This window comes from Aedes albopictus, chromosome 3, assembly GCF_035046485.1.
Source record: "Aedes albopictus strain Foshan chromosome 3, AalbF5, whole genome shotgun sequence".
In the NCBI taxonomy this organism is placed as follows: domain Eukaryota; kingdom Metazoa; phylum Arthropoda; class Insecta; order Diptera; family Culicidae; genus Aedes; species Aedes albopictus.
In genome coordinates, this window is record NC_085138.1 from 367,219,846 (window position 1) to 367,347,201 (window position 127,356).

The window sequence follows — 127,356 nt, forward strand, 5'->3', positions numbered from 1 at the left end:
CTCCTGAAAGCCCTCAAACTCCTGAGACTCCTCCAGAAAACCTCGAAAAATCCCTTGAAATGCCTCGAAACGTCCCTCAAATCCCCGTATCTTAACCCTCCTTTGCATTAGAGTCATTTTTTCCCAAACCGTACACTACGTTAGCGAGCTGCTTCTAACGCTTCCAAAACGGAAGCTTAAAAGGCTCCAGAAACTCTTTGAAATGCACCTGAAAACCCCTTGAAGCGCCCCTGCAATACTATCAAACGCCCTTAAGGACATATGGGAAGGAATCCCTGTCATGGCAGTGCAAATGGCTGCCTCACACATACTTCCTACACTTACCGTCAATAAATCATCGCTGCATAGTTATCAACAACTCCTAATGCTATGAATTTAACATATCAATAAATTTTCTGTCCGAAAAAAGGTCAGAATCTCCCGAACTGTGCATTTTTTTTTCCACACTCCACGAAACCATCAGTGACTGTTTACATTTTGCTCCCCGGGAGCGGCCGACACATTTCACTAAAAAAAATCCTATTTACGCTTCACTAAGCATCACTAGGACAATTTACTTCCAAATTTTGAAGAATTGTCTTTTCGCACTGTAGGTATTTCACGGAAAACACTTGAAACTTGTGAGAACGGTGCTATAAAAAAACTCCCGAGCGCAACATACTGCGTTTTTTATTTTTCTAATTTCATATCGGCTGCGGTGTGAACGGCACGTCTGCGTTGTTTTGTTTATGTTGTGCAGTGATGTCAGCGTCAGCATCGTCAGTTAAAGCACATCATCTCAGCAACAATTTATTAGTTAATTAGTTAATCGTCTAGTGGGAACTTTCGAGAATCCGTGGACTAGTGGGTTTTGTTTAAAGAAGTCTACAGAGTTGAATGAATCTGAATACGGCATATGTTCTGAAGAAAAAGCGGCATAATTTTCAGGGCAATATGATCGTTACGAGTGATGTAGCTCCAGGATTAAATTCAAATTCTTTGGGTTTTTGCGGATAGGTAAGTTTGAAATTGAAATGATAGAATTGTAATATGAATTTTACCGTAAATGCATGCCTTGTAATTGTAAACAAAAATGCTGGCAACCATGTCCAATGATATGTGCTTCACCAATACCTGTACAAAAGTGTGCTAACCAATACATTTGAACATGAATCTGTGGATTCCAAGGAGTTTCACCTTAACCATAGTAGGATGTTTGGGATGTTGGGGTCGATATGACCCAGACAGTCTCGCTGAATGAACACGACGCTATCGTGATGCGCCTAGCCTAACATTTTAGAGGGTTAAAATGTTCTTGAAACCCCTTGAGACTCTCTGAAATGCCTCTCAATCAAGGCTCTTGAACTCCTTGTAGCATCCTTTGAAGGTTCAAGAGAAAGTCCCGGAAATAACCCCCTGAAACGCCACATTTATAATTTATGCATCTCCACCCCAAGGGACACAAAGAGCTTCTAGTGTATTCTTTGCCGGATTCCTTCCGGGAACAGCCATATCTGCAGTAAGCGGTAACGTAAATTCTTTTTCTATTCTTTAGATTTTTTCCCTTAATGGATTCATTACTTAAAGGGATTTAGTTCATTAGGGTCTTGTACCATTTGGGCAGGTGTACCTATTTTGGGCACTTGCTGCTATAACTAAGTCAATTTCAAACCGATTGATTTGAATTTTTGTATAGAGTTAGGCACGTACACTATCTAACTCTATACAAAAATTCAAATCAATCGGTTTGAAATTGACTAAGTAATAGCGGCAAGTGCCCAAAATAGGTGCATCTGCCCAAATGGTACAAGACCCTACCTAAATGGATTTGAAGATTGCAAAGAAGTTGAAGAAAGGCGAGTGACCAGGAGATTTAAAGGGGGTTTCAGAGGGATTTCATGGGAGTTTCAGGAGAAGGGGGGGGAGGGTGTCAGAGGCGTTGCACCGGGAGGGGGGCTTCAGGGGTGTATTTTCGGTGAGTTTCGAAGGGTATCAGTAGCGTTACATGGAGTCCGAGGGGGTTGATGTGGTGATTTTGCGTGAAACTGGCAACACTGCCTTGATAGAATAAATAAATTAGAAGTGAATAGAGCATTGTTAGTTGAGGACGTAGTTCTGTGGGAAGTGCGAAGTCAAATACCAAAACGTATGTACATATAGTTGTAAGAATGTAAAGTTTATATAAAATAATAAATTGATTTCAGCATTGAAGCTGCTAAGATGAAAGCTGCTTTCAATTATTGGTTTATCGCACCATAGATGGCTACTCTCCACAACAGGGGTTTTAAGGGGATTTCGAGGTCATTTCAGATAGCTTCAGACGATTGTATTTATTTCTTACACTAGTTTATAGCTGTTTTGAATCTAACAGATTAGAGTGGAACGATAGTAAAAAAAATGCCGAAGAAGAACTCAAGAACATTATCAGATGTAAAAGACCTAAATTGAAAACCTTTTGGAACTGCACCACAGACATTCTTTTTCTTTTAAAAATTATAATTATTTTATTGGAATTTGATTGTTGGTAACAGATTTATTGGAAAGTTTCAGTTGTGATCTATTTTTGACTTAAGAATATTTGAATACTGAAAAAATTCAATTCTACCTTCGTTAACGGTCGGTACAACACGAAAGTTTCCAGCAAACAAAGTGATTTCCCATTTTCCTCCGATGAGCCCCGTACAGTGAAGAGACGCTCTTAATGGAAGAAGTTTACAACGCTATCGGTGAACCTCTTCGCACCAAGATTTCTAGCTATGAGAAAACTTCCGTTGCCTTGAAAGTTTTCATAATTGATTACACAAATGGAGAACATCGCAAGAATCAAGATTATTGTAGGTTTAGTGTACATTTGTTTTACCGGAATTACATCCGTATCGTTACGAATAATAGTCTTCTATGCAGGAATACTTGGAATAGTTAGTAATCCTCCATTACCAATCCTGATTCCAAATCGCCATTTCATTCTTCCATCTGAGCAATTTTTCATTCGATTTCCCAACAATTGAATTATTTCCGTCCAAGCAGCAGATTTCATCCGCTCGGAGAACAATAATTCCATTATCACCGAAAACTGAATTTACATCAGTTTGACCGGACAAATGTCAACGAGCACACAACCACCGTCGTGCATGTTCGAACTGAATCCACCCGGGCAACAACGGTGTTCTCCCCATTTCGACATGGAATTCACTTTACATGCCTTTTTTTTAATCCGAACAATCTCTCGGAAAATCCACTGCCATATTCGACCCCAACAACGGCGATAAATCGACAAAAACGACAACGATAATTGGAGAAAAACAATCTGTTCCTATCTGCTTTTTTTCTGTTGGCTTTTCTCCGGTTCGACGGTGGCATCCCTTCGGGGCTCAGCCACTTCGAGAGGGAAAAAAATCCGTCGAGCTCATGCGGAAAATCGCTGTTTTTCTACTCAAGCATAACTCGACGACGGTTGCTGTTCTGCGCGCACACAGAGAGGTTACACAAGCCGGGGAAAAGCCATCGAACCGGTCGCAGGCGCGAAAAGTCAAATGGATATCTGTGTTTTTGTGAACCACCCCCATAAAGGTTACATGAGTTGATGCTACCATGTTGGCGTTGGGCCATTGATTCCCAACGTTGTGATTCAAGCTTTAAAATATATCATTGTTCATCAAACATTTCCAGTTTGAAATGCTTTGAATGACGGGCGATCAAATGGAAATCCAATCGTCATTTACCTCATTGTGGAGCGGACCTGGTGTGATGGTTAGAACACTTGACCATCACGCCGAGGACCTGGGATCGAATCCCACTCCCGACAAACTCACAAAATGTGGGTTCTTCCTTCGAAAGGGAAGTAAAGCGTGGGTCCCGAGATGAACTAGCCTAGGGCTAAAAATCTCGTTAATACAGATAAAAAAAAATACCTCATGCCATATTTATTTCTATCTATCTCCCTTCTCTTGAGTTATTATGATTAAAATTTTCAAAATCAATGAAAATTTAAAAAAAATATTTTATTTTATTATGTTTTTATCAGTAGATGCGCTATTGAAACAAGAAGTAAGCATTTGAGTTTACCTAAAGTGGATACAACCATGTTTTCAAAACTATTGCATCACACTCATCCAATTCCGTTTGTCTCGAGTTCGTCGAAAATCGATGGAGCCCTAGAGCAACCATGTAAAGTATCTACTGGTCACAAGGCCTCCAGAAGAAATTGCGGTTCAAAAAAATTCAATTCCGCACCAAATGTACCATGTACAGTAGGCTACGGCTTATTTTTCAAAAGTTGTTGAAATCTGGAATTCGTAAGCTCTTCTGGATTCAAATGACATATAAAGAGAAACCTCTGAGTTTGAGCCAAAAATATTGAGTTTTCACTTCAGGTGCCAAAACTTTCTCAATTTTCAATCTTTTCTATGAATTTCTCACAAAATAAATTACGAATACTCGTAGAACATTATTTTTTCCAAAGTCACGTAAAATATGAGTTTTTAAAGATTTAATTAATTTTTTCCTCTTTTTACAAAAAAATTTACTTCAGAGTCCTATAACTTTTTAACTGTTTGACCAATTTCAATTTTTTTAGCGTGCTTTTGTAGACTTTGGAAAAATTTAGTGTTCTACGAGTTTATTCAAAATATAATTTGTGAGAAATTCATAAAAAAAAAATATAAAATCGGTTGAAAATTGACAAAGTTATGGCACTTAAAGTGAAAACACCTTTTTATTACTCGAAAATTCAACTTTGAGGTGATTTCGCCACCTCTAAATCTCTATATTTTTGACTCAAACTCAGAGGTTTCTCTTTATGTGAAATTTGAATCCAGAAGAGCTTACGAATTCTTTCAACAACTTTTGAAAAATAAGCCGCAGCCTAATGTACAGGATGCTTATGGGGATTTTTTTTATTATCGTACAAATTGGGCCGAAGGGTTTCAGATTTTAATGAAACTTTTCCCACGGGCAGAGCTCATGGATATATGAATAAAAACGATTGAGAAAATTCAGGGTCGCCTATTTTCCCGATAAACTCAGGTGGATTTTTTTTTGTTTTCCCCTGACACTACTTTGAAAAATCATAGTTCAAAAACGAAACTCTACGATTTTTTTTGTGATAATGAAAGCAAATTTTCTCAAAAATCCTAAAAAAATATGAAATGGAAAAAGTATTACAAAAAAAATTTCCACAGTTGAGAAAATTCGTAAAAAAAGCCGAAAAAAAACTCGTGGAATTTAAAAATATATATTTTTGAAAAGGTATTTTATAAGCGCAATCGCTGAATTTCTTGGAATGCTCTTTTTTTCGTTTTTGGTGAAAAATATCCAAATGTGTCAAATAAGCCTTTTCTTTAAAAAAAATCATAACTCAAGGACGAAGCATCGTAGAAACAAAAGCAAATTTTCTCAGAAATCCCAAAAAATATGAGGTGGTGAAAGATTTCCACAAATTTTTCACCGTTGAGAAAATGTATAAAGAAAAGCCGGAAAAACTATGTCTGAACTCGTGGAAAATAAGCCTTAATCGTTGAAACTTTTGAAATGCAATTTTTTTTTGTTCCCGAGTTATGTCCGATTTTGTGAAAAATGGGCATTTAAGCCTCTATATTATATGGTAATTTTTCACAAAATTGGCCACAACTACAGTACAGGCTTATATGGCACATTTGGACATTTTATACAAAATTAGCCATAACACAAAAACGAAAAAAGGCATTCCAAAAATTTCAGCGATTAAGGCTTATGAAATTACCTTCACAAAAATATGTTTTTGAAAATTTTCCATGAGTTCAGGCAAATTACCGTCTTACCCCGCTGGTCCGACACGTTTTACTACGACACTTTTTAGTTCGTAACCCGTTTCTTCGACATGTCGAATTAAAAAGTGTTCAAATGTCACAGCGATGTACACTGTAAATGCAAAACAGTTTGTTATTGCGCTTATACTCGCACCCGCAGCAGCTCCTTTTGCAGCCGTTAATTCTGGAAGTTCTGAGTTGGAGCTATTCGACACCCAAACCACCTAGAGACCAACCGGAATGAACTGAGGATGGCAACAATCGTAGAAAAAAAACGAGCTTTTTATTGGCACCACCGCAATATCTGTTAAAACTATGTTTCATAACAAATCCAGATATCAAAACCAAAACAAAAATGGAGTTGCCAAACTTCAATGAGCATGGTGGTGTAGGGTGACCAGCTTGTCGAATTAAAAGTTTACCCTCCCAAGTAACACAGAAAACATCTTTAAAAATTAAAATTTCAAAATATGTTTCATAAGTGTTATATATGCGTTTCATTGAACATCTTTAGTTATTATCAAGCTCTAGTTATGTTGACCGATAACAAGCAACAAAAATACAGTTGTTTCTTTTCACTGGTATTAATGTGCATGAAATGCATTGATTATACAATTATATAACATTTATACATCATCATAACACAAGGTTTTGTGAAAGCAGCCAGTGTTTATATTCTTTAGAGACGCACTACTTACATTTTATTTTTGATTTGTGTTTTTAGGTTTTTTGGAAATGGGATTATTAATCAGTCATCTCACAAATAATCCAGTCGGATATGCTATTTAAAGATGCACATAGCCGACATAGTTGCACAATATTTCGCAATAAATATCAATTCAAGATAGCTTCCACATTCATTATATCGGGTGTGCTAAGCATCACGCTCCACTCGCAAGGCCAAAACGGTAGACCGAACCTATTCGGCGAGGCACCAGTATAAACTTTCGAAATTCCATAATCTACAAACTAAGCGGACCTTCTAGTTACATCTACATCACACAGATTTTTCAGCTTCCTGGTGGGACTCTTTTGTCCACTTTACAACTGCAAGCACTGAGAAAAGCTGTTGGCTGTGCAAAATATTCCGCCAGCGGATGTGAACTGCACTGTGACACTGTCTTCACCACTATCTTCTTCAGCATGGATTTAAGTAAGCACTCGCGGAATCCGTCTAAAATGGATTGTTTTGGACGCGTAGAGCGGGTAAATTGTCGATAATCACGCAATGTATTCTTGAATTTCCGAGGGCCGTAAACAAAACAAAAACAAATGACAACAACATTTTGACATTTGGCAGAGTTGGCCTTACTGGAGAATAAGTTATAATACAGTTATTTTAGTGCTTTATTGATTGCAATAAAACAAACAAAGACACGTTTCAAGTGCGTATGTTGAATAAATGCTACCATGACGTGTTATAAACGTAATTTGAAACCTCTCAACAATTGATTGTTGTATTTGCTGTTGCGAATATGAATTACCATGCAGACTACAGTGCCGGTGATGATTATACATACTTATTATTGTGTGAACAAAAATTTGAAAAAAAATCATATTCTTATTTCCCGCGATTCGCTCTTAAAACAAAATTACATATTTCAGTTTAGTTAATATCATAATATTTACATCACTTAAATGGCATAAAAACCATGATAATCCAAGTCAGAGGTTCAATTAAAATTAAGATTGAAATTGTTCCAAAAAAATTGAACGGCACTGTGAGCCTTAGCTCGCTGCCATATTGTTTTTTCGCGTGGTTTTAAAATGTCTTCGTTAAGCGTTATTATTTGGTAGATTCATGTTGCATTTTAAATTCGACTGAGTGGCGCTTGATTTATGGAGAAGTAAAAATAAATGTTTCACCATAAATCTTAAAGCGCACGCAAAAAATCACTACCTCGACTGAGTAAAGTCTAATTTCAGAATTTGTTATCTGAATAGTTTATGAAATGTAATTTAATCCATCACAAGACATCATTTTTCGAGCATAGAAAGTCATCTGTGTGTTTTTTTTACACAATTTGAAAAAAAAATAAATTTGTTCTATTTTGTTTTCTGTCAGTTTATCTGCTTCGCATTAATTCGCTTATTTGTTTGTTATATAAATGTTTTCTGCAAGTTATATCAGTATCAAATATCAGGATAACAGCTTATGTATATGGTATGAAATATAAGTGTCGTCTGAAAGTTATATTACTTGAAAGCAGCCTAATTTCAACCAACAATTGGGGTTGTATATTTTAAGATTATTGCAAGTTTCATTTGCTGGCAAACAACTAAATTATAACTTATAATGAATAGCAGACGACATTTTTAGTACAATAAATGTATTAAAGTACATCTTATACAACTTGTAAGATGTTTTATAAGCCGCCATTTTTTGCGCTGTTTTGATTATATAGGTGCTCGGTTTAAAGTCGATATAACACGAAAAATACTACTGAATAAGTATTATAAGAGAATTTATAACTATTATGTAACAAGTTGTGTTACTTGGGCTGGTTATTCGACAACAGTCGGTGTCGGCGTAAACCCGCACGGTAATAAAAAAAACCTTTTGTGACCGGTATTTCTCTACAGACATGACTCAAAGTTCCTTCATCTTTTATTTTTCACGGAATCCATCAGAAATATCCCCAAATATTCCTCCAAAAATTTCTTCACGGATATGCACCTTCAAAAAATCTAGCAATGAACGATTCGGACAATTACTTCAGGGTTTGCTTTGGAAATTATTCCAGGGATTCTTTCGGAAATTTCACAAGAAAATCCTCCAGAATTTGATTGATTGATTTTTCTTTATTAACCCTAAAAGGGATACCTTCATGGCCTCAGTTTCGTCACCTCGCTGAGTGTGTTCCATCAAAGACGAGCTCTGAAAGGCGCCTGGGGTCCAATGGACCCCAGGTAACCCTTTTAGGGTTAAAGAGACTTTCAGCCCTTGGCTGGTTCGCCTCTTATCCTCCAGAAAATTTATAAAGAATTGTTTTAGGAAATCTTCCCGGGATTATTTCAGAAATTTGTTCATCATTGTATCAAATTCGACCAGAGATTATTTCCAAAAATTTTCGAGATATTTAATCAAACATTCCTACAAAGTTATTTTCAAATCAACTCTTTCGGAAACTCTTCATGAGGTTTTTCGCAGACCGTAACAATAATTCCTTCCTTCAGTAATTTTATCTGAAATATATTCAGAAATTCCAACACGAATTTTACAACCAACGTTTCAAAAATCTCTCCTGGGATCAATTTTGAAATTTCCTCAAGAAATTTTCACAGGGATTGTTCATAAGTTCCATTATGAATTCCTTTAGACATTTACCACGGAATTCTTTAAGAAAATCGTTCAAATTGCTTCCAAAATTCCTCCGTGATTGGATTAAGGGATTCATCCAGTGATTCTTTGAAAATTCTACCAGAAATTCCTTCAAAAAATTTTCAAAGGATTCTATTTGCAAACTTTCCAAGGATATCTTTCGATATTCCTCCATGATTTTCTTCTGAAATTAGTCTGAAGATTTCTGTAGACGTGAGCTGTAAGTATTCTATTAGAAAGTGATCCAAGGTATCCTTAAAAGCTTCTTTCCAGGGGTTCTCTCAAAAAATCTTCCAGGAATTCCTATGAAAAATTCTCAAGGGATTCTTCAAAAAAGTATTACAAGTGTGGAGCGGACCTGGTGTGGTGGTTAGAACACAAGACTATCACGCCGAGGACCTGGGATCGAATCCCACTCCCGACATACTCACAAAATGTGGGGTCTTCCTTCGGAAGGGAAGTAAAGCGTGGGTCCGAGATGAACTAGCCTAGGGTTAAAAATCTCGTTAATACAGACAAAAAAAAATATTACAAGGATTTATTTGGAGGTTTTTTTTCCAGGGATTCTTTCAGAACTTCCTACTCGGATTTCACTACAAATTCCTTAAGGGGTTTCTTCAGAAATTTGACAATGGGTTTAATTTAAAAAAAATACCCATGCGTTACTAAGAAATCCAGAAATTGCTTTAAACATTTCTTCAAGAATTTCATTACAAACTTCTCCAAGAATTTTTGCATATTGCCCCCAGGGATACCTTCAGAAATTCTTTTGAAGATACCTCCAAAAAAACCCCTGGAACTATTCCGGAATTACTTCCAAAATTGCTTCATGGATATTTTTAGAAAACAATTTAGCGATTGTTTCCAGAAAATCTTCATGAATTCCTTCACAAATTTCTCCAGAGGCTTTTTATAAAAATCTTGCACAAACTGCGTCAGTATTTCTCCGTGAATTTCATGAGAAGTTTAAACGCAGTTTCCTTCCGAAAGTTATCTTAAGATTCATTCAGAAGTTTCTTCAAATATTCCTCTGAAAAAAATCCATGGACTGCTTTAGATTTTCTTCCATCGATTCTTCTAGGATTTTTACTAAAAATCTTCTGAAGGAATAAGACATTATTTCAGCGATTGCTTCAGAAAATCATCAAAGATGCTGCCTCTTCGGGGAATATATTTAAAAAAACCAAGGATAGTTTATGTTGTTTCGTTAGAAATTCTCCACTATTTTCTTGAGAAACCTTCCAAACTTGCTTCAGGGATTCCCTCAAAAAATCTTCAGGGATTCAGAAAATTTTCAATGAATTCCTCCATAAATTTTTCCATGGATTCCTTCAATAATCCTCAAGGGATTTTTTTGAAAAATCTAACAAGGACTCATATGAAAGTTTTATCTAGGAATTCCTTCACTAATTCCTTCTTCAGAAATTTAACAAAGGGTTCTTTTAGTAAATTACCCATCTATGAGCTATGCAATTCCTCCAAGAATTTTCGTAAAAAAAATCTGTAGAAATTTATATAAAAATATTGAAGGGTTCCTTGAGAAAACATATTTTCTCAGTAGTTCCTCCATAGATTCCTTTGAAAAATTATCCACGGATTTTTGTTCATAAAATCTTTATCTTTATGGGGGATATTTTTTTAGAAAACCCACTTGGATTTTTTTAACAGAAAAACTTCCATGAATTCCTACAAAAATTTCTACTACGTACTCCAGGGATCAATCTAGAAAATCTTCTAGGATAACTTCTGGTATTCCACTAAAAATTTCTCTTTTATTTGAGAAAGCTTCATATGAACATTTTTTTAGAAACTCTTCCTGTGACTTCTTTAGAAACGTCTCCAGAAGCGTTTAATTCCGCGGTCACCAAAGTGCGCGGGCCGCACTGTGATGCCGAGTTCTCTATGTTGCCGTGGAATTTCTTGCAATGTTTCTTATGGAGGTTGTTCTACTCCAAAAGCAATCTAGAAAAACGTGTTGAATGGTTCACAAATGAATTCAGGAGGTACAATACAAGCAATTGAGAAAATATGCCTGAGGATCACTGGTTTAACTTCTCGATAACCGAATAGCGCTGAAGGGCTACGGCTTTGGCTCCTCGTGTTTTCGCATCGCTCAATCCTGGCCTGGTGGTTTCTTCGCTCCTTTATCTTATTCCACTGCCGAATACGATTTTTTTTTATCGCCAAATGATGTGTTTTCACGTATTCCTTCAGAAACCAGTCTCGGTTAGTGTACTCGGAAACTCCATGACAACAACATCAAGTCAATTTATCCCATGTTCGATTTTTCAGCATAAACTGTCCCAAGATATGCTTTTCAAAAGTTATCCTATGTTCAGTTGATACGCACAAAAAGCTGTACCACAAATGATAAATCGTGAGGATTGCGCAATGCTGAATGTTCAATGAGAAGTTTGAATAAATTGTGAGAAGGGACCTGTACATAGTGCAGAGTTTGGGGCAGTGAGAAGTGATAATTGAGCAGTGGGGAGTTTAGCATAGCAGTCAATAATGAAGAGTGTGAAGTAAGGACTGTGAGGCAGTAAAGACTGAGGATTGAGCGGTGTGTAATAGGAGTGAGTAGTGGTAACTTATTATAAGGGACAGACTTCTTAGAATCCTAAAATGGGCGCCACAATGGCCGACTTTGGCACCTACTCACGATTTCGAGCGCACAAATCTCTTCGTAAACCAGACCAGCGCACCTGATCTTCTTATTTTAAGCTTATTACAAGTGAGCAAGAACAGAATAATATAATGTACTTTCGTTTGAAGCTTCCTTCTTGAGATTTGTGCGTTTGAAGTTCTGATGCACTGTTGAAGCGGGATTTCATGACGTTTGTCCTTAAGCAATAAAGAATAAGGAGTGGGATGTGCTGTCGTGTGCAGCATAGTTGCATGAGACAAATATGCTGCACATGGTAGTGTGAGTATTTCGGGATGAGGAATGAGCAATTAAAAGTGAGTAGAGAGGAATGAGCAATGGAAAGTGAGGAGTGAAATGTAAGCAGTGTCAAGTGAGGAATAAGAAACAAGCAAAGAGGAATGAACAGTAATACAGTTACAGTATGGAGCGTTAAGCAGTGAGAAATTATCAGGGAAGAGTAAGTAGTGAGCAGTAAACAGTGTGAAGAGAACTGTAAGAAATAGGAAGTGTAGGATCGAGGAGTCAGAGGTAAGGAATGAAAAGTGAGTAATGATGAATGAGCAGTGAAGAGTAAAGGGTGAAGAGTGAGTGAAGGTTAGAAGTGAGAAAAGAGGAGTGGGAAGTTAGTAGTGTGAAGTAAAGACTGAGCAGTGAAGAGTTAGAATTGAGCAGTAAGGACTGAGCAACGAGAAGTGTGGAGCAGTGACGAGTGATCATGAACGGTAAGGATTGGGCAGTGAAAATTGTTGTGTAAGGAGAGTGATGATTCAGTTGGCTGTAAAAGTGTTTGTCTTGCATTTCGGCAGCATCATTGGATTATTGTAAGGTTTCGAGCCAGTCCCATGTAACAGAACTAGTTGAATAACAGTTTCTTAAACTAAAGTTTGCTTATGAGTAGTTTGTTCCACTCTTGTACAACAAAAATGTTCGTTGGGGTGTTCTGAATACGAAAACTCTTGTGACAAGTACCGTTTTCTAATAGGGTACTGGTTCCCTTATTAAGCATGTGGCTCCCTTTTTCATCCTACGAAAAACAAAGGATTGAAGCGATGTTTGTTTTGTTTCTTATTTTTGTATTTTTTGTTAGAAGTGAGCACCCATGAAAACAAAAAGAACGGAATCAATCGGTGCCGTAATCGCTTGTTTTCGAATAGGATGAATATGGGAGCGTGAGATTACTGATGGCACACATACTCTATCTGGCGTGAAAGTCAATGATTTTTCCCGTACCGTCAAAGCAGAAAGTTTGGGAACCCACTCTTACCTGTCATGTCCTAGCCATCGATCGCTAGCAGAAAGAAAAAAAAAAGACGTGAAAATGGTTTCTCTTCAAATTTAATTTAGGGTAATAAAAGCGTATAAAATAATTTCTCTTCCCATTTTTTTACGCTTTCCTCCAATCCAGGCGCCATTGCGCCCCGATTGAGACAATGCGATTACGTAGAAATGTGGCGTGAATTTGCGTTGATTCGATTTGTCGGCTGGAATATGTAATGCGCGACAACGTGCGTCATATTTCCGCGGTTCGCTCGAATTACGGAAGAGGCCCTGCGGACCTGATTTGGTTATTTCCATCACGAAAAAGCATAATTTTAGTTGCAATTCTCTTTCGCGCCATAACGACCAACCGACGACAGTCAACATGAGAGGGCGCAGGTTCTGTTGCAGCAGCAGCAGTGGGACCCGCCACTTGTAAAATCCAATCATGAAAGGCTAAATTAATTTTTCATTATTTTCATTATGTGCTTCGCATAAAACACCCGATTGGGGGCTCCGGGTGCGCCATTACGGTGGCAGTTGTTGTGTAGAATGCCGCCCGTGACAAAACAGGTGTGCTCATTCTGCGAATGGAGTGACGTGAGAAAAGTCGGAGTCGTATATCGAGGTGAGAAATCTCGACTCGAATGAGGTGACTCTCCGTTTGATTTACACGGCGAGTCACTTCATTCGAGAGTGGATTCCTCATCTCGATATACGACTCCGACTTTTCTCACGTCACTCCATTCGCAGAATGAGCACAAGGGCGTTGTTGTTGGTGGTGGTTGTGTTGCCAACGACTCGCTGCCGGAAGGATGCTGCAGAGCCTAAAATGAATAGTGGGGACGTCGATAAAACACGAAACATTATTTCTTGTAAATCCCAAGAAGAATTTTCTGAGGACTCTGCATGGGCATTTTAGCAGAGTTTTTGGAGAAAGTATTCGCAAAACTATTTAAGAAATTGGAACGATATCAAGTGCAGCTCCCAAAAGAAGTTCCAGCAGAATTCTTACAGATTTTTTTCTTCAGAAGACTCTGAAGCAAGTCAAAGAAATTGTGAAATTTATCTACCTGGTGTTCAAGCTCCGACGAAAAATCTTTCGACCATCTCAATCATGATAATATGTGGGTATCCCTGATGCGAAAGGGTGCCTCTGAGATGAGTCATCCAGCATTACACTTATTATTAGCCCAATAAGTGTCACCGGAAAACCATGTTCACCCATTATCTGTCGCAGCGTATTTCTCCTCAACAAATTGTGCACTGTCATAAATCACATAAATGTATAACAAAACTGCAAGTTGTAAGTACTTCTGACATTGACATTACAGCGCCATGTGAAACAAACTTTATTTGTGAACTGTGACATCATTTACGACCGCACCCATCTCCTCTGCGCCTTAGGTAATTTAAAACATTGCCGTCACCGTCTGGTTCTACACTGCACACAATGTATTACACAGTGCAGCTAAATGGGTCTTTTAAGCGCACTATCAACAGACCATTTTGTCATCCAGGAGCAGAGCACGCCAATAGGTCCCGGTTGCACAACCGAGCCTCGGCAACAGTTTAGCACCATAATCAGCAGCGAGGTATAGTACCTGCCAACAGAGGCGCTACAATGATAATTCGATTTCCTATATTGAAAATTACTATAATAGTCATTCTACTGTTTAAAAAGGTGTGATAAAGGTAATTGAGCGTGGAATCGAGATAAATGGAAAAATCGTTCCGTACCTTGCTAGGATCCTTCCATCCTGGTCCTGAGCGACCGGTTCGGTTCATAAACAGGGTAGATGGTTTCGGCAACATCGTCGGAATAGAACCGCTATCCAGTTGATAATAAATCTTCATCTACGGTGTGGCAACGACGAAAATGATTGACGCCGGTTATAATGAGGTTTTATGGAAATCGAACAGATTTTTACCGGAGCCAATAAAAAATCCCATTACAATCAATTCGCTTATCGCTCCACATCAGCTCGTTCCGATCAGGACACGATTCGACGGATAGATAAACGAGCATCTTGGGAAAAATAATAATCACGTTTTGGCTAATGGTAAAATGAGTTTCGATCATTTGGTTTGGATTGGTGTAAACTCAAATCATGGGAAAATTCCCATCAAACTGTAATCAAATGAAGAATGAAATTGAAACTCCGATAATCCTATGAAGAATCGATAGCATTTAAACCGCAATAATATACATAATAACCCTCCAATCTGTGATAAGCCAAATCTAAAAATATTGCTGTAAGTCGAAAATTGAAAGAAAGGATTTCACAAGAGAGAGAAAAGCCTTACCACAAAATCCACTCAAATGTATCCCTTTTCTTGCGAAATTGCATGACTGCAGATTTACAGATATAGATATTCGCACAGGGATTTTTGCCAGGTTTGAATTATTTCGATGACGGTTTGACACGGAGGAAAAACACCCCACTTAGAAATATAGAGAATCATGGTCTAACATTGAATTTGGGACAGTGGCAGTATCTGGAAAAGAACACAGATGAAATCAGAAAATGCATTTTCTTCTGTGTCACCTAGCTAAAAGCAATACAATTGGAATTGTTGTCGGTAAATCCTTTCGTTTTCACACCATTGGGATTTTTTTTTTTTTCATTTCTTTCTATTTAGTCAATTCAATACAACAGCGACCGACTCAAAGCCGTCGTCGTGATACTTTTCACCAATCTTTTCACACTCTCTTGAACGCGATTGGCAAGGATTTCACATTTTCTTTTCATACGGAGACGGGAGGTGCTTCCGACACAATAATACCTACCACATCGGTGATGGTACGACACAATACATCGTTCGAACTCTTATTTTTATACCATGCAAAATGTTTACATCACGGTGAGAGGGAAGGTGATATCGTTTTTCCGATATTGTCGTGGCATGGTCTCTTTTATTTGAAAAGTTTATTTCTTTTCTTATGCTGTCCTTTGGTATGATGAGACACTATTTGTTAAAACATTTTGAATGAGATGTATTTGGTTATCTCGTCGAGGGAGAGGATTAAAGATATAACATAGCAAATAATGGGCGTTACTGACTGGATAGAGACCTTCCATGCGGTCTAATGACAGATGACCGGAGAAAATTTAGCCGAATGAGGAATAGCCAAAAGGCACAGATGACCGGAAGCGATTTGGTAGGGGTGCTAAAATAACTCATATTTAAAAGATAGAATAATACTAAAATATAAATATGGCCAGTTGTCATTAGACCAACTGTCATTAGGTCAAACATCACTCGTTTAGGATTTTGTACCAATTCTACCTTGCAAACACTGCCAAGGCCAACAGTCCTCCTTAGTGTCAATACTTCTAACCACAATCTCCTGTCTCGAAGATCATCCTCACTCCAAGTCTTGCATAAATGGCTTAACTCCGATTGCACAAGCTTTGCTACGATAATAAAGCTCCAACCAGGTGGCACGGTAAAGGTTATATCGCGTAATATAAACCCCATATGGGTCATGAGCATCTACCCAGCAACTCCTATCCGTATCTTTCCGTGGTACCAGCTGGAAGCTGCGAGCAACCTTAGGAAAGATCGGGTAACTAACTCCGGTGGGAGCTTTTCCCGTAGCCTGACAGGGAAGGGAGTGGTTGCTTTTTAAAACCTGAGCGTCTGTACTCCAGGTGGAGTGGCTCACAACAGAACAACAGTCATCAATTTCGCCGCTTCTAAGATCATAACTATTTACAGCACCTTACTCCAGCACAGCCTCCGTCATTGTTATACCTTGAGTAGATTCGGGATTCGAGATTTTTATTTTTCAAATCCGGGATCCGGGATCCCGGGAAATATCCAAATTTTTCATAAACCGATAAAAAAGTAACAAAAAATCAGTGTAATTCATGAAGAGACCTCCTAACAAATATCTAGAACTACAACCTTCAACAATCTCTTCAAATGTTTCTTTGCTGTTATAGCCAGAGTTTATTTTTTTTTAACTATTCTTTACATGTAAATGGTATTGCAGTACCACCGGGCCACGTGGTTCTGGTATATAAGATAAAATTTATGCTTTTATTATAATTATTTAAAAGCATTTTATAATTATTAAAAAAAATCGTATCCCAAAAAGATTTGGTCACACTGTTGGGCTCTTATTTTTACTCTCCTATTTGATACATATCGGTCTTATTTTTTTTACCATGAATCGCTACAATGATTTGTACAGAAAACCAAAAACCGGAGCGTTTTTTTGCTGGAAGTAAGTTAAATCATTCTCTTAGATATTTCGTCGAAAGTCCTAGTGGACTTTTTTTTTAATAAAATTATTTTATTGCGTTCAGTTAATACTTAAATAAAATCTAAAGCTATCAACATCTACCATTTTTTTCTGGGGTTTGTAGTTTTTTTTTCTGGGGTAACAGTAGAATTTGTCTAAATGTGTCTAAAGTTAGGGTAAACAAAATCCTCTGGTTCACTTACTTCTAGACTAGGTTCTTGAACTACAATTTACAGCATTTGGAAAAGCCAAACTTGTCTGACCTACTGACAATGGAAAAGTTTGTGCACTATTAGGGTATTGGTTCCCTTATAAAGCATGTGGCTCCCATTTTCATCCCACGAAAAACAGAGGATTGAAGCACTGTTAGTTTTGTTTCTTATTTTTGTATTTTTTGTTGGAAGTGAGCACCCATGAAAACAAAAAGAACGGAATCAATCGGTGCCGTAATCGCTTGTTTTCGAATAGGATGAATATGGGAGCGTGAGATTACTGATGGCACACATACCCTGTATCGGGTTCATTTAAGACTTGGACTTAAGGCAAAACTGGAAGCATTTCCTCACTTTTTGGTTTTTGATTTTTTATTAAATAACGAAGCAATATTTCCAAAATCGGTTTTCGTGCACATGTAGAGTATGGATCAAGGCATTTTCTGAAATTTATTTGTAGTGGAAAACATTTTTCGTTTTTGCAGAAACCATTTCTGAACAAAATTTCACAAAAAAAAATGGTTTCTGCAAAAATGGAAAACATTTTCCACCTCAAAAAAATTCAGAAGATACCTTGATCCATACTCTACATGTGCAAGAAAACCGATTTTGAAAATATTGCTTCGTTATTTATTAAAAAATCAAAAACCGAAAAAATGAGAAAATGCTTCCAGTTTCGCCTTAAGAAGAAAATGTGTCAAGGAATTATATTTGAAGTAACTTCATGATGTCTTTAAATATTTTCCAAATATTACATAATAAAGCCATGCAGAAGTTCTAATTTTTTACTAACTTTACCTTAAGTATAAGCCTTTACAATTTCCGAGATTTGATTTCACCATTATCAATGTTAGCGATTTTTTGCATAATTCTTTTGGAAAACCGTATAAAATAGCTTGGATCATGAAAAAACAACAACATATTTTGAATGGATTTCTTCAGAAAAATCTGAAAAGATATGTTTTCTAAAAAAAAATCTGCCAGAAATGGCTATAAACATTATAGGTATCTCCAGAAATATCTACAGTATTTTCACAAACAAAAAATAAATGTTTCGTTACAATATACTCAACGAATTCTGTACTAACGTTTACTAACGTTTCAAGTAAGATGTCCATTGACCATACCATAAAAAACTAGTTTACCTTCCTAATGCATCTCGTTGGGAACAGCTCGCTGACGTAGTGAACGGTTTGGGTCAAAAACAAACATAATGCACTTGGAGTGTTAACGCTTAAATTATGTCCTCAAGTCAGTAGCATATCTGCTATGATTTTCATCAAAAACTTGATATCCATAGAAAAATATGGCCACTGGACCTACCCGATAGTGTAGTATTGAATGAAAAAAATGGAAACATTGGCGAAGATTATTGAAAATGAATAGTTATGTTTTAGTGGAACATGTTATTTTCTTTTCTTTTCAAATTTTCGGAAGATCTCGGGAATTTCGGAAAAATATCCCGGGATTCAGGATTTTTCAGATCCCGGGATTTTTGTCTCAGGAAATCCCGGGCAAGACTCTCTCACCTTGAGATCACCACAGTAGACGGAATCGCAAATCGTCCATGTCCTGATTAACGGACGGCATTTCTCCGTCATTATCGACGTTAGCAGGCTTGTCCGCACTGAGCACATGAATATTCTGCTCTTTGGATCTACACCATCAAAATTTTCATTCTTCTTTTTACTGCCCAACTAGCACCGTTCGGCGCCAGTTGTGTTTTTACATCGGCTGGGTCTAGGAGCTAACCCTTAAATTCCGACGCCCAGGGAAACAGCCACCACATACCTGGACCCTAAATATCGAACCCATCAGCACATGGGCCGGGACGTACGGCTTTACTTCCTATCCGAGGTAAGGCGTGATCAGATATTTTTGTCTCAGAAATACCAACGGCGTTGTAAGTATTGGGTAGGTCAGTCGGGAGTACCACAGAGACTCCTCGACTCAATGGCCTCAGGGTCGGCACGTTCACTTTACAGTTACTCGTGGGCAGGTAATTGTCGCTTGAAAATGGAGGAAAACCACAGCTCTATTGAACTTTGCACCAGTATATTGTTTAACTACACTTTATTCTAGGCTTTTCCTGACACTCTCCTCTCCCACTTTCTTACTAGCTATCTGACCTGTTCTTTACGTTGCGGGGCCCCTTTCTCCACCTGCTCCACCACTACTCCTTCGTAGTCTCCAACGGTGACTCGTGCGCGGGCGTGGATCCTCGGCTCGCTTTCCACGGGGTTCGGGGTGGCTTATTGGGATTCTGTGCTTTCACTACTCGTCCGGGTCCTACCGATATTGGAACGGATCGGTCTTCGGCTTTTCCCGGAATTGCTCACGGACTCACGGGCGTCGTAGGGCGTTGCACGGGGTTTTAAACCAAAAAAAAAAATCGGCGGGGTTCTGGGATGGGAGAAATGTATTACTTCCCAGGCCTATACCGAAGAATCTCACGATTACCTGATGTCCTCTTCGCCTCTTTTTTACCTCTTCAAAATCTCTCTATAATTTCTCACTGGTTCTATTGTATCCACTTCTTAAACTTTCTGTAGTTGTCGACTGTCTTAATTGACGAACTATATGCAAGTGAGTCTGTAATATGGAGTTCGCTTGAAGGTCCATGACCTCGTACCTCGGTCATTGCTCCCACATCCCATGTTGTGATCTATTAATGGCCCCATTACGCCACCCCTCATGGCCGCCCAAGAATGGTAACCATCCATCTGGCGGTGGGTTTTGGAACTGAGGTGGGTGGATGATGATGTTTTTCTCGTAGGGTGGTGGAGCTTGAACCTGACTAAGCCTATCGCTGTCGGGAGTTAAGCTGGGAAAAACCTACATTCATATCGAATACTACCTGCTTTATTTAAACATTCACGGTTTTCACAAAATTATCGGTAGAACATACGACACGAATTATACAACACTTACAGCGTCGACGACTAGGATTGAACCTAGGCCGACGTGGTTATCTCTCGTGGTTACACCTGGAGATCACCACAGCAGACAGAATCTCAAATCGACCACGTTCTGATTGACAGACGGCACTTCTCCGACATTATCGACGTCAGGACCTATCGTGGCGCCAACATCGACTCCGACCACTATCTGGTGATGGTCAAACTGCGCCCAAAACTCTCCGTCATCAACAATGTACGGTACCGGCGACCGCCACGGTACAACCTAGAGCGACTGAAACAACCGGATGTCGCCTCAGCATACGCGCAGAATCTCGAGGCCGCGTTGCCAGACGAGGGCGAGCTCGATGAGGCCCCTCTAGAGGACTGCTGGAGTACAGTGAAAGCAGCCATCGACGACGCAGCCGAGAGCACCATCGGGTTAGTGGAACGGAATCGACGGAACGAATGGTTCGACGAATAGTGCAAAACGGTTTTGGAGGAGAAGAACGCAGCGAGGGCGGTAATTCTGCAGCAAGGGACTCGACAGAACGTGGAACGTTACAAACAGAAGCGGAAACAGCAGACCCGTCTCTTTCGGGAGAAAAAGCGCCGCCTGGAAGAAGCGGAGTGTGAAGAAATGGAACTGCTGTGCCGTTCCCAAGAAACATGGAAGTTCTATCAGAAGCTCAACGCAACCCGCAACGGCTTCGTGCCGCGAGCCGAAATATGCAGGGATAAAGACGGAGGCCTCTTGACGGACGTGAGGTGATCGAAAGGTGGAAGCAGTACTTCGATCAGCACCTGAACGGCGTGGAGAACGTAGGCACGGGAGCCTACGGAAATGAACCAACTCCCACGCTGAGAGAAGTTGAGGATGCCATCCCCCCGCTCAAAACCAACAAAGCAGCTGGTAAGGATGGCATCTCAGCTGAACTCATCAAGATGGGCCCAGAAAAGTTTGCCACCTGTTTGCATCGGCTGATAGTCAGGATCTGGGAAACCGAATAGCTACCGGAGGAGTGGAAGGAAGGGGTAATCTGCCCCATTCACAAGAAAGGCGACCATTTGGAATGTGAGAACTTCAGGGCGATCACTATTTTGAATGCTGCCTACAAAGTGCTATCCCAGATCATCTTCCATCGTCTTTCACCTAAAATAAATGAGTTCGTGGGATGTTATCAAGCCGGCTTCATCGACGGCCGGTCGACAACGAACCAGATCTTTACCGTACGGCAAATCCTCCAGAAATGCCGTGAATACCAGGTCCCAACGCATCACCTGTCCATCGACTTCAAAGCGGCATACGACAGTATCGACCGCGCAGAGCTATGGAGAATCATGGACGAAACCGGCTTTCCTGGGAAGCTAACTAGACTGATTAAAGCAACGATGGACGGTGTGCAAAACTGCGTAAGGGTTTCGGGTGAACTATCCAGTTCATTCGAATCTCGCCGGGGACTGCGACAAGGTGACGGACTCTCATGCCTACTCTTCAATATCGCTCTGGAAGGTGTGATGCGACGTGCCGTGCTCAACAGCTGGGGAACGATTTTCACAAACCCGGTCAATTTGTGTGCTTTGCGGACGACATGGACATTATTGCCAGAACATTTGGAACGGTGGCAGAGCTGTACACCCGCCTGAAACGCGAAGCAGCAAAGATCGGACTGGTGGTGAATGCATCCAAAACAAAGTGCATGTTGGTAGGCGGAATCGAACATGACCGGTTCCGTCTAGGTAGTAATGTGACGATAGACAGAGATACCTTTGAGGAAGTAGAGAAATTCGTCTACCTCGGATCCTTAGTGACGGCTGGCAACGATGCTAGTCGTGAAATACGAAGGCGCATCATCAGTGAAAACCGCGCCTACTATGGGCTCCAGAAGAAGTTGCGGTCTAAAAAGATTCAACCACGCACCAAATGCACCATGTACAAGACGCTGATAAGACCGAGACCATGCTCGAGAAGGACCTGCAAGCATTCGGAGTTTTTGTGCGATGCGTGTTAAGGACAATCTTCGTTGGTGTACAGGAGAATGGTGTGTGGCGGAGATGGATAAACCACGAACTCGCTGCACTTTACGGCAAACCCAGCATCCAGAAGTTGGCCAAAGCCGGGAGGATGCGGTGGGCAGGGCATGTTGCAGTAATGCCGGACAACAACCCTGCAAAGATGGTGTTAGCTACTGGACCGGTTGGTACAAGAAGGCGTAGAGCACAGCGAACACGATGGGCGGACCAGGTGGAGCGTGACTTGGCGAGCATTGTGTTTGACCGAGGATGGCGAGCGGCAGCCACGAACGTTTCGTGGAGAAATATTGTTGATTCAATACCATGAGAACGAAGATTAAGTTCTACCTACCAACAATTTACCGTGAGGATAAATTGACTGGCCTTGGCTAACTACTCATTGACATTCCATATGATCAATAATTCGAATGGGAAAGCTGTCATCACAAAATGATAAGACTAGTTATTCTTAAAAATAGTTCCATGTCTTTTAAAAAACCACCGTTTTTTACCTTTTTTTTTTCCAAAACTTCACCCCCAAAAACTAAACCAGCTAAAACCGTTAAAACACCTTAAAAACAACAAAGGATCGTTTGGATTCAGTCCAGACCTGCTGAGCGAACCTTCGCACTCACTAACCTGTTCACCATTTAAGCCAAGGTGGCCCGTTTCGCAACGAAATCCCTCGAAGGAGGTTCTTTGTTCGTAAACCGAGCATATCTGTCGAATGGGTAAGCGTTATCAACTGGGTGGTACTTAACATGCAAAAGAAGAAAAAAAAACACTCGTGAGACTACTTACGTGTCCTTGTACTTCTGCACATCCTGCGGGCTTAGCGAGGGGCGGGTGCTGGCAAACGCTTCCAGTAGGTGTCGCTGGTTAATCGTTATCTTCTCCGGAACATGCTGCACCGCGAGTCGAGTTAGAAAGAAAAAACGATAGGAAGACAAGCGTTATTAGACGAATATCGTTCCCGTAATCGACATCATCAACAGCAGCTTTGTGATGCGAATAGAGGAGTGTGGAAAGGGATTAAACGGGAGACTAAATATTTTGCATAGAGAGACATTTCACCGCTTATGAACATCTATTATGTTGCTATATTTGTTCTATTCTTCGAAATTAAACACGGACTTTCCAATTCAATACATTTATTTCACACGGCTGTCCTTAGCCAACTAACTCACTCTGAACACTGAAGGCGCCAAAAGAACATATATGTATCTGTGTTGGTAGTGTTATACAAAGGTATGACAAATAGTGTTATATAACGAGGGGCGCTCTGATGTAATATATAACATCTTCCCTTTTCTTTAATAAGATCAAAAATCCAATTGATAATCGTTCAGTTTTGCTGGAACACGAATGTTTCTTTTCGGTCGGCCAGTATGCGCCGGTGTAACGGGACGAGACCGATTCGAATTTTCAGTAGACGGTGTAACTGGTGTAACCGCTGCTTGCGTAAACAAAGTTGGCGTCGACTCGTTCGTGTTGTTGTTGTTGTTTGTGTTGCGCTCCTGACAGTCAACAGGGACCCAAGTTGACGAGATTCCGTTTGGAACAACCGCCGCGGGACTGGAGTCGATAATCTCGTTTCGGATCGGAGCAGCAGGTGCTGAGCGGACAGGCTGCGTTTCGGGTACCTTACGTGGCTTCAGGTGAACCAACGAACGACGGTAGTCCACCCCATCTACATTCACTACGAATGACCGGTCGTTGAGGCAGCTAGACACGGTTCCTGGTGCCCACAGCTTAGAGGTGTCGGGTCTCAACTGGACATGGACGGGCGATCCTACTTGTAATTCAGGTAACTGTTTTGCTTTCTTGTCGTAGTAGAATTTGGCTCTCTTACGATTCGCCTCTATTGCAGTTGGGACATTTTCCACCACCACAGGACGAAGACGATCAACTGCTGCTGGCACACCGCATCGAGTGGAACGAGAGAAAAGTCGAGCGACTGGGCTGGAGCCAATCTTGTTCGGAATATTGCGCCAATGTAACAACGCATACCAATAATCCGATCCACTTTCGTTTGCCTTCTTCAACAAGTGTTTGGCCACTTTGACGGCGGCCTCGGCTTTACCGTTTGCTTGTTGATGATACGGCGCGGACGTCACCAGCTCGAAGTCCCACTCGGAAGCAAACTTCATCATCTTCTGGTTGGCGAAATTGGTACCGTTATCGCAAACAACGCGTTGTGGGATACCATGGCGTGCAAAATTTTCTTTGCAGGCGATGATGACGGATTCAGGAGTGAGATCCTTCAGGATGTCGAGTTCGAAAAAATCGGAGTAGTGATCCACAGTTATCAAAAAACTCCGTTTGGTTCCTCGGTACTCCGCGAAGAAAACATCCATTGATGCTAGCTGGAACGGATATATCGGAATTTCGTGGCTTCGCATTGGTGGGTTTGCCTGAGACGGAGCGAACTTTGCACAAGTGCCACATTGTTTGACGACATCTTTAATTTGAGTGTTCATCCCGGGCCAAAAAAGATTGGCTCGAGCAAGCTTCAATGTAGCCTCCACCCCGTTGTGGCTTGCATGACAGCTTTCCACCAAGCTTCTTCGAAGTACATGTGGGACGAGTATGCGATCGTTGCGAAAAATCAAACCATCTTGACACGAAAGTTCATGACGATAGTTGAAATAAATTTTAGCACTGTCGGGGATACGATCAGCAGACTCTGGCCAACCATGCTGAATGTAGTTCATCAGCAATTGCATTGAGGAGTCCTTTTCAGTCTGTTCAATAATTTCACTTGTTTTACTGTCCGAAATTCGCAAAAATGCACCCAACTTCACTTCTTCTACCTCTTCTAGCACTTTATAAATGTTCTGTTTTCTGTATTCTTCAGATTCGACTGCAGGAAGGCACGCCCGCGATAGGGCATCGGCCACTACATTGTCCTTACCGGTTACGAACTCCACCGAAAGATTATACCGCTGAAGATTCAGCAGCATGTGCTGCAAACGACGAGGAGCTGACAGAAGCGGCTTTTTGAAGATGGCAATTAACGGCTTGTGATCCGTCCTGATCGTTGCTTTAGGATTCCCGACAATCAGCTGGTCGAAGCGTACACAGGCGAAGAGAATGGCCAAAAGCTCTTTCTCAATCTGTGCGTAATTCCTCTCCGTGGGTGTAAGCGTCCTTGAAGCATAGCCGATGACTCCTTCTCGTTGAAAAATCGCCACTCCGAGACCGGTACTACTGGCATCGCATTCAATGACCACCGGATGTGTAACGTCGTAATACCGCAGAGTGTTAATATCAGCCACCAACGATTTTACTTTATCGAATTCAGCTTGCTCTACCGATGTCCACTGCCAAGTGACGAACTCCGAAATAAGCCTACGTAGGTTGTCCATATTCGTGCTCAGATTTCGGATAAATCGGCTCAGATAATTCACCATGCCAATAAATCGATGGACCTCTTTGCGATTGACCGGAGTTGGATAATCTCGAATTGCAACCACTTTATCTTCATCCGGTTTTAGTCCTTCGTCTGTAAGCACATGCCCATAGAACTTGACGGAGCGTTCGCATAACTTCAGTTTCGACCTGTTAAGCTTTACATTGTGCTGCTCCAGCCGGATGAGAAGACGTTCCAAGCATTCGTTGTGGTTGGCCAGCGCTTCCTCAAGGGTATCTCCCACACCGAAAATCAGCAGATCATCGGCGATGCACTCGACTCCTTTGAGCCCTTGGATAACTTCCTGGAGCTTTATCTGAAATATTTCAGGGGCCGGGGCAATGCCGAATGGAAGGCGAGTCCACCGATACCGTCCAAAAGGGGTCCAAAAAGTAGTCAGCTTACTGCTGGGCTCGTCGAGGACCACATGCCAGAATCCCTTTCTAGCATCGACAGAGGAGAACACCTTCGCTTTGCCCAACTCAGGAAGGATCTCGTCAAGGGTGACAAACTGCAGGTTGGGCCGCTTTAAAGCTTTGTTCAACGGCACTGGGTCAAGGCAAATGCGAACCCCGGATTCTGGCCCACCTCGTTGTACAATAACTAGGTTACTTACCCAGTCTGTATGGCGGGTCTCCTTGACGATGATACCGTCGCGCTCAAGGGATTCCAGTTCTCGTTTCAACTTCTCTCGTACCGCAATGGGAACCCGACGCGGAGGCTGGATTGACGGATGAATCGATGTATCCACTTCCAGAGATACTACACCAGGAAGCATTCCGTATCCTGTGAAGAGCTCCTGATGTTCATCGATTATTTCCTGGGCCTTGATCCTGTAGATGTTGAACAGCTTATCTGGAGACTTCGCTGATGGTTCTACGAACGACACAGCCCGGCAAAACTTGACAAATCCGAGCTCGCGGGAGGCCTTTGCAGATAGCAGCGGACGATGATCTCCTTCAACCACCTGTAGTACCAGGCGATACTTTCGATCGAGACGGCGACAAGGAACCTTCACTTGACCAAGCACGTTGATAGGCTTGCCACCAAAGCTTTGAAGGCGAAGTTTCGACGATTGTAATGACGGATGGTTATCACCGGAAAGTTTAACTAGATAGTCGTGACCGATGAGGCTTGTGTTGGCTCCGGTATCTAGTTCACATAGCACTGATTCCCACTGTTCAGCAAACTTCAAGTCCAGTTCTGCCAATACACTGCCTCCACTACCAGAATTGTCATAGACCTTTCCGATTTCATATTCCACATCACTTTGCGACGACGGTTCACTGTCGGAATCGGATTCCGGTACCTCCGAGTCACTTTCTTCTCTTATTTCTTTCACTTGTTTGGACTTTCGACTCTTGAATTTAGCACTGGCCTTGCACACCTTTTCGAAATGGTTCTTTCCGTGACACCGGTGGCATCGCTTTCCGAAAGCAGGGCATACGCCTTTCACAAATTCATGACGATCGCCACAAAACTTGCACCTTGACGAACTGGCTTTGGAATCTCCCTTTGCTTTCCGAATTTTGTTCACTTCCATTTGCTTCACTGCCACGCCGAGTTCAGCTGCCCTTGCCGAAGCGATCTCTTCGGCCCTGCACAGGTCGACGGCCTTATCCAACGTGACGTCCGGCATAGTCAACAGCTTCGTACGCATGTGTGGCCACTTGTTGGATGTGACCAGCTTGAAAGTCGTTAGTTCCGTAGCCAAAGTACCTAGTTTAGCGAGTCTGGCTAGCATCTTCAACCGAGAGCAAAAGTCGTCCGTTGATTCCGCTGGCATTTGCGCGGCGCCGAAAAAATCCAGGCGGTCCACATTCACGTTTCTTTTAGGAACAACGATTGCCTTGATTGCTTGCAAGGCCGCTCCTGGATCCACTTTTTGTTGCGGAGTGAGCTCAAAGTTAAAAAACTTTTTGCGAGCCGGCTCACCGATAACGGACAATAAGAAACTGACCTTTTTAGAATTGTCGGAAGCTGGCCATTGATCCATGCCAATAGCGCTTGCGTACTCCAGCCAGCTCTTCTCGAAGAAGTCGAAATTCTCGGCCATGTCTCCCTCTAGTCCTAAAGGAGAAGGTAACGGAACAGGAACTCCGGAAGCGCATGGCTGCTGCGCTGATGATGCTGCACTGTTTCCTCTTGGGGTGTTCAAGGTTTGCACTAGAGCATTGAACATTTGAGCTTGATGCTCCATGAACATTTTAAACTGATTCGGGTCCATTTTGGATGAAGACCTCCGACCAGCAAATTCACTTTTCAAAATGGCCGCCGCCGCGACTCACGATCGAACACGAACCGGCTTTCTCAACTTCGACGAATGGCTACCGCTACTACGCGCAACCGAATACAAACCGACTTTTTCGATCGACTATTCCGCGATTTCAACAATGACGCCGGAAATTATTCAGAAGCACACGTCAGCTTCTGACACCATGTTCTATTCTTCGAAATTAAACACGGACTTTCCAATTCAATACATTTATTTCACACGGCTGTCCTTAGCCAACTAACTCACTCTGAACACTGAAGGCGCCAAAAGAACATATATGTATCTGTGTTGGTAGTGTTATACAAAGGTATGACAAATAGTGTTATATAACGAGGGGCGCTCTGATGTAATATATAACAATATTAACCCAAGCACTTCTGTGGTTGTAAGAAAGTTAAAAGATTTTTTAACGATGTTTTTTAAATCGTCGCTGTGATCATATGAAGTCTTCGGGAAAGTTGTTCGTCAATACTTCTCGCAGATAATGGACAGTTTACTTTAAGCAGCCCAATAGGTGACTGTAATCGTACCAAGAACCTTCAAAGGAAATCATCATTCGTTAGATATATTGTTTTCCCACCCCTCTTTCTCAGCGAATCTCTCTAATAAACATATCCTGCCCTTCCTTACAAATCGCTTATGACTATCAAAGCACCCTCCTCAAGAAAACATTCACGCTTTCTCAAGCACAAACAAAGTGTTGCAACCGCTCGAGCAACCGCAACGTTGTCCCCTCCTCACACGCCAAAGCCAAAAGATATACTTTACACCACGCTTTCCGCTCAGTGGTGGGTGATGCAATAAACGCGAAACGGAAGCCGCGGAAATCTCTTATCTTTGTCTTGCGAACGACTTTCGTCTTCAACCGTGAAACTCCCACTTAACCAAACCAGCCTGACTGACACAGAGCAGTAGTAGGTAATTAACTATCCTGGTTGTTGGCGGAGTAGCGAGCAGACAATAATTGAAATCTGCGGATTTGGAATCATCTCTGTGAAAGGTGCCGCGACACCCGCCGGGCGAGGAAAAGAAGCACCAACAGTCAGCCAGTTGCATAATTGGATTAGTTTTCCAAGCGAGCGCGGGCGGGGATTGTCATAGAACTTACCTCATCGTCCTCGGCACTGGTGAGACACTCCTGCACGGCAAGCATGTTGGCCGTCGTCAGGATGGACTGGATGTCCGCCCCGGTGTAGGTGTTGGATTTCTTGGCGAAGTACGGTAGTTGGACATCCGCGGCCAGGTCCAACGTGCTGCTTTGGTTCTTGAAGATCTCCAGACGGGATTTCTGAGGGATGAATGATGGAAATGAATTAATGAGATATCGGTATTTTGGAATGAGCTTTAAACTCTTTTCGAAGGTAATGAAAAATGCTAGAGTTTGAAGTTTTCGCAGCTCAGGTAGAGTTGAAATAGAATTATTAGAAATTATTAGGAAATATCTGGTAGATGTGTCATTCAAAATTTGCGATGTATTTTTTGGCGATGAACGACGATATATTACTAAAGAAATATTATTTGAAGATTGTTCGGTGAAACTTCGTAAGTTTTAGATAGAATTCCTGGACGCAAACATCTCAATCTAGTACAAAATTTCTGGCGGTCTTTTCGTTCATGATAAAAAAAATAATAAAAAAGAACCTTAAGAAACTATTTGAATTTCTGTAGAATTGTATACACACTTGTTCTTGTAAATGCTCCAATTAAGCCTTCTGATATTCTTCCAGGATTTTATCTTTCTAAAGTTTCCCAATCCATTTGGTCGGACTGTAAACTAAGCTGCGGTCCTCCGGAAACGTTACGGCTTTCTATAGGAATGATTATTGCGTGGTTCGCATGATACTCCCTGAAACCCTGACAACACCGCTTTCGATAAATGTACTTACACTCAGTGATAGCAATTTGCTAAATTCGATGGCGGATAGCGAATTTCAGGATTCCTGAATGCAGACTGATTTTGCCTGAAGGTTCTCGCAGAGATATTGCACGATTTCTTTCTAGGATTTTTTTTATAACAAGGTATAGTTCTCGCGCAATTTCTCCCAGCGTGATCTCCAAGAAAGTTGCAAGGGATTTTTCCTAGGATTTCTACAGGAGTTTCTCCCATGGTATTTCTGAGGTGTTGTCACGGGGTTTCTCTTAAAATTTCTTCCGGGATTCTTCTTGAATTATTTTCCACAAATCTTTTCTCAAAAGTTCTTCCCTGAATTTCTCCCAAAATTTCCACAGAATTTATTCCTGGCATCTCCACTAAAGTTCCTCCCAGGATTTTTCAGAAATTTTTCATGGGTTTTCTGCAGCAACTCATTCCAGATTTTCTTCCAGAGGTTTTTTTTTTGCGAAATCGTTCCTAGAACAGGATTACTCCAGGAGTTTCTTCTGCAAATTCTTTAAAAACATTCTCGTGAGCTTTTGTCTAGAGTTGCTCGTGGAATATTTCTTAAAGGTTCTCGTGGGATTTCTCTTCAAGATTCCGAGAATCTTCCGAAATTTATCTTAGAAAATTTCCCTGAGTATTTGAGATTCCACCAAGTGGGTTTATTGAGTTTTCAGGGAACCTGAAAAAAGGAGGTTTCAGGGGTATTTCAGAGGGATTCAGGACTTCCAACATCGTACCTAAAACCTTCTTAAACACTAAAATACGCCTGAAACTTTCGAAGTCATCCTAAACCCTCCTGCAATTCCCTGAAATCCTTGAGACTCCCTGAAACCCCGACATTCCATGGAACCCCCTGAAACCCTCTTAGAAAACCTGGAGCGCCTGAGATCCACTTAATTCCCTCTGATCTTCTGAGACCCCGTCAGATACCCATAGGCCTTCCTGAAATCCCCTAAAATCTACCTGAAACACCTCAGAAACCACCTAAAAGCCCACTGATTCATTCTGAATCATTCTAAGATAACCTAAACTTCTAAGACCACGTAAAACGCCCTGAAATACCCCATCAAACCATCTGAGATCCTGAAACTCCTTGACATTAGCTTTGATACCTTCGATACCCTGGAGCCCCTCGATATGCCCCTAAACACTTCTGGATGCTTCTGAGATCCCCTAAAACGTCCCTGAAACCCTCTCAACACCGCTGAAATTCCCTTAAAGGCCCTCAAACTGAAACTTTGAAATTTCCTAAAAACATCTGCTACCCCTAAAGCCGATAACCTCCTTAAAACTGCCCTAGAAACTTCTTTAAAAACCCTCTGGAACCCCCTGAGCGCCCTAGAAGTTTATGGACATGTTCCAAGAAGCTTATGTATTAAAATTCTCTGAAACCCCCTGAAATCCCACCGAAAGCCATTAAAAACCTCTCTGCGACAAGCTAATGCTCTTTCTTAAGACTACTTAAGAATCTGCAAAAATTTAAGAGAAATTCCCATATGAACTACTTGTGAAATCTGGCGAGAAATTCTAAGATAAACTCGGAGAAGAAGTGCTTCAGAAATATCTCAGAAATCCCTGAAACTGTTCGAATGTGTTGCCGAAAATTTCAACTAATTTTTGGATGGCGATTTCGATTATTAAATAATCTGGTTACCCCTAAAGAACTCTATTTTAGAATAATGTTGATAATGTTTGCGGAAGAAATCTCCCGAGAAACTCTGAAAAATATTCTGGGAAGTGCTCTTGCAGAAATCCCGCCTAAAACTTCTGCAGAAGTTCTAGAGGGATATCTGGTACAAATCCCATGAACAACTCTTAGGAATCCCGGGAAGAACGCCGAAAAATCCCGAAAAGAACTCCGGGAGCAATCGAGTCTTGGGAGAAGCTCCTGAGCAAATCTCAATGAATCTCCAAAAATTCAAGGAAAAACTGCGGAAGAAATCGCAGAAAGAAGTCAGTAAGAAACTGCAAGAGAATTTAAAGAAATAATTGCAGTAGAAATCCAAGGAGGAATCCCGTAAAAAAAATACAAAGAAAAATCTTATATAGAAGTTCGGGAGAAATCCTCAGAGAAATTTTTTTTTTGCTAGGTTTCTAGCTGCACTCTGAATAGAGTTGAAACCTCTACACTAGACCCGAAGATAGAAAAGAGTACGTAATCTTTCAGAAGCAGTTTGCCAGCCGTACACGAAAAATGATATCCATTAAGACACTGTTGCAACTGACTCAGAAAGTTACGGTAGAAGATTGGAAAGTTTTCAATTGGTCAGTCAGTCAGGATTTGCCTATGGTAGTGTTATGATTTCACGGTTTGTGTTTGTCTTCTTGTTTGATTTTGTGGTATGGTTCAATATGTTTTACTTCTCGTTAAATCAGTTGTCGTATGTTCGTTTTTTTTCATCGAATCAATCGAACCCTGTATGTTAAAATATTGTTGATCCTGTGTCAAATTGTTTTCTTGATTTCGCTAATCGTTTTCTACTTCTCTGTGTTTATCTCTTGTGTCCTTAAATTGTCATCGATCCAAAACCCACAGAAACATGTAACTGAACTTCTGATATTTTTCTGTTGTCGTCATAATACCATCTAAGAGATAAACAAAAATACGCCAAGTTGGTCAGTTGATTGCAATAAAATTTTAAAATAATAAAGATTTCAAGTCAACTTCCATTCCGCTACAAATACTATGAAAAATATTCAAAATCGTTCAATTGTCCTATCATCGGTACTACCTAGATAAACCATGTCATTTTCTCAAGCGTAGCCTAGAAATGTCAACCTAGTCATACACAAGTAACGTTGTTCAGTTAATAAAAAGCAGTCAGTTTTTGTCCAAAATGTCACGTCGAACGCATTGACGTCAACAATGCATTTAAGTGTTCGCACGTTAGCTTCGAATCCATCAGCACAATTAAGTGCTGCAAATCTCCTTCCCACTATTGATTCTTCGGTCTATTTTTATTGCTTTATTTAAAGAAAATATGACCAACTAACATTGCAAAAAATCGAAAAAGCGACTATGACGTTAATAATTTACTAATCAAAATCAACCGAGAAACGTGGGAAATAGAGCCCAAACAACATTTTGAAGTCAGCTGGCTGTAAAAGGTTCCAACACCTGTCACAAATCCTATAATACTTTTATTAGGATTTGTAACGATCATCAAAACCTTCTCAAATCCAACCGACTTGGAACTATTGTTTGGGAATAGACTCTACTGAGCCCCGGCGGTTCCTCCGTGTTTATCGAGCATGTCTGATGCATATGATCAGCTATACTCCATCTGCAGCAGCCGGTTCGTGATGAACCGTTGGAGGCGCATTAAAGTGTTAAAAAGGTGATATGTTTCACTAAAGAACACTACATTACATTAATCAAAATGAAACTCCTTCACTTTAATACCGTCAACCCCTGCGAACTTGGCCAGGGGGGAGAAATCCTCAGAGGAATTAGGAACAAATAATTAATCGATCCATATCCCTATAAAATCTCCGAAAAAATAGTAATCACTAAAAGAGTACTTGAGTACAAATGTTCAATAGCCCTCTGATGCGTTGATTCCATTTCACATGGCAGTCCATACCACCACAGCTCGGACGACACTACATTACAAGGAGCTGCTTCGCGTGTTAGTAGATCAGTGGGTTTCAGTTGGTCAGTTTTTTTTTCTAATATGCTGATTGGTTGCTCGAATTGATGGTCGCCACCCGGATAGCCACGAAGGCCATCGATCAGGCTCACCGGCGATCCACGCCAGTGTCGTTGTCAAATCGCTGTAGCCAACGATCCGACTGATGCGAACACGAAGAGTATCGCTTTCATAGATTTTACCAGCTTTGCTAGTAATGCCGCCGCGCACAACTCCAGTCGTAGCAACGATGATCGATTGATGGGCACTATGCGTGATTTTGATCTAGAAGGTGTGAACTAGCGTTGCTGTTTTCGTCCACTGTCCTCAGCATACCACCGCTCCATAAGCTTCTAACGAAGCATCTCAGAACCCATGGTGGCAATAATGGACTGGATTCGGTATGCTAATGCACCATCGTAAGACCTTACTTTTCCAAAAGTTCCTTAGATGAACGAAATTGACCAACCATCGGCCATTGAACTGATTCGGAGGCGGCTTCGACCAGTTCAAATTGATCTTCAACAATTCCAGCATCATCATTTTTGCGACGACCACCACTGGTCAAAAATTTTGACAATTCACGACAACATTTTTCATTTGGTGAAACACCTTCTTCACAGAATTGCAGTCTGACTTCAAGGTGCAAAGATTCTCTCGACACCGCCATTGAACGCCGAGGGAATTGGCAACTTCGTTTTTGTTGAAAGTCTGGGCCGGACTTATGGCTCAATCTTTCGGCGGAACATCGGCTTACACCTCCTTATGACTGGATGCTCACTTTCGGATCGTGAATCCACCTCGTTTGAGCATGTCGTGGTTTTCCACTGCTTGTTGATCGCTTCTTCTCGAGTAGTCACGCCGACAAGAAGGTCGTCCACGTAGAAGTCTTCTTTTACCTCCTCGGTCAGTGGATAATCGCTATCTGTGACTCGAATTTGTAGGCACATGTTTTCTATGTCCCCGGTGATTACGAAGGCATGTAGGTAAACGAAAGTTGAGTTGATCAGCAAGATGTACAGTGACTCCTGCACGACTGGTCCAGTTGCCAACACGTCGTTAGTGTCAACCGTTGGTTGACTTCTGAGCTGCGTTGAACACCACGCGAAGCTTCTTGTGTAATTTTTGGATGATTGGGATCCGGATGCATTCTTGAAAAAGATAGCTAGACATGCTTCCATATACTTGTGATACGTAATGTTCCTCACAGAACTTTTCCTCTCTTGTCAGGCTTGCCAAGAAATCATCATTCTGGCAATCAGCAGGCTCAAAGAAGTCTCCTCCTTCAGTTGCACCTGTGACACGAAACTCAATGGAGATCTTAGACCGCTGAGTTTGGTTTCGTGGAACCCGTGGTTTCCGGGTTCCAGCCGAGAGCGTTTCCTGTAGAACGGACTTGGTAGGTCCCAATGAAATCCACTCTGAGCGGTGCAGATTGTAAAATAGGCGCTGATGAGCATGTCGACATCGCCGGGAATGTTGGGAATGTTGAATCTTTCGTCTGTCAACGGTCGTTCAGGATGTAGTTCCCAGTCAAAAATGTGGGAATTTAATCCGCGATCTTCGGCGAGACCGCATAATCAATTCGGATGTTGTAGTTGGAGATCCGTGACTTCATGTTGACTGTAACGGTTTCGGTGACCTTTGTTGTAGCCCAACAAAGGTGCGGCTTCAGACCCAGCATCTTCGATAGATTTGATGTTATAAAATTGGCCTGTGCGCTGAATTCGAGAGAACACGGGCGGAGAATTGCTGACCTTCGGAATCTGCGACAATGACGACAGCCGTTGCGAATATGTAATACCGATGTGAATCAGTCATTGTAGGAGAATTGACTGGCGATTCCGAAAGACAGCTGGCTGACCTTCGCCGGAACTGATTCTAGAGACGGTTCTTCGTGAAGCAGAGTATGATGGCGTTTCTTGCATTTGCGACAGTCTCCAACGGGACAAGAGGTTTCACCGTGTGACGCGCAAAGGCAGTCAAAGACACTGCTGGATTCTTTCTGTAACGGAGATTTCTTGGAAACGCTTGCAATAATACAATCGATGTGGCAAATCGTTGCAGACGGAGCACTTTAGCGAGGGCTGAGAGTCTTATTTGGCGCTGACATAACTAGAGCTTCGCGTTGATACCCTTGCGACGTTCTTCATGAACGGTTTTGATGTCGGAGCGTGTGTAGTTTCCAGCAAATAGGTGCGTTGCTCGAGATACTCGAGGAAATCTTCCATTGTTGGAGATACCTGTTTCATAGCGATTTCGTCCTACCACTGTTGATGAGTTTGTGGATCTACGTTGGCCAGGAGGAGGTAAATCAGCCAATAGTCACGATCTTGGCATTGAAAGGTCTTAAGGGCCCACTTGGCATCGTCAGCTGTTTCATGGAGATTGCGATCTGGTCCTTCCGATCAAAAAGCTTCTTTAGAACGTCCAGAGCTCCAGCGTACGCATTGTTTTTTTTTATCTTGGTGTACCTTAGAAGCGCAGTACCACGTCCTGTGGTATAAGATGCATTGGACATTCGTCAGCCGCGGGTTGGTTTGCACGGAACTGATGAACAGATCATAAAACAAGTTCCATTCCCCGAAGTCTCCCAAAAAGGTAGGTAGTATTCTATTGGGAAGGTGTAGCTCTGAAGGAACTAGCGCAGCAGGAGGGTCCACTTTAGAAACTGAGCTAGAAGGGCCGTTACGGCGGGTGGTTTGTCCCGATTGATTGATACCTGATTGCTTCTACCAGGCTGCTTGGGCATCCAGCTAGAATTCGATGGCTGCGGCGTCCGAACTGTGATGCAGAATAGCTTGATAAACTTCTCGAAAGTCTTGCCAAAGAATATGTAGATTTTGGAGTTCGAGAAGATCATGGACAGAAACCGTGGCCATTTTGGGCTTGCTCATCCGAAAATTATCGCATTGGAGCTTTGACCATTTGAACTTTGACAACCTGTTTTTGAATACAGCTTGAAGATAGCCAACTTCTAGCATTTGAACATATTGAATACTATCGTGGAATAAAATTTAGTCTACTTACCTCATCCGGCAAACTGCACTCAACCAACCGATCAATTCGACCGGACCGCAGCAATGCTGGATCGAGAAGCTCAGGTCTCGAAGTAGCTCCGATTACAGTCACCCCCTGAAGACCTTCCACGCCGTCAAGCTCGGTGAGCAGTTGGTTCACCACACGATCCGTAACTCCCGTCGAGTCGTGTCCTCTTCGAGGTGCCAAGCTGTCAAACTCATCGAAGAACAGAACACAAGGTTTGGCACTTCGCGCTCGATCGAACAGATTACGCACGTTTTCCTCACTCTGTCCGATGTATTTCGCTAGCAATTCTGGACCCTTAACCGATATCATCCGGAGGTTCCACGTTTTCGCAAGTTTAGAAACTGCAGGATTTGTAAAGTTATTAATAAGTACATATTAACTATAACTGTAAGGCACACAAACCTAAATAAGTCTTGCCGGTTCCCGGCGGTCCAAACAGCAAAATACCCGCCTGATTGCGCAGCGGCGAACACTCGAAGATTTTTGGGAACTTTGTCGGCCACATCAGCACCTCCTGGAAGACATCGATGGCATTTTCCAAGCCTGGAACCTTATCGCCCGGAACGTCGTCTTCATCATCCACGTCATCCGAACGCTTGTGACTTTCGATTCCTTGCAGACAATACTCGTTGGTAACATCCAAGGCACTACGAATCATTTCATCGGTCACCAACGGGGATTTGGAATCTACGATAGCCGTGGTTAATGTTAAACTCCCAAATCTTAAAAAAACACTTACTTTTCTTAAACGCATAAAACACCGCTCGATCGACCATCTGCACCAGGCTACCCACCGAATAACCCTCAGTCGAGTTGGCCAGCTTCTTCCAGTCGATCCGCTTCTCCAGCTTGCAGCGTTTGTTGACGAACAAACTTTTGATCACAATTTCTCTATCAGTCTTGTCGAGATTTGGCACCTTCTGGAGGTCATGGAACAGGTGAGATCCCCGCGAGGAGTACAACCTCCGGTTCAGGTTGGAAACACTGCCGATGGAGGCGATTACCGAGATCGGGTTGGTGCTGGTGAATTCCTCGATCTGCTTGCGTATCACATCGGAAACTCTGCAGTTATTGGTAAATATAGTGATTGAAACTAAGTCGTTTAAATGATTTGAAACCTACTTGTTATGATACTCCGCATCCTGAGTGTTCTGTTCACCGGGATTATGCGTTAGGACGTCCAGCCCTTCCAGGTACAGTACTGCGGGGCTGTGAAACATACACATGTAGAAGGCGTGCCGAAGATCTTTCTGTATCGAGTCCGGTTTGCGTCCTTTGTGCTTCGAACACTGGAAGGTGGTGGTGAAGCAATGGTAAGGAGGTTCGGCTAACCGACGCAGCACTGTTTGCACAATGGTTCTTTTGCCACTCTGATTGGATCCTGGAAAAGATAGATACGACTCTCAAACAAATGTCTTACAAGTGGGACGACTTATTCAATCTATGAAAAAAAAATAATTCTGAGACAACAATATCAGAAAAAAAAAACAGTTAATACTCAATTTTTTAGGAAAAAAAAAAATATTTTTAATACAACTCACCTGCAATAATCACATTGTAACTTTTCCTTACATTACTTCTTTTATCTAGGCACAATTTCAGCTTCAACTGATCAACACATTCATCAACTATCTTCTGAAACTTTCCGATCTTCACTTGCCTCTGTTCTTCCTCGCCCACCTCACATCGCCTTTTCTTCTCATCCTCTTCACTAGGAATCACTCCATTCAAGTTTTTCACATCCTCCGAACACACAATCTTGCTTTGCCTCAATATCACCGCGTTCACCAAACAGTACTTTAAATTAGCCGGCTGCAGCTTCACCGTCAGATAGTACTCCGGCAGCCGGAAAACCTGTCCCTGATTCAACAGCACCGGATGCACTTTCGAATTGAACAAAATAAACTCCTTGAACTTTTCCATGATGTCACTCTCGATCTTGCAGGCCACTTTCGTAGCCGGAACCAACTCGATCATGCCCACGATGTTCAGAGCGTTCTGCTTCGCTCGCAGGGTAATCTTCTCCCCGTGGTGAATCTCCAACTGTTCCATCAGCTTGTCATTGATTTCCACGGTCGGGTAGGCATTTGCGGGGAAACGTTCCCCGTCCGATGTGAGCCGGACGTTCACGAAGTACTCCCGGTCGTCGTTGGTGGACAACAGGAACGGCAGATGGATGTCCATTCCCGGCGGGATGTTCTCCTTGGTGATATAGATGTCGCAGATCTGGGAATTGTTCCGCCGACAGTTCCACACACCCCGGATCACGCGGAACTCGTAGCTTTTGGGCACTTCCTTGGTAAGGGTGGCGAGCAGATCGTCCAGGTATTGCGATTTGCTTTTGAATTGAGAGGAAGCCAAAGGTTTCGATGGTTCGCTGGCGATGGGTGGTTGTTCGGTTATGATGCTGGCTATTGTTTTACTGGTTTGAAGTTTACTTAGGTGCCGATCAAGATCATTTTCGAACAACGAGTTCCGCACGGCCGTTTGCGCGTTCGTCAGAACTCCGTTCCCATGAGTGGAACTTCGCTTCAGAACGCCGTTTTCCTTGGGTTTATCCTGTCCCGTCTTTAGATGATTCTCTTTGCCATTCTCTAGAGAATTGTTTTTGTGCCATGTAAGTGGGCGCTTTTTGATGGAGTCTATTGTAGAGGCAGGCGTTGATGAGCTTACCAAACCGACGGAACTGATAAGCGTGTCTCCATTTTCGGTGCCATTGGTTTTGTTGCGCTGTTGGTTTCGCATTCGAACCAATTCGGCTATGTTCAAATTGGTGTTGCTACGTGTTAAAGCTCCTGGCACGGCTGCTGGTAAATCCTTTTTGAGCATGGCTTTTTTGTAAGGCTCTACAACTAATTCGGTGTCGTTTTCCAGGCGGCCGTACGGAAGAGGTGGAATAGTGAATTCTGAAATAAATATTGATGTTAGCAAATTTTATAGTTACTTCTATCAAAGAAGACTTACTGATTTTGATCTTGATGCTAATAGAATCGTTTATCCACACAATCAAGTTTTGTCCTTTGGTCACTATCCTCGTCTGGTCCAGCAGGATCGATTGTATCCGTGTGCTGCTCACTTGCTATAAATTATACCCCATTTCAATTAGTATGTCCTCAAAATCATCATCCTGGGAACCCACCATCATATCCCAATCCTTTTCACTGGCCGCCGTCACCTCCACCGTCTTCAGCGAGCGGGCCTCTATGATCATGGCCACCATGACCATATCACCCTCCTTCAGTCCCATGGCGGTGGCCACTTGTGCATTGATGCCGATGCGATTATCCTGATAGCCGCCACCCCCAAACGGGGACCACGACATGAAGAAGCTGTCGATGCCGTGCGTGATGCTCAAACAGCCGTTTTTCTAAAAATAGACCAATAGCAAAGCAAACCAAACAAACGACATACGTGAATCACTTATTAAGACATGAACAGCATATTTGCCTCCTCGAGCGCGAGTACGGGTGGTCTGCCTCTTCACCCGGTTGATCTGTTCCACCAGCTAACCGTTACACAGGGATGCCAGATGTAAGAAATATGTCTTAGACAAGAAAATTTGAACATCATTTAAAAAAGACTTATACATATTTAACAAGTCTTTAAACAAATATAATATTATATTATACAAGGTAAGGAATATTAAGGTAAAAACTTAGTATTTACCTAATTGTTATGATGAGAATCTATGGCGTCCGCTAAAATAATTAGATATCTTAGATTTTTTTTTTTTTTCAAACCACCATGCCCATAGAGGACTACCGGTCTAATCAGCATTAGATAGTTAACTTCGTGTGACTGCGTTGTATTCTCGGCATTCTGCAAAACCTGGCGGATGGCGAACATCTGGTTCGTTGTAGCGAACCCATGAATCCATAAAATTTGAGAGAGTATCTCGTAGGCTGCGCTCAGTAGTCGCCTATAAACTAAGTTCTAGACTAAGTTAAGGTAGAAAATGCTATATAAAATCCATACTAAATCGGCTAAGTTCGTTGTATAAAGTGCTAAACAGGATGATTCGTAAATTCTACCCTATATAACTGTAAGTGTCATAACCACAAATATACCATTACACCAAAATCTATAGCAACGAATCTAGAGACAGGACTTGCATAAACTCGTTCCGTCTGTTCGTCCAAGAATCGTACCTTTGCTTAGTATAACGTCAGCTGCTGCGGTTTTGAGTGCCTCGTATGACTTGGAAAGCGTTAAAAGTAGCTGGAACAACACATCCTCTTACTGCATATTGACTTTCACCGCTTGAAGCTCCCAGAGAATCTTGGTGAAGAGATGCAAGAAAGTCTTCGCGTCGTCACTCTTGGACAAATTATAAGAGACTGCATTCGTTCGCGTTCGCGTAGGTATTTGTCGCTTACTCGACTTCCCCTCCACTCCTCCTCGACATGAAGACTCCTGCCAATCCACAAAACATTGAAAGCTTGGTGTTCAACAGAGGTTCAATCGTCATATCCACAATCATATGATCGGTGTTCAAGTACTGTGGCATAATAACGCCATCTTGTTTGAGTTGCCGGATGAAATGGTACTTGGTTTAAATATGTTTTGATTATCTGTTGATGCTGCAGAAACTTAGGTAACATCGTTTTGATTCCGAGGTCGTCAACTATACGAAGTATCCAATTCAGTTCCTTACAGCATTCAGCCGTGGCTGCATATTCCGCATCAGTGCTGCTTGGGGCAACAATCACCTATTTCTTGGCGTTCTATCCAATCACTCCTCCTGCGTAGCGAAAAAGAAATCCAGATGTTGACTTCCGATCATGGGTATCGCCAGCCCAATCAGCATCTAAAATCTTCGAGCTCAGACGAATCCTGTTATAAAATCAGCTCATGATTGATGGTTCCTTTCAAATATCGAAGTACCCTTTTCGCTTCAACCCAATCAGCTTGAGAGGGATTACTGGTCTTGCGTCCTAGGATGAATATAACAACCGATATGTATGGTCTTGTGTCAACAGATACATATAACAATCCTCCAATCAGACTTGCGAACTGGTGATTATTCGGCAACGCTTCAGTACATAATGGGTATTTTCGAAGATTTTGCATCTCGCAATTTAAAACGTGGCAGCAGCTTTTGTAAGTACACTTTGTAGCTCAGTGACACACCTTCGTTGGTCCGGATTTGAATTCCAAGAAAATGCCTGATGTCTCCCAAAGACGTTATCTTAAAATGGTTGTTCAGGTTCCAAACGATGGTTTCATACTCCTCCTCCCAAATGCAGACAACTACCAAGTCATCAACGTGCAAGGCAATGTACGACATCACCCCGTCACTGTTGCGTTAAGTGCATCTCTCAGATTATCTCACATTCCCAGGTGTGTCTGGATCTTCATCGGTTTCACTTCTCGAAACCTCAGTTTGTATTCCTTGACAGCAATCCAGAAAAGTATCCTCTGCTTCCGACTACAGCGGCATCTCTTCTACATCTTATACTTCGACGTTCGGTTCATCTGCTGATTCACGGTGTATCTCCAGCTTCCAATCGTACTCCACTAATTCAGTTGGTCTTGAATTTATCATGACCGGTTTGCTTTTTTTTTTTTTAAGAAAACGAACATGCCTGCTGTGGTAGATCTTGTTGGCCGATACGCCTTCTGGGGATCCGAATATCCGACTAATGCGAACTTCATTCCCTTTGGCTCTAGCTTGGTCCGCTAACACGTGTTGGTAGCATATTCTGAACGTAGTTGGCTATGTCCACTGCTTCTGCCCTGTATTTATAGCTCATAGATGCATCGATAAGTATACAGCGCGCCATTTCCACCAGGTTTCGGCCAAGGGGTTCGTCATTCAGCACACTTCATTTGTGCCGTGATTTTTGAGCGTGTGCCAATATGTGCCTAAACTGTGCCGGTTGTTTTTCAGTGTGTGCCGAAGTGTGCCGAACGTGCCGGAGGTGTGCCGAATGTGCCCAGTGGAATATTTTCTTAAAATGTTTTTGCGCTAATTAAAATCCAGCCAATTTTTGGCGAATGTTATTGGTCTAGTCGGTGTTTACCGACAAAATTCCACCCAGAACACTTGTCTAGAATCTGTATGAAGGGATTTTTTGCAATCGTAAGTATAATGACAGTTTGATTCCATACCGCAAAGTTGGATTTCTACGTTGTGCCCATGTGTGCCGGATTGTGCCGGCATGTGTGCCGAGATGTGCCGGCATGTGTGCCGGGCACAATGTGCCGAGTGACCAACCCCTTGGTTTCGGCCCTTCTTACGTTCCAGAATCCTGTTCTACTGTGGAAAGTATGCGGCTGTGAACTGCGCTGTGATTCTTTTTTGACAGTAAAACCATAAATAAAAAGAAAATCGCGTTAAGTACTGTTCCTTTGAATTCCACTAAGAATTTGCATCCTTTGACAGATACGTATTTCGACCTCAACTGTAAGGTCGTCTTCAGTGTCTTGTACTTGACTCGACTAAGTAAAACCATCCCAATCGTCTGTTAAATACGGGATTTTATGTCTTTAAATATAAGACGTTCTTCAGGGACGGGAATAATAAGACCGCTCGAGTCCATAGTCTATAACATACTCATTTATTAGGTCACATATGTACAATCTCTTACATGTTCATTTGCAGTTCTCTCTGAGAACCCAATCCATAGGCATCGTTCTATCAACCTAAAGAAAGGGGTTGCTAACGGTTATAACATCGTCTAGATCTGTATTCGCTTCCGTTGTCTGCACGAATGACAGCAGGTCGCTTTCCAAATCGAGTCTCCGCCATCTGGACGAATTCTTCAATCTTATTCGGAACCTCCATCTTTTTCTCCAGAAAATATACGACACAGATCGATACATTTGAACAATAGCAAACTACAAAGGAAACTAACGAAACAATAAGGTTATCACCCATGATGACATAGAGACGTGTGCGTGCACAACAGTAAATAGCTTATACAACACATATTCGTTCAGCTGTACATAGTACATTTAACTTCTTTTTTGTACCTTAGAAAAAAAATAAACAATTAGTTTCCTGTTAAACAGGTAGCTAGCCATGGTCGATCAATAATATGTGAGATATGCAAAATCAAAGGTCGGACTCGCACTCGATTATTCGGGACTTCGAACCTTTTTTTAAATTTCATTAGCTTATTGTGTTAGGATACCTTCATTGGTGTTTCTTCCAGGAATTCGTCTTACATGTCCTTCAGGAACTTTTTGCTGGAGTTTCTTACAGATTTTTAATCCGGGATTACATCTTTTGATTACTACAAAAATGCAATCTTGGAATCCTTCAGTAGCTGGAATCCACTTTGTATGTCTTCCAATTTGTATGTCTTCCTGCAGATGCCCTAAGCGATTTCTTCAGATTTTTTTTAGAAAAATTAAGAAGTTTAGTTTGTTAAGAATTAGTTCGATTAGGGAAATAGCGGTTTAGTATGGGTTCCAGGAATTCGATCTAGGGATTTCTCCAGGAACTCCTGGAGGATTCATAGAATAAACTTCTTTTTAAAGGTTCCCATCAATCCTGAAGATTTCTCACAAGCAGCTATTGCAGGGTTTCTGGACAGAACTCCTGCAGGAGTTTAAGGAATTTCAAGAGGAACTTCTGGAGGATTCTCAGAAGATTTCTGCAAGGAATAACAGGAGGGCTACCAAAAGGAGCTTCCGGTTAATTTGCAAATTCCTGGAAGATTCCCGAAAGCAACTTCTGAAGGACCTTTAGAAGCAACTACTGGAAGATTCCTAGAATAAAATCCTGAAGGAAGGAACTCTTGGAGTAAATCCGATATAAAACCCTAAAGAAAATTCAAAAACGAGTAGATAGAACTTAGCAAAAGTTCATTGTATTTAAAATCAAAGTTCCAAAAAACCCCCTGCTGCGTACAAATACCAAATATAATTCCTGCGGGAATCCTACAAAGAACTCGTAGTGACATTTTTGTATGAGTCCCAGAAAGATTTCCTGGAAAAATGCCAGAAAAAAACCCAGAAAGAACTCCTGATAGAATACTGGAATTTTTTTTTAAAGAAATCCCAGAAGGGAATATTTTTTTAAGAGATTTTAGAAAAAAAAATCTTGGAAGAAATTTCGTACGAAATTCTGAAGAATCGGAGAACTCCTGAGTAGGAATTGTGGAAGAGACCTTGACGAGTCTCAAAAGCAACTCTTGGACGATCAATCACCGCTACTGTTCCTCATCATAATTGACGAGATCCTATTATTGTCTTTATTAGAGAGATTTTAAGCCCGAGGCTGGTTCGTCTCTAGCTGCAGCATGTTTTCGTCAATAGATGCATACGGTATATAATTCGTGCATGGTGGCCTCACAATTCGATCTCCAACGAGGAGCCCCATCGTCGATGCCATCAAAGGCCGATAGCAACAGAAATTCGTGAGCGAAAGTGGAGGTGGGTCGGCCACACTCTACGCAGGGGCGGAAACGAAATCTGCAAGCAAGCGTTAGATTGGAACCCAACAGGATATCGCAGCAGAGGCAGACCTAGACGCTCATGGCGGCGAAACCTCAACATAGAAATAAAGTAAGTCGACAGAAACAAGTTATAATAGAAATAAAGTAAGTCGACAGTAACAACATAGAAATAAAGTAAGTCGACAGAAATAAGTTGACAGCACAGGTCAAAGCGATGGCTGGAAATCGCCCAGGATGGAGATCTTTCAATTCGGCCGTCTGTACCAGTATCGTAATACACTGTATTCCGATGTTAGAAAAATGCATCGTAGATGAAACCTCCAGGGTGTTGAAACATGCAAAAAGTTATTTAATAGTAGTTTACTTATTTAAGGCGAATATTAAGACATTAAGGGCCAATAGGCTCCTAAAGTCCTATCGCGATTCTTGTTTTAAACCACAATATATGGTTCAAGAGTACATATTTACTCATTTTTTGACGTTTTTATTAACCGTAGTTGAAAATATATAATTTTTATTTTTTTAGCATTTTGTCTCGTCCCTAGCTTATAACACATACTTTAAGTGATTTTTTTTCACCGTGTGAGTCAGATAGGAACATTTTTGAAATCCCAGTGCGAAAAATGTCGAGCTCAGTCACACAAGGTTGACCTCAAATGTCAAAGTAGAACTATTTACCATTTTTCTTATTTCGAATTTTCTCATTATTCCTTTGTTTTTCAAGTTCGAGTAAAGTACAATTCCGATTAGAATACCATGCTTGATCGTATTATTCAATATAAGCGAGATTTCGTCTTTAATTTTAGGACCCTATTTCTTCACCTCGGCTTAACCGGTAAGCCAGGCTTACCCATACAGTTAAACCTGGCTTAACGCTTAAGCTAGGGTGAAGAAATCGCCCCTAACAATATCATCTGGCATCCCTGAGAGCGTGACAACTTTTTTTTCGCCGTCGATGGTGGCTAGATTATTTTTATCTCTCCTCATCCCGAACGCCGATCCACTTAGGAAAAGTGGCGGAATGCTGCGTTTTCTGCGCATTCGTCAGTGACTGACTGAAGGGGAGAGTGGGGATCCATTAACCCATCCTACAGTCGAATGGGCATGCTAATCCATTGAACTCCACTCTCCGCTGCTGCGGCGCTCGGGAAGTGAATGAGATTCCGTCGCCATCTGCGACATAATCGAGATTTTAACAAGATGAATCGACGTTTATTTTTGAAACGGTCATCAATTATGATTCTCTCAGACGTCTTCCGGAATGTCCATTATTGGCTGAAAAACATCACTAATCATAATCGATTTCAAATTCAGACAAACTTACGTAGCTCGACAGCATCCGATGGTAGTTGTCAGGAAGCGTTACATAGTTATTCCGGAACGGCGAATACGACACAGTAAAAGTCCGACGAAACATTGTGCTCTGCTGCTGCTGCCCTTTGACCCGTCGTCAAACTTGCCCTCTTCTTCGATTATCGCTCTGCTGCTCCACCAGGGAAAAAAAATCAGGCACTATGACCAAGCACTATGCAGCGGCTCTGCACAACCAACGGGAATCCGCGCGCGCTCCGTCTTGCGGTAGGTTCAAACTTGCACTGTCCGCGGATTGTTACGTCTAGCGTTGTAAAAAGGAATATTTTCAGAAAATCCTCCCTCTGGCACCGTATGTGCGCGGTGATGATAAAAACACTCTCGTTCTCGATTCTGGCTGACTGACGGACGACCGACGAGACGGTTTCTTCTCTGCGCTGTTTGACATTCGTCCAAGGCTGCGGTGTTGATTGCGCGTCGGTGGCTGTGTGGGTATGTTTACGATTGTTTGCCTTTTCTTGAATGATTTTTTACGCTGTTTACTGTTCTTCGTTGGCGAGACGGTTGTCGGGAAGTAACGGGATCCATGGGATGCAGCGGCGGACAGTGAGACCAAAACAAACGTTCGATAAAAATCAAAACATCAACCAAACGAGGGGTGATGCAAGAGCTATGGAACGCGTTCATGAATTCCTACAGTTTGGTTACACTGTGAATTTGAATAGAAAACCACAAGTTAGAGGTAACCTCTTTTGAAAATCAACCTAGAGAAGGTTCGTTTGATGATTATGTACAATTCGTGGTGGAAAAACTTCCATTAGCAACTAATTATATAAATAACAACAATAACAACTATTCAAAAATTAAAAACATAATTTTTGTTCTTGCGTTCTATTTTTAGATTTTAAATAATTTACTTTCAGAGTACATTGCGTGGGTCGTCCGTAATATTTGTGAACATACTCCATTCTCTGGATACAAAGCAGAGAAGAAAAGTTAGTTTTGTTTGTAATTGTAATTGTAATTGTAATTTATTATCATAAACGTAAGCCTGGCGGTATAACCATTAATCAGGTCAAGGAAATTTGTTTGTGCGAAGAAAATTTTATATTTTTGCGAAAATCGCTGTTAATTTGTGAAAGTTATTTTAAAACAATGCATTGATCTTTAGTGCGTATCGGTGGTGCAATCAGTTGTCAGTGAAACAGTGTAAAAGTCCTAGACAATGGCAAACACGAATCGCTTCACCTCGCCCACGCCTTCGTCCGCTTCGTCGTTGGCTGGAGGTGGGCCGAGCAGTAGCACTTCCTTATCTTCGGCTCCGACGCCGGGACCCTCCCCGAGTGTGGCCAACAAATGGAAACGGATGCTCGAATGCGACGAGTTCGTCGGGGCGAGGAGATCTAAGCACACGGTGGTGGCCTACAAGGATGCAATTTACGTCTTCGGGGGCGACAATGGCAAGAACATGCTGAACGACTTGATCCGGTTCGGGGTGAAAGATAAGTCGTGGGGCAGGGCGTTCTCAACGGGGACGCCACCGGCTTCACGGTACCACCACTCGGCGGTTGTCCACGGGACGTCGATGTTCGTTTTCGGAGGCTACACCGGGGACATTCATTCCAACTCGAATCTGACGAACAAGAACGACTTGTTCGAGTACAACTTCCAGAATGGCCAGTGGACCGAGTGGAAGTTTGTCGGAAAAACACCGGTGCCACGAAGTGCCCACGGGGCTGCTGTTTACGATAACAAGCTGTGGATCTATGCCGGATACGATGGGAATGCCCGGTTGAACGACATGTGGACAATCCGGCTGACTGGCGATACCCATCACTGGGAAGAGGTCCAGCAGAAGGGAGACCGTCCGCCGACGTGCTGCAACTTTCCGGTGGCGGTGGCGAGGGGTTGCATGTACGTGTTCTCCGGGCAGAGCGGGCTGCAGATAACGAATACACTGTTCCAGTTCAACTTTAAGGATAAAACGTAAGTAAATTTGTATGATCTACTACGCTATTATTTTTTAGTTTTTTTTTAAAGCATGTTAATGTTAGGACATAGGAAACAAACATATAAAGTGATAGTATAGATTCAGTAATTTGCTACACTTCTCATTGAATTTCCCTGAAGTTCCATTTTCTAATAGAAATTCAGGGAGATATGAAACACATATCTCGGAGGTAGGATTACTAGCAAGAATCCCTGAAGAATTATTTTCAGCAGGAATCCTCAAAAGAATTCCAGTAGGAAATACTGAGGATATATACCTGATTATAGTCGAAATATCTAAAAGAGCTCGCGGAAGGAACTCCTGTTGTAGGAGTTGCTGAATGAACTTCTGGAGAAATCTCTTATGTAACTCTTGGAGGCATCCCTGAATCCTCCTGGAAAAAATCTCAGAAAGAACTCAAGGAGCTATCGCTGGAAGAATCCCTAAAGTAACTTCGGAAAGAATTACTGAAGGAATTCCAGGAGGAATCTTTGAAGGAATTTTTGGGGTAATCCCTGAATGAACTTTTGTAGCAATCCCTGTAGAAACTTCCGGAGAATCCCTGTATTTTCCTGGAGGTATCCTTGGGTCCTCCTGTAAGAATTTCTGAACTGGAGGAACGCCTGAAGGAATTCAAAGAAAATCTGAAGAAATATCTCCACGAATCCCTGAAACTCCAGGAGGTATCGCTGTAAGAAGTCCTACATGATTTCCTGAAAGTACTTTAGAAGGAATCCTGAAAAACTCCTAGACTTATCTCTAAATGACCTCCTGTAGAATTTTTTGAAGGAACTTTCGGAGGAATTCCTGATGGATCTGGAGGAATCTGGAGAATCTGAAGGAATTTCTGGATGAATTTTAGAAGGAACACCTGGGTTAATCTCCGAATGAGCTTCGGTAGGAATCCCTAAAGAATCTTCTGGAGAATCCCTAAATTCTCCTGGAGGCATTCTTGGGAATTCCTGTACGAATCTCTAAAGAAAATCCTGGAGAGATCCCTGATGGAACTTCTAGAGGAATTCCTGAAGAAATTCCAAGGGAAATCTCTGAAGCAACATCTCTACGAATCCTTGAAACTCTTGGACTAATACTTGTGGCAACATCTACAGGAATTCCTGAAAGAACTTCAGAAGGAATCCCTGAAAAAATGCCTAGACTAATCTCTAAAAGATCTCCAGAAGGAACATCTGGAGGAATTCCTGATGGATCTGGATCCTTTAATCCTTCTGAAAGAATATCTGAAGGAACTTCTGGAGGTATGCCTGGGAGAACTCCTAATGGAATAGCTGTGGGAACTTCTGAAGGAATCCCTGAAAAAAAAACTGCGGGAGGTGTCCCTGTATCCTCCTGGAACTACTAGGGAGATCCTTCAAGGAACTTCTGGACAGAACTACTATACTGCAGGAAGCCGCGATGCAAGTCCTGGAATAATCCCTGGATGAACTTCTACAGCAATACCGGAGAGAACTCTTATAGAAATGCTTTGTGGGATTCTCGGAACGATTTCCGAGTAAAGTGGACCGAATATACTGAACTCGAGAATGTTTTATTTATGCGATTTTATAGCGCGATTGAAAACATCAGACTGACTGTCCCGTGCAGCGTCGCTGTCAAAGCGATAGAAGTGAGAGGTGTGCGCAAGAAAATGCGAAGAGTGTGTTTGGCACCACCACAGCCTGAAAGAACTCCTGAAAGAATCTCTAAAAATCTCCACGAGGCATCCCGAAGAAATTTCAGGAAGGATACTTGATGTCTTCAGGGCCCATATAGCCGAGGCGGTAAACGCACGGGTATTCAGCATGACCATGCTGAGGGTGACGGGTTCGATTCCCGGTCGGTCCAGGATCTTTTCGTAAAGGAAATTTCCTTGACTTCCTTGGGCATAGAGTATCTTCGTGCCTGCCACACGATATACACATGCAAAATGGTCATTGGCAGAGGAAGCTCTCAGTTAATAACTGTGGAAGTGCTCATAGAACACTAAGCTGAGAAGCAGGCTTTGTCCCAGTGAGGACGTTACGCCAAGAAGAGGAGGACTTGATGTCTTCCCGAGCAAAGTCTGACAGCAAATCGAAAACTTTTTTTGATGTTGTGATATTGCAAATTATGATTACTCAGATTGATGTCGTTTTGGTCGTTTCAACGGTTAAAACATCAAAAATAAGAGCAGAAAAATGTTCCTGTGACAGCAAGTTGAAAAAAATTCCTGCTATCAGTGATGGCAAATTGATTACTGTTTTTGCTATCAGTGCGAAAAAATGGAAAAATCGTTAAATTTAGAGTTTTTTCGAATAATATGGAAATCTAAATGCAATACGCTAATTGCACTGATGGTATATCATTAGATGCTTTATACAAGGTCGCCTAGAAGTTTTGAAATGACTTAAAAACTTAAACATTTGTAATTATTTTAAATGACAGCAAAACGATATCAAAATTTGAAATCGAAATTAATCAAGTCAATCTGATATCAAAATATGATATCAATTTGCTGCTGATTACAAATCGTGTTTTCGATTTGCTATCATTTTGTTGTTAGACTTTGCTCGGGTTGTTAGTCGTAAAACCAAGATGTATTTGCTTTAGCTTTATAATGGTGTTTAAAACCTCTTAGAATCTACTCGAGTTAAAATGTTGCTTGGGTGAAGAAATTCCAGGAGCGATTCCAGAAGGAATTCCAGGGGATGAATTTCTGAAAGAATCCCTGGAGGAATCTTTGAAGGAACTTCTGCTAAAATTACTAAAAAAACTCCTGGGGTAAGTCCAGAAGGAATCCCTGGAGGGAACCCAGAAAGAACTTCTGCAAAAAACCTTGATGGAACTCCAGGAGAGATCTCTGAAAGAACTCATAGAACGACCCCTGAAGGAACTTCTAAAGAGATGCCTGGAGGTATGATAGAAGAAATCCCTGATTGGAATTCTTGTGGAACGCCTGAAGGAATCTCTGAAGAATGTACTAGGCTAATTCCTGAAGAAATCCCTGAAGGAACTCCTAGAGTAACCTCTGAATGACCTCGTATGGGCATTCTTGATGAACTTCACGATGAATCACTGACGGATCTCTTGGAGGCATCCCTGAATCCTTCAGAAAGAACATCTGAAGGAACTCCTGTCGGAATATGTACCTGAGGAATCTTACGAAAAAACAAATCAAGATGAAACTCCTAATGGCATCCCTGAATCCTCCAGGATAAATTTCTGAAGGAACTTCTGGAGTCATCTCTAAAGGGACTCCTGAAGAGATCTCTGTAAAAGGACTTCTGGATATCCAAAGAAACCCCTGCACTATAATCCATGAAAAAACTCATGTAGGAATGCCTGAAGAATTTTCTGGAGGAATCACTGATGGATCTCCTAGCAGAGGCATCACTTAAGCCTTCTAGAAGAATCTCTACAGAAACTTCTGGAGAGATGTAAATGATGAATGAAATTTTATAAAAAATGAAAAAAAAACAATTGAAAGATATATATTTTTTCAATTGAATTTGTTCTGAGTGTTACGTCTGCTTGTCTGTGATTGAGGACCGAAGTAGACAACTCTTTGTTTTTGTGAGAGATGTATCGATGTATTGTCACTCATATTATGTGCATTTGCATTTTATCCGTTTGTCTTGTTAATGGTATAATAGATATAATATAACGAGAGTTATTCCACAGACAAACAGACGTAACACTTGCGAAAATTCCATCGACCACGCTTTTAACGATCATTTTAAATTTTCATAGTTGTGGCTTTCACAACCAGAGGCGCGCGCATCGTTTTTCTATGTGTTTGACGTTTCACACTAGTGCCTTCTGTTGACGATATTGCACAACACAGTGATTCGTGCAACTTTTCCACCAGGTGATGGTAGTGTGAACTGGGCGATGGATTTCCATGATTTATGAATATTAATAAGGGTTAATCAAAAGCATCACACATATTTATCGTTTGTGGGCTTCGTGGCCGAGCGGTTAGCGGCGTCAGTCGTTTAGGTGTCTCGTAAGCCTCGGAGTGTGGGTTCGATTCCCGCTCCAGTCGAGGAAAACTTTTCGTCAAATGAAAAATTCTCCACTGGGCCACTGGCGAGGCCACTGGGTGTTATATGTGTTGTCCGTTGTCAAATGTTAGTATTGTTCAGTCTGTAGAGGCCGCAAGGTCGAAGACGGTGTAATTGTATTTTAATCATTAAGGACAAACGTCTTGAAATCCCGCTTAAACAGTGCATCAGAACTTCAAACGCACAAATCTCAAGAAGCAAACTTCAAACAACAGTGCATTTTATTATTCTGTTCTTGCTCACTTGAAATAAGCTTATAATAAGAAGATCAGGCGCGCTGGTTTTGTTTACGAAGATATTTGTGCTCTTAAAATCGTGAGTAGGTGCCAAAGTCGGCCATTGTGGCGGCCATTTTGGGATCCTTACAAGTCTGTCCTTAATCAATAATCTTAATCATACTGCTTTCGCAATTTTAATCATTCAGTCAGTCAGTAATCATGAAATTCATGATTTCTTTTTTTTTTCAAAAATCTTCAATACAGAGTTATTTTTTTAAGTTTAATTATTCTTTTTGTGTATCTGGCAACCTTTCGCTTGTTTTGTTTTGATCCTGATTCTTGCATCTTTATTGAAATTTATTGTAATCAAAAACCGATTGAAAAGCAATCTTCTGATCTCCTGATTTCACTATTTCAGTATAGAATCAGGAAGACTTGATCTTGATGTTGCAGCTAGAAATCCAGCACTTTGGGTCCTTGTTATTGTTACGCCTCTCGTTAGACACAGCTAGAAAGTAATTGCAGCTTTTGAGCTTCAAAAACATTCGATACCAGTTGCATTTTTTGCAAAGTATATAGAAATAGTTTGTTTTCTTTGCTTTTTTCTTCATTTTCTTTTTCCTCCAGCAAAAAGAGCGTTGCCAGTTTGATGACAGCCAGTTTCATAAATGTGCCGGCGAATGTGCCGGCTAGTGTGCCGGGCACTTCATGTCGAGTTTCCAACCCCCTGAACATTTCCATTTTTTGTGGTTAATCAATCATGAATAATTATGATGATAAATCAATGAACCATTTTTAATCAATAATCATAACCACTAATCACAGTTAAAAGTTTAAAGCTAGTTTAATCATTACTCATCCTAAAAATCAAATCAATCATTAAACTTAATCATTATTCACACAAATTGGAATTTTAATCATCAATGATTAACCCTAAAAGGGGTACCTTCATGGCCTCAGTTTCGTCACCTCGCTAAGTGTGTTCCATCAAAGACGAGCTCTGAAAGGCGCCTGGGGTCCAATGGACCCCAGGTATCCCTTTTAGGGTTAATCATGACTATTTTTTTTGTTAATCATGAACGGTGTGCCATTTTTTCCTCTTTACCATTTTTTTTCTGCCATTATTGTTTCGTGTTGTTCCTGATTGTTACGTCCTGGAGTTTGGGGCGAGGTTTGGGGTGGCCGTGACACATCCTCGTGTATTTAAACTCCCGAGAGTAAACAAGAACAAATCAAAACGTACTTTATTTACACTAAAATATTACATTACAAAGACGCGACACGTTTATAGCACGGCGGTTACAAAACTTCTGATTCTAATTGACTGCTTTGAGCATCAACCGAAAGGCAGACTCGTTGCCTTCAGTGAGCAGTATAGGGCACTGCACTGTTTTGATTTTGTATGGGATTTTGACGTTTCTTGGCCTTTTTGTTTACAAAATATCTGTAAGAGTGAAAGAGAAGGAGAGAATTTCATGCAGTGCCCTATAGGGAGAGACTGCTGATCAGCTCAGTGGTTCCCAATACAGACAATCCGGCAGATGAAAAATTACTGAACCGATTAAAATCAAAGCTTTTGGAAAGCTCAACAATTTGGTATGTATGTTTCAATTGACTTTAGAGTAAATTATAATCAGTCTTCGGATTTCGATCGTTAAACGAGTTATATACAATACTATACAAGAATTTCTATACTGGTGATACCTATTGTTACACTATATGTTTTTGTAGTTGATCCCTATAAAACCCTTGAACGAAACATACAAATCAGTTGTGATCTAACCGTCAGCGAAACAGGTGTTATCATAACGAAAGAAGACATCTCACCTCTGTAGGAGTATATGGAGGAACCATCATCAACCTCATTCGATCAGACCTATAATCTGTTATTATTATTATTAATATTTATTAAAGACAACCTGTAATCTGTGATAAGAAATTTTTCGGAGGGTAACACTGCCACTACATATTTCAGCTGGCGCCGGATCTCTAACGAGCACATCCTGAGGGGTGCCCCTCCACCGCCGGCCCGCCGATATGGTCACACCATGGTCCACCATGATCGGTTCCTGTACGTGTTTGGCGGGGCCGCTGATTCCACTTTGCCGAACGATTTGCACTGCTACGATCTGGACTCGCAGGTTTGGTCTACGGTGATTCCGGCATCGGAATCTCAGGTCCCCAGTGGGCGTCTGTTCCACGCTGCGGCCGTTATCGGCGATGCCATGTACATCTTTGGCGGCACCATTGACAACAACGTGCGCAGTGGAGACATGTATCGGTTCCAGTTTTCCAGTTATCCGAAGTGTACCCTGCAGGACGACTTTGGCAAGTTTTTACAGAATCGACAGTTTTGCGATGTTGACTTCCTGGTCGGAACGGACGAAGTGAAAATTTCAGCGCACATTGCCATGATCGTTGCTCGGTCGCAGTTTTTAAGATCGAAGATATTGTAAGTTGAGCTTGTATCTTGTATCTGAGATCGTTGTATGTAGGAATCTTATATTTGCAGAACGGCTCGTGATGCCAGAAACGTGCACTATGAAAAATTGTTCGGAACGGCGGAGGTTCCATTTGCTGAACGTCCGGTATTGGAAGTGCAGCTGCCAAACGCACAACCTGATGCATTTGAAATGGTTCTCAACTATATCTACACGGATCGCATTGATTGTAAGTGAACGATGCCGTTTTGATACGAGACAGAGTTTTAATTTCCGGCCTTTTTCAGTTAAGGATCCCTTCTGTAACAAAATTGTGCTGCTCATGATGGACGTTTATCAGCTGGCCGTCCAATTTTACATTCCCAGGTTGGAGCAACTATGCGTGCAGTATCTGGAGTTCAAAATTTCCAAGACTAACGTCCTGGATGCTCTCTACAATGCCGATCGGATGGGTCTCACTTTGATTAAGGAGCACTGTCTGGGTTTCATCACCAAAGAGGATCATTTCTACGATATCGTCATGTCGCCGGAATTTGCTGCGCTAGAGAAACCACTTATCGTGGAAATAATCCGCAAACGCTTGAATCCGAGCAAACATTCCACCGATATGAAGTACGATAAAACGATTGGAACGTCGCTGGAAAACGACATGGCTGTGTTCCTCAAATCCGGCGGAAAGGAATTTTGCGACATCAATTTGGTTCTGGAAGGAAATGTTATTCCAGCGCACAAATCGATCCTGGCGGCCAGGTGTACCTACTTCCAAGCGATGTTCCGCTCGTTCATGCCGGCTGACAACATCGTCAATGTAAGTTTCACGGTTGATGTCTAGCTGAGGTAATAAATTTATTGTGGCCTCAACTTACATAAGCTCCAACAAAAATGTTTCATAAACGGTTTCTAAAGTTGTTTTTGTTCTTGCAGATCCAAATCGGTGATATCTCGCCGTCCCAGGAGTCGTTCAGCTCTCTTCTGCGCTTCATTTACTACGGCGACACCAAAATGCCCCCGGAGGACTCGCTGTATCTTTTTCAAGCCCCCTGTTTCTACGGGTTCACCAACAACCGACTGCAGGCCTTCTGCAAGCACAACCTAGAGAACAACATCACGTACGACAACGTGCTGCAAATCCTGGAAGCATCGGACAAAATGAACGTGCCGGACATCAAGAACTACGCCCTTCGGATGGTGGTTCATAATTTCTCGCAGGTCGCACGACTACCCAAGATGCAGGAGTTGACGCGGGAGCTCTTGCTGGACGTGATCATGGCCGTCGCAGAAACCAAGGGGGACAACAAACGGATCAGTCACGATTCGACCTTCATCAGCTTGTACAGCGACATTTGAAGGATAGCCTTTCTTCAGCCGGTTCTGAGCATCCTTTTGGCGTGGTTGCGAAACAATAACGAGCTGCCCTAGACCAGTATTGTCCGTAGGAATCTCTCGTTGGCCAAAATTCTCTTCTACAATTGATATGCACCGACGTTTTAGGAACAAATTAATAATTAAGATGAAAATTCTCATTATCGATGTTCTTGATGTGATTGGCTTTAGTCTAGTGAATGTTTAGGGGAACGTACTCATCTGCAGTTCAAGTCATGCATTGGTATGTCTAATTCTTATCAAAGCTAGAAATTAACAAATATAAAAACAAAATCAATCCAGTTGAAAATCAGAATACCTATATTAGTGTTGAATATATTCAACTTTTATTGTAATCAGTACATAAAATGACTACATTTTAATAAAGAAATATTCCACTTATCTAATGTTTGCTATTACTCATTTTGCTTCCTAACATTACGTTCGGGCATTTTTTTATTACCGTACGGGATTGGGCCGAAGGGTCCCAGATTTTCATGAATTTTTTTCCACAGGCAGGGCTCATGGATATATGAACAAAAAAAATTGAGAAAAATTCAGGGTCGCCTGCTTTCCCGGAAAACTCAGGTGGAAATTCTTTATTTTTCCCTGACACTACTTACCACTTTGAAAAATCATATTGTGGATTTACCGGCTAATTGTATTCTACCGGTCGCTTCAGTATGGCCTCTAAAGTAGCCGTTTTATAAAAAGAGTAACTTAAAAATGTTTTTAAACATTTTTATTGTATGCGCTATTCCTCGTAGCCACTAGCTATTCAGCGACATTCATTTTTTGACAATAAAGTTGATTTTTATATGAAAACGGCTACTTTGTAACGGCTACTCAAGTAACCGGTAGAATACAAGTAGCCGGTAAATCCACAATAACTTAAAAAATAAGCATCGCAGAAACAAAGTTTTTTAGAAAATGAAAGCAAATTTTCTCAGGGATCAAAAAAAATATGAAAACGAAAATGTTTTCCACAACATTTTTCACTGTTGAGGAAATTCATAAAGAAAAGCAGGAAAAACTATGCCCGAACTTACTGGAAATTTAAAAAAAAATATTTTTGAGAAGGTAGTTTCACAAGTTTTAATGGCTGAAAGTTTTGGAATGCACTTGTTTTTCGTTCTTGAGTTATGACCAATTATGTGAAAAATGACCATATAATATATGCGTACATGGTTATTTTTCACGAAATAGACCATAACTCAAGAAAAAAAAATCCATTCCAAAAATTTCAGCGATCAAAGCTTATGATATTACTTTCTTAAAATTTTTTTTTTTAGAAATTTTCCGTGAGTTCGAAAAAAGTTTTTTCGGCTTTTCTTGAATTTTATCAACGGTGAAAAATTTTGTGGAAAACATATTTCACTTCATATTTTTTTTATTCCTGAGAAAATTTGCTTTCATTTTCATTAAAAAACTTTGTTTCTACGATACTTCGTTCTTGAGTTATAATTCTTCAAAGAAAAGGCTTATATGATACATTTGGACATTTTTCAACAAAATTGACCTTAACTCAAAAACGAGAAAAAGTTTTTTAGATAAAGTAGAAACAAATTTGTTTCTACGATGCTTCGTTCTTGAGTTATGATTTTTCAAAGTAAGTAGTGTCAGGGGAAAACAAAGAATTTCCACCTGAGTTTTCCGAAAAAATAGGCGATCCTGATTTTTTCTTAATATTTTTTGTTCATATATTCATGAGCCCAGCCTGTGGAAAAATTTTCATGAAAATCTGATACCCTTAGGTCCAATTTGAATGATAGTAAAAAAAAATGCCCATTCCTCACTGGCATAGAGTTTGTATCTTAACTTTGTAATTGCAATACAATATCGACGTTGTCTTGTACCAACTCGGTGTAGCTGACAGCTACTATGGTATGCAAGAACACTATTTTTCCACCCATATGCGAGGTATGCACTTCAAACGGAATCGCTCAAGTAATTTTAGTTCAGTGCATTATTTTTCCGTGACCGGAATGGTCAAGAAATTTAACACAGCAATCCCCATTTGATTTGACGTTTCCTTTCAGCTCCGTACTGCGATCCGGAATAAAGCGACGCTTTATTATTTCTTGAGCAATTCCTTGCCTGAATTTTCCACGCATCGAGATAGGCCAAGAAATTTGTTGCGATCTGCATACAGTAGACGTTCGATAACTGCAACATGTTTACGTTTCACCTACCGAATGAAATTCGTTAACTGCAACGACTGACAGACGTCAAAGACTTGTCAGTTTGTCTGAAAGTGATCTAAAATGCATTCAAAAGTGCATCGCTATGCAGCTGTCGTCTGCTTTGACAGAAATTTGACGGATAGCGGTGCGATAACTGCAAAACTGTTGCACTTATCGGACTTGCAGTTAAAAAGCATTGCAGTTAAAGCGTTTGCACCGAGCGAACGTCTACTGTACTACCCAATACAAAGAACATAGTTGTGAAAACCCATGTAAACGCCTTGTATCATCTGCATCTTTTACGAACACGATCTTTCTTTTGTACTTTATTTTGGTATCTAAAATCAATTTCAAAGATATTTTTTGAAATCACCTTTCGACAGCTGGGCAACTGGTTGACAGCTCCGCCCAGTACAAAACGAGACGAGGAGTGATTCAACAAATCGCTCCCATACAAATTTCAAATTTATTTTTAAATAGGTTCCTTAGCACCAAAATTGGCTTCTTTAGCGGTGTTGAGATAATTCGATATTCTAAATCTGCATGTCAAACTGAGCCGAAATCCAAATTTTCATGAATTTTAGGGCCCGGGAACCTATTTAAAAATCATTTTGAAGTTTGTATGGGAGCGATTTGTCGAATCACCCCTCGTCGCAGTTTGTACTGGGCGGAACTGTCAAACAGCTGCCCGGCTGTCAAAAGGTGATTTTAAAAAATCTCTTTGGAATAGATTTTAGGTTCCAAAATAAAGTTTTAAAAATCTGAAAAAAAAATCATAGTGACTCAGAAAAAGGTGCTCTTTCATATAAAATCAAAAAAATCAATATGTACATTTTTTAAAATTTGAAAACCCAATTCATGAAAACTAATTTTCAAATTGAATTCTCTAGGGATTTCTTCATGTGTCACTCTAAAGATCCTTTTCAGGTTTTCTTCAGCTAACTCTTCTAGGAATTCATTTGATAATTTTCCTAAAATGTCTCCAAAAATCCTTCAGGAATGTCTTCAGAAATACTTCCTGGAAATTTTGTTGGGAATAATCCAACCACTTGGAATTTAATGTGTTATCGCCAATACCATCACTTCCCACCTTGTATTTGTATAACCTTGATCATCTGATAATAAAACATCAATCTGTAGTCAAACGTCAATCGAGTTGCACGCGCTTTATTTACTCGCTCTCACAAATTTAACTCGGAATCTAACCAAAGTGCTTTCAGGAATTTTCTACGGGGTTTGTCAGAAATATTATTGAGAATTTGCTTCTCAATTTCTTACAAAGATTCCTATGAGAAAACCTATCAGTTTCAGGAGTTTTTTCTTACAGAAATTCTTCTGATGCATGACGAGGAACTACATGCTCTAATGTTTCATCCAGGAATAGTTTCACAAATTTCTCCAGAAATGTTTCTTTTTCTTACAAAGAATTCTCCTAGTATTCCTCAGATTTCTGCAGGCTGTCTGCCAGTGACTTCTGAATTATTCTAAGTATTCGTTGACTTCTTCCGAGCTACACAGCAAAAAATAATGTAATATGCATCGATGTAATTGATGCCGATGTACCGATTCACCGATGTAAGCGTGATTTTCAGATACAAAATCACTTCGGTGCGATGCTATATTACATCGGTCTTGAAATTACACAGAATCAGAACCATAAATTTTCTTTACACCAAACCTGTGTAATATTCATATCAAGAGATTGTCAATATTACACAAAAACAGCTGCAACCAATTGGTTATGCTGACCGTGTTTAAAATTACACAGAAACGATGCCTTATCACACTCGCTCTGGTGCAATATTAAATCTAGCAACACTTCCAGCGTTTGTTTTGTTATGTCGATCAAAATGGCTGTCCGCCGGTCGCGGTTTCGTCGAAGTTGTGCGGTTTTTGGTAAGTTTTTGCATTAAATACTTGTAAAAGAATTTGTCAACCAACAAAAATTAATAAAATACCTATGCTATTATTAAACAGATTCGTCTGCTGCCACTCGAGTTTTTCGAAAAGTTTGGCCTGGAATCACCTCATCAGTCGCTGCACACCTATCAGAAGTTAAGAGTGCAGCTAGCATGAAAAGCCGGAAGACCTAACTCCCGAGAGAGATACCGCTAGGTCCTGCACCTGCACCCCCTTGAAAGACCACCAAGTTCGAAGCCATAGGATCGAAATCGGATAAGCAACTTGAAGGATCCCCATGACGCGTTTGACCTGCGAAATGCCTGAGGCGAAAATCCGAGCTGGGCATCTGGAGGTCTCGGGATCTGCTGCAACTGAGAACCTAGAACAGGAGCATCTATTCTTACCGGATCATACACCTTTAGCTGTAATGGTAATTATTGAAAATGCTACGATTTAGTTCTTTTTAACATCCGGACGGAACTTTCAGATGGAACCAATGCGCGTCGCTCTCGGAAATAACATCACACATCGTCACCTATTCATATGGACGGGGGCGGTTGCTTTTCGATGGCAATATCCTTTAGAGCAGACATCGCAGCCGTTTCTCCGAGAATGTAATCCCCATTCCCGTGGATCTGTAAAAAAAAAACTTGGAGACCGAATTTGAGAGAAGTTACACGGATTATCTGAGCCGACGAAGTAATTACGGATTCAGTGGAGAACACCGATAGCGAAACAGGTATAAATGGGGAAAAAGGTAAATTATGCTTATTGATATTCTTAATAGTCATACAATCATCAATTCATGAGACGTTTTTGCTTGTTATTTTATGATTGCTTGTAACAAGCAAATACTATGTTTTAACTGGAACATGGCCTGTTTCTCTGAGCGAAGGATATTGAAAAACGTTCTTAGCCTCACATTGCCATGAATTATAGATTGTGTGGTATTATGACCAGGAAGCCAAGAAAATTTATCACTCGAAAACACTCTTGCCGCCGGAGCGGGAATCCAAACCGTCGTCCCCAATTTTCTGTTAGCTGACCCCGTAAAAATGAGGTGGGCAAGGTGGGTCACGTTTCGAAAATTGCTTGCAATGAAACAGATTTCAAACTTTATGAGCTTCCTGTCATCTTATACCATAGCTGACTACCGTGTACGCACCAAACTTTGCGCAGTTAAAAAAATCAAACTTCGTGTCGTTCTTATGAATCCCTCAAGGAGTTCCTCGTGAATACCTCCAAGAGTTCCTCGGGAATTTCTCTAAGAGTTCATCGGGAATAATCCTTCAGGAGTTCCTCAGGAGCTTGCTCGGGAGTTCCTCGGGAATTCCTCCAGAAGTTCCTCAGAATTTTTTTCAGGAATTCCTCGGATATTCCTCCACTAGTTCCTCGAGAATTTCTTCAAGGAGTTCCTCGCGAATTCTCCAGGTGCTCCCAGAAATATCTGCAGCATTTCTTCGGGAATATCTCCAGAAGTTTCTCGTGAATTCCTCTTGGAGTTCCTTAAAAATTTCTCCGGGAGCTTCTCAGGAATTTCTCAAAAAAATTTTTCGAGGATTCATCCAGGAGTTCCTAAAAAATTTTCATCAAGACTTCCTGTGAAATTCCTTCCGGAGTTCCTCGGAAATTCCTCCCGAATTTCCTCGTGACTTCTTCCTGAAGTTCTTCGGGAACTCTAACTGGTGTTCTTCTGAATTTCTCGGGAATTCCTCCAGGAGTTCCTCGGGAATTCCTCCAGGAGTTCCTCGGGAATTCCTCCAGGAGTTCCTCGGGAATTCCCCCAGGAGTTCCTCGGGAATTCCTCCAGGAGTTCCTCGGGAATTCCTCCAGTAGTTCCTCGGGAATTCCTCCAGGAGTTCCTCGGGAATTCCTCCAGGAGTTCCTCGGGAATTCCTCCAGGAGTTCCTCGGGAATTTTCCAGTTCTTCGGGAATTCCTCCAGGAGTTCCTCGGGAATTCCTCCAGGAGTTCCTTGGGAATTCCTCCAGGAGTTCCTCGGGAATTCCTCCAGGAGTTCCTCGGGAATTCCTCCAGGAGTTCCTCGGGCATTCCTCCAGTAGTTCCTCGGGAATTCCTCCAGGAGTTCCTCGGGAATTCCTCCAGGAGTTCCTCGGGAATTCCCCCAGGAGTTCCTCGGGAATTCCTCCAGGAGTTCCTCGGGAATTCCTCCAGGAGTTCCTCGGGAATTCCTCCAGGAGTTCCTCGGGAATTCCTCCAGGAGTTCCTCGGGAATTCCTCCAGGAGTTCCTCGGGAATTCCTCCAGGAGTTCCTCGGGAATTCCTCCAGGAGTTCCTCGGGAATTCCTCCAGGAGTTCCTCGGGAATTCCTCCAGGAGTTCCTCGGGAATTCCTCCAGGAGTTCCTCGGGCATTCCTCCAGTAGTTCCTCGGGAATTCCTCCAGGAGTTCCTCGGGAATTCCTCCAGGAGTTCCTCGGGAATTCCCCCAGAAGTTCCTCGGGAATTCCTCCAGGAGTTCCTCGGGAATTCCCCCAGGAGTTCCTCGGGAATTCCTCCAGGAGTTCCTCGGGAATTCCTCCAGGAGTTCCTCGGGAATTCCTCCAGGAGTTCCTCGGGAATTCCTCCAGGAGTTCCTCGGGAATTCCTCCAGGAGTTCCTCGGGAATTCCTCCAGGAGTTCCTCGGGAATTCCTGCAGGAGTTCCTCGGGAATTCCTCCAGGAGTTCCTCGGGAATTCCTCCAGGGGTTTCTCGGGAATTTTCCAGGAGTTCCTCGGGAATTCCTCCAGGGGTTCCTCAGGAATTTTCCAGGAGTTCTTCGGGAATTCCTCCAGGAGTTCCTCGGAAATTCCTCCAGGAGTTCCTTGGGAATTCCTCCAGGAGTTCCTTGGGAATTCCTCCAGGAGTTCCTCGGGAATTCCTACAGGAGTTCCTCGGGAATTCCTCCAGGAGTTCCTCGGGAATTCCTCCAGGAGTTCCTCGGGAATTCCTCCAGGAGTTCCTCGGGAATTCCTCCAGGGGTTCCTCGGGAATTCCTCCAGAAGTTCCTCGGGAATTACTCCAGGAGTTCCTCGGGAATTACTCCAGGAGTTCCTCGGGAATTCTTTCAGGAGTTCCTCGGGAATTCTTCCAGGAGTTCCTCGGGAATTCTTCCAGGAGTTCCTCGGGAATTCCTCCAGGAGTTCCTCGGGAATTCCTCTAGGAGTTCCCCGTGGATTCTTCCTGAAGTTCTGCGGGAACTCCTCCTGGTGTTCTTCTGAATTCCTCGGGAATTCCTCCAGGAGTTCCTTGGGAATTCCTCCAGGAGTTCCTTGGGAATTCATCTAGGAGTTCCTCGGGAATTCCTCCAGGAGTTCCTCGGGAATTCCTGAAGGAGTTCCTCGGGAATTCCTCCAGGAGTTCCTCGGGAATTCTTCCAGGAGTTCCTCGGGAATTCCTCCAGGAGTTCCTCGGGAATTCCTCCAGGAGTTCCTCGGGGATTGCTGCAGGAGTTCCTCGGGGATTGCTGCAGGAGTTCTTCGGGAATTCCTCCAGGAGTTCCTCGGGAATTCTTCCAGGAGTTCCGCGGGAATTCCTCCAGGAGTTCCTCGGGAATTCCTCCAGGAGTTCCTCGGGATTTCCTCCAGGAGTTCCTCGGGAATTCCTCCAGGAGTTCCTCGGGAATTCCTCCAGGAGTTCCTCGAGAATTCCTTCAGGAGTCCTTCGGAAATTCTTCCAGGAGTTCCTCGGGGATTGCTGCAGGAGTTCTTCGGGAATAGCTCCAGGAGCTCCTCGGAGATTTCTCCAGGAATTCCTCGGAAATTCCTCCAAGAATATCTTGGAATTCCTTTAGGAGTTCCTAGAGATTTTTTTCATAAGTTCCTCGAGAATTCCTCCAGAAGTTCTCAGGAAACATCATCAGGAGTTCCTTGGGAATTCCTCCAGTTGTTCCTCTGAATCCATCCAGGATTTTCTCAAAAATTCCTCCTGAGGGGGTTCGTCGGAAATTCCTCCAGGAATTTCTCGGGAATTGCTTCAGAACTTTTTCCGAAATCGCTACAGGAGTTCCCCAGAAATTGCTGCAGGAGTTCCTTGGTAATTGCTCTAGGAGTTCCTCTGGTATTACTCCAGGAGATCCTCGAGAATTGTTCCAGGAGTTCTTCGGTGATACCTTCAGGAGTTCCTTGGTAATTGCTCTACAAGTTTCTTGTGAATCTCTTGAAGGAATTTCCGTGGAACTCCAGAAGGAATTCCAAAGGAATTCGAAGGTATTCGAGCAAGTCCCGAGAAAATCCCGAGGCAGTTCTGGACGAATTCCCGAGGAACTTTTGGAAGAATTCCAGAGCAACTCCTGGAGAAATTCCTGAGGAATTTCCGAGGAAATATTTGAAGAATTGTGGATCTGCGGGAGGAATTCCCGAGGAACTCCTGGAGAAATTCCTGGGGAACTCCTGATGGAATATCCTTGAAACTCCTGGATGGGAACCCCTGGGAATACTGCCGTAGAATTCGCAAGAAAAACTGGACGCATTTCCGAGGAGCTACTGGAGAAATTTTCGAGGAACTCCCGAGCAACTTGTGGAGAAACTCCTGGAGATATTCTCGAGGAACTCTTGAAAGAATTCCCGAGAAAATCCGAAAGTAACTCCCGAGAAATTTCCGAGGAACTCCTGAAGAAATTCCCTAAAAACTCCTTGAGGAATTTCCGAGGAACTTCTGGAGGAATCCCCGAGAAGCTCTTGAAAGAATTCCAGTGGAACCGCTGGAGAAGCTCCCGAAAAAATATCCGAGGTACCCCTGGAGGAATTTCAGAGCAACAGTTTCTCGGAACTCCGAGGCACTCCTGGAGAAATTCTTGAGGAACTCCTGCAAGAATTTACAAGAAATTTCTGCAGCAATTCACGATGAACTCCTGCAGGAATTCCCGAAGGACTCCTGGAGGATTTCCCGAAGTCCTCCTGCAGGAATTCCTGGATGAACTCATGCATATATTCCCGGGAAAGGAATAATCTTAGAACTCAAGGATTAATCCCTGAGTAACTCCTGGACGAATTCCTGAGGAGCTCTTGGAGAAATTCTCGGAGAAATTACCGAGGAACCCCTGGAGAAATTCCCGAGGAACTCCTGGGAAATTTCCTGGGTAACTTCTGAAGGAATATCATTGAAACTCCTGGATGAATTATCGGGGAACTCCAGGAAATACTACCGAGGAGTTCCTGGAGGTATTCCCGAGGAACTACCGAGCGACTCCTGGAGGAATTCCCGAGGAACTCCTGCTGGACTTCCCAAAAAACTACTTGAAAAATTCCCAAAGACCTCCTACAGAAATTTCTGGAGAAACTCCTGCATAAATATCCGAGAAAGGAATTACCTTGGAATTCTTGGATGAATCAGCGAAGAGCTCTGGGAAGAGCTCCTGGAAAAATAGGACCAATCGGTAAAGTACTAGATTTCCAAGAATTTTGAGCATATTGAGCAACAACTGGCACGATTGATTTCCTAGCAAAACAGGCACCGAGATTACACTAGGAAAACATCTTTCTCTTGCTTTGACTAATTTCTACAAAATTAGCTATTTATTCCAAATTTAATCAAACAATGGACTACCTGCATCGGTATCCGACATATTCCACCGCGAGAGGCGCTTCAAGCATAATTGAACTCTATCGGAAACTAATGGAAACTGTTGAATGTTCCGTCAAACTCCAATAGATGGCGACTCTATAGTGTAAACAATTTTACAGTGGTTGTCCCGAATCAGGGTTACACTGTAGTTTATGAAATTTCGCTTTTGATTGAACTTTGAATAAAAATTTCAGAACACCTTTTAGTATGCTGTTTTTATTTTTAAAATTTATTTTTAATAAAATAAATTACATGCAATTTTTTTTATTAAAAATGAGCATTAAAAATTATTTATTTTTCTTTTTGATCTGAACTAGTGCGGTACTAGGAGCAGTACGGTAAAGTTGCTACCGCAACATTTTGACAGATCATTTGTTTGGCCAATCAGCATCAGCACCGCGGAGTCGCGATCGCCTGCACTGCAGTAGCCGAACAACACAAACTTTGTGTTAGATATAAAATTTAAATGCTTGTTTTGTGATAAAAAATTCATCGCGGATGTGTTAAAACAAGTTATTCTGCCGTTGGAAACGATGGGCTAGACGATGGGTACTTCGCCCACCAAGGAAAAGTCTGAAATTTTCGCTGGAGCAGGTAAGTCTTGTGGTTGGAACCGTCATAAAATTTGGTACCATTATACTCAAACAGTTTGTTACTTAAACAGTAAACATTTGCAGACCTGGAGTCCAAAATCAACGACATCGATGGAGAAAAAACGGCCACACAGGAGATGAACGAAGTGCTGCAAAAATGTACCAAGAACGGTTCAACATCCATCGCCAAGCGACCGTGAGAAAGTTTCCCCAAAAGAATGGATATTCGGCATAATTCAGGAATTTTCATCGACGTTGCTTCACATGCCATACGGTTCAACAATCTCACCGGATTTGCCTGTAATATGTGGTTGGCGGACAAGAGAATGGGCTCGAATCCTACGCATCGCAGCTAGGATATTGTGAACAACCGTAGTTCCACACCCATTGGACAAAAAGGACGCCCCCCCCTGCTCGACGACCATCATCTGTTGTGGCGATTATAGAGCAGCTCATTGCGGATCCAAATGATCGCTGCGGACGTTAACAGTGCCTTCGCGGAGGTCAAACCTGAAGGTCATCAAGTGCATCCAAGCCGCAGATTTCGTGCAATGAAATTCATAGAGGAAGGTTCTGTTTCAGATCATTGGGAGGCGACTGTGACTAGCAGCATATGGCTGACATGTATATATCAGTTTACAGTCCAACCGCTAGCAGATACAGGATTTTTGTTAAAAAATTTACTTGAGGGTTAAATGTAAGCAATAAATAAGTATAAGGTCTACGATTCAAACCTTGTGTCGACTAGTCTCAATCCATATTGCATTCCTCCAACTTTCGTTGAACAATTTCTGCGCCCTCATTCTGAGATTCAGTTTTCTTGTGAAAATCACACTAATCCCTTCATATGCCCTAGAAACTTAGACGATCAGGCCTGTTCTGCTATGAGGTGAAAAGTCATTTCAGCAACAAGAAGCCCAAAAAACGATTTTTAAGTTTTAATGAGATTCAAGTGTTGTGCCCCACCTCACAGCCCGGGAAAACTTGGTGAATCAGTTTAGATTTTATGAACCAATTCAAGGTTTTAGAGGAAACAAATTGATTCAAAAGTCGTGTTGCGTCACCTCGCAACCTGGGAGAACTTGGTGAACCAGTTTAGATTTTCTTTGACTAAACGCAAGAACCACTTATGAACCATTTCAAAGTTTTATAAGACACAAATTGATTCAAAAGTCGTGTTGCGTCACCTCGCAAATTGGGAGAACTTGGTGAACCAGTTTATATTTTCTCTGACTAAACGCAAGAACCACTTATGAACCAATTCAAGGTTTTATAAGAAACAAATTGATTCAAAAGTCGTGTTGCGTCACCTTGCAACCTGGGAGAACTTAGTGAACCAGTTTATATTTTCTCTAACTAAACGCAAAAACCACTTATGAACCAATTCAAGGTTTTAGAGGAAACAAATTGATTCAAAAGTCGTGTTGCGTCACCTCGCAACCTGGGAGAACTTGGTGAACCAGTTTAGATTTTCTTTGACTAAACGCAAGAATCACTTATGAACCAATACAAGGTTTTATAAGACACAAATTGATTCAAAAGTCGTGTTGCGTCACCTCGCAACCTGGGAGAACTTGGTGAACCAGTTTAGATTTTCTCTGACTAAACGCATGAACCACTTATGAACCAATTCAAGGTTTTATAAGAAACAAATTGGTTAAAAATTCATGTAATGCGTCACCTCGCAACCTGGGAGAACTTGGTGAACCAGTTTAGATTTTCTTTGACTAAACGCAAGAACCACTTATGAACCAATTCAAGGTTTTATAAGAAACAAATTGGTTAAAAATTCATGTAATGCGTCACCTCGCAACCTGGGAGAACTTGGTGAACCAGTTTATATTTTCTCTGACTAAACGCAAAAACCACTTATGAACCAATTCAAGGTTTTAGAGGAAACAAATTGATTCAAAAGTCGTGTTGCGTCACCTCGCAACCTGGGAGAACTTGGTGAACCAGTTTAGATTTTCTTTGACTAAACGCAAGAACCACTTATGAACCAATTCAAGGTTTTATAAGAAACAAATTGGTTAAAAATTCATGTAATGCGTCACCTCGCAACCTGGGAGAACTTGGTGAACCAGTTTATATTTTCTCTGACTAAACGCAAAAACCACTTATGAACCAATTCAAGGTTTTAGAGGAAACAAATTGATTCAAAAGTCGTGTTGCGTCACCTCGCAACCTGGGAGAACTTGGTGAACCAGTTTAGATTTTCTCTGACTAAACGCAAGAATCACTTATGAACCAATTCAAGGTTTTAGAGGAAACAAATTGATTCAAAAGTCGTGTTGCGTCACCTCGCAACCTGGGAGAACTTGGTGAACCAGTTTAGATTTTCTCTGACTAAACGCAAGAACCACTTATGAACCAATTCAAGGTTTTATAAGAAACAAATTGATTCAAAAGTCATGTGTTGCGTCACCTCGCAACCTGGGAGAACTTAGTGAACCAGTTTATATTTTCTCTGACTAAACGCAAGAATCACTTATGAACCAATTCAAGGTTTTAGAGGAAACAAATTGATTCAAAAGTCGTGTTGCGTCACCTCGCAACCTGGGAGAACTTGGTGAACCAGTTTAGATTTTCTTTGACTAAACGCAAGAACCACTTATGAACCAATTCAAGGTTTTATAAGAAACAAATTGGTTAAAAATTCATGTAATGCGTCACCTCGCAACCTGGGAGAACTTGGTGAACCAGTTTATATTTTCTCTGACTAAACGCAAAAACAACTTATGAACCAATTCAAAGTTTTATAAGACACAAATTGATTCAAAAGTCGTGTTGCGTCACCTCGCAAATTGGGAGAACTTGGTGAACCAGTTTATATTTTCTCTGACTAAACGCAAGAACCACTTATGAACCAATTCAAGGTTTTATAAGAAACAAATTGATTCAAAAGTCGTGTTGCGTCACCTTGCAACCTGAGAGAACTTAGTGAACCAGTTTATATTTTCTCTAACTAAACGCAAAAACCACTTATGAACCAATTCAAGGTTTTAGAGGAAACAAATTGATTCAAAAGTCGTGTTGCGTCACCTCGCAACCTGGGAGAACTTGGTGAACCAGTTTATATTTACTCTGACTAAACGCAAAAACCACTTATGAACCAATTCAAGGTTTTAGAGGAAACAAATTGATTCAAAAGTCGTGTTGCGTCACCTCGCAACCTGGGAGAACTTGGTGAACCAGTTTAGATTTTCTTTGACTAAACGCAAGAATCACTTATGAACCAATTCAAGGTTTTAGAGGAAACAAATTGATTCAAAAGTCGTGTTGCGTCACCTCGCAACCTGGGAGAACTTGGTGAACCAGTTTAGATTTTCTTTGACTAAACGCAAGAATCACTTATGAACCAATACAAGGTTTTATAAGACACAAATTGATTCAAAAGTCGTGTTGCGTCACCTCGCAACCTGGGAGAACTTGGTGAACCAGTTTAGATTTTCTCTGACTAAACGCAAGAATCACTTATGAACCAATACAAGGTTTTATAAGACACAAATTGATTCAAAAGTCGTGTTGCGTCACCTCGCAACCTGGGAGAACTTGGTGAACCAGTTTAGATTTTCTCTGACTAAACGCAAGAACCACTTATGAACCAATTCAAGGTTTTATAAGAAACAAATTGATTCAAAAGTCATGTGTTGCGTCACCTCGCAACCTGGGAGAACTTAGTGAACCAGTTTATATTTTCTCTGACTAAACGCAAGAATCACTTATGAACCAATTCAAGGTTTTAGAGGAAACAAATTGATTCAAAAGTCGTGTTGCGTCACCTCGCAACCTGGGAGAACTTGGTGAACCAGTTTAGATTTTCTTTGACTAAACGCAAGAACCACTTATGAACCAATTCAAGGTTTTATAAGAAACAAATTGGTTAAAAATTCATGTAATGCGTCACCTCGCAACCTGGGAGAACTTGGTGAACCAGTTTATATTTTCTCTGACTAAACGCAAAAACCACTTATGAACCAATTCAAGGTTTTAGAGGAAACAAATTGATTCAAAAGTCGTGTTGCGTCACCTCGCAACCTGGGAGAACTTGGTGAACCAGTTTATATTTTCTCTGACTAAACGCAAGAACCACTTATGAACCAATTCAAGGTTTTATAAGAAACAAATTGATTCAAAAGTCATGTGTTGCGTCACCTCGCAACCTGGGAGAACTTAGTGAACCAGTTTATATTTTCTCTGACTAAACGCAAGAACCACTTATGAACCAATTCAAGGTTTTATAAGAAACAAATTGATTCAAAAGTCGTGTTGCGTCACCTCGCAACCTGGGAGAACTTGGTGAACCAGTTTAGATTTTCTCTGACTAAACGCAAGAATCACTTATGAACCAATACAAGGTTTTATAAGACACAAATTGATTCAAAAGTCGTGTTGCGTCACCTCGCAACCTGGGAGAACTTGGTGAACCAGTTTAAATTTTCTCTGACTAAACGCAAGAACCACTTATGAACCAATTCAAGGTTTTATAAGAAACAAATTGATTCAAAAGTCATGTGTTGCGTCACCTCGCAACCTGGGAGAACTTAGTGAACAAGTTTATATTTTCTCTGACTAAACGCAAGAATCACTTATGAACCAATTCAAGGTTTTAGAGGAAACAAATTGATTCAAAAGTCGTGTTGCGTCACCTCGCAACCTGGGAGAACTTGGTGAACCAGTTTAGATTTTCTCTGACTAAACGCAAGAATCACTTATGAACCAATACAAGGTTTTATAAGACACAAATTGATTCAAAAGTCGTGTTGCGTCACCTCGCAACCTGGGAGAACTTGGTGAACCAGTTTAGATTTTCTCTGACTAAACGCAAGAACCACTTATGAACCAATTCAAGGTTTTATAAGAAACAAATTGATTCAAAAGTCATGTGTTGCGTCACCTCGCAACCTGGGAGAACTTAGTGAACCAGTTTATATTTTCTCTGACTAAACGCAAGAATCACTTATGAACCAATTCAAGGTTTTAGAGGAAACAAATTGATTCAAAAGTCGTGTTGCGTCACCTCGCAACCTGGGAGAACTTGGTGAACCAGTTTAGATTTTCTTTGACTAAACGCAAGAACCACTTATGAACCAATTCAAGGTTTTATAAGAAACAAATTGGTTAAAAATTCATGTAATGCGTCACCTCGCAACCTGGGAGAACTTGGTGAACCAGTTTATATTTTCTCTGACTAAACGCAAAAACCACTTATGAACCAATTCAAGGTTTTAGAGGAAACAAATTGATTCAAAAGTCGTGTTGCGTCACCTCGCAACCTGGGAGAACTTGGTGAACCAGTTTATATTTTCTCTGACTAAACGCAAGAACCACTTATGAACCAATTCAAGGTTTTATAAGAAACAAATTGATTCAAAAGTCATGTGTTGCGTCACCTCGCAACCTGGGAGAACTTAGTGAACCAGTTTATATTTTCTCTGACTAAACGCAAGAACCACTTATGAACCAATTCAAGGTTTTATAAGAAACAAATTGATTCAAAAGTCGTGTTGCGTCACCTCGCAACCTGGGAGAACTTGGTGAACCAGTTTAGATTTTCTCTGACTAAACGCAAGAATCACTTATGAACCAATACAAGGTTTTATAAGACACAAATTGATTCAAAAGTCGTGTTGCGTCACCTCGCAACCTGGGAGAACTTGGTGAACCAGTTTAAATTTTCTCTGACTAAACGCAAGAACCACTTATGAACCAATTCAAGGTTTTATAAGAAACAAATTGATTCAAAAGTCATGTGTTGCGTCACCTCGCAACCTGGGAGAACTTAGTGAACCAGTTTATATTTTCTCTGACTAAACGCAAGAATCACTTATGAACCAATTCAAGGTTTTAGAGGAAACAAATTGATTCAAAAGTCGTGTTGCGTCACCTCGCAACCTGGGAGAACTTGGTGAACCAGTTTAGATTTTCTCTGACTAAACGCAAGAATCACTTATGAACCAATACAAGGTTTTATAAGACACAAATTGATTCAAAAGTCGTGTTGCGTCACCTCGCAACCTGGGAGAACTTGGTGAACCAGTTTAGATTTTCTCTGACTAAACGCAAGAACCACTTATGAACCAATTCAAGGTTTTATAAGAAACAAATTGGTTAAAAATTCATGTAATGCGTCACCTCGCAACCTGGGAGAACTTGGTGAACCAGTTTAGATTTTCTCTGACTAAACGCAAAAACCACTTATGAACCAATTCAAGGTTTTAGAGGAAACAAATTGATTCAAAAGTCGTGTTGCGTCACCTCGCAACCTGGGAGAACTTGGTGAACCAGTTTAGATTTTCTCTGACTAAACGCAAGAATCACTTATGAACCAATACAAGGTTTTATAAGACACAAATTGATTCAAAAGTCGTGTTGCGTCACCTCGCAACCTGGGAGAACTTGGTGAACCAGTTTAGATTTTCTCTGACTAAACGCAAGAATCACTTATGAACCAATTCAAGGTTTTAGAGGAAACAAATTGATTCAAAAGTCGTGTTGCGTCACCTCGCAACCTGGGAGAACTTGGTGAACCAGTTTAGATTTTCTCTGACTAAACGCAAGAATCACTTATGAACCAATACAAGGTTTTATAAGACACAAATTGATTCAAAAGTCGTGTTGCGTCACCTCGCAACCTGGGAGAACTTGGTGAACCAGTTTAGATTTTCTCTGACTAAACGCAAGAACCACTTATGAACCAATTCAAGGTTTTATAAGAAACAAATTGATTCAAAAGTCATGTGTTGCGTCACCTCGCAACCTGGGAGAACTTGGTGAACCAGTTTAGATTTTCTTTGACTAAACGCAAGAACCACTTATGAACCAATTCAAGGTTTTATAAGAAACAAATTGGTTGAAAATTCATGTAATGCGTCACCTCGCAACCTGGGAGAACTTGGTGAACCAGTTTATATTTTCTCTGACTAAACGCAAAAACCACTTATGAACCAATTCAAGGTTTTAGAGGAAACAAATTGATTCAAAAGTCGTGTTGCGTCACCTCGCAAATTGGGAGAACTTGGTGAACCAGTTTATATTTTCTCTGACTAAACGCAAGAACCACTTATGAACCAATTCAAGGTTTTATAAGAAACAAATTGATTCAAAAGTCATGTGTTGCGTCACCTCGCAACCTGGGAGAACTTAGTGAACCAGTTTATATTTTCTCTGACTAAACGCAAGAACCACTTATGAACCAATTCAAGGTTTTAGAGGAAACAAATTGATTCAAAAGTCGTGTTGCGTCACCTCGCAATTTGGGAGAACTTGGTGAACCATTTCAGATTTTCTCTGACTAAACGCAAGAACCACTTATGAACCGATACAAGGTTTTATAAGAAACAAATTGATTCAAAAGTCGTGTTGCGTCACCTCGCAACCTGGGAGAACTTGGTGAACCATTTCAGATTTTCTCTGACTAAACGCAAGAACCACTTATGAACCATTTCAAAGTTTTATAAGAAACAAATTGATTCAAAAGTCATGTGTTGCGTCACCTCGCAAATTGGGAGAACTTGGTGAACCAGTTTAGATTTTCTCTGACTAAACGCAAGAACCACTTATGAACCAATTATTTCAAAGTTTTATAAGAAACAAATTGGTTAAAAATTCATGTAATGCGTCACCTCGCAACCTGGGAGAACTTGGTGAACCAGTTTAGATTTTCTCTGATTAAACGCAAGAACCACTTATGAACCAATTCAAGGTTTTATAAGAAACAAATTGATTCAAAAGTCGTGTTGCGTCACCTCGCAACCTGGGAGAACTTGGTGAACCATTTCAGATTTTCTCTGACTAAACGCAAGAACCACTTATGAACCATTTCAAAGTTTTATAAGAAACAAATTGATTCAAAAGTCATGTGTTGCGTCACCTCGCAAATTGGGAGAACTTGGTGAACCAGTTTAGATTTTCTCTGACTAAACGCAAAAACCACTTATGAACCAATTCAAGGTTTTATAAGAAACAAATTGATTCAAAAGTCATGTAATGCGTCACCTCGCAACGTGGGAGAACTTGGTGAACCAGTTTAGATTTTCTCTGACTAAACGCAAGAATTACGTATGCACCATTTCAAAGTTTATAAGAAATAATGTGAATGCGTCACCTGGCAACCTGGGAGAACTTGGTGAACCAGTTTAAGTTTTCTCTGACTAAACGCAAGAATCACTTATGAACCAATTCAAAGTTTTATAAGAAACAAATTGATTTTTTTTTTAAATTTCTTTGTATTTGTGAATTTTAACTTATTGCTAATTCTTCACACAAACAAATTGATTCAAAAGTCATGTAATGCGTCACCTCGCAACCTGGGAGAACTTGGTGAACCAGTTTAGATATTTTTTTTTCTGACTAAACGCAAGAATCACGTATGGACCATATCAAAGCTTTATAAGAAACAATTTGATAAAACAGGCTTCGATTTGAACTATTTTAAGATTTTATAACAAACAGTGTGATTCTTGAAATAAAAACATGTCTCCTCACAACTTAAGAAAACTTGGTGAACCAGCTTTGGCTACGGCCATGGTGAACCACGTGACCACAATCAGTTTTGAGTTTTTTTTTAATTTTGGGACAGATTGCATGATTTCAAGGATAGACCTTGCAGTATTGACCATTTATGTAAGAACCATTTATGAACTATTTTAAAGTATGAAATATTAAATGTAGTAACGTTGAAAAGAAAAAAAAAAAGTATGAACTCTGCATGAGATGGAATCCACCCGGAGATTTTCGGTTTCTTTGAAAGCCCAGCAAAACAAACAACCAATATACCCCCCCCCCCCCCAAGTTGCTTTTAATATTAATAAACAAATACAAACTATACCAGTAAAAATAAATCATTCCATTCTCTAACGTTGACGGTGACCAGATCGGAGATGTCTACAATGGTGTTGTTTAGTAACCGGAATGATAAATACAGCCATGATTGCCAGGAAAAAACTGCAAGAAATAGAAAAAAATTGATAAATATTAAAATGTGAGCGAGATTCCAACTTCCCTATGGTTCTTTAGCATTAAATAGTTTAGACGTGGAGGAATTCCTGAAGAAAGGGGGTAGGCGAGGCATAATGAGCAGCTTAAGGATTTTGTCATCAAATTCAGTAAATTAAGTCAGAATAATATTAATTTCCAACGTATAATCCTTAATTGAACCTTATCCAATAAAAGCTAATCATTGAAATTCCGACAAAAGTTATAAACATTGCAAAATTTCATGTTTTAAAAACATGTGGAATCGTTAATTCTGGAGCAACATTTGAAAAGGGCATACAAGCATTGATAAACAATGACTTCGCACGTCACTACTGAGCCCCCATCAACTTATTCACGTAAACTTAGACCGTTACCAGAAAGAGCAAACATCGATCTTTCGGATAACGGTCTTCATTTGCGTGGGCGGGCTACAGTTAGGCCCTACGAATCATTTTCGAAAAAAAGGCACAAGACCTCTTGAGGCCATTTCAAATGTTGCTCTAGACGGTAAGGAAAAAGAGACGGGTACATATAGTCGTGGGTACCGACTTTTGCCAAATCCCATTTACACTCAATCTGGTACGGTCAGGGCGTTAACACTGAACACCCAAAATGGTCAAATATAACGTTTTATCAAATTTTGCTTCCTGAGGGGGTGGTCGTGGGTACCGACTTTTGCCAAATCCCATTTACACTCAATCAGGTACGGTCAGGGCGTTAACACTGAACACCTAAAATGGTAAAAAAAAAAACGTTTTATCAAATTTTGCTTCCTGAGGGGGTGGTCGTGGGTACCGACTTTTGCCAAATCCCATTTACACTCAATCAGGTACGGTCAGGGCGTTAACACTGAACACCCAAAATGGTCAAATATAACGTTTTATCAAATTTTGCTTCCTGAGGGGGTGGTCGTGGGTACCGACTTTTGCCAAATCCCATTTACACTCAATCAGGTACGGTCAGGGCGTTAACACTGAACACCTAAAATGGTAAAAAAAAAACGTTTTATCAAATTTTGCTTCCTGAGGGGGTGGTCGTGGGTACCGACTTTTGCCAAATCCCATTTACACTCAATCTGGTACGGTCAGGGCGTTAACACTGAACACCCAAAATGGTCAAAAATAACGTTTTATCAAATTTTGCTTCCTGAGGGGGTGGTCGTAGGTACCGACTTTTGCCAAATCCCATTTACACTCAATCTGGTACGGTCAGGGCGTTAACACTGAACACCCAAAATGGTCAAATATAACGTTTTATCAAATTTTGCTTCCTGAGGGGGTGGTCGTGGGTACCGACTTTTGCCAAATCCCATTTACACTCAATCAGGTACGGTCAGGGCGTTAACACTGAACACCTAAAATGGTAAAAAAAAAACGTTTTATCAAATTTTGCTTCCTGAGGGGGTGGTCGTGGGTACCGACTTTTGCCAAATCCCATTTACACTCAATCTGGTACGGTCAGGGCGTTAACACTGAACACCCAAAATGGTCAAATATAACGTTTTATCAAATTTTGCTTCCTGAGGGGGTGGTCGTGGGTACCGACTTTTGCCAAATCCCATTTACACTCAATCTGGTACGGTCAGGGCGTTAACACTGAACACCCAAAATGGTCAAAAATAACGTTTTATCAAATTTTGCTTCCTGAGGGGGTGGTCGTGGGTACCGACTTTTGCCAAATCCCATTTACACTCAATCTGGTACGGTCAGGGCGTTAACACTGAACACCCAAAATGGTCAAAAATAACGTTTTATCAAATTTTGCTTCCTGAGGGGGTGGTCGTGGGTACCGACTTTTGCCAAATCCCATTTACACTCAATCAGGTACGGTCAGGGCGTTAACACTGAACACCCAAAATGGTCAAATATAACGTTTTATCAAATTTTGCTTCCTGAGGGGGTGGTCGTGGGTACCGACTTTTGCCAAATCCCATTTACACTCAATCTGGTACGGTCAGGGCGTTAACACTGAACACCCAAAATGGTCAAATATAACGTTTTATCAAATTTTGCTTCCTGAGGGGGTGGTCGTGGGTACCGACTTTTGCCAAATCCCATTTACACTCAATCAGGTACGGTCAGGGCGTTAACACTGAACACCTAAAATGGTAAAAAAAAAACGTTTTATCAAATTTTGCTTCCTGAGGGGGTGGTCGTGGGTACCGACTTTTGCCAAATCCCATTTACACTCAATCAGGTACGGTCAGGGCGTTAACACTGAACACCCAAAATGGTCAAAAATAACGTTTTATCAAATTTTGCTTCCTGAGGGGGTGGTCGTGGGTACCGACTTTTGCCAAATCCCATTTACACTCAATCAGGTACGGTCAGGGCGTTAACACTGAACACCTAAAATGGTAAAAAAAAAACGTTTTATCAAATTTTGCTTCCTGAGGGGGTGGTCGTGGGTACCGACTTTTGCCAAATCCCATTTACACTCAATCTGGTACGGTCAGGGCGTTAACACTGAACACCCAAAATGGTCAAATATAACGTTTTATCAAATTTTGCTTCCTGAGGGGGTGGTCGTGGGTACCGACTTTTGCCAAATCCCATTTACACTCAATCAGGTACGGTCAGGGCGTTAACACTGAACACCTAAAATGGTAAAAAAAAAAACGTTTTATCAAATTTTGCTTCCTGAGGGGGTGGTCGTGGGTACCGACTTTTGCCAAATCCCATTTACACTCAATCTGGTACGGTCAGGGCGTTAACACTGAACACCCAAAATGGTCAAATATAACGTTTTATCAAATTTTGCTTCCTGAGGGGGTGGTCGTGGGTACCGACTTTTGCCAAATCCCATTTACACTCAATCTGGTACGGTCAGGGCGTTAACACTGAACACCCAAAATGGTCAAATATAACGTTTTATCAAATTTTGCTTCCTGAGGGGGTGGTCGTGGGTACCGACTTTTGCCAAATCCCATTTACACTCAATCAGGTACGGTCAGGGCGTTAACACTGAACACCTAAAATGGTAAAAAAAAAACGTTTTATCAAATTTTGCTTCCTGAGGGGGTGGTCGTGGGTACCGACTTTTGCCAAATCCCATTTACACTCAATCTGGTACGGTCAGGGCGTTAACACTGAACACCCAAAATGGTCAAAAATAACGTTTTATCAAATTTTGCTTCCTGAGGGGGTGGTCGTGGGTACCGACTTTTGCCAAATCCCATTTACACTCAATCAGGTACGGTCAGGGCGTTAACACTGAACACCCAAAATGGTCAAATATAACGTTTTATCAAATTTTGCTTCCTGAGCGGGTGGTCGTGGGTACCGACTTTTGCCAAATCCCATTTACACTCAATCTGGTACGGTCAGGGCGTTAACACTGAACACCCAAAATGGTCAAATATAACGTTTTATCAAATTTTGCTTCCTGAGGGGGTGGTCGTGGGTACCGACTTTTGCCAAATCCCATTTACACTCAATCAGGTACGGTCAGGGCGTTAACACTGAACACCTAAAATGGTAAAAAAAAAACGTTTTATCAAATTTTGCTTCCTGAGGGGGTGGTCGTGGGTACCGACTTTTGCCAAATCCCATTTACACTCAATCTGGTACGGTCAGGGCGTTAACACTGAACACCCAAAATGGTCAAATATAACGTTTTATCAAATTTTGCTTCCTGAGGGGGTGGTCGTGGGTACCGACTTTTGCCAAATCCCATTTACACTCAATCTGGTACGGTCAGGGCGTTAACACTGAACACCCAAAATGGTCAAATATAACGTTTTATCAAATTTTGCTTCCTGAGGGGGTGGTCGTGGGTACCGACTTTTGCCAAATCCCATTTACACTCAATCAGGTACGGTCAGGGCGTTAACACTGAACACCTAAAATGGTAAAAAAAAAACGTTTTATCAAATTTTGCTTCCTGAGGGGGTGGTCGTGGGTACCGACTTTTGCCAAATCCCATTTACACTCAATCTGGTACGGTCAGGGCGTTAACACTGAACACCCAAAATGGTCAAATATAACGTTTTATCAAATTTTGCTTCCTGAGGGGGTGGTCGTGGGTACCGACTTTTGCCAAATCCCATTTACACTCAATCTGGTACGGTCAGGGCGTTAACACTGAACACCCAAAATGGTCAAAAATAACGTTTTATCAAATTTTGCTTCCTGAGGGGGTGGTCGTGGGTACCGACTTTTGCCAAATCCCATTTACACTCAATCAGGTACGGTCAGGGCGTTAACACTGAACACCCAAAATGGTAAAAAAAAAAGTTTAATCAAATTTTGCTTCCTGAGGGGGTGGTCGTGGGTACCGACTTTTGCCAAATCCCATTTACACTCAATCAGGTACGGTCAGGGCGTTAACACTGAACACCCAAAATGGTAAAAAAAAAAACGTTTTATCAAATTTTGCTTCCTGAGGGGGTGGTCGTGGGTACCGACTTTTGCCAAATCCCATTTACACTCAATCTGGTACGGTCAGGGCGTTAACACTGAATGGTAAAAAAAAAAGTTTTATCAAATTTTGCTTCCTGAGGAGGTGGTCGTGAAGTGAAGTGAAGTAATTATTTTTTTTTGAAAATGTGCACCACGTGGGTGGTGGTAATAATCACATTAACCATTTTACATAGTTATTTAAAAAAAAAATCTTTTTTGACTTAAAAATAAAGCTCCTTAGTCGTCGACTAACCGTGACTAAGGAGGACGACAGGGCTGGGATTCATCTTTCTTTTCCGCAACGTTATTTTTCTTCTGAACTTAATTCCAATGGTTTCCATAGCCAGTACATTTCTGGTAATAAATTATCAACTGGTGAAGCCGGGGAAAAATTCACTGCGGATTCCACCAAACAAATCCGATAATGGGGAACAAACCTTATAAATCTAAGCCGACTTACCCCGGTGAAGAAGCATTCTAGGAATCCGGTCTTCTCGCCTTCCGCTTGATCCGGAAGTAAACAGTCCGATGTCGCTGGAGTACTGCGGGATGGTATCAACCCGTTTCACTTGGAGGAGATACTGGCCGGCGGAATCGTGATCCCTGTTGAGATATTCAACGTTGAAGGTAGTCCAGTTCAAGTATCCCGCGACCGGATAGAGGCCCATGGCCAGGAGGGATCTGACTGCTGTATGTATTTCTAACCGACCATAACCTTCCAGCCGAAGAAGTACACCACAATAGTGTTGAAAATAAGCCGATGGATCTGCACAATCAGTGGCCGGAAAATGTAGAACAGGAGAACAGCGGCTGCAGACAAACCCAAATAAACTTCGCCTCTAGTAGGAAGGGTAAATCAGTGTCAATCTCTTCGTCCCCCGGCTCCAGGGGATACATCTACCTGCACAAGGCACGCAGCGACACTGCCACTGTTTCTTTTCATCCGAAAAGACCATAAAAATTATACAATTTACCGGACAGCCTACGACGGCTGCAAGTTGACCGTTGCGGCGGTGGATGGACTACCCTGAAATGATAGAAATGATCAGTATATTATGAAATAAAATTAGATTTATGTAATGAAATTCAATATTTACCGCATTTTTTTGCGCCGCTCCAATAGCTCCTAACTTTTTTTTTATTTTTTTGTTACGAATGATTGACAGATGGGTAAACATGAAACCATGTATATTGATGATGCCATGTATAGGCAAATGAAGATCAACCAACATCGAGCAGAAGTTTTCGGCCAAAATAATGTATGGTGAAATGAATATTTTTCCTAATATTTCAAATATATCGAAGTTTTGGCAAAAAATATTTGGTAACGCAGATTACTATCATTATTACTCACAACCTGTACCAAATATTTTTTTCAATAAAACCTTTAATAAGTCAAAAAACTAATTTTTATAAATTTCTCCATACATTTTAAAAGTTAAAAACTCCTGCCCACTAGCGCCATCTGTTGCAATTTTGGCCAAAGCGGGTAATCCATTATTAATGCTAATGATTACTAATGAATATTTGTATTTCAGAATGACGACGCCGCTGTCTTCAAGCGGTACTTTATTCACCGCTGCCGTCAGAATGTTCGCCCCAGCTACTTTGTGCCCGCAGAAGCAACTTGAATTATTATATAATTATCTTTCTTATAAGTTAATCAAATTTTATAAAAAAATACTACAATATAAATAAAATTTCCCTCTAGAATATACTTTTTCTGATTTTCCTCCTGAATGGCTGATTAAATTGTATTTGTCCTATTTCGACTTAAATTTTGTGTATCTTAAAAAACCTAGTGGTTTTTCAGCTACACAATTTTTTTCGTCGAAAAAAGATGAAATTCAATTTAATCATCCATTCAGGAGAATTGGCAAGCGTTGACATCGTTTCCTTAGGTACATTGCAAGGATTACATCGTACCGTGTACGTCGAATAAATTACATCACAATAATTACATCGGATCTGTTTATTACATCAACAGCCGTCGAGTACATCGGGCTGTGTAATATTAATCAATCGATGTAACGACCTGGTTGCAGCGATTTCGATGTAATATTCAACAACTTTTTTTGCTGTGTAGGATCTTCCGAGTATTCTTGCACATGAATCCTCCAAATACACATTTTTGGAATCCTCCAATTATACCAATAATGGCACACTCAAATCGCCTCATACTTATTCACAAATATTCATGTGCCAAATCCAAACCCTTTTGGAATGAAGAGTGAACGAACGAACGAAATTACGACTCGTGCAAAGAAGTTAGATTCCAAGACGCTTTACCTTAAATATAGCTCCTGACGCTGGGCTCCGTTCACAAAACTTTACTTGACTTCAACCCTGGTCTTACAAAACAGCTGATCAGCGACAATGCTGAAAAAGCGAAAGAGCAACCAAAGCAAACCGTCAAAATTCACATATGCGCGTGAAGAAGAATCCTGCGAAGAACAACCTCATCAGCCGCAAACCGCGCGCGAGCTTATCGTGATTTTTATTTTGATTTCGACAATCCTTCTACTTTTTTCGTTCTGCTACTTTTGTGAATGAAACATCCTTCCCTGTTGTGAAATGGTAATCGATTAGAAAGTGTTTCCCTTGGTGAAAAACAGTGAAAACTACAACGATGGATTCGGACGAGGATGAGGATAATTTCGACCATGAATGGGATAACCTCCAGACGATAAAAACATTCGACGGTGGTAGGAGAAAGTACGGAGATTCGTGAATTTTCCAGAATGTTCTAAATGGGAGCTTTGGGTTTTATGTTTTCAGTGCGATCCCGAGATGAGCTTTCGTCGGTGACCCGTGCCTCGACGAGACTGATGGACAATGGTCTCCAGAGTCGAATTGCTGCCAAGGCGAGCACGCCGGTATCGCTGCTGGTGGAAAGTCTGGTTCAGCAACTGTGTGCACTACTGGAAGCGGATCCGGAACGGTCGAAAGAATTATACGAAATGATTTGCCAACGATTGCATGCGGTCAATCTGATCGACGAGACCTACTCTATGGGGGAATTTGAGATGATGCGAAGCCAGTACCAGAAGGCCCTCTATCAGTTGGTCAGCGTTGCCCGAGGCAATAACCTGCCGGTGCCGTCCCTCGAGAACATTTGGCCGTTGCAACCGTCTGTTGGTTTGGAATGGTCTCGGTATTATAGGGAGTTTACAGAATTGGAGTTCATTGCCGGCGGGGGGTTTGGCAAGGTGTTCAAGGCTCGGAACAATCTGGACGGGATTGTGTATGCTGTGAAGAAGATAACGATCCGATCGACAACCATCAAGAACGTGCTGGTGCACCTAGCGGAGGTTAAGACGTTGGCCAGTTTGAATCACATCAATATTGTTCCGTACAAGGCGGCCTGGTTGGAACCGTTGTTGGCCAATGGAGAACCGGGAAGTGATTCTAGTGGAACTGGCATTTCAACTATTGACGATGATGATGATGAGGATGAGGACGATGTAGAAGAAAGCGACGAGGAAGAGGAAGACGAGCGAATTTCCAATGGAGTGTCGTTCAATTATGTTTCTGGATTTCAGGTAATTAACAAGGAAAAATATCCTAAGGTGCATTTTGTTTTTGTTCCTTTTTATATAACTGCATATGATAATACTTACGAAAAATGACTATCCATGGCTTATTATAATTGAACAAACTTATTCCTTTGCATAGCCCCATGAATTCGAAACATATTTATTTTTTCTTTATTGTAAGACTCATTAATTATCCTGTGCATTATTGATGCGAACATTTCTAATCAGGTTCCTCTTTTTGTCCTCAGTATATTTTTCAGATTACTTGTTTTATCTCTTTAGAGAAAACTAAAATGAAATGATTTGTTCGTTCGTTTTTTTCAGTCTCGCAAAAGAAAATCTACTCTGAACGATTCCCTAAAACTTCAAGATGACACCGATGATTTCAGTATTCAGTTCGAGGACAGCAACGGTTGCAGCAAACCAGAAGAGAACAACCAACAGTTGGCTGAACTAGAGGATGCACGAGGAAGCCTAATCAGCGTAGAGGAATCACAACCGCACGTAAAGCTGAAATGGGCAACTCTTTACATTCAAATGACACTTTGCCATCTCACGCTTCGGGAATGGTTGGACGACCGCAATCGTTTCCTGTGTTTCGAAGAATTCTATCACAATTTCTTGCGCTGTCCGCGAAGAGAATGTACCACAACTGCCAATCCGAGGAACTCCTTCTGCCGTCAGACATCGAAACTCAGTTCAGGCAGTAGTTCTGGTGATTCCGGTCCTTTGATGGAAGCCAGAGCCAGTATGCCAAGTCCCCCACAGGACGACAAATCTGCTAACCACACACCGCAGCACCTGGACGTCATAACGGACGTTCTTCAGCAGCTGCTCAATGGCCTCACTTACATCCACTCGCGAGGAATCGTCCATCATGACATCAAGCCGAGCAACATTTTCGTCAGCGTAAGCGATCACGACAAAGCGATCTCCATCCAGCTAGGAGATTTTGGCCTAGCCTGTCCTCTGCAAAGTTCCCACACCGGAGCCGGATTTGGAACTCCCCTCTACGCCGCCCCGGAGCAACTCGAAGGCAAATGTGACCCCAAATCTGACATCTACAGTATGGGAATCATTCTGCTGGAACTGCTCATTCCCTTCGACACCGACATGGAGCGGGCCGATATGATCAAACAGGTTCGCAAGGGTCAGTTCCCGAAAGATCTTGACCAGGAATACGTCGAACTGCTCAAAAATCTCCTTAGTACCCGTCCCTGCCGCCGTCCGGACACTTTCGCCCTGACCGAGGCCGTCAACTGTATGAAACTCAACCGGGACAAAGTCATTTCCCAGCTGCGGAAAAGTCTTTCCATCCAAGAGGAGGAAATTCAATCGCTCAAAAGCACCATCGACGAGAAAACCCGGCGCCATGAGGAATCACAGGAGGAAATGTCCCTTCTAGAGTTGCGAACTAGCGAGTCGCTCATTCTGAAGGAACAGGAGCTGATCTACAAGACGCTGGAAATCGAGAACAAGGAGAAGCAGCTGCGCTCAAAGGAACAAGAGTTGCGAACCAAAGACCAGGAGATTCATCGGCTCAGAGAACTGCTCAAGAGTTATCAGGAGAAGGACACCGGTGATGAAAACGGCAGTGTCGATGGCGGACAGGGCAAAAGTGAAACTGAATGAGATACCAACGACCCAGGAATTGCTTTCTCATTGCGTGATGACCTACTTAGAATCGATTTCATTGACTTGATTGCGTTAGGAATGGTAGGATGTAGTAGAACTAGGTACTATTAATAATTTCTTTAGAATAAAGTAAGTTTTGTAGGTTATTTATTGCGGCAATAAAAATAAATTTGATCCCGTAGTTACCAAGTAGGTAACAATCTTTTCACTTCTGCTTATTTCAATAATATTGTTATCGGTTAGACTAAGGCCTGGGTGTCCTCTGCTGTACGTAGGAGTCGTCTCCATTCTACTCGGTCCATGGCTGTACGTCCCCAGTTCCGCAATCTGCAAAGTGTCTACAAATTCTTTGTTTTTTTTTTTTGTGAATGTTTAGTCCAACTCCTGTAGAAATCTCAGTTGCACTTTTCGAAAAAAAATTGCTGAAGGAATATCTGAAGAACCTTCAGTTCCTGTAGAGGCATCTGAAAGATGACCCGGGTTTGTTAAGATTTCTATTGAAAAAAAAAATCCTGTAGAAAAACAGCAAGTATTTCTGGGGAAATTTATGAAGAAATCCATAGAGAAATTCCTAGAGGTTTCCTTAATCCTGGAAGAATTTACGCGAAAATCTTTGAGGAATGAAGAATTTCTGTATGGAGGAGTTTGTAGAGGAATTCCTGATTCCTGAAGGAATGTCTGGACGAACTTCTGAAAGAACCACTGTACTTTCTGAAAAAAACATCGAAGGAGTTGTTAGAATGATTAGTTGAGAAATTTCTCAATAAATTCCTTTGAACTATTCTGCATAAATCGCTGTAGGAACTTCTAAATGAGTCAATGTTTTTACCCTTCTTACACCCATAAGAAGGGTATAAATATCGCTCGAAAAACCGACTTTCGATCCGAGGCCCGGAGGGCCGAGTCTCATATACCAATGAACTCAGCTCGACGAACTGAGCAAATGTCTGTATGTGTGTGTGTGTGTATGTGTGTATGTGTGTATGTGTGTGTGTGTGTATGTGCGTTACAAAAAAAAGTCACGCACGTTTCTCAGCCGTCTGTCAACCGATTTGAGTTCTCTTGGAAGCAAATGAAAGCTACTACATCCTAGTAGAACGCTATTGAATTTTTTTTCGATTGGACGTTTGGTTACCGAGATATCTCTCGAAGAGTACTTATGAGTCATACTTCTAAACTTTTTAAGATTTTTGACCAAGTGTATCATAATAAATGTTTCGACCGTTTGTCAATCGATTTGGGTTCTCTTGACACCAAATGAAAGCTACAGCATCCTAGTAGATCGCCCAGAAATTTTATTTCGATTGGACATTTGGTTACAGAGATATCTTTCGAAGAGTACTTCAGATTTATACAACTAAACCTTTTGAGATTTTTGACCAAAAAAATCATAATAAATATCTTAGCCGTCTGTCAACCGATTTCGGTTATCCTGGCACCAAATAAAAGCTACAACATTCTAGTAGAACCCTATACAATTTCATTAGGATTGGACATTTGGTTACCGAGATATCTTTCAAAGAGTACTTGGGAGTAATACAGGTTAACTTTTTGAGAGATGTTTGACCAAGGGTAAGGGTACCATAATAAATATCTCAGCCGCCTGTCAACCGATTTGGGTTCTCTAAGCACCAAATGAAAGCTACAATATGCTTGTATAAGGCCCTGAAATTTTATTTCGATTCGACATTCGATTACTGAGATATCTTACGAAGAGTATTTCAATAAATTCTTTTTTTATTATATTCTCTTGTTATCGTGCATTTCTTTTTGACCAGTCTATGGGAAATTATTTTTCAATAAATGATGCTGACCTCATACAAAGTGTATACTAGCAGGTTATTGTTTTCAACAAAATTATAAATAACAAATTACAAATACACAGGAATTTTATGGAAACTAACAATATGTTTAATGAAAGCTTTGAAGAACCAGACAGCCAAAATAACTAGCTAATGCCAAAACTGATTAACTTAGTAGATATATCATTTTTGTCGTTTTTACACCATAACCATGAATACCAAGTACTTCGGAGCTAATTTAATTGACTGATTTAGACAAAGTGTATCTCGCTGATTTTCTTACCCATTTGTTAATCGATTCAAGATCTTTTAGCAGTTAATAAAAAATACAAAATTCCAGAATATGTAAGCTGTTTTTTAAACATTCCATACAAGACTCTAGGAAGTGTCTGGCATTTCTGGTAGTTTAGTCCATGGTCCATGATGCTATTTTGGAAACCAATCCACTAGATGCCAAATCCACAATATTTTCTAGAACTTTTGGTCAATTCCACAAAACAAATATGTTAAATACAAATAATACAACAATAATTTTAATAAGTGTAAGAAGGGTTCTGTGCACCATAGGTGGATTAAATCGGGTTTTTTTTTTTTTGGTTGAAGATTTTCTGTGAGAGTCCCTGGAGGAATTTCTGAAGAAACTAATGAAACAATACTGGAAAGCATCCAAGAAATATTTTTGAAATGTTAGAGAAATTTATGGATGAATTATGAATCAATGATTTTCCTTCGCTGAATCACTCTCATATCGAACTATCTTTTCTATAGTATTAAACGTTTTATAGATATATAAATCAGCAACAGTTACCTTCATCTTCTTCGTGCTCAAGTTATGCATCGAAACATGAAAATTGAGGCGAATTTGCGGCAATATAGGTTACATTTCGTGCACTGCTATGGTGAAAATAAACTCTATCCTGTTTGTTAAGAGTCATGACTACTATAATGTGCATGCAAACATCGAAAACATATTAAAAACTTATGAAAAAAAAAAAAACAAAGTTTAATACTTTTTTTAAGGAATCGTGATATGGGCGTTGTAGATCTTCTTTCTTAAAATATTGAAAATGTTCATGGATGTAGAGTAGATCATCAGCAGAGATCTCCACATGCTTTTTGGTTAAACTTTACACCGCAACATGAACATTAGGGAGAGTGGGACAAAATAGGTCACAAACCATGCTCATCCACGGTGGAAATCAACTTTATTTCGTTTCTTAAGAGTATTTGCATCGTGATTGCAATAATTTACATGGAAGTGTCAAAAACAGTTTGAAATCCTATGAAAGGCAAATGCTTCATAGTGTTCAAGAAAAATGGGACAAAATGGGACATTATCGTGATATAAACAACATGAAATTTACTTGTTGTGAATTATCTTTGCTAAAAAAATGGTTGTAGATCATCTGCGGAAGCGTATGAAGATCTATGTATGTTTTTTTGGTCCGAAACATGAAATTCAGGGTGAATTGGGGCAATATAGGGTGTATCTCGTACTTTTTTTTTAGTGTACCCTCCGCTCACCCCCACACCAAAGAACTCACACTGAGAGCCCTCTGGTAATGGACACTTACTAACAAAAAAAAACAAAAATAACGCGGAGAACAATTATAACTAATTCAAGAAATGTGAATTCCCAGTGGAACTATGTTCCTTTGAAGGGATTCACTAACTAAACTAGAGAATTAAACGAAACTAATAAACTAAGCATATAACCTTGTATAACGTTTGTGGCTTATAACTTCAAATTGATTATTTTTCCTTTAATTTAAGTTAAAAAGCAGGCAAAAACTAGCAGGAGCCAGAAAAACCTACATTTAAGGAAAGGTTGACACACTATACGATATATTCGCTTACATTCCGTAGTAAATATTGCTTAAACTTTCTTTTAAAGAGGATTGTATTCGTTATGCCTTTAATGTCAGAAGGAATGGAGTTGAACTTTGAAGGGCCATAGTTTGTTATGCAGATAAGGCCCAGGTTCGTGTTCACTCTGTTTCTCAACAGTTCATGTGCATGTCTTGTGGTACGTATATTTGCTCTATTTGAAAATTCAATGTTGTGATGAAAGTTAACGATTGTTCAAAGCATTGTGTACATACATGACAGTGTTAAAATCACGTAAACCAAGAATTGGAATAACATTATGATGCAAATTAGTGTAAAGCGAAGTCGTCGAAAACAAGGGAGATAAATTGAAAATAACTTTGATACATCTATTCTGCAGCACTTGAACCTGTTAAGTTTTGATTTGGAAGCATGACCCCAAACTATAATTAAATACTGTAGGATAGAATGTATACAAGCGTAATAAAATTGCAGTAAAGCTTCCTTATGTACAAAACACCGAACTCTTTTCATCAAGCCGCACAATGATGAAACTTTTTTCAGAATTTGTTTTATGTGAATATCCCAAGAAAGACAAGAGTCTAAGTGTATCCCCAAATATTTGAAAGATGAAACTTTTTCAACATGAACATTATTGACACATGGATCGGGGTGTTGTGGTATCAATTTACGCGAAGAACGAAAAACCATATATTTAGTTTTTGTGAGGTTTAAAGAGAGCCGGTTTCCGTCAAAATATTGTGTTAGGCATTCAAGATCTGATTCAATGTTCTGAATAACAGATTGAATACTGTATTCAGGATAAAACAAAGCCGTATCGTCAGCAAAAAGTCTTGGTGTCCCATGAAGCTTCAAGTTGCCCAAGTCATTGATATAAATAAGAAATAGCAAGGGTCCAATGTTACTCCCTTGAGGAACACCGATTTCAGTCGTTTGCAAGCTACTACGGAAGCCATTTACAGAAACATACTGTTTCCGATTGGAAAAATAACTTTTTATAAGATCGTTTGCAACCCCTCTTATTCCATACTTCTCGAGCTTTTTCAGAAGAATATCATGATCTAGGGTACTTTTCTTTCGCATCATAATAACTATAAAAGCTTGAAAACTTATGAAAAAAAAACTAATATCAATAATTTTTAAGGAACATGGGGCAAAATGACACATTATTCTGATCTGAGCAACCTGAAAATGCTCCACGTTCTTTGCCCAACTAACATTTTCAGCGCTATAAGCTTTAGTCATTAGCTTTCTGTTGTGTAACAATCGAATTGAAGCATTCAACGCTGAATAAAAGAGAAGCTAGTCAAATATAAACCATAAGCTAATACATGGCTGCAAAACAAGCACCATACAGCTACCATCGTAGGTTTTCTGAAATAAATCATTTGTTACTGGTGCTGCCTTTACTGCACTCTATTCCAACTCCAGGAGATTTCCCAGAAGATGTGAAAACTTAAACAAATCGATTTGGAGTCACTACCAACAGAACAGCTGCTACTATACAGTACAATCCGTAATACTGACAAATCCACAAACCAGCAGCGCTTTCATGGCTGTTATGTAATATCATTACAACTAGGAGCTGTAAATAATAAAGAAACTGTTGGTATACCAACACGGCTTGTCGGATGTAAACATTATTGTCAAAACAAACTTTAAGCGGGCTATATAGCTACTACACAAATACTTTACAGCTATCCACCTTATTGCTGTGAAATTATTTATTTGGGTTGCTTTTATTGCACTTTAAGCCAACTCCGGAAGATGTGCAAATCAAATAAGAGTTCCAACCAATAAAACAGCTGCGTTTATATAGTACGTTTTGTAGTGTTGCCAAATAAACAAAACAGAAGCGCTTCGTAGCTGTTTAAAGAACACTCTTTCAGCTAGAAGCTGTGACGAAGAACCTGTTGGAGCAACCACACAGCTTGTTCAATGTAAACATGATTGGAGTAATTAAAACGGGGTACAGTCGAGTCTCTTACTAAACGAATTCCTATTAAACGGACTCCTATTAAACGAACTCCTACTAGACAGGGGTGAGCGTTATAGGAGACTAAGAGCTTATGGGATTTCGGCATTTTGGGGGTGTGGCCTATTATCTCGGGTGTGTTGAGAGTTAACGCAATACTTTCTTCGGCAAAGTTTTAGGGCTTGATAAGATCTACCATTTAGAACTTTGGTTCATATGATTAGTTGGCAATTTGGCCGCTAGAGGGACCATCAACAATTTGATGCTAAATTGCACTACAGGAACCATATCAGGTTGTCAAGCAAACGTTACGATATGCGACAGCTCAAGACCCTGATAATTTGGAAGGATAGTGTCTTCGGGAAAGTTATTGGGTACGCCAATAACTTACTGACGATGAGTTGCGAAGTTCGAAATTCCTCCACTGGGCGGCGCTAGTGAGCAAGTAAATTTTCAAAAACCTCATATCTCAGAATCCCGATAACTTAGAAAGATGGTGTCTTCGGCAAAGTTGATCAGTATGACATAAACTTACATAAAAATAAACACTTGTTTCGCAATTCTGCCACTAGGAGGCGCTAGTGAACATGCAAATTTTCGAAATCTCATAGCTCAGAATTCTGATAACTTAGGAAGTTGGTGTTTTCGGCAAAGTTGATCAGTATGACATAAACTTACATAAAAATAAACATTTGTTTCGCAATTCTGCCACTAGGCGGCGTTTACCGGTTTTTTCGCCTTTTTTCGACTTTTTTGGCGGTTTTTCGGCTTGGCAAAACTACTGTCGCTCCCCCCGATAATTTAGAAAGTTGGGGTCTTTGGAAAAGTGGATCAGAGTGACATAAACTTACATAAAAATAAACACTTGTTTCGCAATTCTGCCACTAGGCGGCGCTAGTGAACATACAAATTTTAGAACTCTCATAGCTCAGAATCCTGATAACTTAGAAAGTTGGTGTTATCGGCAAAGTTGATCAGTATGACATAGACTTGCACAAAATGGGACACTTTTGTCAGAATTCTGCCTCTAGGTGGCACCAGTATTCAAGCAAATTTTGAAAATCTCATAGCTCAGAGTTCTGCAATCTTGGAGAGGCTGTATTCTTCATTGGTGAGATACTTGGTTTGAAATTCTGCTCCTGGGCAGCATGCATATTTTATTAGTTGTATACCTTGATGTCAGTCGGACTCGAAAGAAATCCTCCGTGGAATTTTTAAGAGTATGCCAGCTGAAACTACTAGACGAAATAAAAGAATTAAAAAGTTAAAGAATTGCGAAACAATTGTTTATTTTTATGTAAGTTTATGTCATACTGATCAACCATGTCGAAGACACCAACTTTCTAAGTTATCAGGGTTCTGAGCTATGAGAGTTCTAAAATTTGTATGTTCACTAGCGCCGCCTAGTGGCAGAATTGCGAAACAAGTGTTTATTTTTATGTAAGTTTATGTCACTCTGATCAACTTTTCCAAAGACCCCAACTTTCTAAGTTATCGGGGGGAGCGACAGTAGTTTTGCCAAGCCGAAAAACTGCCAAAAAAGTCGAAAAAAGGCGAAAAAACCTGGTAAACGCCGCCTAGTGGCAGAATTGCGAAACAAATGTTTATTTTTATGTAAGTTTATATCATACTTATCAATTTTGCCGAAAACTCCAACTTCCTAAGTTATCAGGATTCTGACCTATGAAATTTCTAAAATTTGCAAGTTCACTAGCGCCTCCTAGTGGCAGAATTGCGAAACAACTGTTTATTTTTATGTAAGTTTATGTCATACTGATAAACTTTGCCGAAAACACCAACTTTCTAAGTTATCAGGATTCTGAGCTATGAGAGTTCTAAGATTTGTATGTTCACTAGCGCTGCCCAGTGGCAGAAATGCAAAACAAGTGTTTATTTTTATGTAAGTTTATGTCACTCTGATCAACTTTTCCAAAGACACCAACTTTCTAAGTTATCGGGGGGAGCGACAGTAGTTTTGCCAAGCCGAAAAACTGCCAAAAAAGTCCAAAAAAGGCGAAAAAAAAACCGGTAAACGCCGCCTAGTGGCAGAATTGCGAAACAAATGTTTATTTTTATGTAAGTTTATGTCATACTGATCAACTTTGCCGAAAACACCAACCTCCTAAGTTATCAGAATTCTGAGCTATGAGATTTCTAAAATTTGCAAGTTCACTAGCGCCTCCTAGTGGCAGAATTGCGAAACAAGTGTTTATTTTTATGTAAGTTTATGTCATACTGATCAACTTTGTCGAAAACACCAACTTTCTAAGTTATCAGGGTTCTGAGCTATGAGATTTCGAAAATTTGCATGTTCACTAGCGCCGCCTAGTGGCAGAATTGCGAAACAAGTGTTTATTTTTATGTAAGTTTATGTCATACTGATCAACTTTGCCGAAGACACCATCTTCCTAAGTTATCGGGATTGTGAGATATGAGGTTTTGAAAATTTACTTGCTCACTAGCGCCGCCCAGTGGAGGAATTTCGAACTTCGCAACTCATCGTCAGTACACGGTCAGAAAATTCACTCATTTTCGAGCTAAAGTGGGACAACTCAAAATTGAGTAAATTTTTTTTCCAGCGATAGCGCTGGCCCAAGTGCGAAAATCTCATCAGTTTAAGCCGTATAATATTCTTGATGATGCGAAGAATATTATACGGCTTAAACCAGTTGGATTTTTGCACTTGGGCCAGCGCTATCGCTGGAAATGCAATTTACTCATTTTTTGAGCTGTTCCAGTTTAGCTCAGTTTTGTGTGAATCTTACTCATTTTAGAGTAACATTTTCTTAGCGTGTAAGTTATTGGCGTTCCCAACAACTTTCCCGAAGACACTATCCTTCCAAATTATCAGGGTCTTGAGCTGTCGCATATCGTAACGTTTGTTTGACAACCTGATATGGTTCCTGTAGTGCAATTTAGCATCCAATTGTTGATGGTCCCTCTAGCGGCCAAATTGCCAACTAATCATATGAACCAAAGTTCTAAATGGTAGATCTTATCAAGCCCTAAAACTTTGCCGAAGAAAGTATTGCGTTAACTCTTAACACACCCGAGATAATAGGCCACACCCCCAAAATGCCGAAATCCCATAAGCTCTTAGTCTCCTATTAAGTGGATTCCTATTGCGCCCCCCGACCAGTGATCTTATAAGAGTCTCGACTGTATTTTCTATGCTATTTTAGGGACAATGGAAATTCGCGGCTAAATTTCTCAAATTTCGCGGACCTACATTGAGAATTTCGCGGTGATTTCGCGGCAACATGTTTGTGACCGTATCGTTGAAGATAACACCAATTTTTCATGCGAAATTATAAATTCACTTGGATTTTGTAGGACATAACCATAAATTTACAAAAAAAGTAACATATTTGATGAAAAATCAGAAAGGAAGTAGATGTAAAATGCATTAAACTTTTATTTTTCCAGATTTGGAATCGTAAATTACTTTACACGGTTAAAGTTATCAGCTAGTTTATGTTTAGAAATTGAAAAATTGGCAGAATTTTTAAGTTGTTTCCTAAATTTTCTCAGATTTCGCGGCATTTCGCGGGATTTTTAAATTTCTCGACCAATGCCCAATTTCGCAGGATTCGCGGCTTCCGCGAAATCGCGAATTTCCATTGTCCCTACTATTTATATATAACAGTGTGACAGCGAGGACATCATCGGGACCAGTGGATACGGTGATCGGGAGTTCGATTCCAAGTAGCTGCAAGTACTTTAATTATTCAATTTTAAAAGCGATAATTCCAGTTCCACATGTATTGTGTCACGGTATCCATAACCCAGGGATGTCAGATGATTTTTTGAAAAATCTGTATCGCTGTTTCCAAAACTCTGTATCCCATACTGTTACCGACAACGTCGGCAACAATGGAGCGTCAGGCACCAAATCCGGATGGAGTATCTAGAGGAAGGGAAAGGAGTAACGATGGGAATGGGAGGATGGAAAGGAGGACTTTGCCGCCGTACGTTTAACAAGCTCGACACGAAACAAAAGTGAAGAGTGCAAAGTAAAAATCCGGCTTTATGCCGAACAATAGTGGCTGCGGAAAATGAAGAAGAATTCTACTTCTACGGAGTAAGTTAGAGTGCGCCAAAATCTAGTGAAACTATTCCTGCTACTGGATCGCATAGATTCGTGGACGGTCCAGCATAGCTATTCGACCTACGTGTCCGATACCCTACGAAGGACGACACCGCCAGGTGGCATCCGATGATGATTCGACCGTCTACATCCAACCCCTTTAATGCCCATGGCCAGCAGGCACCGGTCAGCAAGACACTATTAAGCGAGGCGTCGATCTCTCAACCATCCTGGTAACGTCGCCCCACCCCCCTCTTTGGCTAACAACGAAGCGCCGGTCTCTCAACGTTCCGAAGCAGCATGACACGAACACCGCATGGTTCATCAGGTACGTCCGACTCCATCTCCTGCCTTCCTCGACCACCACCGAGCAGTAACGGGCCCCAACGAAACCAAATATGAATTTGTAACCACCAAACTAATCCACACCTATACACACAAAAATTATAGAATACAGTAGATAAGACTCAACTCATATCTTTTAAAACCTAAAAGCGAGAGAGCAAATTCCCTAGCAGTGTTCTGGCCTTCCCTTGTTTGCTTGGAGAATTTAGTTGGCAGGTAAGTATAGGGTGGTCCAGTCTTCCCCGGTCGATGCCGACCCTGAGGGACTTCAAAGGTGAGCTGGCCTGGGCGTATGGACGCCGATGCCACAGGACGCGTGGAGCGTCCCATCGGTAGTTACAATACAAAAATAAAAAAAAACCCTTCTAGCTAAAAAATCTGTATTTCATATAAAACGAAATCTGTACGGATGCTCAAAAATCTGTATTAATATGTATATATGGCATCCCTGCCATAACCTAATTATATTTAATCGAATAATTTGGGGATGTCGTCGAAATATAATTCAACAACTGTGTAAAAGCTGAAAAAGCGCCTTCTCAAGATGTTATTCAGTTAGTGGTTACATAGGAGCCGAGAAAAGAGCTATGATTTAGTGCCATAGAAGCTGCTCGAACAGCATATAGGGGTATTAGGGGCATAATGGACACCCGGGGCGAAATGGACACCCCTGTTTTTGCCGAAACCGTTGGCTTTTAGGCAAAACTTTTATTGCATAAATGTAAAAGAACAAGTCATTGTTCTATTTTTCAAAAGTACCATTTATAATCCTTCAAAATAATCAAAATATCATCAAGGTATTACGAGTGTTTGGGTGTGCCCACCATAAAAACAAATGAATTGTTAGCTTATTTACATGTATACGCAGATTTAGCAATGGATAAAGTATTATATTTTTGATCAGAATTTACTCAAAAAAGTTGTTTTAATGTCGTAGTCGATTTGGGGCGAAATGAACACTGGCAATTATGAATGGATGTATGCGCGTTGCATACTGTTAGGCGTTTTAGCGAGTTTGGAAAAAACAATCCGATCATTTTAGCATAAAATTTATTTAATTAACTTTTATATTATGTAAACTCGCTTAAAATGGAGTATTATATCTGTGATATTGATCTCCGTAGGCAAATTACTTAACTGGTCGATGTTATCAAAGATACGGCATAAAATATGTAGGGGTGTTCATTATGCCCCGATGGGTGTCCATTTCGCCCCGTACCTTTCCTGCCAGCCCCAAAAAACACACGGTTTACAATTCATTATTTCTTCACAATAATAACATTCTACCTGCTATAAATGATTGAAATACGTAGGAAACAAGTTAAAGTTGTAAGCCAACTGATAATATGTTAAGTTTTTGTCCGTTAAACAGGCCTAACATATTCATTTGCTTAGGGTGTCCATTATGCCCCTAATCCCCCTACATGTGGTTTAAGTTCGCCAGATTCATTGGTATAGGGCTTGCATAGAAGCTACTATCCATATGTACAACACAGTAACTCAGCATCAAGCCGTATTGAGGACGCTCTGTTGACGTTTAGGTACATCCACAATAAATGTTAGTTGCGTGTGGATCATCTTTGCTAAAATATATATTGAACGATTTTCATTGATGCGATTTTCATTCATTCAAAATTTTTCAACGAAACACGACAATTAGAGAGAATTGGGGCAGACTGATGGACGAGCATTGTCAGACTACCATCCTATGTATGTATGTACCCGCAACCTACGAATGGTGCACCCAATTGGACGCATCATGAAGCGCAACCGGTGCTGCTGAAGGAAATGCATTATTTTGCGGAAGTGCATCGCTCGTGCGACTGTCGTCGTTCGTTGTTAATAAAATAGGTAACGCGTGCCGGCTGTCATGTGCAAGAACTTCACGAGTTGGTGAATGAGGTGGTGGTTTTTCGACTTTAATCGAAAGACTGCTGGCGCGGGTAGGTAGTAGGGTCAGATGGTGGATGAATCTCGTTTGGAAATTTGGCGTGTTAATTTAATTTGTTTTATATTGTTGCATCGTTTGTATGGATATGTACAGGGGATGACCAAAATGTTTGGGATAGGCAATTTTTTTCCCTCACAAAAAAGTTCAACATGCTATAACTTTTCATTGAGTGTAATAAAAAATCCCAAATTTTGACTGTTTGTCAACCTATTATATGTGCATCATTGGTACAAATTTGGGCTCGATTGAATAATGTTTCGCAAAGTTAGAACCGTTCGGGTAAAACACAATTTTTTAGACAACTCATTGTTGAGCTGTCATACCTCGGAAACGAGTGAACCGAATTGAATTAAATTTTGAACGTACACTAACAATATGTAAATGCTTCACAAACAATTAAAACATAGGTACTTTATAAGGTTGAAAAAAGTTATCATGAATTGAGACTTTTTGGATTTTTCTCGAAAAAAGGTAATTTTTTTTACATTAATGTCAATAAATTTTAGTGTTGATATCCAAAGATTTTCCACTTCTGTTCTCAAGTTATCTCTAATCAGATATATAAGAGCCTATTGAGATTGAAGAAAGAACACATTTAGTAATTTTTGTGTAAATTTGACTTATTTTCCTCTATATAGGTAAAAAGTTCAACGCGGTGTAACTTAATTCGTCGTGAGAAAATATTACATTTTATAACGTCGTATCAAGTATCAATATATTGTTTATAAACGTTAAAAAATTCATTCAATTCGGTTCTCTGGTTTCCGAGATATGAGAGTTCAAAAATTGGTTGTCTAAATAATAGTGTTTTACCCGAACGGTTCTAACTTCTTGAAAATCGAGCCCAAATTTGTACCAAAGATGCACATATAATAGGTTGACAAATAGCCAAAATTTGAGATTTTTTGATGCACTCTCTGAGAAGTTATAGCTTGTTGAATTTTTTGTAGGAGAAAAAAATTTGCCTATCCCAAACATTTTGGCCATCCCCTGTATATGCACCGTGAAATAATGTAGCTTTGATAGATTTCCATCACACTCAATATTGTTCTGCCTAATTGTCTTTACATTTTTTTTAAATAAGTACTGAGATCTCAGTTATCAGTTACAACTGAAAGATGGTATAAGTTTAGATTTTTGAATGGCCCATACATTTTCATATCAGCAAGACATATTATCATTTGGGGATAACTGTATAAATTGGTTAGATCAACCATCATTTCGACAAAGTTGTTCAAGACTATAAGTACTTACTTCCAGGTGACGAAGGACATAGTTTTGAATTTCACCACCACGTGGCGCTAGTTTACATAGTTACATTCGGTATGATTTTGGTGAGATATTCTTCTTCTTCTTCTTAACTTCTTCTTCTTTATGGATCTATGTCCCCACTGGGACTTGGCCTGCCTCGCTTCAACTTAGTGTTCTTTGAGCATTTCCACAGTTATTAATTGAAGGGCTTTCTTTGCCTACCATTGCATGAATTTGTATATTGTGAGGCAAGTACAATGATACACTATGCCCAGGGAGTCGAGAAAATGTTCCGGATTGGAACGGGAATCGAACCCGCCGTCTCCGGATTGGCGATCTATAGCCTTAACCACTAGGCTAACTGGAGACCCCAACAGGTGAGATATATCACGAGATTGAAGCCAGATAGAAAGGTACGATCTTCGGCATGACTACGAGTATTTTCAGGTGATGAAGAATATAGTTCCGAATTTCACCACCATGTACATATTATGGTGGTCCACACCTATATGAAAAACAAAAATTTCGAAGAATGCCAAGTCTTACCTCAAAATCAGTTGTTTTGGACTCTCAGAAGCTACGTTCAAAATTTGAGCAAAATAGATTAAGCCTAAGAGCGAGTTCGTGGGAAGTTATCAAGCCGGCTTCATCGACGGCCGGTCGACAACGGACCATATAAGACCGGTGGTCCTCTAGGGACACGAGACATGGACCATGCTCGAGGAGGACCTGCAAGCACTTGGAGTTTTCGAGCGATGCGTGCTAAGGGCGATCTTCGGCGGTGTGCAGGAGAACGGTGTGTGGCGGAGAAGGATGAACCACGAGTTCGCTACACTTTACGGCGAACCCAGCATCCAGAAGGTGGCCAAAACCGGAAGGATATGGTGGGCTGGGCATGTTGCAAGAATGCCGGACAACAACCCTGCAAAGCTGGTGTTTGCAACTGATCCGGTTGGCACAAGAAGGCGTGGAGCGCAGAGAGCACGATGGGCGGACCAGGTGGAGCGTGACTTGGCGAGCATTGGGCGCAACCGAGGATGGAGAGCGGCAACCACAAACCGAGTATTGTGGCGTACTATTGTTGATTATGTCTTGTCTTAATGATGTTGAACAAATAAATGTATGTATCAACTGTTATTTAAGAGAATGTCATCAATAATACGACATAATTTGTTTCGTTTGTAAATCTTTTTGTCTTGATTGTTGAGTTGTTCACGTCGACATTTAACGAACCCCCACCACCCTCTGCGTGGACAAGCGTGGCCTTTTCATGAACCCCCTCCCCCCTCCAAGTTGTCCACGTGATATATGGACGGCCACGACATTGAAGCCAGATAGGAATGTACGATCTTTGGCAAAGTCTTTCAGGACTACGAGTAATTCCAGGTCATGGAGAGCATACTTCCAAATTTCACCGTCACGTGATGCTAGTGTACATAACATAGTGACTTCCGGTACGACTTTGGTGAGATATGTCACAAGATTGAAGCCAGAAAGGAAAGTACGAGCCTAGTTTCAAGCTTCTAAGATCAAGGATCTAGGATCATTTCAGGAAATTTTTGAGAGTATTCTTAAAGAATATCTTCAGAAATACTTTCCGCGAATGCCCAAAGGGTTTCTCTAAGAGATTTAATTCTAGTAGAATGAATATTTCAGCGTAATTATTGTAATGGCTTCGTGAATCTCATGGCAGATTTTTGTTTCCGTGAATGATACACACAAGTTTTAGCAAAGATATTCAAAGAAATCTCTGGCTCCAATTTCATTCCAGAATAATACATCAGGGGCATGGAATCAAATCCATGATCATCCGCTAGTAAGGTGAACGTGCGATCAACTGCGCCATGGGCTCACGGGCTCTGGCACTCTGGAGAGGAACTTCTGAATGAATAACTGAATAAATTTCTGAAGGAATCTTTCGAGGACTTCACGAACGAACTCCAGGAAGAATTTCCGCAGCAATCCCTGCAAAGCATATTTCGAAAGCATTCCTAAAAAATTTTCCTAAATAACCAATGGAGAAGTACCATAATGAATCTCTGAAGGAATCACTGAAAAAATCGTGGATGAATCGCAGATGGAAGCTCTGGAGTGATTTGAAATGATGGGCCCAGAATCAAAGGGGTGTAAATGACCATTTTGTCGATTTTGAGCTGAGCATACATAAAAATTCTTCAGATTTCAAGCTTTCAGGAACTTTTTCAAGATTATTATTACGATGATCTGAAAAATTACAATAAATCGCAGAAAACTGGGTCGATTTTGAAACTCCATACATTTTGTATGGGATGAAAAATTTGTGAAAAATTTTAAACCTAATTTACTCGAAAGTGGTTTTTTGTCACTTACACCGCTTTGATTCTAATCCCCTCAAATGAAATCGCTGAAGTCTTCATGCTCCGGAGGAATTCCTGTAGAAATCCTTGGGGAACGAAAGCGCTAGATTATGGGTCCATGAGGGAAAATACAAAGGGGCATCTTAGGGAATTCCCTGAGTCCCTGTTAAAAATTCCTTGTAGAAAATCCAAAAGTTTCACCTGGATGAACTTTTAAAGGAATACCTGAAATGATTTGCAAAAAAAATATTCAAGGATCTCAAATGGAATGACCAGAGAGATTCCCGAAAAAAATTTGGAAATAATCCAGAAGAGTCCGCTGAAGAAAATCCAAAATTTCCTATAGAATCCCTGAATTTGGCAAGGAAATCGCTGGAGAATGGATCTTCAAAAAAAATCTTTGCAGACATTTCTGAAGGAATCTCTGAAAAAAAAATCCCAAAGAATTCTTGGTGGAAATGCGAAGAAAATTTCGAATATGTGGGAAAACATCTTTTTATGAATTATTTAACAATTTTTTGAAGAATCACTGGAAGAATATTTCAGAAATTCCCGAAGATCACTGGAGGATATTCCGCAAAAAATGCCTGAAGCAATAAGCGAAGGACACCTTGGAGGAATTCCAGAAGCAATTCCCTCCCTGAAAGAATGTCGGTTGAAAGCTCTCGAGCAGGGTACGAAAAACGGATCATACCGAAAAACAAACGCTTTGTCCTAAGCTTTGCATGTTGATAACAAAGGCGCTCCGCAACAAACGCATGTCAGGCGATGAGAGCAATAAAACAAACATCGCTTGTCGTGCGTGTGCTGATATTCCGGCTTTTCTGCTACAATTTTCGACCCACATTATCGAATTCATAAGCATTTGGACAAAATAAGACTTTTGCAAACCTCAGAGTTGAGTTTCAGTTGTAAAACAATGCGAAAATCACGATGTGAATAGAACGAGACAAATATTCCTACCGTTTTTGTTGTGAATAAACTCGGAAGCGATTTTGTCATTATCTGCTAACGAAAAAACAAAGCGTTGTTGCCGTGCCTTCTTTGTTGCCTGTTTTTCGCTTGAGGTGGCATATTCTGCGTACACTGCTCTCGAGGGATCCCAGATGGATTTCCGCGAGGATTTCCGTAAAAATTACTGAAGAAATTCATAGAAGATTCCCAAAGAAATCTCTATTTAAATTTCTAAGGGGATCCCTAGATTCCAAAAAGAATGTTTGGAATCCTTCGAGTGAGTCGGAGAAGTCCCTATCTGTCCTGAAATTCATTTGAATATCTCACCAAAACCGTACCTGAAGTAACTTTGTACACTATCACAACGTGGTGGTGAAATTTGAAACCCGGTAGTGCACGTAGCCCTGAATAATTTTTGCTTCTTATCAGACTTGAAGTTCGTGAAATATCTCACCAAATTTGTATCGGAAGCAGGTATGTATACTAGCGACACGTGGTGGTGACGTTCGGAACTGGAAGTACTCATAGATCTGAATAACTTTACCGAAGATCGTACCTTTCTTTCTGGCTTCAATCTCGTGATATATCCCACCAAAGTCGTACTAGAAGTAAATATGTACACTAGCGGCACATGGTGTGGAAATTCGGGACTATGAAATCCATCACCAGGAAGTGGTAGTTAATCTGAACAACTTTGCCGAAGACAGAATGTTGCTATCTTGTCGAAATTCCGAGCGAACTCTCTACAAAGACATGGTACTCATTACCAATCTGGGAACAAAACGAAACCGGAAGAAGTTAAAAATGTGGAACTAATGTATTCGCCTGGTTCTCACCGGAAGCTGCATGAAATTTCAATCGACTTTCACTACATCTTTCTAAGATAGTGTAGGATTCCGATAACACAAAAAGATTGAAATTCGGTTCACTAACTACTGAGATACGAATGAGCAAAAAAAAAAGTTCCACGTTTTTCTACCTGTCGTCAGTACTTTATGTTACAGAAACCCTATTGGTATAAGCAGTGTTAATAATAACATGCAGTAGCGTAGGGTTTCTACAGCCACAGCTGTAAAGGCATGGGTATTCGAGGGTGACGGGTTCAATTCCCAGTCAGTTCAGGAAGCATAGAGTATCTTCGTGCCTGACACACGATATACACTTGCAAAATGGTCATTGGCAGAAGAACCTCTCAGTTAATATCTGTGAAAATGCTCATAAAATACCAAGCTGAGAAATAGGCTCTGTCCCAGTGAGGACGTCATACCAAGAAGAGGATGAAGTAGCGTCAATCTACACGTCAGAAAGGTAAATAATCGAAGGATAAAACAAGACCCCACTAAGGGTGCATCTACCTTTCAAAAAAAAAAAAAATGTGCGAGAGGAAATCCCGATCAAGATCGTCCAGCCGAGGGTGTTTCTTCACCCTCGGTCGAAAAATACACGCGAACGATCATTTGATCGCGCGTCACATGTGGTAGGTAGGCCACCAAAATACGGAAAGAATGCAAGTTGCATTCGATGTGGTTGAATATGAAGAAGAGCAAGACTGACTTGGATGTATTTAATTCTGTTGCGAGGCTGTTCTCTGACGTGTTGTCTAGTCAGTGATGTGGAAAACAGGGAACAATGAAGAAGGATATCCACTAGCGTGGGACACAAAAAGACATTTTACTCCTGTACACTTTTTGAGTTCCATTTTGGTCCCATATCAACCGTACAAAATTTCAGATCGATCGGAGACACTATATTTTAGCGCCAGCCATTTTAAGTTTTCAAACGATTTAGTATGGGAAAAATCACTTTTTCAAAGAAAAATCGCCACAGGTTGCCCCTTAACCCCTAAAAATAAATCGATGAATGATTTCTGTTGGAAATTTTACGAGAAACCAACCCTCCGAGGACCGCAAAGCGATCTGAGGCATGTGAAAAAAGTTATTGACTGAAAACCGAATGGCATGCAAACGCTGTTTAACATGTAAGGAATAACAATAAATAATAAAATCTCGTTATTTTGTCGAACGGGTGAGGCCTAATAACTTTTTCCACGAACGTCGCATCGATTTGCTGTCTTCAGAGGTCTGATTCCTAGTGAAGTTTTCTACAGAAATCATTCATCGACTTATTTTTAGGGATCTTGGGGTGACTCCTAGCGATTTTTCTTTACAGGAGTAAAATTTCCCCATAGTAAATCGTATGAAAAACTAAGAATGGCGGGCGCTAAAATATAGTTTTTCCGATCGATCTGAAATTTTGCACAGTTGATATGGGACCTAAGTGGAACTCAAAAAGTATACCAGGAACTTGAGTTTTTCCATTTTTTGTATTTTCCCATATAAACCGTGTACCAGGCTAATATCCACCCCAAGTATATGCAGGAGGGAGGATATTTTCAAAGGTTCTTGCTATGTTGACCAGGCAGACGAAAAAAAAAGAAATGTGAACTTTCTAGCTCGTTAAGGTCTTTGTCCGTTTAGAGGTCAAAACCTTGAATACATATAAATTGGAATACTAGTGTATTAGCTTCGAAGACGGAAGGTTCGCAAGTGCGATCACAATCCAAAAACTTGCTTGCTCTCTAATAACTAATATCCAAGGCTTCACAATAATGTAGTAAAGAGTATATTTACTCAGCTCTATTCTTATGGCCTAATTATTTCCCTTCCAGAACGACGATGGTGGTACACAAGGACATAGGACGTAGTATTTCCAATTTATAAGTTGATGTAAATCTCAAAAATGTCAAAACGTATAACCATCAAAAGCTAATTGCATGTTTCACCTCTCACCTCGAATTAATCACAATCTACCAATCCTTTCCCTAATTTATGTCGGGCAATACATTTCTCCGACTCCAAGCCATCACCAGAATGCACTACATACATTTGGCAGCCTTGCAATTTTATGGTGCACCAGTAGCTAAATTAAAGATTTCGTTCCTGGCTCTGGCAATCTAAGGGGAAACCCCCCTTCTTAACTGCATCCAACACAGTTGCCTCCATCACACACCACCACACCACACGGGACCAGAGGCCATCCAGCACCTGCCTTAATTTTATGTTATTGATGGTGAAGCTGTGTGGCTGGCTGGCTGCCGTTTGCTCGCTCGCTTGCTTTCTTACCTTTTGACCGGGTGAAGATTTACGCACAGCCAGCCGCCCTTAAACACGATGACGAATTTCCTTGTGCCTTCGAAATGGGAAAGGTGATTGCGCACAGTCAGTGGAGTCCTTTGGGGAGACTCGGTGTAGAATGTGTCTTACGATTGTTCATTTGATAATATAGTTGAGTCCGTACCATCTAAGTGAACCATTTCATCCCACTCTCCCCACACGTAGGCCTCGTGTCTCCCATTTTTCTCCCGGAGGAGTCATTTATTGGAGCGTGTGCCCCCAGCCAGCCCGCCAGCAGCCAGCAGGATACACATAAAGCGTGACGAAAGCTGTGCGATGATCCTTGTTGGGTGCCAAGCCTGCTGCGCGTTGCACTGGCGCTGCGTTGCGCTGGTTTAGCGAACCCCAGTCCAGCCTGCGCTGCTGCATGCTGCACATTCGTTTGTCGTTTGTAATGAGATAATTGGGTTTTTAAATTAAGAAAAATGTAACGATTTTTTGATTCTATACGAAAGATCACCTTTTTCGGAGCCACTATGATTTTTTCCAGATTTTTAGAACTTTATTTTGATACCTAAAATCAATTTCAAAGAGATTTTTTGAAATCACCTTTTGACAGCTGGGTAACTGTTTGACAGCTCCACCCAGTACAAAATGCGATGAGGGGTGATTCGACAAATCGCTCCCATACAAACTTCAAATTGATTTTTAAATAGGTTCCCGGGCACCAAAATTCATGAAAATTTGGGTTTCGGCTCAGTTTCGTATGCAGATTCAGAATATGGTATTATCTCAACACCGCTAAAGAAGCCAATTGCTTCGAACGGAGATACATCGGCGCCGATAAGACAACGAGATGTCATTATGTGATTGCCGAAGCCTGGGAGGATGGTGGTATCTTGGGTTAGAGGCCATGGGGAGTTCTGTGGCTTCTGCCAATTGAAAATGAAGGTTTCCTCAGGGTGTTTCGGAGAATGGAAAGTTTTCATGAAACTGAATATTGTTTCGACCAAAGTACAACCTAAAATTACATACATTTTTTTTATATCTGGCACCGACTGCAAGAAAAGATTTTTAAACATGATCAGTTATTATTAGTTGTTAAGGACAATTTTTCGCGAGGGACAGTGTGCTCGTTTCAATATTATGATGCATTGATTTTTTAGCTTCAAGGGCATAAGAGATTACGTACATTTAGTTGTTCTAGAGGTGATCACAATCTTGCGACTCAATACTGTCGCTCTCCTTTCCCGATCACGCTCAATGATACCCAAGTCATCGGCCAATATTTGGCCATTTTCAAAAGTAACGTGGGATTTGCTCGTTACGTAATTAATTTAAAGACATCAATTTTCAACTCAAACGTGAAATCTGTGCTGCTGTACGCCAGTGAAACTTGGTGTGTATCAGTGGAGAACACTCAACGGCTGTAGGTCTTCATGAATAGATGTCTGCGGTATATAATTCGTGCAAGGTGGTCTCACAATTGGATCTCCAACGTGGAGGTCCATTGCCGATGTCATCAAAATCAAAAGCGGAGGTGGGTCAGCACGCAGGGGCGGAAATGAAATCTGCAAGCAAGCTTTGGATTGGAACCTAGCAGGACATCGCTGTAAAGGCACACCCAGAGGCTCATGGTGGTGCAGCCTCAACAACGAAATCAAGCAAGTTGGCAGAAATTTGACCTGCCCACAGCTCAAGGCGATGGCGGACAATCGCCCAGTATGGAAATCTTTCAATTCCACCCTTTGCACCACTATGGGTGCTCAGTACTGAAAGTAAGTAAGTATTGAGTGGTGCGCTGAAAATGATACACCGCGCGGCCTTTGTAATGTTTCCAAACGCGCATTTGCACGAAATTCCACGCGGCTAATCCTTCTGGAAAGGAACGGTCGCACTTGATGAAACGCCACAATGTTATCTCCTATAAGAATGAAGTAAACGGGATGCAAAAACCGCGGCTGTTCCTTTCTTCGGGGATAGGCCGCGTGAACTTGGTTCTACCCCGTTAGGCCGAAAGCCGTTAGGCCAAATGCCGTTAGGCCGAATGTCGTTAGGCCGAATGCCGTTAGGCCGAAAGGGTCGTTAGGCCGAAAGGGTCGTTAGGCCGAATATGCCATTAGGCCGGATGGGTCGGGTCGTTAGGCCGAACTGATCACTAGGCCAAATGGGTTGTAAGGTTAAACGGTTTGCTTAGGCAACTGGATGGTAAGAAACTGTTAAATGTTTCAGGGAAACGGTTTTCGACCTTGAAATTTTGGTTGGCTTTGAATGGTTAATTGAATAAACACACTAATAGTTTTTCGCGTTTTAAAGTCTAAATTATAGTTACACCAGAAACAAATTCAGAGTTCCAGTACGAACATGATTAACAAAAAAAGTTTATGGCTGAAATACTTATAATGAGTAGAATAGTTAAACTAGAAAGAACAGCTTAGTTTCAAAAGAAGGAAAAATCTCCGATGAAAAATTTAATTGCTGTAATTCTTATAGTGAGTAGAACATTAAAACACAAAGAACAGCCTATGTTTAAAAGAAGGACAAATCCCCGATGATAAATTTAATAGCTGAAATGCTATATTTATTCTTCACCACGTATCCTTACAGATTTTTTGTCCACTAGGGCACTACGTAAGCAATTCCAATTGGCAGCTGAACTTACACTTTGAACAGCGCATAAATGTATTCTAAAGCCTGCGGTACGAAGAATCGGTACGCTTTCTATCGGCTGCAGATCGAAAACGGTTTAACCTAGAAAAAAATGTTGTAAGAAGCAAATGAAGCTTATTTATTGTATTTTGTAGGAAAAATATGAAAAAATCAGTTTTTATTTCTTCAAGATAAAATTTTGACCTGATTGTGAAATTCATGCCATTTTATTCTGCACAAACCAATGATCGTCATTGTTTTTAAATTTCACAGTTTACGGGCTGATATTTCAAGAAGAAACAAAATTATACTCATCAAACATATGCTCAAAACAAGTTACGACATTAAACTCTTAACAAATATGGTTCACAAGACCATAATAAACTTATAGCTTTATTGTCCATTCACGCTATATTCAAAACATAATTTTACTCAAACTAATTTTTAATGAAAAAATATATTCTGGGATCGTTTTTTTTTGGATCTACAATTCCCCAATTCAAGTGGCCCAACTTAATTCATATCGAAACCTGAATTATTTTTGGAATTATTAGCAGTTTTCCCTCACAGTAGTCGGAAACTAACAGTCACAAGACTAACTCCTCATAATTAGCCTAAAATAAGATAGTTTTCATGGATAAAATACTGAAAACCATATAGATTATGGAACTATAGATGTGATTCTATGATCACAAATAAAAAACTTCTGTGTAGATTCAGTTTTATTTAAAAAATCGTTAGATATTTCACGCCATCAAAACACATCCAATGAATTTCGTCAACAATAGTCCATACAGCTTTCGAGCCACGATTATTTGTATTGTTCTGCATCAAATCATTGGTTTCTTGTATACCAATACTATTCGTATAGTATCCTTCCCGTATGCGTATTTGCCGAACTAAAGCTTATGCGAAGACAACTTTTTTGACCTTAAATATCTATGCAAGTCTTTGATTTTCCATAAAACCCTTCAAAGGCTTACCATAGCTATATTGGAAATTTTAAAACACTCATGGAATATTTTACCTCCTTTAATCAACAATCATAATACCAAGAACTATTCTATACTGCGTAATTGGTGGGTTTAATAATTATATATTCCTATACAAATCTTGAATCTGACAATGATTGGTTTTTGCTCAATGTGTGCAGAAAAAACTGGCACTATTTACGAATTCAGTGTAGCCGGCACGAGGCGGCTCAGGAATTTTATACTAGGACTTCGGGTTGAAGGGGAAACAAGTGGCTTATGCGCCACCTCCGAAGAGGACCACCTGTCGTTCTAAGTTGCCCGGCAAACTCAAACCTCAGGGCGAGTTCAGTTTTAATCAAACTACCGAACGAGCTAGCAAAATATCCCACGTTTGAAAAGTACTCAAAACGCTATCGACTGACCGACCCAAATAATAACCGGAAACGCGACTTCCTACCGATACCGAAGACACGTGGACGACTGATCTCATCACAGGCCAAGTCCGTCTCGACCACAATTACCTACACGCTTCAGGACAGAAATGGAGGACTGAGTATCCCAAGCAGTCCGACTTGGAGTATCAACACTTCAACAAAACTACAACAACAAAAGAACGAAACGTGAACACTATCCTACAATCAGTGCATCAATAACGGGAGACTCAAACTAACATAATAACTTGCAAACATTTAGAGAAACACCAAAACTTCCAATAACATTCATTCTATTCGTCTTACATTTCTACTCGGGTACCCACTTCACATTATCCAAAGCTCTCACTTTTCCTCTCCCTATTACTCTCTCCTATCTGTGCGGATTTCTACTTTCCTATCAATCTATTTTTAGCTTCTCGAACGCTTCCCACTCTCACACCATCTTCACTTGGCTTCTTCCATCAATATAGAAACAGTGGCGGTCTACTTACAGTCGGTTCTGCTTTACCGTCTCTGCATTGCCGGTACCGTCGCCCCGTCCTTCGCGTCGCCTCTGCGACGCTGGCCCACGCGGATGAACAAAAGGGGGCCGCGAATGAATGGCGCCGGTTGGTGACGCCGGGAGGGCCGCTGGCGCAGTGAATTCTGCGTCACGGCGGGAAAATCGCTCTGATGGAGTGCGATGGTGACGACGCAAACTCCCTTCTAACTCCGGCCGGCAGTTAGGAAACTTCGAAGCTGGCGCGTGGGGTCAGAAGTGTGGAATTCTGGCGTAAATCGGTGCGGTGTGTCGAGCGGGGAGGTTGGTGGTGCGGGAAACGAAACTAGCAAATAAAAAGCCGTCGAACGGCTATTCGACGGGGTGAGGTTTTTGTTCAGGAAGCGTTCATTATCTTCTTACCTTTTCTTAACTTTGGCAATCACGCACAGCACCGCACAACCTAGCTAATTTATTACTTTAGCACTATATACCTATCGGGAGGGAAAAATCTAACAATTAATACACTGATCACAAGACACTTCTCACGTTTTACAGACCTTGAACAATCACACCGCGAAACTACTTATAAAAAGACTTCACACTCCTGCCTCTTTCACGGGTCAGATCAAAGTGGACGAGACAGAACTTGAGATGCCTCAGTAAAGCCGTATTTCGGGTTTTGGCCTTCGTACCGGAAATCGAGGAACGATCTTATCAAAAGTCGGTTCCCGATTACCCTTTGAGCCGATCAGTGATTTTGTCCTTTTCCCTCTCAAGCATTTCGCATTAAGCTAGCTCGGTTCAATTCTTTACATTCACGTCTTATTATTTTAAAAGAAACGACAAGTGATCCCGACGGGAGATGTTACTCAATCCCAACGGACCCTGGCGCATGTTTGGTGAGATGAGTTATGTACGCTCCAAGTGAGTGAACGATAACTTCCGCGGAGCAAACTGGGTTTATTCGTGAGTGATCTAAATTCATTATTGCATGCAAGTAATGAAATATACTGCTGTTCGTTGAAAATGATATTGACTATATATTACTATTCGTTTTGCTTTGCTTACTCATAAGATAAACATAATTTATTGGATCGCTATCAAATACCGCTACATCAGATCAATAGTTCATCTAAAAATATAAAAACAGCAAATTTTATATTTTTCCTACAAACTACAATAGATAAGCTTCAATTGCTTCTAACAACACTTTTTTCCTAGTGACACCGTTTTTGAGCGGCAGCCGGTTAAAAGTGTACCGATTCTTAAGTGCGCAGGCTTTATTTTACTATATTGATCTGGTTGCCTTTGCGCTGTTTTCTTTTTTGTATCCTGCTCATGCTAGAATGATAAGCACAATGATGTTGATGCTTTTAGGTTAGATATAATAGCATTTTTGATTTGTATTACATTCATTTGCAAGTACAGGCCGGACTCGATTATCCGGAGTATCGATTTTTATTTCACTCCGGATAATCGAATTTTCCGGATAATCGAATCACATATAAAAATGAAACCAAAATTCAAAAACGTATGAAAATATATGTTTGTGTTATTTTATTTTCATAAAGCAGTGGCGTAGCCAGAAATTCGAATAAGGGGTCGTCCATAAATTACGTAAAAAAAAACTTTTTTTGCTGCTTCCACACTTTTTATACAAGTTTTCTGAAGCTTTAATGGGTCATCACAATTTGCTGCATCTCCCCGCCCCTCTTAATGTGACGTAATTCATGTACATTCCCTTAGTATTCTGAATTCAGTTTGCTCCTAATAGTGTTTTAGGTTGATAAAATCGGGGCACTTTTCTGTCAATTTGAACTAAATAAAAAGGTTATTGGTTCGTGAAACAAAACATAAACAGTAAGGGGCCATCCATTAAATGCGGCTAAAATATTAACGACACATAAGAAAGTGGTCATTCTCTATAAATAATTCCAAAAGTCCCAGTGAAGAAACAGGGGTGTGAGCAGTAATAAATAACAAAAGTTCCATAGACAAATAAAAAAATGCATAAATAATTCAAAAGTTTCCATAAATAACTGATTCTTGAGCAATTAAAAACGTCAAAAATGCAATGAATAAATCAACTGTAGCAATAAAAAAATCCATTTTTCCCACCAAAAAACTTCGAATTTTCCATAAATAAATCCGATTTTTCCATAATAAATTAGAAAATTCACAATAAAAAAATATCGAAAAAGCAATAAATAATTCAAAAAGTGCAATAAGCGAAAAACTAAATTATCAATAAATGTCAAAAAAACGAGCAATAAACGTAAATGCATTTTTAGCCAAAAAATAACATAGACCATGCGGCGAAGCCGCATAGAGGATTGAGGAACTGAGGCGGCAGAAGGCCGCCGAAGTTTTCGATATCCGATGCACCGCAACTGCATCGTTTCGGTTCTAGGCAAACCACAGATCCAAGAATTTGCCCGGTATAATGCAAACATAGATGTTATCCCTTTTTTAGGTCCGACGAGCGATAGCGAGTTCGGACAGCAAGCAATTGCTCGGTAAATTGCAATCATAGTTGTGCAGGCTTTTCAGTCGTTTCTGTCAGTGTGATTCAGCATTTCGCTGCCTCATACTTTCCAGCATTTGTTTTTCATGGGTAATTTAGTCATTTTTTATTGCATTTTTTGAATTATTTATTGCTTTTTCGATATTTTTTTAATGTGAATTTTCTAATTTATTATGGAAACATCGGATTTATTTATGGAAAATTCGAAGTTTATTGGTGGGAAAAATGGATTTTTTTATTGCAACAGTTGATTTATTCATTGCATTTTTGACGTTTTTAATTGCTCAAAAATCAATTATTTATGGAAACTTTTGATTTATTTATGCATTTTTTTATTTGTTTATGGAACTTTTGTTATTTATTACTGCTCACACCCCTGTTTCTTCACTGGGATTTTTCGAATTATCTATGGGAAATTTTGTATTTATTATGGAACGTTTAATTGCCTGCCATTAAATGCCTACAGAAGGCATGGTTGAGGAAAAGGGGTGTGATGTGTGTAAATTGGAGAAAATGTTGAGGGACGAGAAAAAAAAAACTTTCGAAGTGAATGGGGCTGTTGTATGATGAATTCAGCATTAATTTTCAGAATGTTCTAATCAAGAAACAGCCTCTTCCCTGTGTCTATATACACACGATACTGAGAGCAGTGATGCCAACCCAACAAACATTTTGATGAAACTCTCGAAGAAATATAGGAAGAATAGGCCTGTCTAATTAAAAAAAAATGTTCTCTGTTTCTCAAGTCCACCCCCATATTTTGATTGGCATCAAAAAAAAAGAAGTAACTGCTTTTGCTGATTATTTGCTTCTTCGGTATCAATGATGTAGGTGTAGGAGTTGAGCGAAAATTATTAAAATTCGCGAATGTCTAATGTGTCCTAAAAACTAGCTTTTCGGGGGCCGAGTCGGGGGCAATAATGCTTTGGACTTCTTATTTTCAATGGATTAGGCTAAAATTTTGTCCAGTTATTTCTTTTTGCATGCCAATCAAAATATGGGGTTGGACTTGAGAATCAGAGAAAATTTTTGAAAAGCATACATGCCTAATTTTGGGGTCACCAGTTAGCCTAGTGGTTAAGGCTATGGATCGCCAATCCAGAGACGGCGGGTTCGATTCCCGTTCCGGTCGGGAAAAATTTCTCGACTTCCTGGGCATAGTGTATTATTGTGCTTCCCAACTAACAATTGCAAGTCACAAACAAGCAAGCTTGCTGAATTGTTGCTTAATAATGGTAATGTTAGCTGAACTAAAATTATGCTCTACACATTACTGTTTAAATGATTTTTCAGTTGAGAAAGTAGTCAATGTTCGACTTTCCTCATCGGTATCGACAATGATAAATTAAAACACTTTTCAAAAGTTTAGCAAGAAATTTATTCGACAAGCATTGATTCCTTAACAAAAGAGTTTAATAAAACATTTGTCTGCATCTTATTAAGCTGATGTATCGATAAGCATATGCTCCTGAACAATGTGCTTTTCACTTGTCAAATAAACGCCTTCAGCCCGTCATAGTTTGACTCGGAACTTTGTTCGGATTATGGGATAAATCATGGCTAAAACTGTTTAGGCAACCAAGTTATTAAAGAACCAATATTTTAAACGAATCACATAAAATAAAACGGTTCCGGGTCATTTTTCCGAACGCCATTTGGCCGAATGCCGTTTGGCCGAACGCCATTTGGCCGAAAGGGTCATTTGGCCGAAAGGGTCATTTGGCCGAACGCCATTTGGCCGAATGCCATTTGGCTGAAAAAGGATGATGAACTTAAGTGATCTTGCCACTGTTGCCTATATCAGTATAGCTCGAAAGAACAGCCTTTGATTCAAAGAAGGAAAAATCACTGACAAAAATAGTCCCAGTTTCAACGCCAACTAATCCCTTGATGGTAAAACTTGAAAGAATAGCCTATGATTAAAAGAAGGAAATATTTCTGATGATCATATTGGCAGCTAGAATGTTATCCAGAGTTTGCCCACGCCTCCAAAACCTTTTGATAATAATTCGGCCAAACGGCATTCGGCCAAATGGCGTTCGGCCAAACGACATTCGGCCAAATGGCATTCGGCCAAATGGCCGGACACCAAATAAAACAGAATTGAATTATGAAGTTTAACATTGAGCGCCAAGAGACGCAATCAACGTAAAAAAGAGGCATTTATTTATTATTATTAGTCTGTAACAAGATATCTTGTACCTTGATTATTATATTTTTTATCTTCCGCAGCAGTTCAACTGTACGAGACGCTTAGATTGATGCGTTTGACATTTCAGTGCTGGCGTGTTTACTGAATATTGTTCCCACAGTCACCTAGATAACCAAACAGCATTCAGAAACCGACACATTTCAAGTATCCCTAAACATCCTTATGCACTATTTATTGAACATAATATCAAGATTCCATGACAAAAGCATAAATAAAAAAATGCTTAACGGATCTTCGGCTGAGCATGAGTAGATTACCTGAACAGATGCTGTGAATGCACCATGTCCAAGACCATACCGCACCACATATTGTCATGCATTTTTATAGATCGATATTTAATAATAAAAATGAAAATATATTCATATCGCAATTAGTACGTCTGGAAACAATATCTTCAATAAGGACCAACACTTTTTGGCCGCATTCGATACAAGTTTTCTCACCGTGCTTTAGAAATACTGACAGTGAAATCAGAATGGAAAACACGTGTTTTGAGCTGAACAGCTGTTGAAGTATAAGGCGTTGTTCAGTTGATTACCACGTGCTGTGCTATTTCACCACTGCTGAACACAAGTTCAGGAGTGATCGTTGTTGAGTCATGGGAAGATTATGTTTTGCTTTGGGTGCTGCATCTCACCATCTCTAGGATGGCGCAGATAGGAAGGCATGCGGCTGGCAATCGACAGGTCTCGAGTTCTTATCCGGATTTAGGTAATTTTATATGTAATTCTTATTTCATAATAGGTGTTCTCAACATGAGAGCAAATAATTACTCTCGTGAGAGTTCAACATGTTTGCATTTTATTTATTTTCAGTCATTTTTGCCAAAGCTTAATAACAACTTTCCTGTACATTTGTAAAACGCTTTGAACAACAAAAAAAAGTTGGTGCACAAAATGATGCTTTATAACTTCTCCAAATTTGTGTGAACAAAACCCGAACATAGGTTGTAGGGTATATGTACCATTCCTTGGCCTAATTTGCAAGCCGCCTTGACAATTTTGACTATAACTCATGAATTAATAGCACTAGAAATAATATTCCGACCCTATTACATACTCTAGGCAATGCATGTTTTACCAATTGGAAGTAAACTTACGTAAATATTCAAGATTTTACTTAATTAAGTCGAAAAGATTCGATGCGATGGTATGCAACGTTGGTCTATGGTATAAAAATTGGCCTATTAGTGGATACAACGTTGGGCTATTGCTATCCATGCACTAAAACCACTAATTATCTCATTTTTTCAATATTTCTGCTGAAGTATTATCACTGTTTGTTCACCAATCTTACTTTTAAATTACATTTTCGGAGTCAAATTTTCAAAAAACTTAAAATAAATCATTTTAACTAAAGTTCTTTCTTAATTTAGTAACGAAAACAACGCAACCCTATTATTGTGTTATATTTTTACAGTCACCGCACACAAAATCTTTCTTCCTGTTCGTTCTTTCTGGTTCTTACGCAAGAAATGCTGTTGACGTCTTTTTATCGCTATTTTTGACGTCACTTTACTGATGGGCCAAGATTTGGATACATAGTGAAAAAAATGTCCTCAATATTCGGCCCACATTCAATTTGTAAAATAGTTATTATTAGTTGAAAACAAATACACAAGTTCAAAATAGCGTCTTTGACCGTCGCATCAAATGTTCAGTTATTGAAAAATCAATTCGAAATGTTCCTGAATAATGCCATTTATGATCATGTGTATAGACTACCCACTAAGCCGAAGAATCATGGCGTCTACAAAAGCTAAACAAAGTGACATTTTCATTCAATTTTAATGCTCCAAAGCGCTAAAATTGAAACAAAATGTTACAGTTGTTCGCCGCATAGCTTTCCCGATATCCAGTTATGCGTGTTTGTTTGAGTTTTTGGATAACGTTGAGATAGGCCGAACGAAGGGACTAGGCCAACGAAGCATCCCGATACCCTACATGAAAATAATTCAAATGTTATTCAACATTATGCTGAATTAATTCGTCATAATGTTGCCTGTTAAATGAGTGGTTGTTAGTTGGGTTGCCTCACAATATACTAATTCTTGCAATGGCTGGCAAAGAAAGCCTTCCAATTAATAACTGTGGAAGTGCTCAAAGAACACTAAATTGGAGAGAGGCAGGCCAAGTTCCAGTGGGAACGTCGAGCCATACAGAAGAAGAAGAAGTAAAAGAAGACATTCCTAATTTAAAACTTCCTGGAGAAATCTCTAAAAGAATTCTGAGGAATATCCGGAAGAATTTCTGAAGAAATCCATGCAAAAAAAACCTGCAGAAAATAATGAAGAAAAATATCTGGAGGATTCCTGAAAGAATCCTAGGAGAAATTTCTGCATGAATACCTAAAGAAATCCTCAAGGACTTCTGGTGGAATATCAACAGAAAATTCCGGAGGAAACTTTAAGAAATACTTGGAGAAATCCCCATGAATAATTCCTAGAAAAAAACGTAGATCCACCTGTGGGTATTTAAATTACAACTACAAAAATCCGTGGAAGAATTCCAGTTTAAAATCCTGATGGAATCCTAACAAGAATTGGCCGGATTTTTTTTTTCGTAAAATCTCCTCGGACAATATCTGGCGGAATTCCAGCAGGGATTGCTTGAGAAATCTCATCAGAAATTCCCAAAGGAGTCTCAGGAGGAATTCTTGGAGGAATACCAAGCAAAAGAAAATAAATCTCGTAAAGGTTTCCCCTTGAAGGAAAATTTGGAGAAATCCCAGAAACACTATCTGAAGAAATGCTAGCAATCATTCTTTAAAAATTTCCTGGATGATTCACGGCATGTTTTGAAAACAGATGCAACATTTAGCGTTTTCTCACTGTGAAAAAATTTAAAATTGTTTGGCCCTCTTCAAATATAACGCGAGATTTTTTTGTTACGTAATTTGTATATGACGTCAAAAATTATCAAATGAATTTGAGAAACACTGTAAAATACTGGAATTGTAAAATGTTAATGCTGACAAGGGAAAGTTACGATGGTGTCCCCCGGGGAATTCAACCGGACTATTTTTGTTACATTCTGCATGTGGAAATATGAATAAATCCAAAGTCTTTCGGGTGATGGGCCAGTGGTGTAGTCAGGAGGGGCCCTCAAAGGGGCAAATTAGGCCAAATATAACATTATTGAAAATGCTCAAACGTCATCAAAATGCAAATTTCAAAATGTAAATGCAGTAGAAACAGGCAGAATATGCATAAATACATGATTTCATAATAAATTTAATTTACCATAGGCGTTACCAGGGTGAGATAGGTGATAAATAAAATGACGTATTTTTATTAAAATAACTTCAACTGGTTCTTACCCTGGCAACGCCTATGGTAAATTAAATTTGATACGAAATCATGTATTCATGCATATTCTTCCAGTTTCTACTTCAATACATTATGAAATTTGCATTTTGATAACGTGTGAGCATTTTCAATAATGTTATATTTGGCCTAATTTGCCCCTTTGAGGGCCCCTCCTGACTACACCACTGGCCCATCACCCGAGAGACTTTGGATTTATTCATATTTCCACATGTAGAATGCAACAAAAATAGTCCGATTGAAATCCCCGGGGGACACTATCGTAACCTTCCCTTGTGAGTGTTAAACATTTTAATTTTCTCGTTAAAAGAGGCTAACGAAATCGGGTCAAAAAGCCGACAAAATCGGAGGAAAACGGAATCGCGGGCTTCCAAAATCGTGTCAGCACTATGTTATAATACTTAATTATGTCAAATTTTATCATTGAAATAAAAAAAAAATATCGCAATAAAAATACTCCGGATAATCGAATTCCGGATAATCGAGTCCGACCTGTAGTATAATTATGTTGACAATGTTACTGCTTTGAATATCTTTATCCTGTCGATAGCTTTGGTTGTGCCCGTTCACCATAACACTTTGTTTCTAACTAAAAATAAGCTTTTTCGAGATGCTGTATTATAAATCTTTTCTACTCAGCCTCCCAAATTGATATCCCCCACAGTTCCCCAATGATGTCGACTTTTCTCATGTTTATTTCGTTTTGTGCAATATAAAACGATAAAAGTCAGTAGACACATATAATGACAACCTATTCGGCCTAACGACCCTTTCGGCCTAACGACCCTTTCGGTCTAATGACCCATTCGGCCTAACGACTCTTTCGGCCTAACGACCCTTTCGGCCTAACGGCTTTCGGCCTAATGGCCTTTGGCCTAACGGCCTGCTCCCCGTAAACTTTTGGGCAAATGCACTAATAGCTCAAATACATCAATTAACCTTCCTTTTGCATCACGTTTGCAGCAGCTCGCGGACGTAGTGTAAAGTTTGGGAAAAAAATGACCCTAATGCCGAAGGAGGGTTAACCCTCTAACACCCAACTCCGCCTTTAGACGGGGTATAGTTTGAGCATTTTTGTATTTTTCCATGCCTGGGCAATCAAAACTTTTATATTTTTAGCTGATATTTAGAACTGTTCTGTATATCTCGAAATGGTGTTTGGTGTTTTTTAAAGCGTATAACATGTTATAAAAATCATTGAAAAATTGATGTTTTGGTCACCTTTCAGATGTCATTGTTACTTTTGTATTTAATCGCATCAATTAACGTATTAAAAAATTCCTTAATCATTCTATTATAGTAGAAAAGTTTAAGGGAGTTGAATACACACTAAAATGATTTTCCTAAAAAATACACGGAAAATAAAGTTGTCCATATAAAAAATTTAAAATAAAAATATTTTCACATTAATCATAAAATCTCAAAATGTTTTCGTCTTAAAAAATCGATGTGCCAAATAGGATTCCAGGAAAAATATAAAAGTGTAGGAATGTTCAAAAATAAAAATTAGAAAAATCAAAATCCAAAATTCACAATATCGAGAATTAAAAAGAATCATTTTCCAAAACATGTTCAAATCGATTTTAGACGACGAAAAATGATATTTGGATCAAAATAAAAAAAAATGGTATTAGAGGGTTAATATTGATTATAAAACATAAATTAATATTGATTATAAAATGGCAATGCTGAATGAAACAAAGTTTTATTTTTATTGTTCAAAAAATGCTGACAAAATCGGTTTTAAATGCTAACAAATTCGGGGGTAGACACCTACTGTATTATACACTGGATCCTCATTTTATGCCATTAAAGTCGTGAGTGAGCTGTAAAGGCAACTCTCCACGTGGTCAATGTAAATTACATTCACGCCGTGGAGAGTTGCGATTGCTGCCTTCTGTTGACTTCATTATTGATGCTACGCCATTGGCGAATCTAGCTTTTTCTTTTTGCTCACTCTCCTAAACAAACACGAGAAAGAGAATAGTAAAGGGCGAACACGATGAAATTGCCACACAGAAAATATTGTATAACTTTTGATTGCGTTCGTCAATATAGCTAATTTTTTGACCATGAATAGTATATTATGTGTAGCTAATACCATAAAATTTTCATTAAAATCGGTTGAGTATTGGCGCATAAAGCCTGTATCCCCAATAATCGGGACACAGAAGTATGGCAGTAACTCTGTACTGAATCAATAAAAATTGATCAAAAATTAACTGAGAACTCTTTGATGTATGTTTATTATTTGTGCAAAATTTCATTAAAATCGATGCATTACTTTTAACTGTGGATGAGAAACAAACAGACGTGGTTTTTAAGATTTTGTACAATCATCATTAATTTTCATTCGCATACTAGATGGTTCTTCTCCGCTAAAATTCAAAGTTCTTTGAGGATATTTATGAAATTTCGTAAGCAGTTATGATACTTATAGAGACACTTTCTTGCAAAATTTCATCAACTTTTATCGATTGGATTAAAAGACACTGGTGTTGATAGGGGATAGTGTTAGTGAAAATGTTTCGTGTTTTTCATGTGCGATGTTTGCCCATTCATAACTTTTGAATGTCTCTGCCAATTTTCATGAAATTTTCGCAGAAGGTAGTTGATTATGTGTATATTATTCCTGAAAAATTTGGTGATTATTGGTGTAGTACTTTCAGCAATACAATCGAAACAATAAGGGGTGCTCACTAATGGTTGTCTGAGGGGCTAAAATCACGGTTAGCTCCAATATATGTTTCGGCTATAAAATTGTTGATAGCACATCGATTTTTTTTGAAATTTTGCCTATGCTAGGGATGTATATTGAGAGGTTTGTGTTCAAAATTTCAGCCATTTCTTTTGTCAAATTCAAAAGTTACAGCGCTGACAAGCTAAACCAGAGGCTGTACAAAATTCAATTGCTCGCGTTCTACTGTTTCATTGCTACAACAAAAGGTACTTAACCGATTCAATTGAAATTTTGCAGGTGAACTAAACACATCTTGAGATATTAGCAGGCAAAATTTGAGCAATTTTAATGTATATATTGCAGAGTTGCAGCCATATTTCTGTGTCCCGATTATTGCGGATACAGGCTTTATATTGTCGATATCATAAAATGAGATTATAGAAAATTTGTGCACCCATTTCAAAAAATTACTTAGGCTATAACTTTTTTGTTACCTCATCAAAATGTTTGAAAATTTCACTCGATATTCTTAACATAGTATCAATTAAGTGGTAAAAATTTGATCGAAATCGGTTCAGTACTTTTTCTAGTAAATATTCAAAGCTCAAATCGCTTCAAGGTAAATTTTAGGTACTTTTTGACCATTTTTAGTTCCGCGTGCACTATTTTGACTGTAGAACTGGTAACACTGTCCCGATTTTTATAAAACTTTGACAGTGTAAAATTGTTGTGTTAAACTGTTTACAGTGAAAATTTCAGCCATTTTTGTTGAGTACTTTCAAAGTAAGAGCAGTTTGAATTTCAGTATATCAAAAACCACATCTGCTTATTGTGACATAGTGCGACATATATGGCTATAACTTTTTAACGGTATGATCAAATTGAATGAAATTTTTAAAAACTACTTCTACATACATACTTTACGTACATAAAAATTTTCATTGAAATCGGTTCAGTATTTTTGGCGCCAGCGTTGAAACGGCAAAAAAGTGATATTTTCCAAAATGTTTGTTTGCACAAGATTCTCAAGTGGCAATTTCCTTGTTTCAACGATATCTCCGCCAATACTCATCCGATTTTAATGAAAATTTTATGGTATTAGCTACACATAATATACTATTTATGGTAAAAAAATTATACAATATTTTCTGTGTGGCAATTTCATCGTGTTCGCCCTTTATAAACCAATTCACTTTTCGATTGAATGGATCAGAAAAGAACACTTGATCGAAAATATCTCTGATTTTGACTATAAATTTACCATTCGGAAAAAGCTCAATTGGGTTGTTTAGTGAATAAAATATTGCTATTTTCTATAGCCTAATCGAAAGAGCTCATTTTTCTGAGTATAACGTGATTTTATTGGACTCCAATACCTTTTTTTGATGGTTAAATTAACAAAACAGTTTTAATTTTCGTGGATAGAATGACAGTTTAATCGATAAAATGACAGTTCGACCCGAACAAAAAATTTTCCCCATACAAATTTTGAATGCATTTTAAAAATAGTTCCCGGACTCCAAAAATTATGAAATTTTGGATTTCGACTAATTTTTGGGCGGAGAATCTGATTATGAAATAATCTGGATACCCCTAAAGAACCCAATTGCTAACAAATTAGCAAACAAAAGCAGCTGGAGTCGCATTCAGTATTCAGCGGACACTATAAAGAAAATATGGTGAAATATTCAGAGAGGTCTTTTGAGGTCATTTTTTGTTTCATCTATTTGAATTTTGTGGTTGTTTTTCCTCTATGCCATACAGTCTTTACATTTTATTTTCACAAATATCAAAACATATTGCCGTGCCAAACGAAAAAAAAGATTCTACTGATGTGTTGTAGACCTTCCATTTTGATTTTCATTGAAAACTTAAAACTTTAATAATATTGAGCTAGGCAAAATATAGAACTGTTTTATCAAATATTATTTTTCTTTGAACAACGAAAACACAGTTTGATAATCTAGGCTTTTCTGTATAAAAAAACGCGGTCTTCACCACGCTTGTAATGGACGAGCAACATGCTTCATGCATGCATGAACAGCATGGCATACTAGATTGAACAAAATTTTGAAGTCGATTTTTTCATTTCTGTCCATGGGGCACAGCACTGTGCGGCACAGAGTAAGCTCGATGATCTTGACGATCGCTCTTCGGCGGAAAGTCTTACCATCAACGTCAACAAGACCAAATTGTTGGATTTTTTTTTATTATAGAGGTTTTAAACCATTTGTTGGATGTAAACACGGTCATCCCTTCCAGCTTTACGATAGCTGGGCATTTGGGTAAGTAGTGAAGAATGTTGAAAACTTACAATATCTTGGTTGCTAAATGGCGGCATCAAGATTGACACGGATGAAGAAGGCGAGGGCTGCTTTCGCGAGTTTAACTCTCCAGTAGTCGCGCTGTTGTATTTTGCACAACACATGCTGAAAAAAGCTCGCTTATTGTACACAGCACCTGTGCGGTGCTGGCGGTGATAGACGACCGTGCGAGTTACGGAAGGTTAAGAAATGTATGGAAGAACAATCAGATTAGTCGACGCACCATAATTTGAACTTTCTTTTCGGCCCTCTGCTCCACCATGGGTGCTCAGGACTAAAAGGAAGGAAATGTATATTGACTGCATCTGATTTGACTAAATACCTCCGAATATGCTGAAGACTAATAACACAGACAAACAGACGTAACACTTGCGAAATTTCCATCGACCACGTTTTTAACGATCATTTTAAATTTTCATAGTTGAGGCTTCCACAACCAGAGGCGCGCGCATCGTTTTTCTATGTGTTTGACGTTTCACATTAGCGCCTTCTGTTGACGATATGGCACAACACAGTGATTCGTGCAACTTTTCCACCAGGTGATGGTAGTGTGAACTGGGCGATGGATTTCCATGAAAATCGTTCAAGATGTTACGTCTGTTTGTCTGTGCTAATAAGCTACCTATATCATTTTATCGTTAAATACCCATTCGGTGTAGTATCGTTAACTTAATTCGGGTTAAAGACACCATCGGAGTGCATTATATATGTAACAAGCTGAAATATTTTACCAGCCGCAAACACTGATTATATCTAAAATCAGAAGCATTTGCAAGCATTATAATTATCGAACGCAAAGCAGACGCATGCACATTTACCTTGGGGCAAATTTCGATGTTGTTATTCGCTTTTTATTCGCTTGTTGTCGCTCAAAAGCCCATTAAATTTTGCTCCATATCTTGTTCACATATTAATTCCAAATTTCATTCAGCACCGCCATACTGCTGCAGCAGGTAGTGTGCATTTGGTTGCAGCAACACGATAGGGATAATTTTCACACCTTACGCTTCATTAGAATGCAAATGATGCGAGCACGAACTTAGCGGTAGCCACTAGCCATCTACGCGTCATTATGTAGGACACGAGAAATGCAGTAATGGGGCATGATCATTACGTCAAACTTTCTGATGAACCTTATTAAATCTTTTGATACAAATTGGCTTCGAAAAAGTCATTATTGTATTACGTCGAATCGGAGTGATTTGAGAGCAATGATAAAATATTTGGTAAATTACCCAAACAAAAACATAATAAAAACAAACCATACGCTTGTCGTTTACCGAACGTCATCATAATTGGATGAAGAGCACCGAGTAACATGCTGCCTATGATCGCATAATTGTCCCATATGAATAGGAAACCCAGCAAAGATGGGACTGATATGCGATCATGGGCAGCATGAGGGGCAAGCACCTTTAGGGGACCCGACGCGACTATTACTGTACGTCTCTAATGCGTTCTGAATAATGATTTATTCCAATAAAAGCTCTATTTGAAAACTTGTGGTTCGAATTTCTACAGGGATTCTTCCCGCATTCCTCCCGAGATTTATTTATTTATGTTTCTTTTTTTCCGGCATTTTTACCCAGCGTTCTTTTAGCATTTTTCCCAGGGATCAGTAAACCCCAGAGATAGAAGTATACGCAGAGAAGGTGATGTGAACGGCAGATAGGACTGCAGCGCAGCGCAAGGTACGATGAAGAGATACACAATGTACCATTGCACACTCCCTCGCAATGTAAAATGTATACAGGAGTCCTTCGTTAGCCCTAGCAGTTCGCAGGACCCGGGGGTGTAAACCTTGGTGTAAACCTAGGGGTGTCGTCATGAGGGCATGTTTAACCCAAAGTTCGCCATGAAACTATTGGTATTTTTGCACAACTAACTCATCGTGGAGTAGTTTAAAGGTATTGTAAAAATGGAGCCGATATGTCAATCCAATTTTTTTTGTGACCACTGCAAAGAGGGTTAAGTAGCATTTCAGAGGGATTCAGAGAGTTTCAGGACCGTACTTCGAACCCCCTGAGATCCCATGAAACACTCTTTAAACGCCCCTAGTTCTCCTGAGATTCCCCGAAACGCCTTACCTTCCTCTTGAAACACTTCTGAATACTCTCTGAAATTACCGTGAAATCTTTCAAAAACGTCTTTGGAACTCCCAAATTCTCCCTGTCTCCTAAAACACCCCTGAGACACCCTGGAACCCCCAGAGATCCCCAAAAAGTCTCTGAATGCATTTGAAACCACCTGAAATGCACCTGAATCTTTCTGAGGCCCCCTGAAACTCCCTGGAACTCCACTGTAAACCTATGATACCTCCTGAAACCCCCTGAGATGCCATGAAACCTCTTGAAATATCCTGAAAGACCACTAATACCCCTTTGAATCCTCATGAAACGCCGTATCAGGTATCAGAAGGCCGGCTCCAGAGGCACGTTATCCTCCATTTGGGACATTTGTGCCATCGCCATACATATGAGCCTATTTCATCATTTACCTGAGGGAGAATGGGACAAGGGATGGGAATTGGGAAAGGGAAAGGTGATGAAATAGGAAGGGGTGCCCTAGAAGAGGGAATGAACGCATAAGCGCAACGAGAGCTCATAGCTCATACCACAACGGGGTAAATCAGTGCCCTGAAAAGGACACTGTAAAACGCATAAGCGTACAAAGAGCCTATAGCTCATTGGAGGTAGCTTGCGACGTCATGCGACTTTCAATATGACATAGAAAGGCACGTCATCAAAAGCATCCTCAATATTCAAGAAATCACCCAAGCAAAAACTACGTTTGAGCGAGTGCTTTCCTGAAAACGTATACAACTTTATGTAAAAGAGTCACTGTGGACATCCCAAATTGGGAGACATGTGAGTTCACATGAACAGGCATGTTAGCCAGACGAACATCACAGATGTGATAATCGACAATGCGTTTCGAGCATTTCAGAAAGAACGACGTAACCAGATAAATCTGGAACTTATTCCTTCTTTTTACAACGCACGCACCCTTTCGGGATAAAACTACAGAGTAATGTCATGCCATGAAAATACCAAATAGAAAACTACAAGAGTTCAAAACATGTTTGAAAAACTCAAATCCCTCTGGATAAAGCCCCATTTGCTCCAGGAGATTTGAAGTAAGCAGAGCTTTTTAGTGCTCACTAAATCGATTCTATAGCTACAATCCTCGGGGTAGAAGCTAAAGATTCGTAGCTATACAAAAGACTGGTTTATCCGAAGATATTTAGAACTTGAACAGGTCCGAGTTCCATTCAGGAATACCTCTTGCGGTCCGCACAGACCGCAGAGGACAAGCTTCTTTCAAAGCAGTAGCTATGGTATACCACAATGAAGGGCGTTGTAATAACAAAATCATAATGAAACTCTCTTGGAGTAGCAATGGAAGCGAGTTATCCATAAAATGTGATCGCAATCAATTATTACAGGTTCCCTAGCTTGTTGAGCAGGGACGCCTGAATACGCAAAGATTGCGAAGGAACACTCCAAAGTGCAAAAAGGTCAAATGGAGAGTCCTCATCTGACACATGCCAATTAGTCAACTCATGACAAATTCTGCTCATGCAGAGTTGGGTTAGGTGCAATTCTATGTTAAGTTAACCATGAACTGTACTACCTAATCAATGTTTGAGCTACTTCAGATGCCAAATATCAGCGAAGAGATGCTGAAAACAAGAGCTTGCTTGAAGGCATCCATAAGGAAAGGTTGAAACATACTGTTAACGTTATTCTAAAATAGAGCATGCTCGAGGCACGGCAGTTCATCTATAATGAAAAAAGCAAAGCTGGGTTCACAAGGTAACCTAAACAGAAGTTACCCTACGAAAATGAACTTTTTGAAGTAGATCCACTTGGGCTACATACGCTTTTTACGCTGAAAATTGATCTGAAGTTTCCTTGCCGTAGCCACTACCCAAACTAGACAGGATAACGCACTTCACAATCACAGCACAAAAAGGAAACATCAACGACGAACCAAATTGTGGTCAATTGAAAAACGCCAATGGCGAAAACGCATTAAGTGAACCCATATAGGCAGTAATATAAGCTAATTAACAACATTTGAATAACCCCGCCCTTATTTAGCCTCAAATTTGAGACTTAAGAAGGGCAACTGATTATCTCGGAGAAACGCAAGGTCCACTGCACCATTGCTCCGGTTAGCGCAGTAAGGGCGTAATACTGTGGAGGACGCCCTAATTCTCCATAGGCTCCGTTTGTGGTTAGGTTTTTATTAGACCCCCCTAACCATTCATTCTTTGGCACGGTAAGCATAAAGCCGCATAACACCATGAATTAGGGGTCACCTGTTTAGTGGACTCTTACCACTGGATCAGGCGGTCCGTAGTGTTATTCTTAGCCAATTGAGACAACCGCTACCGACACTACACAGCTATCTAGGCTGATCGGGAAAAGAAGTTAATATTGATGGTCAACTTCCAAACGAACCCGAACAGCCGTCAAACCACCTGAAATGCACCTGAATCATTCTGAGGCCCCCTGAAACTCCCTGGAACTCCACTGTAAACCTATGATACCTCCTGAAACCCCCTGAGATGCCCTGAAACTTCTTAAAATACCCTGAAAGACCACTAATACCCCTTTGAATCCTCATGAAACGCCTTATATCACTGGAGAAGATTTGATTCCTGGCATGATTTTCTTATAAGCTAACGAGTCAACGAATGACCCATGCTGATAGGAAATGTTCCCATAGAACATCCTAGAAAAGGAGGTGAACCAGCCTGTGGCTGAAAGCCTTACTAAAAAGAAAATAATCCCAGAAAATTTGTGTATTATGAAACAAACATAGAAAATAAAGCTGTGATAACAATACTACATTTTTTTTTTAAATAAAATCTTGTACTTCGCTCTTGCATATCCTCCCAAATTCTCAACTGACAATCG

General features: G+C 40.4%; 3 protein-coding genes and 2 long non-coding RNA genes across 8 annotated transcripts; 3 read left to right on the forward strand and 2 right to left on the reverse strand.

Annotated features, from left to right (window-relative positions):
• Positions 1 to 22,893: 22,893 nt before the first annotated feature.
• Positions 22,894 to 46,903, reverse strand: LOC109397122 (peroxisomal ATPase PEX1). Its single transcript, XM_062855522.1, has 11 exons — positions 46,338 to 46,903; positions 39,748 to 39,975; positions 39,573 to 39,687; positions 38,150 to 39,514; positions 37,731 to 37,989; positions 37,348 to 37,670; positions 37,011 to 37,295; positions 36,591 to 36,949; positions 29,161 to 29,340; positions 23,167 to 23,270; positions 22,894 to 23,085 (listed from the first exon to the last, which is right to left on the reverse strand). Exons 1-11 carry the CDS (start codon positions 46,428 to 46,430, stop codon positions 23,016 to 23,018), a joined length of 3,381 nt encoding a protein of 1,126 aa, XP_062711506.1. The 5' UTR covers positions 46,431 to 46,903; the 3' UTR covers positions 22,894 to 23,015.
• Positions 46,904 to 47,414: 511 nt separating this feature from the next.
• On the forward strand, positions 47,415 to 56,777 carry LOC134291763 (leucine-zipper-like transcriptional regulator 1 homolog). Its single transcript, XM_062859917.1, has 5 exons — positions 47,415 to 48,310; positions 54,548 to 55,024; positions 55,085 to 55,242; positions 55,301 to 55,821; positions 55,938 to 56,777. Exons 1-5 carry the CDS (start codon positions 47,550 to 47,552, stop codon positions 56,358 to 56,360), a joined length of 2,340 nt encoding a protein of 779 aa, XP_062715901.1. The 5' UTR covers positions 47,415 to 47,549; the 3' UTR covers positions 56,361 to 56,777.
• Positions 56,778 to 60,074: 3,297 nt separating this feature from the next.
• Positions 60,075 to 81,712, forward strand: LOC109397984 (uncharacterized). Of its 3 annotated transcripts, none has more exons than XR_009999280.1 (4): positions 60,075 to 60,454; positions 60,536 to 60,890; positions 60,948 to 61,217; positions 81,534 to 81,712. It is a non-coding gene; the product is annotated as an uncharacterized LOC109397984 (long non-coding RNA). The 3 variants fall into 3 exon arrangements; XR_009999279.1 differs by having other exon boundaries at positions 60,948 to 61,199; XR_009999278.1 differs by lacking the exon at positions 81,534 to 81,712 and having other exon boundaries at positions 60,948 to 62,196.
• Positions 77,952 to 81,488, reverse strand: LOC134289558 (uncharacterized). 2 transcript variants are annotated; one of them, XR_009998559.1, is made up of 5 exons: positions 81,093 to 81,488; positions 80,456 to 81,022; positions 79,131 to 79,436; positions 78,261 to 79,063; positions 77,952 to 78,192 (listed from the first exon to the last, which is right to left on the reverse strand). It is a non-coding gene; the product is annotated as an uncharacterized LOC134289558 (long non-coding RNA). The 2 variants fall into 2 exon arrangements; XR_009998558.1 differs by having other exon boundaries at positions 80,456 to 81,488.
• A 736-nt stretch (positions 81,713 to 82,448) lies between the features above and the next one.
• LOC109432321 (eukaryotic translation initiation factor 2-alpha kinase 1) lies at positions 82,449 to 85,349 on the forward strand. Its single transcript, XM_029875154.2, has 3 exons — positions 82,449 to 82,700; positions 82,774 to 83,537; positions 83,856 to 85,349. The coding sequence occupies exons 1-3, from the start codon at positions 82,625 to 82,627 to the stop codon at positions 85,161 to 85,163; spliced, it is 2,148 nt and encodes a 715-aa protein (XP_029731014.2). The 5' UTR covers positions 82,449 to 82,624; the 3' UTR covers positions 85,164 to 85,349.
• Positions 85,350 to 127,356: the final 42,007 nt, after the last annotated feature.

Excerpts from the sequence above, each read along its gene's own strand:
- LOC109397122 (XM_062855522.1), bottom strand. The coding sequence starts at position 46,430 with ATGTTTCGTCGGACTTTTACTGTGTCGTATTCGCCGTTCCGGAATAAC. Across the intron at positions 37,296-37,347 it reads GTTTTATGCGTTTAAGAAAA|ATTCCAAATCCCCGTTGGTG; the intron begins GTAAGTGTTTTT and ends CGGCTATCGTAG. Across the intron at positions 23,086-23,166 it reads GTGCAGAAGTACAAGGACAC|ATATGCTCGGTTTACGAACA; the intron begins GTAAGTAGTCTC and ends CCCATTCGACAG.
- LOC134291763 (XM_062859917.1), top strand. The coding sequence starts at position 47,550 with ATGGCAAACACGAATCGCTTCACCTCGCCCACGCCTTCGTCCGCTTCG. Across the intron at positions 48,311-54,547 it reads TTCAACTTTAAGGATAAAAC|CTGGCGCCGGATCTCTAACG; the intron begins GTAAGTAAATTT and ends TACATATTTCAG. Across the intron at positions 55,025-55,084 it reads TTTTTAAGATCGAAGATATT|AACGGCTCGTGATGCCAGAA; the intron begins GTAAGTTGAGCT and ends TTATATTTGCAG.
- LOC109432321 (XM_029875154.2), top strand. The coding sequence starts at position 82,625 with ATGGATTCGGACGAGGATGAGGATAATTTCGACCATGAATGGGATAAC. Across the intron at positions 82,701-82,773 it reads GATAAAAACATTCGACGGTG|TGCGATCCCGAGATGAGCTT; the intron begins GTAGGAGAAAGT and ends TTATGTTTTCAG. Across the intron at positions 83,538-83,855 it reads ATTATGTTTCTGGATTTCAG|TCTCGCAAAAGAAAATCTAC; the intron begins GTAATTAACAAG and ends CGTTTTTTTCAG.